Source organism: Nelumbo nucifera, chromosome 4, assembly GCF_055504915.1.
Source record: "Nelumbo nucifera cultivar China Antique chromosome 4, China Antique-T2T, whole genome shotgun sequence".
NCBI lineage: Eukaryota > Viridiplantae > Streptophyta > Magnoliopsida > Proteales > Nelumbonaceae > Nelumbo > Nelumbo nucifera.
Window position 1 is genome coordinate 86,300,152 of NC_142652.1, and position 144,179 is coordinate 86,444,330.

General features: G+C 37.6%; 9 protein-coding genes and 2 non-coding genes across 33 annotated transcripts in view; 3 read left to right on the forward strand and 8 right to left on the reverse strand.

The window, feature by feature from the left end:
* The window catches only part of LOC104613483 (beta-glucosidase 12-like), a 4,875-nt gene extending 4,771 nt beyond the window's left edge, over window positions 1-104 (reverse strand). Inside the window, exon 1 of the mRNA XM_010281307.3 lies at window positions 1-104. This exon is cut by the window's left edge and continues 2,328 nt beyond it. The gene's annotated coding sequence lies outside the window, so the exon portion shown is untranslated.
* Window positions 105-8,858: 8,754 nt separating this feature from the next.
* Window positions 8,859-12,977, reverse strand: LOC104613474 (putative 1-deoxy-D-xylulose-5-phosphate synthase, chloroplastic). The gene is made up of 10 exons (XM_010281300.3): window positions 12,437-12,977; window positions 11,937-12,065; window positions 11,678-11,842; window positions 11,352-11,502; window positions 10,932-11,203; window positions 10,563-10,836; window positions 10,169-10,476; window positions 9,732-10,013; window positions 9,360-9,644; window positions 8,859-9,258 (listed from the first exon to the last, which is right to left on the reverse strand). Exons 1-10 carry the CDS (start codon window positions 12,575-12,577, stop codon window positions 9,109-9,111), a joined length of 2,157 nt encoding a protein of 718 aa, XP_010279602.1. The 5' UTR covers window positions 12,578-12,977; the 3' UTR covers window positions 8,859-9,108.
* A 9,591-nt stretch (window positions 12,978-22,568) lies between these two features.
* On the reverse strand, window positions 22,569-40,584 carry LOC104613447 (Ribosomal protein L33 family protein). 4 transcript variants are annotated; one of them, XM_010281288.3, is made up of 3 exons: window positions 40,452-40,568; window positions 39,847-39,966; window positions 22,569-23,003 (listed from the first exon to the last, which is right to left on the reverse strand). In XM_010281288.3, the coding sequence occupies exon 3, from the start codon at window positions 22,965-22,967 to the stop codon at window positions 22,794-22,796; it is 174 nt and encodes a 57-aa protein (XP_010279590.1). In that variant the 5' UTR covers window positions 22,968-23,003; window positions 39,847-39,966; window positions 40,452-40,568; the 3' UTR covers window positions 22,569-22,793. The 4 variants fall into 4 exon arrangements, with proteins under 4 accessions (XP_010279590.1, XP_010279583.1, XP_088760250.1 ...); XM_010281281.3 differs by lacking the exon at window positions 39,847-39,966 and adding an exon at window positions 40,301-40,379 and having other exon boundaries at window positions 40,452-40,511; XM_088904124.1 differs by lacking the exon at window positions 39,847-39,966 and having other exon boundaries at window positions 40,452-40,584.
* Window positions 40,585-40,657: 73 nt separating this feature from the next.
* On the forward strand, window positions 40,658-44,515 carry LOC104613439 (NADH dehydrogenase [ubiquinone] 1 alpha subcomplex subunit 8-B). Its single transcript, XM_010281264.3, has 3 exons — window positions 40,658-40,798; window positions 40,891-41,099; window positions 43,405-44,515. Exons 2-3 carry the CDS (start codon window positions 40,912-40,914, stop codon window positions 43,538-43,540), a joined length of 324 nt encoding a protein of 107 aa, XP_010279566.1. The 5' UTR covers window positions 40,658-40,798; window positions 40,891-40,911; the 3' UTR covers window positions 43,541-44,515.
* A 3,211-nt stretch (window positions 44,516-47,726) lies between these two features.
* TRNAE-CUC (transfer RNA glutamic acid (anticodon CUC)) lies at window positions 47,727-47,799 on the reverse strand. The gene has a single exon. It is a non-coding gene; the product is annotated as a tRNA-Glu (tRNA).
* Window positions 47,800-47,863: 64 nt separating this feature from the next.
* LOC104613400 (uncharacterized) lies at window positions 47,864-56,287 on the forward strand. Of its 16 annotated transcripts, XM_088902443.1 has the most exons (6): window positions 47,872-47,886; window positions 47,978-48,082; window positions 49,212-49,370; window positions 50,466-50,635; window positions 53,494-53,580; window positions 55,566-56,287. In XM_088902443.1, exon 6 carries the CDS (start codon window positions 55,587-55,589, stop codon window positions 55,998-56,000), a length of 414 nt encoding a protein of 137 aa, XP_088758569.1. In that variant the 5' UTR covers window positions 47,872-47,886; window positions 47,978-48,082; window positions 49,212-49,370; window positions 50,466-50,635; window positions 53,494-53,580; window positions 55,566-55,586; the 3' UTR covers window positions 56,001-56,287. The 16 variants fall into 16 exon arrangements, 15 of the variants coding, with proteins under 15 accessions (XP_088758574.1, XP_088758567.1, XP_088758576.1 ...); XM_088902445.1 differs by lacking the exon at window positions 47,872-47,886 and having other exon boundaries at window positions 47,922-48,082; window positions 55,557-56,287; XM_088902447.1 differs by lacking the exon at window positions 47,872-47,886 and having other exon boundaries at window positions 47,922-48,082; window positions 50,466-50,628; window positions 55,557-56,287.
* Window positions 56,288-63,407: 7,120 nt separating this feature from the next.
* Window positions 63,408-68,032, forward strand: LOC104613393 (uncharacterized). Of its 3 annotated transcripts, none has more exons than XM_010281188.3 (8): window positions 63,408-64,017; window positions 64,154-64,248; window positions 64,370-64,473; window positions 64,592-64,692; window positions 64,802-64,905; window positions 65,007-65,444; window positions 65,568-65,699; window positions 67,636-68,032. In XM_010281188.3, the coding sequence occupies exons 1-8, from the start codon at window positions 63,769-63,771 to the stop codon at window positions 67,793-67,795; spliced, it is 1,383 nt and encodes a 460-aa protein (XP_010279490.1). In that variant the 5' UTR covers window positions 63,408-63,768; the 3' UTR covers window positions 67,796-68,032. The 3 variants fall into 3 exon arrangements, with proteins under 3 accessions (XP_010279490.1, XP_088759246.1, XP_088759247.1); XM_088903120.1 differs by lacking the exon at window positions 67,636-68,032 and adding an exon at window positions 66,903-66,984; XM_088903121.1 differs by lacking the exon at window positions 67,636-68,032 and adding an exon at window positions 66,720-66,894.
* An 11,275-nt stretch (window positions 68,033-79,307) lies between these two features.
* Window positions 79,308-108,734, reverse strand: LOC104613386 (serine/threonine-protein phosphatase BSL1-like). Of its 2 annotated transcripts, none has more exons than XM_010281177.3 (21): window positions 107,962-108,734; window positions 107,815-107,875; window positions 107,623-107,701; window positions 107,425-107,504; window positions 107,234-107,328; window positions 105,255-105,354; window positions 105,051-105,120; window positions 100,296-100,397; window positions 98,045-98,126; window positions 97,542-97,712; window positions 95,014-95,197; window positions 94,713-94,914; window positions 94,459-94,629; window positions 94,131-94,369; window positions 91,353-91,437; window positions 91,168-91,266; window positions 90,885-91,084; window positions 90,714-90,789; window positions 80,240-80,375; window positions 80,023-80,162; window positions 79,308-79,936 (listed from the first exon to the last, which is right to left on the reverse strand). In XM_010281177.3, exons 1-21 carry the CDS (start codon window positions 108,161-108,163, stop codon window positions 79,853-79,855), a joined length of 2,658 nt encoding a protein of 885 aa, XP_010279479.1. In that variant the 5' UTR covers window positions 108,164-108,734; the 3' UTR covers window positions 79,308-79,852. The 2 variants fall into 2 exon arrangements, with proteins under 2 accessions (XP_010279479.1, XP_088759458.1); XM_088903332.1 differs by having other exon boundaries at window positions 107,425-107,494; window positions 107,962-108,733.
* Window positions 108,735-123,127: 14,393 nt separating this feature from the next.
* TRNAA-UGC (transfer RNA alanine (anticodon UGC)) lies at window positions 123,128-123,200 on the reverse strand. The gene has a single exon. It is a non-coding gene; the product is annotated as a tRNA-Ala (tRNA).
* Window positions 123,201-132,689: 9,489 nt separating this feature from the next.
* On the reverse strand, window positions 132,690-137,307 carry LOC104613374 (DHHC-type zinc finger family protein). Of its 2 annotated transcripts, XM_010281156.3 has the most exons (10): window positions 137,067-137,307; window positions 136,856-136,949; window positions 135,142-135,236; window positions 134,869-135,036; window positions 134,684-134,756; window positions 134,512-134,564; window positions 134,026-134,117; window positions 133,884-133,936; window positions 133,462-133,587; window positions 132,690-133,196 (listed from the first exon to the last, which is right to left on the reverse strand). In XM_010281156.3, exons 1-10 carry the CDS (start codon window positions 137,213-137,215, stop codon window positions 132,918-132,920), a joined length of 1,182 nt encoding a protein of 393 aa, XP_010279458.1. In that variant the 5' UTR covers window positions 137,216-137,307; the 3' UTR covers window positions 132,690-132,917. The 2 variants fall into 2 exon arrangements, with proteins under 2 accessions (XP_010279458.1, XP_010279466.1); XM_010281164.3 differs by lacking the exon at window positions 135,142-135,236 and having other exon boundaries at window positions 137,067-137,258.
* Window positions 137,308-142,589: 5,282 nt separating this feature from the next.
* Window positions 142,590-144,179, reverse strand: part of SCL28 (SC35-like splicing factor 28) — an 11,470-nt gene continuing 9,880 nt past the window's right edge. Inside the window, exons 6-7 of the mRNA XM_010281144.3 lie at window positions 142,950-143,423; window positions 142,590-142,864 (exon numbers count right to left, since the gene is read on the reverse strand). Of these exons, the coding sequence (XP_010279446.1) occupies window positions 142,855-142,864; window positions 142,950-143,423 (484 nt within the window). The 3' untranslated portion in view covers window positions 142,590-142,854. The remainder of the gene's footprint in view (window positions 142,865-142,949; window positions 143,424-144,179) is intronic.

Genomic DNA, 144,179 nt, shown 5'->3' on the forward strand with positions numbered 1-144,179 from the left:
GTTATTTCTAAAATTAAGTTAGAGAGAAAGTAGGTTATAAAAAAAATAAATAAATCTACATCTCTGAAAAAGGTAAAATTAAATTAAGGAAAAGTTTTTTTTTTCTTTTCTAAAAATTAAAGTAGAGAGAGTAGGTTATAAAAAAATAATTAGGGTAGAGAGAATAGGTTACCCAAAAAATAAGGGTAAAATACAAAAACCTCCCCTAAATTTTTAAAAAACTCAAAAAAAAAACTCCCCTCTATCACTGATTAAATAGAAAACGTATAAAATTACAAAACTATCCCTAATTAATTGTTAGGGCATCCTACATACGAAAAGAATTCAAGAAAAGGGAATGGCGTTCTTTTGTCGATGATACACTTCTAAACCCAGAAAGAAGAAAGAAGAACAAGAGCCGATAAATATCAACAACCATAGTTCATTAAACAAGGAAAAAAATAGGAAATTAAAGAAAACTGATGCGATATATGCCAGTACTAAACTGATGGAATCGAACCTCATCCAATCTTTGTCTTCAAAAGAGAAATTGTAATCAATAAGCCAAAGCTTGAAGTAGATGGCAATCCCCATAAACAAAAGCAACACCAAGCCAATAAAGATGGGGCCTTTCACATACACAGCCGTTGGTTATTTGTCTATTTGTTGTCTCTTGTTTGCTCGCTCGCTTGTAAACTCAGAAAGAATCACACGGGATTTCATCTTAGGTTTCACCTAGCCCCAAGTGAATGGGAAACTACAGATTACAGACTAGTGGTGCAATTAAAGAGACAAAGAGAGAGGAGCAAGAGCTTCCATTCAGCAAGTGAATTTGAAAATGGCATGTAAACTGTAATGGACAAGCCCTGAATTGAGAAAGAATTTTGGCCCAGTCAATACTCAATACGTGTGTTTAAATTAAAAGAGCACCTTTGTTACTTTCAGGAAGACGGACAAATGATAAGGGGCATTTTTTCAACTTATCATCTAAAATGCAGCATTGGTCGGACTCTTCCTCTTTGTCTTTTCAAAACCTCCCAATGCAATGCAAAGCCTATGAGAATAGAGAACAAATGATATATAGCAGGTAGGCGTGGCCCATTTTAGAGACTAAACTTGTACTTTATAGTTTTGAAGTTAGTTACTATTAGTTAAGATTAGTTACAGGTTTGTTAGTTAGTTTTCCTTTTCTGTTATCTTTAGTCAGCTAGGTAGTTAGTTAGTTTGTTTTTGCTTCTTCATTTTGCTGTATATAAACATTTTTGTAATCTTTTTCATTTCAATAAAAAAAAATTATTCCTCTCTCCAAATTCTGTTATGGTATTAGAGCCACCAACTATTCTCAGAGAATTTTCTTTTCCTTTCTTGGCAACCAAACACCCTTAGCTACAAAGTTTTTCTTCTCAGAATTCAGAAATAATTGCAGATCTTTAATCCTCATCACATTGCGATTATAGATTTCACAAAGTTAGTTCAATTTGATCAAGTTTTACTGTTGAAATCAACATGGCAAACAACGAGATTCCTCCAGTTGTGCAACAACAAGTTGCAATTGCAGCAAGGCCTGAAGATACACCATCAAATCCGTTTTACCTTCATCCGAATGAGAATCCATCTCTGGTGTTGGTTTCACCAGTTTTATCAGGGCCTAACTTGCATTCATGGTTCAGATTTATGTGAATGGCTTTACTCTCAAAAAATAAGCTTGGTTTTGTTGATGGAAGCATATTAATTCCTTGGAAGGATGATCCTACTTATCTAGCCTGGCAGAGATGCAACACTATGGTGTATTCATGGTTAGTTCATTCCTTATCACCATCAATTGCTAAAAGTATTTTGTGGTTAGACAATGCTGTGGATATTTGGAATGACTTGTATGATAGATTTTTTCAAGGAGATGCTATAAGGATCTCAGAATTGCAAGAAGAGATTTATAATTTTCGACAAAACTCACTTTCTGTTACTAGTTATCACACACAATTAAAGATTCTATGGGATGAATATGTTACTCTTAGACCTGTTTCAGTTTGCACTTGTGAGCCCAATGTTCTTGTCAAGCACTCAAAGATGTTAAGAAAGTTTATCGGAATGATTATTCTATCAGATTCTTGAAAGGCCTCAATGATAATTTCTCAACAGTTAGGTCACAAATCTTCTTGATGGATCCTTTGCCCAACATTAACAAATTGTTTTCTTTAGTGCTTCAACATGAAAGACAGTTTAATAATCATGTGATTAAGCTTGAGGAAACAACTTCTGTGTTCTTGACTCAAGGACAAGGATCTAATTACAATCGAAGATCATTTGTTCCACAAAATTCACAGCAATCTCAAAGATATTTTTCCTCTTCTAACTCTGGTTCAGGAACCACTAGTTCAAGAAGGTTCTATGCTAATACAGGATCCAAGCCAATCTATAGCTATTGTAATACTCCAGGACATACAGTTGAAATTTGCTATAAAAAGCATGGATATCCAGTTGGATATAGAGGAAGAAGAGGTAGATTTGGTTCAAATGCTGCACATGCCAATCAAGTTTCTTATAATAGTGAAATAGTATATGAAAACACAGATGTTCTAGATTCTTCAATTCCTAATTCTACATCTATTGTTCATAATGGATCCACTTCAGCCAATAATGTGGCCACTTCTCCCATTACTCAGGATCAATACAATCAACTCATGAGTCTACTTCAGCAAATCAACTTTGCTTCTGGTTCTGCATCAGCACCTATCTCCACACCTCAGGTCAATCAGTTAACATCAACTTTTGCTCCAATTGCTAATGAATCAAGTAAATTCATTCTTTCATGCACCATTGATGATAATAAGTCTCATCAAACACCCTAGATTCTTGATAGTGGTGCAACTGATCATATAACCAATAGTTTATCCAATTTTTCAACCTATACACCTGTCATAAATACACATGTCATTTTACCCAATAATCCAAAGGTTTCTGTTTCTTACATAGGAACTGTTATATTCTCTTCCAATTTTGTACTTCATAATGTTCTTTGTATACCTCATTTTTCTTTCAATCTTATATCTACTAGCAAACTTACTAATTCATATCCTTATTGTCTCATTTTTCAACACAATCTTTGTATCCTCCAGGGTCATCAATGTTGGAAGATGATTGGACTAGATAAAAAAGTCAATGGCCTCTACAAGCTTGTCCTACCTTCTGTTTCTTGTAATTCTTTTATTACCTGTAATCCTACCATTACTTGTAATTCTATTTCTGTTCCTTTTTGTAATAAGCCTACTGCCACTGATATATAGCATTTTAGGATGGGGCATTTGTCCAATCCTCGATTGAAACTTTTGAGAGCATTGGATCATTCTATAACACTACCATTTTCAAATTACTGTTCTGTATGTCATTATGCTAAACAAAGAAAGCTTTCATTTCCTATTAGTCAATCTACTTCTACAAACTATTTTGATTTGATTCACATTGATACATGAGATCGTTTTTCTACTCCGTCATTTTATGAACATAAATATTTTTTGGCAATAGTTGATGACAAGATTAGGTTTACATGGATATACCTTATGAAAACTAAATCCGAAGCTAGACAACATATTCAAAATTTTTGTTTTTTGATTGAAACTTAGTTTTTTGCAAAAGTAAAGTGTATTAGATCTGATAATGCTTTGGAGTTTAACATGCCTGATTTTTATGCTTCAAGAGGTATTGTTCATCAAACTACATGTGTGTATACTCCTCAACAAAATTCTATTGTTGAGAGAAAACACCAACATATTTTAAATGTTGCCAGAGCTCTCAAGTTTCAATCACAACTTCCCCTTTCCTTCTGGTCTGACTGTATTTCTCATGCAGTCTATCTAATAAATAGAACTCCTTCCCCAATCATTTCAAACAAAACTCCATTTCAGCTTCTTTATAATACTGCTCCTTCATTTGATCATTTGAAATTTTTGGATGCCTTTGCTTTGCTTCTACACTTGATACAAATAGAACTAAGTTTGATGCTAGAGCTGATCCTTGTGTTTTTCTTGACTATCCTTCTGCCACTAAAGGTTTTCGTTTGTATAATTTTAGAACTAAAAAGGTTATTGTCTCAAGAGATGTTCAGTTTTATGAACACTCGTTTTCTTTTCATTCTAATTCTTTTTCAACAGATAATTCAGACTTTGTTCTTCCCACAGAATATGCAATTCCTTTAGCAGAACCTTCTCCACCTTCTTTCACATCTTCACCTTCTAATCTCCCTCACATCACAACTTTATCTCTCATTAATTAATCACCACTACTTACACCTAATCAGTCACCACCACTTACCACTGTTGATTCACCCCTTTTTACTAATGTTTCACCAGATTCCGTACAAAGTACACATTCTGAAACTCAACCTAGAAGATCATCCAGACCTTATACACTTCATATCTTGATCAATATCACTGTCAAATACCAAATCTTAAAGCCAATTCTATTTTTAAAACCTCCAATCGTCACCCCTTATCTTCTACCTATTCCACTCATAAATTATCTTATTTTCATAGGGTCTTTGCTACTCAAATCTCCCAAACCAAAGGTCTTAGAACCTATAATGAGGCTATAAAATCACAATGCTGGAAGGATGCATTGACACTTGAGATCAAAGCAATAGAGCAAAATAATACTTGGGTTTTAACTGATTTACCTGTAGGAAAACAACCTCTAGGGTGCAAATGGGTTTTTAGAACCAAGTATCGTGCAGATGGCAGCATTGAAAGATACAAGGCATGATTAGTTTCCAAGGGCTATACTCAACAGAATGGCATTGATTATCTTGATACTTTTTCTCTAGTTGCAAAAATAACAACTATTAGATCTTTATTTGTTGTTGCAGCTATTAAAGATTGGCATTTGCTTCAACTGGATATTAACAATGCCTTTTTGCATGGTGACTTACATGAAGAAGTTTACATGACTCTTCCACTAGGTTTTGAAACTTTTGATCCTTCAAAAGTGTGCAGATTAACTAAGTCACTATATGGTCTCAAGCAGACAAGTAGACAATGGAATCAAAAGCTCACTGATGCTTTGTTGTCTCAAGAATTCATTCAGGCAATTTCGGATACCTCTCTGTTCACAAAACAAGCTGATTCTCATTTTATAGCCTTGCTAATTTATGTTGATGATGTCATTTTAGCAAGTGACAGCATTGATTTGATAAATGATGTCAAAAAGTTCTTACATGATGCTTTTAAAATTAAAGATCTTATCCAACTTAAGTTTTTTCTTGGCTTAGAAGTTGCCCGATCCAAAGCTGGCATTAATCTCAGCCAAAGGAAGTATGTGATTGACCTTTTGGAGGAAACATGTTTTATAAACAGCAAGCCAGTGTCTACTCCTATGATTACTTCTCAAAGACTTGATAAAGATGTTGGTACTCCTTTCACAGATGTTAATTCCTACAGAAAATTGGTTGGCAAATTAATTTATTTATTTAACACAAGGCCAGACATTTGTTTTGCTGCCCAACATCTTTCTCAGTTTTTGGACTGCCCTACAGATCTTCATATGCAAGTTGTACATAGAATTCTTCGATACTTAAAAGGTAGTCCTGGTCAATGTGTGTTCTTCTCTGCTTCATCATCTCTGCAGTTGAAAGCCTTCTCAGATTCAGATTGGGCTTCATGCCCTGATACCAAGAGATCTATCATTGGCCATTGTGTTTTTTTGGGGGATAGTCTAATATCTTGGAAATCCAACAAGCAGCAAATTGTCTCCAAATCTTCCTCTGAAGCTGAGTATCGTGCCCTTACTGTTGTTACATGTGAAGTTCAATGGCTTATTTATTAAAAGATTTGTAGATTTCTCAAGTTGCTCCTGCTCTTGTTTTTTGTGACAATCAATTAGCTCTTCACATTGCTCGTAATCCAGTTTTTCATGAGCGTACAAAACATATTGACATAGATTGCCACATTGTAAGGGAAGAATTGCAAGCTGGTTTGATTCACCCGATGCCAATAGCTTCTGAAGAACAATTAGCTGACTGCTTCACTAAGCCCTTGCCACCTCACTCATTTAATAATTCAATTTGCAAGCTGGGCATTCAAAATTTGTATGCTCTAGCTTGAGGGGGGCTATTAGAGACTAAACTTGTACTTTACAGTTTTGAAGTTAGTTACTGATAGTTAAGATTAGTTACAAGTTTGTTTGTTAATTTTCCTTTTCTGTTATCTTTAGTCAACTAGATAGTTTGTTTGTTTTTGCTTCTTCATTTTGCTGTATATAAACCTTTTTGTAATCTTTTTCATTTCAATCAAAAAAAAAAATATTCCTCTCTCCAAATTCTGTTAGCCCACTTGGGGATTTTAGATAGGCTTTTTATCCTTGTATTGAAATGAAAGAGCTTTAGAGTTCAGACACATTGACTGCTTCCGTTTAACAAAACAAAATTCTACTAGTGGCCGACCGATGGAGGGAGATAGAGAGAGCGGGGGAGAGAGAAAGAGATGATCGAACTCATTCACATCTGCCATAACCATAGCTGCAACCATTCATTCACACGATTCCGTTTGCTTTATATTGGAACTTTCTTAATCATTTGCGTGTCTGTTTTAAATTTTAGCAATTCTTGGTATTCCAAGCAATGGTGCCGCTGCAAGTGTTTAGTAGTGTTATTTTCTTTTGCTCTGAAAAACAACGGAAACCAATTGTAGAAGTGTTGTCACTCAACTGAGGGCAATTTGGGATTTTAAAAAATTTTAAATGACGCCGTGCAGATTACTAGTCAGGGGTAATTTCATAAGTTTTTTATGTTTCTGGTCTGGGTAAATGAGGAAGGGAGGTTTTTGTTTAGTTTTTTTAAATTTAGGGGAGGTTTTTATTAAAATGAAAATAAAGGGGAGGTTTTTATGATAACCAGAAAATTCAGGGGAGTTTTTTGTATTTTACCCTAAAAATAATTAAGGTACAGATTGTTCTTTCACGCTGATTCGATCAACCCTTACAGCTGACAAGCAGGCCACATTTCACGCTGGTTTGGTCAGCTCTCAGTCAGGCCCAATTTCAGGCCGCATTTCACGCTGGTTTGGCAAGCAGGCCACACTTCGCACTCACGCTGGTTCGGTCAGATCTCAGTCAGGCCCAATTTTACGTCCCTACGATCGGACAGATGGCAGCCGATGCAACGAGTTTGGTGATCAAAGTAGAATAAATCTTATTGGGGAGGGTATTTAAGGAAATAAGCGAATAAATACTGTCCATTGTCAGGCTTTCCTTCGTACACCTTTGTCCATCCGATTAGTATCCATTGTCCATTAGATTATCATCAGCCTATTGTCCAACGTGCTGACTCAGTTCAATGGGTTCAGCTTAGGGAGCCTCCCTTTGCCCGTTGGGTTTTTTTGTCCACATGTGTTCGAGCTATATCCAACAGACAGGCTTGCTGATTCTATCCAACGGGTCTAACGGGCTCGGCTAAAGCAGTCTTACTTTGCCCATTGGATCCAACATGCCTTTGTCCATCTGGCTTAGATTCTATCCAACGGCAAACTGAGGGAGTTTGTTCGAATGTGGCATTTCTGTAATTTTAAGAAAAAAAAAGGTAAAATTCACTGTTAGATTCTATTTGCTGCATTCTCAAATCCCCTAACATACACATTTTAACTTAATAGATATATATTGATATACCCAGAAAACGGTATTAAAAAATGTCAATTGGTGCACCTCTGGTTCAATTGATTTGATCAAATTAAACGTTTTTTTTGCCATATTTGGAAATTGTTCAGGAAACTGGTTCTGTTTTATCTTAAATCTGGTCTTTGATAAAAAAACCATTGAAAAAATCAATAATTCATTGACTCAGATGATCAAATTGTCGATTCATTCAATGATTTTTGACTGTTTTTTATTTTATTTTTTTGTCAAAATGGACTGTCCGTTCAAACCAGATGGTCGGACTGTCGACCCAAATACTGGTGGGCCAGAACGGTTCCATTCTACAACACAATTAATTTAAGGTTTGTGTAGATGGTTTGGGGAGTGATTGGAATTAAGTCGTGATTCGAACGGGATGCCTTCACTAGACTTCATTGCGTGGGTGATGGGTGGTATCCATTTGTTATTTTACTTGATAGAGCCGTGAAGTTACGGACTTCCTGTCTGTTTTTGGTTTGTTTGCACAAGCAGAAAAAAGCTAAAACATGGAGTTGTATTATTTGACATGATTGTGTTTGTTTACCAATTGCCACATTGTGAGGCGATTATTCTTCCACTGTCTCCCAAGTCGATAGGGTTTTGATTCTAAGGCTGTGTAGTGTGTGGACCAATTTCATCATTCGCCACGGGAATGGAGGCAGTGGAGAATAACCTAGATTGAGCACCTGCTGCGGTTACTAATGAATCAATGGCCAATCCTTCTTCCTTTTTTATTATTCATTAAAGATGGGAATTAGTACAGATGGCTTGGGGGGGACACTTTCCATCGTAAAGGAGATGTAGTTCCCCGATACAAAGTAACCAATACGACTAGTATAAGAAAAGCTTATAGAGGTAAACAGCAACGCAACATCCAGGCATCATGAAGAACTGGTTGACTCGACCACGAACAAGATGATTTTTTTCCTTGCACTGACCTGATGACTGAAAGATTATCGCACAGCACCTGAAACATTTGTCCTTCCAGCTTTGTTGTTGTTGATGGCATAGAACTCAGCTGATTTCGCAGGGTGAACTTGAACAAATATGTTACCATACTTCATAAAATTCAGCTCAATGAAGCAATCTGCATCGTGCTACTTCTAGCACCACATATGCCATTAAAGTGGCCGATACTAGTTTTGTTGGTGTAATCATAATCCAATATGATCTGAATTTTTGTATTGACCCTTGATTCAAGGCTTCAATTTTATTGATAATTCTTTCTTTTTTCCCATCAGACACCAAAATCTATACCCAATAGAACAAAGCTATAAGATCCGCAAGCGCATTGATGATGCGAACCATGAATTAGATTCTGTTGGAAAGTTGCGTCTGAGCTTTTCCAAATTCATTTGTTCTGTCTCTTTATTGTTAGTAGTGCTTTCTACAGAATACAAGATCTCTCGAGAAAAACTATTTGTACTTCACATTTTGGGGAGGGTCTCCAATCCCTTCTTTATTTATCCCTTTTTATGACATGATCTCTAGGGCCTCCCTCTTTTGTCCAAGTATGTTGAACACAGTTGCAGCAATGTGAGATGGTGTCATGCCAGCTTCAGCCATCTGATCTGCTGGGGATCCATGGTCAATGTACCTATCTGGAAGAACCAATGGTCTCCACTGCAAAAGAATTTCAAGACAAAAATGTAAGTACATGTCTATATATTACTCTAATAAATAACACTTTGGTGATCCAGTTTTGTCATTTGGAGTTTTTGTACCTTTACTGTTCCATCAAGAAGGCCATCAAGGGCCAAGAACTGAGCCACATGAGACCCAAAGCCCCCAATTGATCCTTCTTCAACTGTGATTAGGACATCATGTGATTTTGCTAGACTGCGAATAAGGGACCGATCAAGTGGCTTGCAGAAGCGTGCATCTGCAACTGTCAACCGCAAACCATGGCGCTCCACTAAAGACACTGCAGCCAAACAGCCTTGCACTGCTGTTCCATAACCCAGGAGTGCCACTCTTTCACCCTCAATCAAAATGCGACCCTTTCCAACCTGTTAGGAAATTTCATTTAGTTAAATATTAAATCCTCCAACTGCCATTTGGGAAGGAAAAGAAAAAGGAGACTCAGTTGAACACACTTCCAGTGGGATGCCTTTGTTTCCTGGTGGCAGCTGAACACCAATCCCATTCCCTCTAGGGTATCGGAAACAACTAGGTCGATCATTGATGGCAGCAGCAGTAGCAACCATATGAAAAAGTTCTGCCTCATCTGAAGGAGCCATGACAACCATGTTCGGAAGGCATGCCATATAGGTAACATCAAATGACCCAGAATGTGTTGGCCCATCAGCTCCCACCAGCCCAGCTCTGTCCAATGCAAACCGCACTGGTAGTTTCTGCAGATCTACATCATGTATCACCTGTGCAATGGGTACACATTTCAGTTTTAGCAGATTGAATCCAGACTAACATTTTTTTCCTTCTATAACAAACAAAACTTAGAATCATGTCATTAGAAACTAAAAAGATAAAATCATTTGTCAAGAAGAAGAATACAAAGAAGCAGGTTACTAACCTGATCATATGCCCTCTGCAAGAAGGATGAGTATATAGCACAGAAAGGTTTAAGACCTTCACAAGTCAGTCCTGCAGCGAACGTAACAGCATGCTGCTCTGCAATTCCAACATCAAAGCACCGTGTTGGAAAACGGCGTTGGAAGAGATTCAGGCCAGTCCCTCCACCCATTGCAGCATGGATGGCAACAATATCTTTGTCTGCCTCTGCTTCTGCTGTCAAGGCCTCCGCAAAATATGTGGTATAAGATTGAGTAGGGACACTAGATTTGAATTGTTTTCCAGTAGCTGGATCAAACTTGGTTACACCTACAAAAGAAAACCCATGATGAACGTCCAATTTTCATGATTCACAACTGATAAATTTAGAGATAAATGTACAATTTGGTATTTACCATGATACTTGTCTGCAGCTCTCTCTGCATATGGGTATCCCCGGCCTTTCTCAGTCACAACATGGATGAGGACTGGGCCAGTTGTATGGGTACTCTTGACCTCTTTGAGAATGGACACAAGATCATCGATGTTGTGACCATCAACAGGACCGATGTAATAGAGACCAAGCTCTTCAAAGAGTGTTGAACCAGATCCACTGATCATCCCACGGGCATACTCATCAACCTTTGCAGCCAGTTCATGCATAGGCCCACCAATTTGTTTCGTAACTCCCTGGAACAATTTCAATTGTAATAAAAATCAGATTCACAAGGAAGCAGTTGTGAGGACTTGTGACAGCTCTGTTGCTCTTAGGAAGTTACACTAACCTTAGCAACCTCCCTTAGTTCTCTGAGAGGCCTGCTGGACTGCAACTTACTAAGAGCACTGCTCAAAGCTCCTACAGGTGGTATGGGCCCATCAAGAGTAGCAGTGGGCAACGAAACTTGTTTGTTGTCATTAAGGATAACAATCATGTCTGAGTCTAGGTACCCAGCATTGTTCATGGCTTCATAGGCTTGCCCTGCAGTCATGGCACCATCACCTATTACAGCAACCACATGGTTCTTTCTTCCTTTCAGGTCTCTCCCAACAGCCATTCCTGTTTGCCAACAACCACCCAAAAATTAAAAACCCATAAAACTAATTACAATTCACGACCAGATAAACTTGTTGATTCTTTGAAAGATTCAAGCTCAGAAACACATAAGGTACATATAGATAAGGATACGCAAAGGAAAAACAAATACCCAGAGCTGCCGAGATACTAGTAGAACTGTGACCGGTGCCAAAACAATCATAATCACTCTCAGAGCGTTTAGTGAATCCAGACAACCCGTTTGTCTGTCTCAAGGTTGGCATCTTATCTCTTCTCCCTGTGAGGATTTTGTGTGGGTAGGACTGCAATGATAAGGGCATTAGTATACTCAGAACCCATTTTCTTAAACGATCCTCTCGGTGTCTTCTTTGTTAGCAGAGACGCAAAATACAAGCTATGGATTATAAAAGAAAAGAAATGCTCTATACATGAATAGAGAACAGAGGACAAAATAAAGTAATAAGGGAAGTGGCGTACCTGATGACCGACGTCCCATAGAATCTTGTCTTGAGGGCAATTGAATACATAATGGAGAGCCACAGTAAGTTCCACGACGCCAAGGCTTGAACCAAGGTGACCACCGGTTTTAGAAACGTTGAATATGATATCGGACCTTAGCTCATCTGAAAGTTGTTTCAGCTCCTGCATCGACGGATAATAAGCAGATATGGTATCTGGGTGAGGGATAACAGTTTCTCCAATCCATAAAACTACATATCTTCGTCCATTTATGTACCTTGATGGAGAGGTTTTTCATATGTATCGGGTAGTTAATGGTGTCCAGCAGCGGAGTTGGTGGTCTCTGTGAGTAATACTCCGCCCTTTCTGATAGTGATGCCGAAACACCACCTGACCTTCTCCGGACCTGCTCCAAAATAAGAACAAAACAACCCATTTCATTCAATTACTACTACTAGTCTAAAAACCGGGTCTTCGGAAGTAATTGAAAAAGAAAAGTGAAAATTCCGGTGGTACTTCCTCGATTTAAAAAATCTCATATAACCTGTTTATCCATTAAAAAAAATCTGATATATAGACACCAAAGAATTCTGTGTAATGTTTTCCTAGTTTACCAAAAAGACAAAAAACTCAGGAAAAAACTTTAAAATAGAAAGAATTAACAAGACCCAGCTATCCGTGTTCATGTCACATAAACATGAACTGGAAGACAAGTAGTTCTCTTCCCCGATTGGGAGCATTCGACTTAATTGTGCAAAAAAGCATAGAGATCCAGACCTGAATGTGTCTTTGCTGAAATTGGTGTGGAAGATCTGCTCCACGAAAAGGATGAGAAGAGAGTAAGCTGGGCTTGAGGGAATCTGAAGAAGCTACCTCTCTGGGTAAATGACAAGGGAAGGAAAAGGATGAGAGAGCCATTGGAGATTGACAAAGAGCAACAGCTGAAGTGGAGACTGGAGAGAGCTACAGAAAAAAAAAAATGATAAGAAAACTAGAAGAACCCAGGAAAGAAAACAAGTTCAGATTCCCTGGTGGGAGAGGATGATGGATGGCGAAATGGGTTTCTCCGGCATCTCCACTTATATCAGTGCTCCAGCTTCCAGGAGGAAAAAATGGAACTGATCAAATGATGAAAGAGATTTGTGGTGAATGTTTGATATTGGGTTGTGACGTTTGTCCCAGTGAGGGCCCCTTGGCCTTACCCAGGTAACCGATCAAGCATCACTTTTCCTTGTCTCCCCTCTCTCCTCAATCCCCTTCGGACCAATTGCAGTGCAGCAAAATGTCACGTCTTCCTCCATTGGACCACGTAAGACATAACCCACTAACCAGATATCACGAAGTAGATAAAGAACAGAAAGATACATTCTCTCTTTGTTTTGGGGAGTGTTTGCCAAATTGCATAGCTCAGGGTTTATCCTACCCAAAATTACGGCTGGATGCCCGTGCTTGTTGAATGTGTGCAGACCAGACCAGAGATCCCGTCTTCACAATCACACAACTCTCGGACCTAATGAAGTAATGTGCTCTCTGTCCGATTATCGTGAGCTGTTGTATTGTGTTTAGGGTTGCAATCCAATCGAGCTCTAATTGAAGAGTTTGGGTTTGAGCTCTATAATTAGATTCTAATCCAGTTCAAATTTCAAGGTAAGCTTGATTTAGTTATTCGAATTTGAGTTTGGCCAATAAAATTTTTGCTTGAAAATTAATGAGTCTGGCTCAATTAACACACATACATATGTACAAACATATATATATATATATATATATATATATATATATATATATAATATTATATATAATTTATAAAATATAAAATATATTCATTTTGTAGCTTTCAATCCAAATCTGATCTCATCAAATATTTAACTGAACCGAACTTGAACCGGAAAATATAGTTTTAATCAAATTCAAACTTGAACTCGAACCTAGTAGTATTTTAACCGAATCAAACCAAGATATGCCAAAGTTTGTCTTGGCTAAACTCAATTGCACCCCTAATTGTGCCCTAACTAATAGTAGGGGTGTAAGTGGGGTCAAGTTAGGTCAGTTTGAGGTTAGACCTATTCACGAATTGGGTTTTCCAGCTTGGGCCATGAACATCCATTTGATTTACAGTCAAGATTGGAATTGGAATCGAAATGAGAATTCCCAAGAATTTTGACTTGTTATGGATTTTATGAGAGATAATGAAGACTCCTCAAAGCTTTAATTTTGACTTGTTATATTTTTAATGGTTTAATTTAAAAATAAATATGCACATGTATGAATAAGGGGAGAAGAAGAAGAAGGTCCCTGTGAGCTTTGTGGTCAGAGGACCATTCACCTGCCCTATTTGATAAATATCACCTAATTAGATACAACTTTTATGATCCCAATTGATTGGTTTCAAGTTTTTCTCACATCATGTCTTTCCAATATCATAGTCAACTCTCTCTCTCCCCCCAAATTTGCTATAGTCTAAAGATCAATAAATCAATCCATTATTAATTTGGGGATTTGAAGTGTTATAATGGGGCATTAATAACACAATTAAAGTTAGATTATAACAATTGATAATAGATCAATCTATTATTTATCCAAGGTTCTTTTAAATTTCAAATCTCACCATCAATGCACATTACTTTTTTTTTTTTTTGGCTCTCAGAAACTCTAGACTTTGCAAAAAGGTCAATTTCGACCCTAAAGAATAAAAAAAAAGGCTATTTTTGACCCTAGACTTTGGTGAAAAAGCTAATCATAGGCAAAAATAGATGGTGTTTGGAACGACATCAATGGATCTGTTAAGCAATGTCATACAGCACCGCTAAAGTTTGAAAAAACCACTTTAAACCTTAATGTTTGAAAATGAGCCACTTTAATAAAGTTAATTAAGTAAATTACTTTAGGGTCTAATTAAATGGCCCTAAAGTATTTGATTTACTTAGTTATGTTAATTAAGTAAATTAAATGAACTACAATAATTAAGATAATTAAGTGAATTAAGTAATTAAATTAATTAGGGAAATGAAGATAATTAATTAAATTAAATAAACAAAGCTAATCAATCTAAATAAGTAAATTAAGTCAATTAAGCAAGATTTTAAAAACCAACCGAAAATGAAACCACTTTGGCCACTGATTTCTGGGTCAATGGTTTGACCTTTTGGTTTGAATGGATCAACCCATGACGTTTTGAAAAACAAAAAATAAAATATAGTTAAAATAAAAAATGGTCTAAAAACCATTTACTGGATTGAGTAGTTTAGTGGTTCAACCATTTGGGTCAGTGTTTGTTGACCAAGTTAAAATTCTGGGTAGTCAAACCATTTGACCCAGGAATCAATCAATTGTCCAGTTCTATATTATACCTAGCCTAGAATTTTTCAAAAAAAAAAACTTTGACTTGGTCAACAAACTATTTAATCCAATAAATAGGTTTTTATTATTTTATTTTTAGAAACATCATGGGTTGATTCGTTTGGACCAGACATTCGAACTGTTGGCCCATAAACCGATGGCCAAAGTGGTTCTGTTTTGAGTCGGTTTTAAAACCTTGCTTAATTGGATTAATTTACTTATTTAGATCAATTAGCTTTATTTATTTAATTTAATTAATTAACTTCATTTCCTTAATTAATTTAATTTACTTAATTATCTTAATTATAACAATTTGTTTAATTTAATTAATTGACTTGATTAAATACCTTAGGGTCATGTAATTAACTAAGTAAAGTAAATACTTAATTATACTTTAGGCTCATTTAATTAGACCCTAAAGTAACTTACTTAATTAATTTTATTAAAGTGGCCCATTTTCATTAGGGTCAAAAGCTGCCTTTTACAAACTTTAGTATTGCCACATAACATTGTCTAATGGATCAATTGATGTCATTTCAAATGCCATCTATTTTTGCCTACAAATGGCCTTTTCACTAGAGTTTAGGATCGAAAATGGCATTTTTTTATTTTTTAGGATCAAAATTGGCCTTTTCTCAAAGTTCATGGGCTATGAGAGCCAAAAATCTTTTTTTTTTTTCTGGTGAAATTAATGCACATTACTTGAAGCTTTACAAATTTTGCCATTTAATCCCCCTCTCCCAATCTTGGTTGGCTTGGGTGGAACTGGCTTTGGAACTGAACTTGCATTAAAATAAATCTCAAAATACTTTGAGGATGTATAGATTTGAACCCATGCACTCATGGTTACAAAGATCATGATCTCACTTGACTATTGAGTCACTTAAGTGATTTGATCCTTTTTGTTCAATTTAATATTTGAATGTGTATAAGAAGTAATGTAAAAGGTAATATTTACAAAATTGAAATTATAAAGATAAGCTTGAACTATATATTAATATATAGTCTACATATTAAATTATACAACTTAATCAATAAAGGTAATATAAGTATGTATTATTATTGTTGAAAATCATTTTTTAAAGAATAATATCTATTTTATTATTTTTTTTTGAGGGGGGAGTAAAGAAAGAACAAGTTCCAAAGGTAGGCCTTGGAATCGTTCTTGACAGGTAGGTTTTGGTTTCGAAAACCTGTTCTAAGTTCAACCTTATTGAACCATGCTCACCCCTAGATATACATAGATTTAAAAAGCTACATGCTATCATTAAGATTTGAACCCAGGTCTTACAAATTTAAGGTTTGAGAACTCATCACTAAGGTGTCGTCCAATAGCATACTACTAGTTGAAATAACATAGGATTAGTTTAAATGACAGCCACATTTAATTCAAATAAATGCTTAACCAAAAAATTAAAAAAAAGAAAAGAAAATTCGATCATTGAGATAAATATTTTATAAATATTAATGAGATAAATGATATATAAATGATCTATCAAATCCATTGATATTTATGTAAAAGATATTTTTATTTTTTGGTAATTATAAAAACAAAATAGTTTTTTAGGTCTGTTTGGCTCATGAACAGGTCCGTAATTAGAATCCCTAGGAATCAGAATCGGATTTTGATTGTTGTTGTTTGGTTTTTTGAAGTTGGAATTGGAATCAACTAAAAATTTTAATTTTGTATTAGTCTATTTATTATTTTATTATTAATTTAGTAATATATAATTATTATTTTATTATAACTTTAATAATAATAATATTATTATATTTTATTATTTTATCAATAATTTATTATTTTATTAGTATTTTATTATTAGTTTATTAACATTCTATTATTTTTGTTTATTATTTTGAAATTAATTTATTATTATTGAATAATTAATGTGTTACTAATTTATTATTATTTTAATGATATTATATTAATATTTTATTTGTACTTCATTATTATTATTTAATAAATACTATCTTTGATTTTATTATTAATTTAGTAATAGTTTTATAGTACTATTTTTTACTAATATTTTATTATTATTTCATAAATTTTTTATTAATATTATATTATTACTTAAATTATATTGTATTAATATTTTATTTATACTTACTACTATTATTATTATTATTATTAGGGTTTGTGGGTTTTTTGTGATAATTCTTCTTAACAGACTTTGGAATGAGAATCCCATTCCGCCAATCAAGAATGTGAATCGAAATTCCATTCCTATCGAACAAATAATAGAGCCACTCTGATTTCGATTCCAGGCATCTATTCCGGAAAACTAAATGGACCCTTAGTAATATTAGATGCATCATGGGGTTTCACATGGAAACCGACATAATAATGGTGGTAGGGCTGTAGGGGTGTTTGTTGCAACTCTCACATGCAATTCATTAGAGGGTTCTCTCATTAGTATGACATAAAATCTAACTTGGGAAGCACTGCCCCTTTGTATAATGGCAAGTACAGAGTTCAAATCAGCCCCCACAACGTTCCACAGCACATCTCTCTCATGTATTGGAATATCTCCTGATGATAATATCAAGAATAATGATGTCATCATCACGAGATGTTCTCAATACATGGTGGGAATGTACTATGGGACGTTGAGGGGGGCAATCTTGTGGGGGTTGATTCGGTTTCAACCATTTGGTGGTATCAGAATCTAGTTATCTACTTCGACTCCAAAATCCTGGTTGATATTGTACATTTATTATGAAGAAATTTCTGTTGCTGAGACTCTAGTAATTTTTTGTTTGTGATAATGTTTAGATACAATGACTATCCACAGAAATTCTTTTATTGTTTTTTTTTTGTTTTTATGAGCCGATATGCTCCTTGTATTGCTTTTTTTAGAGGGGATAGGTATTTATTTAGAGTTCGAATCACTTATACCTTCCAACACCTTCCGATTGTAGTGCATTTTGTCATATAAATTATTAAATTATGTGATTCTTATGTATTCATAGTTTTTTTTTTTTAGTTTTGTACCATATTCATAGTTATTTTAACCTCATATTTGATGTTATGTATTCATTTTGTCAGAATTTTCTTGACGTTTCCGTTTCCATGTGCATACATATCTTTCCACCATATCCATGTGGTATCCAAAACATATCGTGATATATGTATTAATTTTCAAACTTATCAATACAATACATGACATTGATATTTTGAACCTTATATTATACCATAAGAACTTAGGTTTTCAGATGACTAAGGGGCTAGATGAACTAAATGACGTGTTGCTTTTGTCTTTCAGGGTGCGTTTGGTTGCAATGTAAACGTAAATATGTGCACTATATATTTATCCTTTTTTTGGTTCACGAATGCAAATACGGTTCACATTTTAAATCGTTTTTGCACTCATCTTGTTTGTTTGAAATTGGTGCAAAGTGTGGGCCCATTATTAAATTCTCCAACTATTTTATGCTCTAATGCCTTAACTTTGGTCAAAAAATTAATTATTAAAAGAATACAAAATTGTATCCAAAAAATAAGTACAATAATGCTCTCTTCTCAGAATACAAAAGTATCTAAAAATACATTTTTGATCTAATAATCATTACCTTTTTATATATCAAATAAACACCCGCAAACACGAACCAGGGTAAATATATACTCCGATTCGGCATTTGTATCGCAAACAAATGGAGCCTCGAGGATAAAATAGTAATATGAAAATAGTTGGGGGCATACTCATTTATTTTCACATAGTAATGTGAAAACAATTAATGATCTCACAACCTTCTCTAGTAAAAGAAAACAATAAATCATTACCACAAGTAGTCCAACCATAACGGGTATTGAGAATAAGGACCTTATATAAATTTTTTTATGCACCATAAATAAACTAAACCTTTGATTTTTTTTTTTTTATAAATTTATCACTCTCGAACTTGAACCCATGTTGGATAAAGGTCTCTTAGGACCATTACCAATGTTGGATTAAAACTGAATATCTTCTATTGTTAGCTAGCAAGTGATAAATTAGTTGGAATCTACTCCCAGAAAAATTCATTCCAACATGCTCCAAAATGTGATGACATCGCACATCTCACCATGAAACTAGGATCGACCATGTGTGAGATTTGCGCTGTCATTGCCAAATCATGTGGGAAGAGTTTTGGGATGTATTTGGTTGGGAATAGATCCCGATTAAGTGATAAATGCGTCAAAATTATCTTCCATTTATCATACAATGCCATATGTATAAAAGAACTAAGGTGTTGTTCAGTTCTGTGATTATCTCATGGACAGGACTGTTTCTACCGTGTGTAACATCCCCATTCACAAAATATCATGGACGAGGATGGTCCACGTGGCCACAATAAAATATCATGATTGGGGCTTGTGGACAAACCCATGGATACAACTCGATGCAACGCATCAATAGGCGGGGATCATATTCTTCATCCCCGATCTCGATTCGGAAATTAATCCTTATCCCTGACCCAATCCCTATTAGGTGGGGATAGGCGAATCCCCGACCTCGACCCCAACCCCAATTGGGGATCCCTATTAATCCCCATCCCCGCCCTGTCAAAGCATAGGGTTGGGGAAGTTGAGTCCCCATTGGAGATGGGGAAAATTGTCATCCCTAATTACAGCTTCTTCTCATCACTATACACATTTGTTGCTGTGCAAAACTCCACCGTTGTGACACATTCCGCTAGTGAAACCAACTCCAACCAATACCATTCTCTTCCTCTATTTCTTATATCTCTTCTCTTCTCCTCTATTTTATTTTCATTTTTTTTGTCGTTTTCATCCAAAAGAGGTGTGTTTTGTCTTCAATATTTTCTCCCTTTTCAGTCAAAAGAGGTGTTTTCTGTTTCGTCATAATTATTATTTTTAACTTATTTTCATTTATTTAAATATTTTTATCACCATTTTTGTTAATAAAAAATTATTTTGTATTATTACATAGATTCATATTTTATACATGTTATCCTTTAATATTTGACATATGAGAAATATATTTTTTTATATTTATTAATAATTATGTATTGGTGTTTTACATTTTTCTCCATAGTTATTTCGTATTATTATTCCAAATTATTTTGAATTCAAAATATATGAATTTTTTATTGATGATTGACTTGATTAAATTATCTCATCAGCTGTATGTGAGATGCATGGAATCAATACTCAATAGGTGTGGTCAAGGTTCAAAAAATCAACATATATTGGCCCGTATTGACCAATACGTATCATATTGGGAGCACCCCAATACGCCTCTATAGAGAGTGCATCGGAGTTTTAACTGGTTCAGGGGGTGGAGAAACCTTAAACTATCCCTTGAATTGGATTTGAAAGAAGCAAAAAAGAAAAAAAAAGCACAAATATCAACACTGCCTGATACCGATGTGTTGGGCATATCGTTGTTTAGAACCTTGGGTATGATTTACACCACACCCATAACATAGAATTAATACTCGATAAATGTGATGTAAATCACACCCGTAAGATACTTTTATAGGTATAAATAATTTTAATTTATCGATAACCAAATTAATTAATTTACATCCACCAATTTCTCATCCATATTACGGATGAATTCATTAGTCGTTTATTGCAGATGGGACAACCAAATTAAATTCGCACCATATCTAAATTTAATGTTAAGGAACATCATATCCACCGTAAGCGCCGTCGCATCATATCCACAGTAACCGTCGTCACATCAGAAACACTGTTACAGAATTCAACGTCAAACTAAAAGTCGGTATTCAATTGGGAGTTTGGGGTTGGTGTTGCAATTAAAAGGTGAACTCACCGCATAGTGGACCACTTCTCTTATCTTACGTGAAGCCACATGGTTAATGCTAATTTCTCAACCTATTACCTAACCCACCACCAAATGACTAGTGGATCTTGAATGGCAAACCTATAACTCTTTCCTTTTCTTTTCTTTACGGAATCTCTTCTTAATCATGAACAGTTTCCTCGGTACCCCTAACAAGAGAATATTATCCTCTGATTAAGGTAAGAGTGTGGAAGCTTCTCCATTTCTTCCGATGTCCACATGAATGGGGATGGAATTATTTAAATATCTAACGTTCTGAATTGTTGGATATGTTTCAATGGTGAAGAGGCTACTGCCCAACATGAAAGCCACTCGTAGGGTTCAGGTTGACACCCCACATGCACACCTCACCATGCATTACGAATATCAGTAGATGTTCCCAATACATGATTGGAATGTGTTGTGGGGTGCGCATGAGGCGCCAATGCCAATTCCCCTTGTAGAATTAAAATCCAAATGGAAAGATGCATCAAGAGTCCTGTGGGAAAGGTAAATATAACTTTGTTCAAAAAGAAAATTCTATAAAAATGTACCAGGGGCAACACTGTTAGATGGAGCAAAATGAAGGTTCAAAGTATCGATACACGTTTGCTAAGAGACTAGGAGGCTTATTGACCAATTTTGGTTTTATAGGTCAATAATATGTTGAATATTAAGAGTTCACTTTGTTCCACTTAATAATTTATGATCTGTCATGTCACTTGACAAGAGGTTACAAAAGAAATAATAAAAAAAAGATCCAGTTTCTTCTTGGACTGAAACTCTGGTTCTTCGAACCATGAACCAAGTGCTTGGGTTGTCAAAAAGATGTCTAAATCAAAATCAATGTGACACATATGGGAACATTAAGAGGGATGGGTAAAAATCTAGAAAGGATAGGGATGGAAATAAAATCATCTGTTAAGTCACCTACAGCACCGCAAGAACTGACATTAGAAGTAGAAGGGGCTAGAAGAGGAAAACAAGAACATGAATCGAAGTGATAATAAATGATTTAAGCACTCAAAATTTAACAATAGATAATGGCACTGATCAGAACGGCAAAACAGGATTCATGTAACAACTCATGATTGGAACGAGGCTCAGATGATATTGATGATGCTTTTTTCCTTAATTTTTTGAAATGGTAAGGTATTGTATTAAAACAAAGAGAAACTGTCAGAATATATAACCACCCATGATGATAATGATCAGAAATGACTTCATCATAAACACATCCAACAACCTTCCAGCTAGGCTTCCTTGTCTGATATTTTAACAAGCTGTGTTTGACCTACCTGAGGGACAATTTCAGTGTTGTAGATGTAAAACGCAGGATGGTTAACATACAGAACCCAAAGGAAAACATCTGATTTAGTTAGTCTCCTTAATTCATATATTAGAAGCAATACAAAAAAAAAAGGGGGACTGAATGATTTAGCCTTCCAATTAAGTGGTAGAAGTAGGAATTAACCACAAGGATAAATAAGACAAATTTAAGCATTTGATAGCCAGAAATGCCAATCTGGTGGTTGAGCAAAATGCCATTACTCATGACCAGGGAAAGTGGGGGTTGCAGGATAATAATGTACAGAAAATTCACGGAACCATGGTAAACTGTAAAGCATGAAAATTATATAGCTTGCAGAGCTTTGTGATGGACTTGAATTTTGTTTGGCAACATCATACGTTATCTTTTTATACCTTCTTATCATATAAATCAAAATCTTTGTCTGTTAAAAAGTCCAACCATCAAATATCTAGATTATGACCAAGCTATGGGCATAAATGAGTTAGTAGGCAGTATGGTTACTGAGAATTAAAAACTCATGTCCACTGTGCAACAGGATCAAAGGCACAAAGCGTATATTGCAGACCAGTAGTGATTAGATGGTAATAAGCTTAAAACATATAACCAGTCACCATGAAATAACTCACAAATTTTTGAAACATTGGTAAATTTTCTTTGGAATAAAGGGACACATCAATCCATATCAAAGCAGCACTCACTTCATCTTTGCTTCTGTAAACAAAACATGACGATTCACACGAGGATCATACTTACGGAACTCAAGCTTTTCTGTGATCTTCCGAGGATTCTTCCGCTTCACATAGAAGAATCCTGTCCCTGCAGCTGAGACAAGTCTGATGAAAATAGATCCACCCTTTGCCTTACCCATTCCTTTTCACTAAGCTGCAAAGCAGTCAACTAAAACCTGAAAAAACAATAGCTAGTTCCTATCAAAATAAATTGATTTCTTCAACAAATGGATAATAAAATGCAAATGATTTAGATGTTACATTGAATGCACACATCTTATTGCATAGTTAATGAAAGGCACATTAAGAAGGATAGTTAGGTTCAAATAACCAGATTATAAAAAAACTAGTAGATCAGAATACTATGCTTATTAAGGATATTGCTATGCATAAAAAATAATATTGCTCGGTAATTAGTGTGAAGATCAACATGTGTTGTTGAAATTAATCATGAAGAAAATCATAGAGCAATTATTCTGATGATTGAGCCATTCAAAAAAGATCGAAATGACTTCAAATAGCAGCATATTTGGTACAATAGGGCAAAATCTCTCAGCCCTTCTATCCATGGGGCAATTTTCATCCTTAAAGACCTTGCACACACCCAAACTAAACCATTGTTTGGGCACTTTCTGGACTGTTGTTAGTATTATTGATTTTTGAAAAAGATTATTGATTCATAATTATCACTCATCATCAGCATCAGCATCTAAGCCTCATCTCATCCCAACTATATGGGGTTGGCTACATGAATCTTGTTTCCCCATTCCATTCTGTTTAATGCCATATCCAATGATAAATTATTGGTGCTTAAATCATTTCTTACTACTACTGCTACCCATGTCCTTTTTGGTCTACCCCTAGCCAGCTAGCCCTTCAACTTGCAGAAAATCACTTCTTCTTACAGGTGTTGTTTAAGGTTTTCTATGCATGTGATCAAACCATCTTAGTCTACTTCCTGTCATTTTATCACCCATTGAAGCTACTCTTAGGTTCCTTCAAATGATCTCATTTCTGATCCTATCCTTTATACCTTTTCTATTCATCCATCTCAGAATACACACATCTGCCACACTCATTTTTTGGACATGCTGTTACTTGAATGCCCAACACTCTGTTCCATACAGCATAGGCGGCCTTAAAACTGTTTCTTTTTTCTTATGAAGGTATATAAAAAAGAACATTTCTTAAATGAAAAAATAGGTACAAAGTAAAAGTGATGAGAAATCACCAAAAGACAAGGCAGAATACAAAGAAACAAAAGAAAACAAGATACATCAGGATCTTTGCCACAATTCCAAGCACGACTAAAAACCATCTCCAAAAGACTCTCTAAGAACCCCTGAGATCTCGGATGAAATTAAAATCCAATCCAGATTTCTTCTTCCAATGAATGAGAAAAGTTCTTCCTTGGACTTTTCCTTGCCTTCAAAGAGCCTTCTATTCCTTTCCTTCCAAAGCTCCCTGCATACTGCAAAAGAAACACAAGACCAAGCAATTCCCACCTTATTGGAACCGAATCAAACTGGCCAGCATGCAAAAAAACATCCTTTGGGGATCTTGGATTCCCCCAAGCAACTCCAAAAAACCTGAAAATCAACAAAGTACTAAAAGATGGACATCTTCCTCAGCTTCACCAAACAAGTAGCATCTGTTAGCCACCAGAAACCCTCTCCTTTTTAAATGATCTTGAGCTAAAATGTTGTTCAAAGCAATCAGCCACGCAAAAGCTTTCACTGTAGGAGGAACTGGGTTCCCCCAAATACCTTTTATATTGGAACTTTCCACTTGATTTCTAGTTAATGACCTAACTGTGAACATCCATTTCTGCATTCCTTCCACCATCTTGCATAAACTCTATCAACCTCCAAATCCACCATTTGCAGCCTGTCCAAAAGCCTCCAACATTCCTCCACTCCCCAATCGAATGAAGGTCTTTGGAATGTTGAACACCAAACAACTCTATCTTGGACGATTTGGAAACATTGAGCAACCGAAATGTTCTTACTTGAATTGTAGTCTTAGGCATGCATCACAAAACCTTCCAATCCCCAACCACTAATCTTCCTAAAATCTTATTCATGCACGATCTCCCACTTTAAAAGAGACGCAATTTAGAAAGACTAACTGAAAGTTCATGATTCCTTTCCAAACACAAACTCCATGGGCAGACCTGACCTTCCTTGAATCTCACCCAAAACCCACCACCCCATACTTGCAAACAACTACCTTTCTCCACAAAGCCTCCCTCTCCTCCCCAAACTCCAAAGCCACTTTTCCAATAAAACTTTATAAAACACCCTACTTTTCTCCACAAAGGCTTGCTCTAAATCTAAGTGGTATTCACCTATCACAAAAAACTCCAGATGCGCCCCTCCATTTTGCCCATCCTGCTCTAATTCTATGGGTAGCATCCTTTTTTTTATCAGCAAAAGAGAACTTTATTTAAATTTAGGGTTAAATTAAAGTTTTACAGCTTGTGTTTGGGATTAATGCTCCCATCCTAGTACATATTTCTGTCCCACTTTACATTGCAGCCCAAAACAATTGTTGCCTCAAAGCCCCTTGTTTGGCAAGATAATCAGCTAGCCCATTTGCACTCCTTCTAACCCATTTGAATTCAGCTTCTACCTCCTTTGCAACATTTTCCACTTCCCTTATCACTTGTTTGAAAGTCCACGGGATATTTCTATTGTTTGTAGCCTAAGAGATGATCATCTTGGAATCCCCTTCAATCTCAATATGCCTAAGTCCTAGCTGCTTAGCTATCTTCAGCCCTTGTAGCAATGCCATTACCTCAGCTTTTAGAGAGTTGTCAATGCCAATCGGTCCAGAGAACAAAGCTAATATTCTCCTTTCAGAATTTCTGATTACTCCTCCAATACCTGACAGTCCCAGATTTCCAAGAGAGCTTCCATCAAAATTCAGTTTAATCCTATTGCCTTCTGGAGGTTTCCATTCCATCTTTACTTTCTTTTTCACTCTTGAGGATTGTGCTATTTCTGCCCAATATCTTAGAATGTCTGTGACTGAGAAGTCTTGGAAGATATGCAAGGATTTTACCCAATGAGCTACTTTAACTTTTATGGTGTTTATCACCTCCTCCACTATTCTACTCTTCTCCAAGAACATTCTGTTATTCCTTTCTTCCCAAATCACCCAACAAATAGCTGCCTTCGTAGCTTTCCACATGACCTTCCCTCTTTTCTTTGGTTGGCTCAAGAAGTCTCGATTGAAGAGTCCTACCACATCTTGAGGGGAAGCCCACCTGCAACCAAAGAGAGTACAAAAAAATTCCCAAATGTGATGCGTAAAGGAACAAGATAATAATAAATGTGCCAGGGACTCAACACTTTCTTTACAAAGGGAGCGCATGTGAGGAGAAAGGCAAACAAAAGGCCTTCTTCTCTGCAGCATATCACAAGTATTTACCTTGCCAAGGAAAATTTCCCAATAGAAAGCTTGAATTTTTGGGGGGATAGGCTTACTCCAAATTTCTTTTATAGGGAAATCCCCAACTAGGATGCTAGGCGAAGCAAGAACACTGAAAAAGGAAGAACAAGATAAGAGGCCACCTAAAGAGCCTTGCCAAATTCTGGAATCCTCCAAGGATGGGTCCAAGTGAACTTGTCCCATTAGATCCAGCAACTGAACTAAAGAGTCACATTCGTTTTCCCTGAGGCCCCTTCTGAAACCCAGATTCCAATTAACCCCATTTGGACCAGGTGTTCCCAAATTACATACGGTTTCCCCTTTAAGGTTTGACAAAATATAGAGGTCAGGAAAAAGATCTTTAAGTGGGATTTCTCCCACCCAAAGGTCTTCCTAGAAATGAACTTTATTGCCCTTTCCCACAAAATCGAATGGAGTTAAGGTAGGATAGCTTCATAAATTGCTTTCCAAGGAGAAGCTAAAGAAGCATGAGGGGCAACTTTTGCATCCCAACCATTTCCATCCAACCCATGAATGCTCTCAATGACTTTGTGCCACAGCCTGTCGCTTTCAAAAGGGAATCTCCAAAGCCGCTTTCCTAATAGAGCTGAGTTCCTAAGTGAAAGGTTTCCTATTCCCAAACCCCCTTGGTCCTTGGGCTTTCTAACTTGTTCCCAATTAATCAAGTGAACCTTCTTCTCCTCTCTTGGGTCCTAGAGGAAATCTCTCATGTATTTCTCTAAGCTCCTTGCTACCCTACAGGGTATTCTAATGGTTGAAAAGAAGCAAATAGGGAGGTTTTCCAAAGTAGCTCTAATCGAGGTTATCCTTTCACCTAGAGAGATATAATTCCTCTTCCACAGAGCTAGCTTCCTAGCAAATCTTTCAATGACTGGCTTTCAGAACCCTTCTGATCTAGGGTTTCCTCCTAAAGGTAGACCCTAGTAGCTAATTGGCCAACTTCTAATCTCACACCCCAAAATCTCAGTGGATCTATGGAGTTCCCCTTCCTCCAGATTAACCCCTACAATGCCAATTTTCGTCCAATTTATCCTTAGACCAGTCACCCCCACAAAGTTATCCAATAGCAACTTTAGGTTTACCACTCCTTCCTCATTGCCTCCCTCACAAAAAAAGATTGTGTCATCTACAAATTGAAGGTGGGTAACAACCACTTGATTCCTACCTATCCTTCACCCTCTAATCAGTCCTTGGAGATCAGCTTTCGCCACCTTTCTGCTTGACACTTCAGCCACTAAAGTGAAGAGAAAAGGGGATAAAGGATCTCCTTGCCTAATTCCTCTCTTAGCCAGAAAGAAATCCTTTGCTACACCATTAATAAGAATTGAGTAATGGACTGAACTTAAACATCCTCTAATCTAGGATCTCCATTTGGTTCCAAAACCCAACCTTTCTAGCATTTGTAGGAGAACTTCCCAGTTAACCAGATCATAAACTTTCTCTAGGTCCACTTTGCACACCAATCCTTTTCCTCTACCCTTTCTTTTTTCTACATCACACTCATTGGCTACTAAAATTTGATCCACAATCTGCCTTCCTTCCACAAAGGCACCTTGGAAAGGTGAGATGATCGAGGGTAGCACTTTCTTGATCCTTTTTGAGAAAACTTTTGAAATAATTTTGTATACACTCCCAATAAGGCTTATTGGCATATAATCTTTAGGAGTTTTAGCCTCCCTCTTTGGAATTAAAGTGATAAAAGTGGCATTCACCCCTCGAGACACCTCTCCTTTAAGAAAGAATTCACTGAATACTTCTAGAATATCAATTTTCAACCAATCCCAACATTCTTGAAAGAAGGCCATTGAGAATCCATCCAACCCGGGGGCTTTAGATCTTTCCATGGAGAAGGTTGCATCCTTGATTTCTTCCAAAGTGAAATTTCTTTCCAAAAAGAGAGATTGCTCTTCTGAAAGCCTAACCCCTTCCATTTTTGGTAGCTCTAGTGACACTTCGCTTGAATTTGTGAAAATTTCCTTGAAATGGTTTACAAAGATCCTTGTGATCTCTTGGCTCTCTCTTATTTCTTGACCCCCCTCCTCCACACTAAGGATTAAATTTTTCTTTCTCCTTCCATTTGCAAATGCGTGGAAAAACTTAGTGTTGCCATCTCCTTCAACAAGCCATTGACACCTTGATTTCTATCTCCAACAGATTTCCTCCTTCCTTAATATCTCTTCCAATTCTTGCTTGAGTTTCCATCATTCCTCTCTCTCTTCTTTTGATAAATTTTTGATAGCCTCTTTCTTGTCTAGCTCCTCAATCTTCCCCACTATGTTATCTTTTATTTCCTCTACCCTCCCAAAATGCTCTTTATTTCATTCTTTTATTTTCCCTTTTAGCCTCTTTAATTTCCTAGCAAAGCTTAACATTTTCAAACTCCCCAAGGGTCTGAGTTCCCACCACCAATCCTTCAATCTAGTCTTAAATGTGTGATATTCAAGCTACATATTTTCGAATATGAATGGAGTAGAGCTGCCCCCTGGAATTTCTTTCTCAACGGAAATGGGGCAATGATTTGAAGTAACCCTAGGTAGCCCTTTCACTACTATTTAGCCCCATTATTCTTCCTAGTCGGGAGTAGTGAGAAATCTATCCAGTTTGGAACAGGTTGGGGGGATTGAAATTTTGACCAAAGGAATCAATTAAGCTATTAAATTTCCTCATGCTAGTAGTGATTCCTTGGTTCGGGTTGTTTGTTTCCCCCGAAAATCTAGTGACATTGAAATCACCTCCCACACACCATGGTCCCTCCCAAATTCCCCTAATAGCACATAACTCCTCCCAAAAAGCCTCCCTGTCTCTACAGGAGTTAGGACCATATACATTGGTTAACACCCATTCTCTTCCATCCGATGATCTTCTAATTTTTAGGGAGACTGAATATCGGCCAATCAATTCCTCCACACATTCCATTTCCTCATTCCTCCAAATGGTCAAAATCCCTCCTGAGGCTCCCCATGATGGGGCATACGACCAGCTTAGGCCCCTAGATCCCCAAATACTTCTTATCCATCTCCTATTCAGCTCTGATATTTTGGTTTCTTGAACCAAGATCAGATCCGGTCTTTCTTTCCTGAGAGTATTCCTGATTGTCCTCTTTTTGGCACTTCCTAGACCTCTTACATTCCAGCTGATTATCTTCATTTCAACCTGCTTGTGACCCCTTGGCAATAGCTACTTAGTATTCCCATCTTTTTCTTTTCAGGCTCCTCTCTTCCTTCTTCTCATAATTTATTCCACACTTAAGCTTCTCTATCTCGCTTTGCTTCCTTCTCCTTTGCTTTCCTTTCTTCCTCAAATATACCTTACTTCCTTCAATCTTCCTTCCCACTATTCTCTTTCCTTCTGACTCTTCTTCCCCCTCCTGATTCATCCTCCTTGCTCCCACCTGGGCTAAGGTTTGGTATACAATCTTTGGTTGAGTGATGGGGTGGTTTGCTCTATTTTCGCTATTCTCTAAAACTAGGGTCGGGTCGGGTCAAATAGGTTTTCCAAGAGTAAGGACCAGATTCTAGCTCTCTCTTGTTCTAAACTGTTGTCCAATAGGTTCTCAAATTCTTGAGTTGTGGCACTTCCAATTGAGAGATTCTTAGGAGGAGTGGCACTGGACCTACGCAAATAGAGAAGCACAAGTTAGAGGGGTCTTGAAAAGGACTCACAAATTGAAAAGGTAAACACGGAGAAGAGGGGTTAGGGACTCCCTGAACCAACAAGTCTGTATCCTTCTCTTGATCAAGACCCACTGAATCGAAAACCTTGGCAGGCAACTCTGATATAGCATCTACTTTTTGTTCCTCCTATGCTTCTTTGTCTGGGTTTGTGCTAAGACCTGATACCCCTTTCTTAGTATCTTGATGTTGCGCCTCCAATGGGAATTCTCCATCTTCTCTAATGACTAAAACTGAGTTTGCCACAAAGAATGGGGCAGGACTAGCACCCAATTCTTCTCCTGGAACCAAGCCGGAGTTGCTAGAGGGGTTTTCGAACAAAATCTCTATTCCCAACATTTTGTCGTCCCACAAGATGCAAGTTTTAGAAGTGTTAGCACTTCCAATACTAGATTCTAGCTCCGTCTCATACACCTCTTGACTTAGGTCTTCCCAGTCACTTTCATCTTCAGATTCGTCACTCTCATGTCTATTAAATTTCGGATTGGGCTTATCAAGAGTTGTAGAGTTGTTCGTCAACACCGACTTCCATACCCATGAAGCGGTGCCTCCTTTTCTGGCGTCTCCAGGAGCTTTAGGAGAGGCCCTGCAACTCTGCAACAAAACTGCGGCGGGAAGGTGAGCAATAGGGGTCGAAAGAGACAATGATAGACCCCTACTACGGTCTGCCATCCTTTGGGCTGAACCGCTCACCCGATCCATTGGTTCGCTCGGTCCAACCAGCGGTTTTGAGTTTGACGTAGATTTAAGGTTTGAAGAGGTTTTACTGCCTCTTAAAGTTGTAACCTCCGCATATGTTCTTTTAGTGACCCGCATGCATTAATGAACGGCTCAGATTCTAAGCTTTCATTAGTGATCTGGTTTCCATCTTTTGAATAGGATGACCGTTCAATTTCCTTTATTTTGCAAGAGCGGTCAAACTTCTCTTTCACTTATTCCCATTCTTTGGCCCTTGCCACATCATCGTCTTCTACCTCCCACAAGTTTCTCCACAGTCTCTCCTCCACCAACGGTAGCAACCAAATCACAATTTGTGAATCGCCTATTTTCATCTCCAATGTTCTTGGGACTGCTTCCACTTTGATCCCTCTCAGACCCATTACAGCCGCACTGAGGTTTGAAGTATCCAGATCTTCCAAGACCCCTCCACAAAGGGATGCGATTTGCTTAAAAGTTTCAGGGGACCATAAATTGAAAGGAAGCCCTAAAACTTTAAGACGGAAAACTTCTGTGTGGTCTATGTGGTTTGCGCTCGGAGTCCACTGGCTAATTACCATTACACCTTCCGAGGTCTGAATCGGAAGAGCGTTGTTATGATTCAGCCTGCCTTGGAGTTCTATTTGTCTGAGATTAGTCGCATAGAGAGAGATAGAAAGGTGGAAGAAAGAGAGAGAGAGAGAGAGAAAAGGAGAAAGTCTGGTCCGAACTGGAAGTCAAAAAACCTAACTCCCATTCGACCAGACATGTGCTTTTATTATTAAAATAAATGGAAAAGACATATGTGCCCTTATTTAAGTAAGGAGCACTGGTTCTAACATAATATTACAGATCAACAACCTTAATATAAGTATAAAGATAGAAATACCCCTTACGCTAACACTCCCCCTCAAGCTGGTGAGTATATATCATATAATCCCAGCTTGTTACATATGTAGTCCACTCTTCCCCGACTCAACCCTTTTGTAAATAAGTCTGCCCACTGGTTTCCTGTATTAACGTATGCAGTGTCTAGCTCTCCATTCAGCACCTTCTCCCTCACAAAGTGACAGTCAACCTCAATGTGCTTCGTTCTTTCATGAAACACTGGATTAGAAGAAATATGAACTGCAGCCTAATTGTACCCTACTTCCTGTAGAAGATTCCTTAGCCACACTAATTCACAAGCAGTATGCGCCATAGCCCTATATTCTGCTTCTGCACTACTTCTTGCCACGACTATCTGCTTCTTACTTTTCCATGTCACCAGGTTACCCCCCAGGAAAGTGCAATAGCTTGTGGTAAACCGCCTATCAGACATAGAATCGGCCCAGTCAGCATCAGAATACCCTTCTATTTCAAGTTTTCCGCCACTTTTGTATATCAAACCGCGACCCAGAGCCCCTTTTAAATACCTCACAATTCTCAGAACTGCATTCCAATGAAGAATCAGAGGTTTCTGCATGAACTAACTTACCATACTAACCGCAAATGAGATGTCTGGCCTAGTAATGGTTAGGTAGTTCAGTTTACCTACAAGTCGTCGGTATCTACCAAGGTCTTCAAACACTTCACCCATATCACTGCTTAGCCTAGTATTTGTGTCCATAGGTGTTTCAGTTGGTTTAGCACCCAACAAGCCTGTTTCTTCCAGCAAATCAAGCACATATTTCCTCTGGCACAGATTAATACCATACTTAGATCTCGCTACCTCTATCCCCAAGAAATATTTCAATTTACCAAGATCCTTTGTCTGAAAATGATCCTGTAGATAAGTCTTCAGCCTATCAATACCCATGTTATCATTCCCGGTAATAACAATATCATCTACATACACCACCAACAGTATTTTTCCTCTCGGAGAGTCATGACTGAATACAGAATGATCAACTTGGTACTGTTTCATACCAAACTTCTTTACCACCTCACTGAACCTACCAAACCATGCTCGAGGAGACTGTTTAAGCTCATATATAACCTTCCTTAGTCTGCACACCTTACCATCCTCCCCCTGAGCAACAAACCCTGGAGGTTGATCCATGTAGACCTCCTCGAGTAAGTCACCATGCAAAAAGGCATTCTTGATATCAAGCTAATATAACGGCCAATCATACATAGCTGCAAGAGAGATCACAACACAAACTGACCCTATCTTAGCAACTGGTGAGGTCTCTGTGTAGTCAATACCATAGGTTTGGGAGTACCCTTTTGCAACCAATCGCGCTTTCAGGCGTTCAACACTACCATCAGGCAGATACTTAACTGTATAAACCCATTTACAACCAACAGCTTGCTTCCCAGGAGGAAGAACGGTGAGGTCCCAAGTATGATTATGATGAAGGGTTGAAAGTTCTTCTTCCATCGCACGGCACCACCCTGGAGAGGCAAGGGCTTCCTAGACATCCTTAGGGACAACAACTGATGATAACAAGGTGACAAACTGGCGATGGGAGGTGGAAAGGTGAGTAAGTGAAACATAATTAGAAATAGGATGAAGGGTGCAAGTGCGTTTACCTTTCCGCAAGGCAATGGGAAGATCAAGATCATATGCTGGGTTCGGATCTGGAGTCGGATTTGTCGACGGTGATGTAGCCGGAGGAGTAGTAGCTGGTGCGTGTGGGCGATGTGTATACACTTGACGGATAGGTGGGCATTCAACAGGTGGTGGCACTGGAGGCAAGGATTTGGTCACGACTGGAACAAGGGGAAGAGGGTCGGCAACAAGAAATGGAAGAGGAGGAGGTGACGAGGAGGAAGAAGTATCACCGGACCCCAAAAAGAACGGAGTAGACTCAAAGAAGGTGACATCAGCACACACAAAGGACCGTTGATAACTAGGATGGTAACACTTATACCCTTTCTGGGTCCGAGAATAGCCAAGGAAGATGCACTTGAGAGAACGGGCATCAAACTTGTCGTTCCTGGGACCCAGATTATGGACGAAACAGACACACCCAAATACCCTAGGGGTAAGAGGAAACGGAGACAAGGCGGGAAACAGGATTGTAAACGGAGAATGACCATCAAGGATGGATGTGGGCATCCGATTAATCAGAAAGAAAGAGGTAAGCACCGCATTACTCCAAAAGGGTTTGGGAACATTCATGTGATGCATGAGGGATCGTGCTGTTTCCAAGAGATGGCGATTCTTTCTCTCAGCCACCCCATTTTGTTGTGGGGTGTAGGTACATGAGGTCTGATGTATAATGCCGTGTTGGTCCAGGTATTCTTGAAATGATGAGGATAAATATTCACGGCCATTATCAAAACGGAAAACTTTAATGTGAATACCAAATTGATTACGAATCTTAGCATAAAATTTCTGAAAAATGGTAAACAATTCACTTCTTTCTTTCATTAGATAGAGCCACGTCATCCTTGAAAAATCATCTACAAAAATGACAAAATATCTATACCCATTATATGACATCACTTTATAAGGACCCCAAACATCGGAGTGAATAAAAAAAAAAGGACTCAACACACGGTTATCAACCCTAGAACTAAAGGGAACACAATGGTGTTTCCCAAACTGACACGACTCACAATCCAAAACAAAAAGTTGACTCAAAGACGGAACCAAAGACTTCAAAACTTTCAACGACGAATGACCAAATCGACAGTGCCACTGGAGAGGAGAAAGGGATGACTGGAGAGCTGTTGAAGTTTTTCCACCACCGTCAAGGTAATACAATCCACCAGCTTCATGCCCTCCACCAATCTTCATCCCCGTCTTGAGATCCTAAAAAACACACATAGAAGGATAAAAAGTAATAGAGCAATTAAGTGATTTGGTCAACTTACTAACAGACATAAGATTAAAAGGCAATTTAGGAACATACAAAACTGAGGATAGGGATACAGGGTCTAAGTCAACATTACCAACACCACAAATTGAGGATGTGGAACCATTAACAAGGGTGACAGATTGTGATGTTGAGCAATGAGATAGGGAAGAAAACACGCCTGGAGTTCCAGTCATGTGATCGGAGGCTCCAGAGTCAATGATCCAAGGATTGGGTGTGGATGCCAAACAAGCCATACCTGAATGAGCGAAAGTAGCCGTGTTCTGTTGTGATGTGGATTGGATAAACCTCTCATATTCATCACGGGGAACACTCACCATCTCCTTCACGGGATCATCTGTGGATGTAGGAGGTATCTGATCAAATGAACGATTCTCCTGTCTAAAGCTGGAACTGGTGTCACTAGTCACAGCATGATTGGCCCAGGTCGAGGGTGGACCATGTACATCATAACAATAGTTGATGGTATGTCCATCCATACCACAATGAGTGCACCTCCTCGGGCCTGAGCCACGTCCTCTACCACGGGCTCCCCCCTGAATCTCTGCCCCCAGTACGACCATCACCACGATTATAAGTAGGCCCACCATTGCCACTTCGGCCATACACCGAACCACTACTACTACCACGGCCAAACTGAGCCCCCCGAGCTCCACCTCTAGCACCACAGCCTCTCAACACAGCAAAGGCAGATCAATCTGAGATATTAGAGTTCTCAGTAGATCCGATAGAAGTTCTCCAGAGTCGAGCAAATACCTCTTCTAAAGAAGGGAGAGCTGATCCTCCTAGTATCTGAGCCCGTACTGGTTCATATTCAGATTTTAGTCCCATCAAAAATCGAGTCACATCAAGTTGTTCTCTCTGTTGTTGCTGAATTTTGACATTAGAAGTGAGAGGGTGATAGACATTCAGCTCATTACGTATGTTTCTCATACTGGCATATTACTCCTCAAGACTCTGATTACCCTGTTGCAGATTAAAGTACTCCTGATACACTCTGGTTGTATTGTCCTGACCCGAATACAATTTCTTCGCATGGTCCCACACATCTTTGGCAGTGTCAAGAAACATGAAATTTACGCTAATCTTGGGCTCCATACTATTCCATAACCATGTGATGATCTGAGCATCCTCTTACTCCCAGTCTTCATACTCGTGAGAGTCAGTGGAGGGTTTCTCCTCTCTTATGTGTTTTACTTTCTTCTTTGCCTTCAGAAAGACTTCGACGGATTTAGCCCAAGGCACATAATTCTCTCCATTTAGTTTAATGGAGATCATCTGAACATCCAGGTAGTCTGTAGGCACCATCACATTAGATTTACAATCACTGTTATCTCCCATTCTGTTATCACCGATTCTGCACACTTGCTGAATTCTGCACACTACACACGACTAGATCACACTCGTCACACTGATTTCAGCACTTGTTGTTGCTGAAAATTGTACTCTTTACACCACAAACCCTACTCCTATGGCTACCTGAAATCTCACCACTATATGATCACAACTCTTCCTTCGAAATACACAAAAACAGCATAAACCCTAGCACGCTACTGTCTGAAACCCCAACATATGATCTGAAACATACTTCCTATTTGATCCATAACAGAAATCATGCATAGAAATCTCTTACCTTATCACTGAAGGAACAACCACACGAGCAAAAAATCAGTCCACACAAGACAGCCACTGCACCACACAGATTGGCCCTCTTTTCTTCATCGATTAGGGGAGGGCTTCTTAGAAACCACAGCAATCGACCACACAAGACACGACTGGAGGCATAGAAATCTCCAAGGGGAGAGGGCGATCACTCCTTTTCAGCCTTTTCCCTTATCTCCAGTTGAATGCGGGAAAATCAAGAGAAACCCTAGATTGGGTGCACAGAGAATAGAAATCTAGGCAGATAGAAATCTAGGCAGATTCGAGTTGCTCTGATACCATGTTATGATTCGGCCTGTCTTGGAGTTCTATTTGTCTGAGATCAATCACGTAAAGAGAGGTAGAAAGGTGGAAGAAAGAGAGAGAGAGAGAGAGAGAGAGAGAGAGAGAGAGAAAAGGAGAGAGTCTGGTTCGAACTGGAAGTCAAAAAACCTAACTCCCATTTGGCCAAACATGTGCTTTTATTATTAAAATAAATGGAAAAGACATATGTGCCCTTATTTAAGTAAGGAGCATTGGTTCTAACATAATATTACAGATCAACAACCTTAAATATAAGTATAAAGACAGAAATACCCCTTACGCTAACAAGCATAAATCTCCTCTACAATCTTATCAACTTCTAACAGAGCTTTATCTGCTTGGAAAGGCCGAAGATTGAAGGGACCTTCAAATTTCAATTTCTATTTCAGTTCCTCTGCTACAAAGATCCATTTTGACACTTTCTTGTTTGCATAAACTACAAACATTTTACGCCAATCCTTATCATTCCCATCTGCTTCCTTCCCATCATCTGTCTTTGAGTGGTTTGCCTCATCGTGGTTGGCCTAGGTTTTCTTTGATTGCTCTTCGATTCTCCACAAGAACTCCTGCAATTCTTTCACAAACATGGTCCAACCTTTACTTTGGTTTCCAAGGGGGATACAAATCATCTGTTTTCTGCCCAAGCCGAACCACTATGTGACTGTGATGAACCATCCTTTCCTACTGAAACGTTGTTTTGCTTCAAATACCTTTCCATTTAGCTTCATCACATTCTTCTAGTTCTGAGATCTCCTTGAGACTATGGCTACATCCAAAAAACCTTTTAGCCAGGCAACCACATCCTTCGGTAGGTACACAGAGGCTCTTTTCTCTTCTCTGATCTTCATCGGAACCAGGTTCCTTGACTTCACTTCCTCAAACTTAAACAATTTTGCTTCAATGGAAGCTTCCTTTCTCCATCTCCCCACTGATTTGAAACTCCCTTTCTCCATTATTCAACAGGTGAGATTTTGTGTGGCAAAAGAAGCTTAGTTAATGGAATCTTGTATGGCTGACACCTCAAGTTCTATGGGTAGCATCCTTAATCTCTCCCTTGTTATGAACTATTGAACCAAGATATAGGAAAATGTTGCATTGAGTTATACCTTGTTGAATCCTCTTGCATATCCTTAATTAGGCCTATATACCCATTTGAAACCCCTTTCTTTTTCTAAGACTCACCATATTATCTCTCTAGGAACTCTATCGTATGCTTTCTCTAGATGAACACTTCATGAAGATCTATCTTTTTCTCTCTTAACTTTTTTACCAATCATCGCAAAAGAATGATAGCTTTCATAATTGATCTCTTTGGCATAAACCCAAATTGGTTCTTTGATATACTTGTTTCAAGTTGTTTCAAGGTATATGTTATTTTTAACACTATCAGTATTACTAGTTTCTCTTATTAGCATCCTCTACATGTTGTTCATTTAATAATTTTTCAAAATAGTTTTTCATCTTTGCTTGATTTTCTCATCTTTTACCAAGACTCTTTTATCTTCCTTTTTAATGCACTTAATACAGTTTAAGTCTCCGCCTTTCCTTTCTCTTACTCTTTACTAGTTAATGAATTCCTTTTTCTCCTTCTTTAATGCCTAATTTATGATAAAGCCCATCATATGCCTAAAACTTAATTTCATTTACTTTCTTTTTAATTTCCTTTCTTATGGTTTTATATTTTTTTCCTAATTTTCTACATTTCTAGACTTTTACCATTCCTTGTAACATGCTCATTTTAATTTGATTATATTTCGAATCTCTTCAAACCACCACTAAGTTTCTTTAGCACTTTTCCATTTTCCTTTAAATCCCCCCAAGACATCCATTGCTACTTTCTTTATGCAATTTACCATTTCAAGTCACATATCATTAGTCTTTCCATCTAACTTCCATTTTTTCTTTTACTAACAAAATGCCTCTAAATTGAGCTAGATTTTCTCCTTTTATGTTTTCTCACCTAATTCTTGGACATCTAGTTTCTTCCCTATTTTTCTTCCAATTCTTAATATGCACATCAACCACCACTAGTCTATGTTGTGTGGTTAAGTTTTTCTCTGAAATAACTTTGCAATCCTTACACATCATTTGTTTTGCTCTAGTAAGGAAAAAATCTATTTGACTTACATTTGATCCACTTTAAAATTTTATTAAGTATTCATCATTCTTTTGAAAAATGTGTTTAAAATTGGCATATTATAAGCTATTACAAATTCTAATATTGTTTCTCCTGTTTCATTCCTCTCCCCAAACCCAAATGCACCATATTATATCCTATGCTTCATTTTCTCACATGTCATTTTTATCTCCTATAAATTATTATCACTATTATTAATTATTATCAGTATTACTGATATTCCTTTTCTTGGATGCTATTGATAAGATTCTCCTTAACAATACATGATGTACAATCCAGATTGCCCATGATGTTTAAATATGGCAAAGATGATGTTTAAATATGGAATGTGAGTTAGCTTTTTCCTTACCATGTGTGGGCCTAGGAAATCAAAATGATTATTGGGTAAGCCACAGACCAGAATCATTTTAACAATACAGGTGCACTTTTTGTCATAGTTTTTTGCAAAGATAAAAGACACCATGTTGTTAACAGCCTACAAGCATTCTCTTGAAGGATGTCATATCCAATTCTTGCATGACATTTAGTGGGGAACAGTTCTCTTCTGTTTTTACACATGGCTTCCACTTATACAATGATAGAGATATTGTTGTTTCTATCATTCTCTCCTATGGGGATAATGGTCTGAATTGCAATCTTTGTTTTAATATTCATAGAAATGCGGACTTCTGGAGTTGGAGAGGTTGCCTCCCTCACTCACTCACTGACAAAGGTTTACATATGTAGCATATATGCAAACTCTGTTGACACTTTTGTTTAGTCTCATAACCCTGTTGGAATCTTCTTTTTTGCTCTTGTTTCCTGGAAAATTAATTACAGCTGTTTTAAATTCCTCCTGGGGTCTCTTAACCCTGTAGGGCCAGCAATGTTGTATGGAGCAAAATGAAATTTTTGGGTAATTAAGAAACTAATGAGTGGTAGAAATATGAATGCTGAAATGGATGAGTGGAGAAACTAGAAATGACAGGATAGGAAATGAAGCCATTCGAAGGAACCTGGGAGTAGAAGAGCTAAGATGGTTTGGTCACATATAGAGGAGACCATCTACAACACCTATAAGAAGAAGTGATCTATTATAAGTGTAAGGGGCGGGGACTAGAAGAGCTAGGGGCAGACCAAAAAGGACATAGGTTGAAGTAATAACAAACGATTTAGGTACTCATCATTTAACAATGGATATGACACTAAACAAAACATAATGGTGAAACATCATGATGACGTTCTTCTCAAAAGTATAGAGTTATAGACATCATGAATTCAGATGAGTACATGACAAATTGAAGCCAATTACCTCAGGTTCAAAGTGATCTTTGGAGGTCCAACCCCTTGAAGAGATCAGATATTCAAACAGTTTATATGTTTGGGAGCATGTTATATTGTTATTGTTATGAAAGCCAGTCCTTTAGTTGGGCTGTCAAAAGAACATGATAATATTATAACATTGAAGATTATGACGGGGAATTAAAGAAACTACAAGTGCTGCCAAAAGAACAGAAATAAACAAGCTTCCATGCTATAGTCGACATATCCTGGTACGAAGTAGCTTTCCATGCGAAGGCAAACCCAAAGGCGGCAATAATCAAAACAAAGGACAGGATCAAATTTCCCTTCTGAAGGAATGGGTTTAATCTTGTACTTCGATCAGAACAGGTTAAATAAATAGATAATTACATTCCATGATAACTGGATTGCTATTTATCTTCTGTTATTCTTTTGAGCCAAAATTCAAGCAAAAGATACATAACCCATAACGCTTTTCTACTTCCTTCAATTTGAGAAGAAAAAATACGGGAAACCATCTCAAGGTTCCAGAGCTTGCATCTCCTACCAGAAGAGCACTTGTTTCAGTTCTATTTAAAATCTAGACATTAAATAAATAAACAAATTCAAAGTTACCTCTTCTTCTTGTCGTTCGCCGGATTCCGTCGTCGTCACCGTCGTGGCAGTGCAGCAGCGAACAAAACCCAAAACCCTAATAAAGGACCAAGAAGTGAAAAAAAAGGTACGAAGGACTCTTTTCAGTGCAAGGACATAAATGCCCTTCACATAAATAACTAATTACTCGTAAGCTGAAAAACGCGAAGAGAGTAATCAAGCAAAGAACAAAATGGTCTTACTCTTACCTAGGCGCATGTTAGAACTGTCCAATTCTCTCATCTTCTTCCAAGTTCCAAGTTCCAGCAGCGCCATATCTCTTCCGCCAACAGTTTTAATTTCTTAGCGCATAAACTCCGGAAAGGAAGGTACTCAAATGACGAACTCTAACCATCTGATACTTCGAAGTTTCCACAGAAACCCTAACCCTAATTTTGACTCTTTGTTTTTATGATTGCAGAGATTGTCAATCGCATCGGAGATGGCGAGCACTGCTGATGCCGCCGGCGAGCCGATCCCGACGTCGGCCGTACTCATGGCGTCTTCGAAGCATATAGCGACGAAATGCAGAATGGAGAATATGGCCTTTATCAATTGTAAGAAGAAAGATCCCAACCCAGAGAAATGCCTCGATAAGGGCAAGGAGGTCACTCGTTGCGTTCTAAGCCTGTAAGCATTCAGAGATATATCTTTTAATGTCTCTTATCTATTTGTTAATTCGTATTTATTTGATTTTTGGTTGTCTGGGAACATACATTTGAAGCACCGTCTGTTGTGAAAGTCGATCAAGCGATTGACAATGAAAACCTGAATTCCATCTCCCCCAAGGCTGTTCATTGTGTGCATTTGATTGGTTTGAGTGGTTCTCTTTACTTAACCTCTTAAATGCAAGATTGCAAAATTATTCCCTGCAATTACAGTTAAAGCTTAAACTTATAGGTCTTTTTTCCCTTTTGCTCTTCTCTTCAGAGACCTCATATTAAAATAATGGAATCTTTTAGCAAGTTACGATGATAAGAATAAGCAGTTTGCTTGCAGCTGAAACTTTCATTGGCCCAAGGCGGTTTATTTAATTGAGCTTTGTAGCTGCTCCTAAGAGCTGGAATAAGAAGCTTTCTGTGAGTTGAAGGATGAAATATTATTAGACGAGCATTAAGCCATTAACATTACCAGCTACTATTTGTTCTTTTAGGAAAAGATTTTCAAAAATTTAGATGATTTAACAAAACACCAAAAAGTTTCAATGATTATCAAAAATCTTAAATCCTATATGTTTTATTTATCAATGTCTTCACCAAGGTTCAGCACTTAGTCCTTATTTATTTGCATTGAACATAATAGAATTGATTTATACATATTCAGGAGGAGGTCCCATGGTGTATGTTATTTGCTGATGACATTGTTTTAACTAATGAAACTAATGAAGGATTAAATACAAAATTAAGTTTATGGACAAATACCTTAGAAAAAAGAGGTTTTAAAATAAGTAGGAGTAAAATGGAATATATGATTTGTAAGTTCAATAATAAAAGGAGTTCAAATCATGGTACATTGGAGACCAAGAGATAACTCAATGTGAATTTTTGTGGTACCTTGGTTCAATAATTCATAACAAGGGAGAGATTGATGAGGTCACCCATAGAATTAGAGTAGGATGGGCAAATTGAAGGGGTGCATCTGGAGTTTTATTTGATAGCCAAATACCATTTAGAATAGAAAGAAAATTGTATAAAGCAGTTGTAAGGCCAGCTTATGCTATATAGAGCAAAGTGTTGAGCAGTCTATAAACATGTCCAGAAAATGAGTGTGGCAGAAATGCATATGCTAAGATGGATAAGTGAAAAAACTAGAAAGGATGGGCTCAAAAATGAAGCTATTTGAAGGAACCTAAAAGTAGCTCTAATAGGTAATAAAATGATAGAAGGCAGACTAAGATGGTTTCACCACCTGGATTGAAGGCCATGAACAATTAAGCTCTTCCTATGCGGCTGTGCCTTATCTCCTTGGTTCCTAGCCCTTGATTTCTCAGATGATCTGTAGTTATGTACTTGAGAGAATGGTTCCCTTTTCTGTATTCAGGCACTAAAGGTGTCAACCTGTTTTCATGTACCAGCCTTTTCTTTAAGATTCTATTCCATCAATAGCTCCAATAGGTGATAAAATGAGAGATAGTAGACTAAGATGGTTTGGTCATGTTATGTGCATGGAAGACCACCAACAGCTCCAGTTAGAAGAATTGATTTGTTATAGGTAGAAGGGGCTAGAAGAGCTAGGGGTAGACCAAAAAAGGATATGGGTAGGAGTAGTAAGAAATGATTTAAGCACTAATTGTCTAACAGTGGTTATGACTTTAAATAGAACAGATTGGCAAAACAGGATTTATGTAGCTGACCCTATATAGTTGGGAACTTGGGATAAAGCATGGATTATGATGATTCTAATCCATCCATAATGAGTTAACTTCTTTTGACAAATGATTGGTCTTTCTTCTTCTGGGACTATATTCAATTAAGAATATGTTCACTATTACTTTTGTCACTCTAGGAGATTCTCAAAAGAACCACAATCCTTTTACCAGGATCTCCCAGCTCCATGCATTAATGGTAGTATGCCTCTATTGCCATAGTTTTGGTAAACCATCCTTACGTTTGTACCTTGAATTTCTGTTTAGTTCAATTGGTCAGAGTGTTGTGTTAACAACAAAAAGGTCATAATCCTCTACATTCAAGTTTTACATAGGCTAAACTGTTTAGATATTGTGGTTGTGGGTACAACTTACAATATTAATACCTATTCAATATTATATTCAAGCTTAATTCATCAGGTAATATGCATCCTACAAAATGGGCTTTGTTTGTGAATATTCTATTACGCTGAAATTGCCTAATTATGCTTTATAGAAAGGAAAACTCCACAATCCCCCTCCCCTCTCTCCATAGTGTCATTTCAGATAATATATTTCTCTTGTTTGCAGGTTGAAAGATCTTCATCAGAGGTGCACGAAAGAGATGGATGCATATGCAGGTTGCATGTATTACCATACCAATGAGTTTGATTTATGTCGCAAGGAGCAGCAAGAGTTTGACAAGGCATGTCCATGGAACGAGTAGTTGAGGAGATCTGTAATCTCAAATAATATGAAACAGTCTAGTGCAAGACACATTTTTGTTGCTATTTTTCTCTTAATTGATCATGTAGATGGAATGCTTTCTTTCCTTACAGTTATTGTTCTTGGCAAATGGTTGTTGGCCAATAAACAACAGTATGCTGTGCTGCAGCTGGTGTTGTGGTAATTGACATTTTACACGTCTCTGTTCAGCTATCTATCTGGAAGGATATTGTGCTTCATGAAGTGTTACAAAATGGCACCTACCAGTCACACTACAAATACAATGACATGGCCTTAGTGTCATTCAACTCTTTGTGGCAATTTGCCTGGAGGGAAGCCAGTCTAGTTGTCCGGGAGCTGCCAGTGGCAGTAGTTCAGGCCTTTGCAGCATCTCTAAGGTGGAGTCAGGATTTGATTTCAGGTCTTCGGTAGTACCAACCAGTTAGGGTGGCACATTGGACATGGTTGAGTGATTCATTGCTATCTTTTTTGAATCAAGACCATTGCTGAATCAGAGGTTATAATCATATGTTGGAAGAGAAGGGGGAGCTGAAGTAGTGTTTGAAATTTTGAATTTTATTTAGATGGTTCTCTGTGTCTGTGGATATGCTAATACATTAATCAGAGAGAGCTATCTGCAGTTCTGTTTGCAGAGATAGTGGGCTATTAAATTAATTGCTGAAAGCTAAAGCTTTCTTAGCCATAAAAGAGAGTTCTCTGCCATATCTAAGCATGCATAGCCTTTAAAGAGTGAGTTTTTTCCCCATTTTCAGGCATGAATTTGCGGCCTTTTGCTCAACGACAACCGCCACCATGGAGACCAAATTCTGTATATATTGTCCTTGGAGAAGAATATCTGTTGTTTTCTTCCTTTTTCATTTTTATCTTCTCGTCTTTTTTCCTTTCGCTCAGTTGGAAAGAATGCAGATGCAAATATGTGAAGTACAAAATAATACAAAAATATAAGGTTTTGCACTCTACATATATTTGCACTCCTGAGCCAAATTTATTTCTTCATGCGAATTGCGATCTACTCATTTCCTTTATCGAGTCTAGTGAAATTAAGATACAAAGTATAAGATGTGTACTGTAGTCCCATGAAGCAATCAAAAGAAAGCCCATTAAAAGAAGGCAACTAAAAGAAACGGAGTTGGATTTCTAGATGAGTAGATTTTACAAAATTAGAGACTTTTTGTTTTGGGCTATAGGGCGATTAATTAATGGTTAAATTGCAGATAAGTATCCTATATTTTGTGGTTAATTTTCACTTTTAGCACTCAAACTTTAAAACGTACCACTACAATACTTGAACTTCCGAAAATTATCTGTATCACATGATGATATATGCAACTTAAAATTTTTAAAAAATTTAAAATTACCCTTTTTAATATTTTTCAAATCATTTTACCTTGATTGTCTTCCCTACTAACAACAAGAATTACTTATCTTCTCTGGCAACAATGGCAGTTTAAAACCCCCCCTTCGTTATGGATTCAATAACTGAAGAAGGATTACAAAAATGGCAATCTAAATTCCTTTTATCTTGTAACAACATCATCTTCTCTAATGACATTTTTCCATGTAACTTCTTCAATGGGAAATACTAGTTCATCAACATTAAAGTTAGGGCATAAAGTAAACAATGGTGCTCAATTGCAATGAAAAGGGATTTGAATATTTGCTATTTTGGTCATTTTAAAATTATGCTTCTACCACCTATTCAAAATTTGAAGGGCATTTGTGTCTTTTCATGCATCATCTAACATCAATTAATGATTTTAGACTAAGGTGGTGTTCGAAACAGGGGCGCGTTCACGATATATTCCATTTTGAAATGCACCATGCCTTTATCTCATTGTTCAGTTGCACCATGGTGTGGACCAAACTACACTATATCCTGGAATGGCCCATTCCATATCTTAAAATCTTGTCCATGGTTAAAGCTCATGGACCTTTCCACACCACAATGGCCAATTCCAAAATTAATGATTCCTTACTTCACATAATGTATTTTATCCAAACTCGATAATTCCAAAATCGATGATTCCAAAATCATGGACCTTTCCTTTAATTTTTATAATTTGTATAGAAGTTATCTTTTTTCTATAAAGTTATTTGATTTTATAAAAAGATATCACTCTTGGAAAATTACTAATTTTAATATAATTTTGAATTAATTTTTATGATTTACTTCTGCTTTTTTTAACAAATGGTTTTCACTAATTATCTTAATTATTCATATTATATATAAATGCATTAATTTGTATTTTTCATGGTTAAATTATATTATATTATTTATAATGTATATTACTTAAAAATAGAATATTATTTATTTTTTATTAATAGCATAATTATCTTACACGTTGTAGGTGAGATGCATGGAACCAAAGCATAGAGTGTGGACTGAACTGCACCACACCTTGCAAAACGCCTATGAAAGTGTGGTGTGGTTCAATCTACCCATTTTTATCCACAGTGCAGAACAACTATATTGTTGACCTCCCAATTTCTCATCTACATTATATAACACCCTCTAAAGTGACCGTCTTGTAAGAATAACACGTTCTAAAATGAAACCAGATTAGCGAAATGCTTTAACTATGTAGTAGGTTGTGGAACCAATAACAGTCCTCCACACCAGTGATAAAAATACATGGAACCCAAACCAAATGTTTCTATGAAAAAAAAACTCTTCGGCCCAAAGAATGATATGCTCTATAAACGAATGAAAGAATTAATTTTAGATAAATTACACGGACCCCCTGTACTATGGGGTCAATGACAAATACCCCCTTAAACTTTTACATTGTGACAAATACCCCCTCGACTGTTAAGTCAAATAACAGAATGTGTTAATTACCAAAATACCCCATAAGCTTTCTCTATTTTCTTTTTCTTACCATTCTCTCTCAAAACCTAATTGACCAAAAAAAAAACTTTTACATTGTGACAAATACCTCTTTATCCCTCCCTGCACGACAAATTTTTGGTCATCGAAGCCTGAATTGTCAACATTCACTCTGGAGGAGACACAGAGACCAGACTACATTGTTATTTGAGGAGAATCAACCCAGATGAAGAGATATTGGGCTTGAGTAGGAATGTATGTGTCATGTGTCTTAGGAGAATTCACCCCTAAAAGCTAGTTATTAGAGGGAGGAAACCCAAGTACATATTATACCCCACAAGAACATCCCATATTACCGATGTGGGATACCTCACATTAGCATCCCATACTACCCATATGGGACAAATGGATCGTAACATTTTGAAGCCAATTTTGGTTAAGGTGATGATCATGGTAAGATTGCGTGTTGGATTGGCAATGGAATGGTGAGATTGGGGCCTCCTAATCTTCTTTCAAAAGTTCATTGATGGGGAGTTGTTTAACCTCTGAAAGAAACAACCTAGGAAGAAGCTAGGTATTAGATTTATAGAAATTGTTTTAAATTTTTTATTGTTCTTTTGTGAATATTTCAATTTTTTATGGGTAAATTACACGAACTTGACCTTGATTGGTTCTTCCGATTAATATCTAAGTCACCCTCACGGCCTCACGTGAAGAATATGGTTTACATTCATGCGTCTTTCTGCAAGAGCATGAGGCTACTATACCCACTGGTTTCCGGGAGCACCAATGAGGCAGCGAGGATGATATATCACTCGATGGAAGGTGGTGAAGATGATTTTGCAAGTTAAAGAATAAAAAAGGTAGAATTAAATTTTAAAAGGTAGTTTGGGCATTTAGACAATTTTAAAGAGTGAGGGGAATCTATTAGGGGTGAGCATTCCGTTTATTTGATTACAAAGTTTTAAAAATCGAAATAAAAAAAATAAAACTGAAATTAAATTACAAGAAAATTAAAATAACTGAAGCTGAAATTTTCAGTTATTTCGGTTAAAATTAAATTTCATTAAAACACATAAAATATTGTATATTATAACATATATTATGAAACTGAATTTCATTATAATATACTATATATAATATATTTATATAAATATATAAATTTTTAATTCTGAAAACAGAAACTGAAAACTGAAATTTCCAAAAACCAAAATCAAAATCTTCGGTTCAATTTTTTTATTTTTAACCGAATAAGGTTAACTGACCCTGGGAGTCAGACCGTCGGAGTGTAATTTACCCATTCCTCTTTTGGTAATAAAAAATATATACATGATTCCGATTCCGTTGCCGGGACTCGAACCCGGGTCTCTCGGGTGAGAGCCGAGTATCCTAACCAACTAGACTACAACGGAATTACAATCGGAAAAAAGAAATCAAGAATTCATTTGGAGGCAATCGTATGCTCTTATACTTACTGTATAGTGATTTGTCTACTTCTGGTAATGTTCCTCTTTCTTATTTTTCTTATAATCTTAAATGCTTCGGTTGAAGGTTATTTACTTGTTTTATTTCTAAATCCGTTTCCCTAAGCATCTTCATTCCGAAATTATCCACTCATTCATTGGCTAAGATCGATAAAGGAATGATCTTTTGAAAGCTTAATTTCGTGCCTTGACACGGTTGGCAGGTTCTAGAGTAAGATTTCTTCACATGTATCTCTTGTTTTCTTACTCTCCATTAGGAAACGTTATTCTCTTCGGAAGCTTTGTTTGTTTGTTTTGCAGAATAGGTTTTTGAGTGTTAATAGGTCTCTCTTTCTGAATTCTGCGGTAGTCGCATACGTGCCTTGTTGATGCAAACTCTCTACTTTTGCCTCTGTCTCTACTTTCCTCATTCATATTGTAACTGTTATATCTTAAACCTAGGTTTTCGACGTATTTTCACCGGTTTCCTAACCACGTTGTTGCACTTGCATATCCATCAAGAAAAATGAATAAATAAACTTCAAAAACAAAATCTACTTGAGTATGAAAAGAGAAATTTTGCCTGAAGTACCAACATCCAGAACAAAAATCAGATACCCACTCTACAAAGCACTTGATGAAAAAAATGCAGAAAACTAACTATTATTCATACTGTAACCCCCCAGCTTAAGAGAAATAGTAGAGGCGTAATATACATACTTCTTATTTTCCTATAAAAGAACCTACCGCACATACAAACTTAAAATTACCTCTATTGAAGAGTTTGTGTGAAGCATGTTTACTTTACTTGAATATTTGAATATACGGTAATTAAGCTTTGGTTGAATAGTTCTTGCAATTGATTTTGGTATATTGTTTATACATAAACAAATTATATCAGTATATTGTTCTCCACTTAGCATAAGAATGAAAAAATTGTTTGTATTCTTCTATTAGAAAACTAATGCTTCTTACAAAGCAAACGCCAGAAACTACAAGTTAGTGAAGCCTAGAGGGCATATGAAAATCGTAGTTAGAATACCTGAGTATATACTTGAATATTCATCTGTTTGTGTTAGTCAGACTGGTTTAGCTGTACAACCTAAATATTTTTGTTTGATATTCTAGAAGTACAATAATTAATGTAAAACCTTGGCTTATGAGTTAATTGCTGGCTTTGTAAATAGACCAAATTAGGATCTATTTGAATAGTGGTGTGAGAACAAGGATTTGTGACTTCAGGTTATATTTTCTTAATCTCAGTAATACATTGACTACATTTGCTCCCTGCTTTAGATTGCCTTACAGCAAGGGTTCATCTTATATTATCATTCATAAAGCATTATGACTGTTATTGGCAGAAGAAAAGGCTATTTGATTTGTGCTTTTCCCAGTTATCTGGCCCCCTTTCGTTATTGACTGCTTAATGGGATAAGCAACTGAACTGAACTCAACTAAGGGCCCTTTTGGAGGGCTGAAGCTTTGGTTGAGTTGCTTTCGTTGAAGTTCCAGCTTATTGGGTAGGCTATATGATTCCTGTTCATGTACCATATCCAATTATCCATTCTATAATTCTATTCTGTATCATGTCCATTGTTAAATTATGAGGCATCAAATCATTTATCAGTACTTCAACCATGTCGTCTATTAGGCCTCTCCCTGGCTTTTCTAGATCCTTAAACTTGCAACAGATCAATTCTTACTGATGCTGTAGATGGAAGTTGTCATTAAATGGTATTATCAGTATTTCCTGATTAACAATCAACAGATTAATTTTAGTTATGAATAGTTATCTTTTTTTTTCTTTTTTCTTATTCTTTGGTAGGTGGATCTTAGATCTTAAAATATACTGAAGAGAAATTATAGGGAGTGATGGAGTATTACATGGTTTCTTTAAACTCTTAAGTTTTTTTATGATCGATAAATAAATATTTTATTAATCCAGAAAATAAGAGTTACAGTCGACCCAAGGAAAGGCACGAGATGTGACCTTTCCTTTAAGATTGATTACAGCATTACAAGATCAGATGAACATGAATACAAGGTAGCCCAAAATAAAGAGTCCCGAAAAACCCCCTGTTTAGCAAGTGAATCAGCCATAGACTTTGCCGATCTGCCTACCCATTGGACTCTAACTGTCATATTTTTTGCTTTTTTAAGGAGGTCTCTATAGCCCCAAATCACAGAGTCCAAATTCAGCAGCCATCCCACCACCACCTGAGAGTCCCCTTCAATAAACAAGCGCTCCATCCCTAACTGGTTTGCGAGCTGGATACCTTGTACCGCAGCAAGCAATTCAGCCCTTATAGAGTCACAGACCCTGAATATAAGGATATGACCATACTGTCTTTATTTCTCAAAACTACTCTTATACCCAAGGGTCCAGGGTTACCTCTGCTACTCCCATCAAAATTCAGCTTAACAAACTCCTCCCCAGGTGGCTCCCATTGTACCAAAAGTCTGTTTTTCCTGGTAGAAGTATTAGCTACTGCTAACCAGTTCCTCCAATAGGTCATCGAAGGAATAGATATCAAACAGGTTTAATGTTTTCAACCACCGAATTGCCCTTGTCAATACACAGTCCTTAACTTCTGACACGCTCCTTTCCTTTTCAGAAAAAATTCTGGTGTTTCTTTCTTCCCAGACAGTCCTCACTTTGTGTGCCACTCAAAAGTAGATAGACTGAACAACAAACTAATATCAGATGGCAGGTCCACCTAATCTCAAACAACCCAAAAATCCAATCCCATGGAGCTGCAACAAAGGAACAAGAGATCAGTAAGTGGTAACAGTCCTCACTTAAACTCTTAAGTTCCTTTTGATACATTTTTAATTATTTGATACAAGGACTTATCTGTTCATAGAGTTCCATTTCAAGCCTTTTATTTCCATTTCTTGGCTTGTCCTCAGCAGTGGATTGTTTCCCTTTAGCTTCAAAGTTGAATTTTGAACACTATTTATCCTCTTCATTTATTGCATACCTAGTTTCAATTATCCTATTAAAACTCTAACGCCATGTTTGGGATTTTGGGTTCATGGTATTTGGGGGCAGAAATAGAATTTAGTGCTTCCAATTCTACAAGTTCCAATCCAACATTTTTGTCAATTCTGGAACTCTAAATTTTTGCCTAGTTGCTTAAACATAGTCTAATTGTGGAGTTTAAAAAATAGTGAAGTTCCATGTTTTCAGAACAGAGCCAAATAAACTAAATCTTTGATCGAAGCAAAGGCCATTGGAAATTTAGTATCTTTAGGCTATTAGTACGATGCACAACTCGATGTAGACTTAATCCCAACTACCTGGGGTCCACTAAGGTTATGAGTACAAAGTCTTAAGGTTAATGGTGGCCAAGTTGGAAATTTTACCTAATTCTTATTTGCTGCAATTTTCATCTCTTTGCCACAAAACAGAGCTTGAACCATAACTAGAAGTTTGAGTCCTATTTTTTCTTTTCCTATTACTGAGAGATTAATGTCAGATAGAAAGACAAAGGGAAAGGAGGCAAAAATGAATCCAGATTTTTGATCTTTCAGCTCCTCCCCCATCAAGCAGGAGATTGAAAAGGACAATCTGAACAACCAAGCAAGAGAGAATATTTGCTTTGGATGGATGAGTAATATTTTTTGGTTTTCATTTTCTATTTCCCCCCTTTTTTCTAAGCTATGATCCCTCGGTCCTATAGAGAATGTTGTGTCTTGTCATTTTTTTTGATAGGAAATGGTAACTTTCATTAGATAAAACCATAAGAAACAACTGTCACCTTCCAAAGTAAAAGGTGACCCCTGAATAACAAAAATCTTACAACATTGCACAAAACAAAAACTCCCGATTCACCCCTTGTTTTGCTAGGTTGTCAGCTAAAGCATTTGCTGACCTCTTAGACCAATACACTTTTGCATCCAGCTCCCTTGTGAGGCTCAATAATTCCCTTACCTGTTGTCTAAGGGACCACCTTCCCAAACTATTTGATTGCAGCCAACCTACTACTAATTTTGAATCCCCCTCTACTTCCAACTATTGGAAACCCAATTGCTTGGCCCATCTGAGCCCTTGGAGGAGTGCCAAAACTTCAGCTCTAAGCAAGTCCCCCACACCTATTGGACCAGAATACAGAGCTAGGATTTTTCCTTCCGCATCTCTAAACACACCCCCTATTCCAGAAGGTCCGGGGTTCCCAATAGAGCTGCCATCAAAGTTCAATTTGACATGACACTGCAAAGGAGGGGACCAAACTGCTTGTATGGTAGGTGATGAAGTAGAAGATCTTGCTAAAATATTCCAGCCTCTAATCAAATCATTTGTGGAGACATCCTTGAACAAGTCAAGAGTTTTCAGCCAATGTTCTGCGTTGGTGGTGATCCCTTCAATAACTCCAGGAGCTGATTTTTTTTCCCTTGGAAAATCCTATTGTTTCTCTCTTCCCATACTGCCCACAAGATAGCTGCCCTCGTTGTTCTCCACATCACCCTTCCTTTTTTCTTTGGTTGTCGGAAAAAGCTAGGGTCAAATAAATCCGCTACACTTGTGGGAGAATTCCACCTACAATCAAAGAGAGAGGAGAACCAATCCCAAATTAGAGCACTAAAAGGACAAGAAATTAATAGGTGATTTCACCGTCTCACCATTCCTCAAACAAAGGCTACATACATGAGGTGACAAGCACCAATTTGGTCTCTTTCTTTGAAGCACCTCCAAGGTATTGATTTTTTGGAGAATCACTTCCCAACAAAAAGCCCTTACTTTTGGGGGGACCGGAGCGCTCCAAACTTCTTTAACAGGAAAAGAGGAAACTGGGTTAGAAGGAAGGACCAATGCATTGAAAAATGAAGAACAAGAAAAACTACTTGTAGAAGTTTCTGCCCAAACTCTACTGTCCGGAGAGGAGTGGTCTAGAAAAACTGAACTTAGAAGAGAAAAAATATCAATTGCTGAATCCACTTCTGAGTCCCTCAAACCTCTCCTTAGTCCCAAATCCCAAGAATCCTCAGAAGTACGAAAAGAAGAGATAAATTGAGATTTTTTCAAGAAAGGGAATAAAGGTTCGGAAATCTATCCTTAAGAGGAGATTCCCCAATCCACAAGTCCTCTCAAAAAAGAATTTTATTACCCACACAAGCATCATATCTGATGAAAGGATAGGAGAAAGGCAAGATACCAACAATATCTTTCCACGAAGAAAACCGCGAAGCCCTTGGGTTGAGTCCAGCGTCCCATCCATTTGTTGCCATTCCATGAATACTTCTTATCACCTTATGCCATAGACTCTCTTGCTCCTTAGGAAACCTCCATAACCATTTGCCTAACAAAGCTGCATCTCTTTGTGGAAAGGTAAAGTTATGTCATTTATACTGTATTCAAAAGGCAAAAGCCCCCTATACAACAAGGTGCTACACACTAAGTGTATACATTAAAAAGTAATGTCATGACAGTTTACGAAAAGGAAACTAAAATAATAAAAAAAAAGATTTGCCTTTAAATAGCCTGTTAGTTGTCAATCAATAATTAATTGAACTGATGAATTATCCTTTCCTCTCTACCCTAAGGTTTTAGCTATATGAAAGTTTTATTTTCCAGTTGCTATTTATTTTCTAGGTTTTTCTGTGTTGCAATTATGATGATGTTTTTTATGGTTAATTTTACAGATACTTTTGATCCTGAGTTGTGGTCAATTCTTGAATTTGCTATTGACTTGCATTATATGAGCTCGAAAAGATCCTCTTTGGCCAAAGGTGTGTTTTCATGATCTCAATCCATACTTTTCTGCTCTTATGTTTTCAAATATTTGATTCTCAAACATGTATCAGGACTTGTGTTGCTGGTGTTAGGATCCCGTGGCATGCTTTGGATTGTTTCAATGCTATAAACCAAACAAAATGAACATTTTGATGATTGACTTAGCGCTACTTGTAAACATTTCATGGTTAATTGATGGACTCTCATTGGACAACAAATAGCAATGTTTGTGTTTTACATGCATTGATGGCTAAAATGTGTGGCAAGGCAATTAGGTTGGTTAAAGGGATCACCTTCCAGATTCAAGTAGGTTTCTGATGTTCTCATTAATGGCTGAATGGAATACTGGGTTAATTGTCAACTGATTTCCATTGGAAACTAAGAAGAATTTTACACATTTTTAAAATTGACCAAAGAAAAACTAAAGAATTTCAAATTAATCGAACAAAATGCTTCAAAAGAATCAGTTATGAAATTCATTTGGGCACTTAAAGACTTCTACAATTTTATGCTGGATTGAGGAACTAGCTTTTGCAAAAGCTATGGAATCATCTAGGCAACAGTTAAAGATGTACTCGAGGTATCTAAACTCCAAGAGATTCCTTGCAGAGGACCATTATGGAATTGATAGTAATGGGGTAGTCGTTCCTTTGTTTGGTTATTTTTTCTAGATGGAAAGAGAAGTTAGAGTGTTTTATCAACTTTAGATGGTGATCTCATGAAACCAAGAATGGCCAAGATATTGCTCCAACATATAACTGAAAAATGAAAAGTAGGAGTAATTATAGATAGGAATACAACAGTAATAACCTCAATATCTTACTTGCAGTTGCACCAGTAAAAGATCAGATAATTATGGATGACCCTCTATAGATTATTAATTAAAATCTTTAGTGTAGGTTAAGTGAATCAAAATATATTAAGAAAATTTAACTGATCTTGCTTGCTTTAAGGACAACCTTTTCTTTATTGAATATGACTATTGCTTTGAACTGCATTTGATTTTTTTAGTGGACTCTGTTCTCATTCAAATTTTCTTTTTATGATTGTCTTGAATAAAAACTAATTATCTGAGAAGTAGCTAGAGTTACAATTTTTCTCCCTACACACTAAAAACCAATCTAAAGAACGCAAGCCTTGCATCTTCAGTTCAAAGGAACTTAAATTCAGTTGGTGCATAAGAGAAAAAGGTTAAACCCTTAAATCCAGAGGTCTTAAGTCAAGTAACCGCAAGCCCTTTCAAGTGCCTTTTTAATCTTCAAATTTGTTTCACCATCAAGATTTGCAGTTTGTTTTTCTTATTCCCTTGAATAAATTTATGGAATTAGAAAATTGATCCCAGAATTTGGCATCCTCAATCTATTAATCAAGTCAAATTAAATTTTGATGGTTGTAGTTATGGAACTACAAGAACACAGGTATTGGGTACATGCCCCTTGGATTAGTGTGTTGTTTCTACTTATCTATTGGAACTGATTGTGTATGTAGGAAGGGTGGCAATGGGCTTGATCTATTTCTATTCTGGAAGAGTAGCTCCTTCATTTTGTACTTAACATCTATGTTCCTAGTGTTTATTAAGGCTATGCTTGGTTTGAAGGAAGATGTAGGGAAAGGAAGGGAAACCTTTACAACCCTTGTATTGGTTTCTGTGTCTTTCCCTTCCTTTCCCCACCTTTTCCTTCGAACCAAACATAGCCTAAGTGAATCAGAAATAGAGCTAGATCTTGCCCTAATATCTAATTTAATGGGACTAATTTAGAATGACAAGTCAAGTAATTGCAAACTCTTTCCTTTCACGTTTGTTTGTTACTTAATGAGCTTTATCCCGAGTGCTTGTTTGGTTCTGATATATTGAGCATGGGAACATACGTGCCCCACCACTAGTTATGTTAAAAAAACAGAATTATTTTCTGAACCATGTTTTGTTGCCCCCTTTTGGGCCTAGCAACTCTCGCCTTCTAATACTCTGCAGTTATGCTAGGTTCTCACTGTCCCAAGCAAAATGATGGCTCTGAAAGACATAGTCCCAGCAGCACTGAATGTTATAAATGCACAATTTGTATTGCTCGATAAAGCAAAGATAACAATGGAAGGTCAACAAAAAACATGCTTGGCACTAGTTGCAGATGAGACTGCTGCTGTTCACTTTCAGCTATGGGGGACAGAGTGTGATGCCTTTGAGCCAGGTGATATAATCCGTCTGACCAATGGCATTTTCTCTTACAATCGGAACAATCTTGTCTTGAGAGCTGGCAAGAGGGGGAAAGTAGTGAAGGTGGGGGAGTTCACTTTGGCATTTGTTGAGACACCCAATATGAGTGAGATCCGTTGGAGTCCTGACCCAAATAATTCTAAGAAATTCATACAGGAGTCTGTAATTTCTCCATACTCACGGATTTTTCCACCAATGCCTTAGAATGGTCAAGAAAAACCTATAGATCAGATGAGATGGTTGGGTTCAGTTTTTCTTTTTCCTTTTTTGAATTAATAGAAACTCGTGTCATCCCCAAGCTGACCCTAAAAATTAAGAACGGATTTTGTAACGTGGGACTGTGGACCAACATAAAAATTACTATGGTTGGGTTGGACTCAAACTGGGTCAGCCTACTTGGGAATATCATATGATTCCTTTTTTCATTCAACATCACATCAATCCTTCTGACAAATTATTTTTTAAATGATATTGATGTTCTTTTTCTTTTATCCATTTCCTTAGTGGGACCATTACTTGAATTATGTAGATCCAATAAATAATGTCAATATGGTTGAGCATGTTTATATGCTTTCAAGTCTGTTGGCGATGCTCTTAATTATCTAACCTAACTTAGGATTAGAGGCAGAAAACGTCACCATTGATTATTGAAATGTGAAAGTTACAAAAGAAGTTGAATAATATTTAGCTGAGCCTGAGCGCCTGAGCCATTAAACAAATTTTCTGAGCCTGCATGATCAAGCCTCAAGCCACAGTGATCAACTAACTACTAGCAAGAAAATTCTCTTTTTCCTTCTGAGAGGAATGCGAATCATACTCCTGCCAATGGAGATCTACTCTCATTGCTGCTTTTAAAGGTTGAATGGTCAAACAGCAACCCGGTCTCCAGCCCTAGAAAGTTTAGCTTAGTTTTTGTTTCTATTTTTGTCCTTTTTGGTGGCTTCATGGGGCTCCACCCCCTTAACCCCCCAACCCTAGTGGCAGTGGGATTTGAATATTTGATCCCAAATCTCAGCTCCAGTGAATCAAATATCCTACCAATTTAGCCACCATCAGTTGGCACCCAATATGGGCTTTGTCAAGGCAACGTGAGACCGCCAAATCTTTCAGAAGATGAACGATGAACTGTGAAGGTAAGTTACATGACAACTTTTGGTGATTTAGGAGCCAAGATTTCTTGGAAGCAAAAGTATGCATAACTTCCTACCACACATTGGGAATAATATCTCCCGTACATGTATGTAAAATTCAAGTGGAGATGTTCTCAATGTACAACTGGGTTCTCATGTTTTTAGAGTATGTGCCGAGTTTTTGCTTGCAGGGAATCCCGTCCTCCGATTTAGACTTCTTTAGGACCCAACAGCTAGAGTGGTCCATGATTCTTGCATCTATTGCAGTTAAAATCACTTTCAGAACCCATTCAATTCGTTGGTTGTGATGTGAAATTATATTAAGGCAATTGAAGTGACTAGATATTTCAATTATGTAGCAATTGAAGTGACTAACTTTTCATCTGTCAAGCATGTCAAATAAGGGTGGATTTGAGCCGAGTCGAGCTGAATAGCTAGCTATTCAAGCTCATCTCGCCAAGGTAGTACGAGGCTCGGGCTCGACTCGAGTCAAAAGCTTGTAAGCTCGATCTCGACTTGAGAAAAATGTCTTATAAAAATAAAAAAATTATATATAAAAATATTTTTTATTTGATATTTAAAAAATTAAGAATTATAATAATTAATTATTATTATATATATAAATAAAAATATTATATATATAATATTTTTATTATACATATTATTTTCTATATTATTATTATTATTATTATTAAATGTATGTACGTAGCTATTTGATCTCGACTCGTGAGCCTCACGAGCCGAGCCGAGCTTTTCACGAACCAAGTTCGAATAGCTCATGAAGAGCTCAACTCATGGCCACCCCTAATATCAAATCATTGATTCTCTAAGCTGTAAAAAGTTTCATGTGTAATCTTAGTGAAAATATGTAGTGCATAAACTATACTATAGCTAAAAATATAAATCGGTGATAAAATGCTACTCATAATTGACATCTTTATGTTGTTGAAGTTTTGATGGAAATTATACCTTATGAAACGTGAAAGTACATCTTATGAAATGTTTTTTTTTGATAGATAAGTACATCTTATGAAATGTGAACCAATTAAAAGTAGACTATATGATATCTTAAACATGATTAGTTAAAATCTTGATTTAATGTATCACATATTCATCAATGCATTGTAGTTAAAATTGTCAATTCATTCGAAAACAAACATTGGGGAAAGATATTAACCTTTAGAAATCTACATCAATCCTAATTCTTTTTATTTCATGCAACCTGAAAACTAATTGTACATGGTATGGTACTTAGAGCCTTGGGCACAATACACTTAGGCTCTGTTCGTTTTTTGGTAAGTTACTTACCTGGGTAAATGTAGTTACCTGGGTAATTTTTTCTTGGGAAACACTTACCCAGGTATGTGTATTTACCCATGTTCTTTTATTTTCTAAGTAAAAAAGAAAATGACAATTTTAGCAATAAAAATCCATTATCAAATGGAGCATTTTTTGTCCCATTTAAGTGTTGGAATCTTTCCCCCTAGGCGGGAAAGTTATTTACCCACCTAGGAGATGGGCATACCCAGGAAAAAACAACATTGTATTCTTGGTCAATGGGAACCAAAATCCCACTGACCAACTTTCCCCCTCTCAAAATCCAAAAAAAGAACACCCCCTTACTGTATGGGCAATACATTTCTAAATACAATTTTATATTGAACTTATGTATGTGTTTAAGTTAATTAATATGAGATCAAATCAGCCCGTCCCACAACACATTCCCTCTATGTATTGGAAACATCTCTTGATGATGACATCATCATTTTTGGTGTTATTATCAGGAGATGTTCCCAATACATGGCAGGGATGTGCTGTGGGACATTGTGGGGGGCAATCTTGTGGGGGACTGATTTGAACTCAATTAATATAGACTTCAAAATCATAATAATGTTTAACTTAACACAAGCTAGTTGATTGAGCTGTAAAAATTCTATCACTAACATATCTGTAGCATTCATCTGGATTTTCCTACCAAATCTATACATACCTTCACACTGTACCTAATGTTTCCAAAACTGTCCAGCCTTTCTGAAACACTTTTGCAGTACCCACAGTTCGAACCTGTACATAAAACAAAAGAGACACGATGGATCCTTGGGAGAGAGGACAAATAGGAGTCCACACTCCACATGCTCCTCAATTCCTCATATCTATTGGTATTGCAGATGAAGCACTTTCAGGACCCCTCTAACTTGTTTGACTGTAAGCAAACCAAAAGAGTGAAGGTGACAGGGCTCCCACCACAATATTATGGTGAGAGTGACTAAAAACTTCCCTGTAGTCACTCAAAATCACAATTTTGCTGTGAAGAGTAAACAACTGTTGCTTGCACGCAGCTTCTTAGTTTTAGTTGGCAGACTTACTTTGAAGTTTGAACAATCACTCTACCTTTCATCAGACGCCACTGAATCACATCTCTCCAGTTTAATTAGAGCCGTTGATTGATGCAAGTGGTAGATTACCTACCAAATTACACCAATTTTAGCAAGAAAGGTTTAGCTTTAGGCTTTAGCATACTTTAGTTTGGTTGGTTATCAAGTGCAGATTTTACCAAAAAAAAAGTATATGGGAGTATTTTGGCTCAGCTTCCAAATTTTTGAGTTTTGTGTTCAGGTAAGTATGAATGGGTTATCTAAATGACCTAGAAACATCCATTCCAGAGTCAATAAAGAAATATAGCACCAAAGACCTTAAGATGTGTTCTACTCTCAATCAACATTTGACGTTGGAATAGGCTGAATTTGGATGCAGGGTATTAGCTTTTATCATATTACCAGTCCAAAGGGTCCCCTATCTGGTAAAAGGGAAGAATTTTGGGCAGCTAGTTTACTTTTCAATTTCTTCTGCTTGGAAAAGCAAACATAGCCTGTGGCCCTCAATATCTCCGAGAAGCAAACGTTTGAAAGTTGAAACCCCCCCAATGACACACTAACGTGATACCACCATTATTTTGAATTCAAATCATTGATTTTCCAATTGATTGCAGAGTCATACCCACGTTTATAAGAAAGTAACGTGTTTGCAATGGATATGATCTGAGAAGGCCAACTTTGGCTGAAACCTGAAAACGCCAAAGGTTGGATCTACGTCTAGTGTTCACTTCTCCCAAGACCCCCAGAGTCTAGGAGACTAGGGCTATCTCTCTTTAGTTTTCATCTTAACCTGGTGTCTAGAACCATCTCTCTACTAATGGGCCTCATCTGCGCATCATGCTCTGTTCCCACCCTGAATACCCTGATCATGTAATACAGAGAGAGAGAATCTTAACCCTGCTGGCTTTATCACAATTATATGGGTTGGCTGCATGAATCATGTTTTGCTATTCTGTTATGTTTTAATGTCATTATATTGATATATAGAGATGTATTGAATATAATGTCATTATATTGATATATAGAGATGATTTAATATAATGTCATTATATTAAATCATACATTTTTATACTTTTTTGTCTTTTTTTAAATTTTATTTTTATATATAATTTTCATTAAAAAAAGGGTTCTTGAAAACACCTATAAACAGGTATATCAGAACTCTAAAGATACCATACGATATACCTGACATGAGATATATTGTATCGATACTTTGATTCTTATGTGAGTGATTATTATTATTTTTTTTTTGTCTATCTCAGCCCCTCTAACCCCTTCAAGTTTCAACCATATGGGGTTGAAAGCCTTTATTTATTTTCAGTTATACTTGGTTTTCTTATTTGAGTTAGGATACCAAATTAAAAATTGATTCCTAAGCTGACTTGATTCAATGGTATAGTGCCAAGTCTCCTTCCATATTTGATCCATTTTAGATCAGTCCACATCTACTAATTTTTCATCCACACTATAGAATACTTCCTAAAATAAACACTAGCGAGGGAGCATCCTGTCGTCAGAATCCAAACAAGCAAGAAAAGAAAGTTACCAAGGATAACCATGGGACATCTCTTCATTGTCCTCTTGACCTTTATTTGCAAGCCAATTCACCTCAACATTTCTTTCTAGATGGGTGTGGTTGTATGATGGAGAGGAAACCTTTAGGCTATGTTTGGTTTGCAGGAAAAAGTAGGGAAAGGTAGAGAAACCTTTACAAACATTGTATCATGGTTTTCAAAACTGGACCGGATTGGATGGTTGGACCGGAAAAACTAGGAACCGGTCAGGTGATTAATTCCATTTTCCCCAAAAATCGGATTTTCCCCCAAAACCATTGATTTTGGTCAGCGAATCGCTGAATCGGGCGATTAACTATTCGAAAGGTTTTGATCGTTTTTATTTTTTTAATTTTTTTGCCAAAACGGTCTTAGCATTTGATTCAAACGGTCAGACCGTTTGACCTGATAACCGGACCCCTGATTGATTCGGTCTTCAAATCGGTTTTAAAAACCATGCCTCGTATAAATTTCCCTACCTTCCCCTTCTTTTCTCTACCTTTTCCTTCAAATCAAACATAGCCTTAGAGATTGTCGGGCTTGTATCAGAGAAATGCACTTCCATGTAGGCTTAACTTATCTTTGAGCATTTTGATCACAAAAAGACAATCTCCTTCAATGATAAAAAGGCTAGCTTATGGGCTTCCCAGGCCACTCAATGTTCAGCAATTGAGATGGTAGAGGTCCCCATGTAACCCATTTTTGCTTTTAAAATTTAGCCATTATGATTTCTTGCAATGAATCAAGGGCACTCCTTCCATTTGTAGGTTTGGCCATTATGAATTTAGCCTTTTTTTTTTCAAGGTTTGGCTACTCAAATACATCAAGGAAAAGACACAAGGAAAAGCAATGGCTTTGCTGGTCTGCTTTATATATATTTGATTGTGATTTGTGATTCAAATGGATGAACTTTCGGTGGACATTTGCCACCTGGCGAATAGAATTTCCTTTTTTTTTTTTCTTTCTGATAGAAATGCAGTAATGCACTGTAAAAGTGCGAGGTGGTGCAATCCAATAATAGTCGAACAAATCTTGTCAAATTCTGCACTCCCCAGTCCCCAGCTCTTAAATTCGAACATGAAAAATTCTCAAAAAAAAAAAAAAAAAAAGAGTGAGTGACAGCACAACACGTTGTGACTTGTGAGTGTGAACAGTTCACGCGGTTAGGTCAGGGCTAGCATAGAAAACAATGGATCTAGAACTTTCCTTTAATTGTCTGACCTTTGAAAACTGTCTCAGTGCCTCGCCTCGCCTCAATATAAATGGTTTTGAATTTTTTGAAGGTCAGCAAAGATAGGCAGTAGTTATTAGTTAATGTTTATAAATACAAATAAATATACTTCTCCAGAGCATTAATCTCACGTAGATGACATCATGGCAACCTTAGATTGGAATATTTAGTGGGGCCACACAATAAACCCTGAACACCAAATTTTCTTTCAAAAGAATATTGAGTTGAATCGTGACCAATCTCAACCCTCTCATCATCACTAGAAGCATCAGGGTGGGCCATAGGCAAGAATTTTATCAAATAAATGATCCTAACTCCATCTACTCATTTGCAGCTGTTGATCAAATCGGCTGGCTTGATGGGCAAAAACCAACAATTTTCCCATCTAGAAATTACATCTATCAAGATTTTAAAATTGTCGTTGACATGAATGGATAGAAACCAGTAAACGTTATTCATTTCATTTGAGCCCCATATCGTTTTCCCCCCAAACCGTTAAACCCATTAATCATGACAGTGGAACCATTGACCCATTCAATGTTTTTATAATAATTATTCTTTTTTTCCAATTTAATTTTTCTATAACATTTTCTTAATAATATTAAAATTGCATCTCGTCTAGAGCTAATCAATTTATGTGCCAATAGAACCATCATTCAATTACCTCATTCAATGTAGATGACATGTTTTGAGCCTATTTTATACTTTTTTATTTTTTAAAAAACTATGAGACCAAACGGTTAAACCATTAACCCAAAATTTGACGGTTAAAACAGTTATTGATTGTAGATCGGTTTTTAAACATTGTATAAAAGTATCTATTAAAAAAAAATGCATGTATAAAATTTCAAGTAGAGAACGTGCCATGATTAAGATTCAAAACATACCAAAATAGGAGTATATACTATAATCAAAGTAAATAATAGAATACTGGTAAAGCAAGAAAGTAAGAAAAATGAGCATGAATTCTATGAATTCTAAAGCAATGTGTTAAATGATTAATATATGAAAGAAAGATCCTATTGAAGTGAATTGTTTAATAAAGCCTACATGATTGTCCGTGTGATGCAGAAACCACTATACCAATATAAATGAGAAAAGAATAGAAAAGAGAAAATATTAAGTAATGGATGATGAAAGATAGGTTTGACACGCTGGTGAAGAACCTTCCAGCCTTGCTAAGGTCTAGAATCAGCCTACAGCCCAAATGCCAAATGATAGTAAACGATTAAAAAATTTGGTGGTTTTGAATTTTTGGGTTCTAGATAAATCGGGCAATTTTTTATAGGTCCCAAGGATCTGCAACTGCTTGGAGCTAATGCACATGGCACCAATCAGAGGGGTTAAAGTGTTCAACATTTAACAGGAGGCTGGGCTGATTGACTTTGTGGACTGGAATGAAGAGAAAAACCCTGTGGGACCCATATGCGAAAATGGCCGCCAATCACCAAAACAAGGGCAGGATGTGCTAGAGAAGACTTTCGTCTTGGGTGGGAAGAAATGTGAAAAACAAGCATTGATTAGCAACAGCCAGCACGGTGGGTGGTGGTTTGGGGTATGGCAGAAGAGCCTCCTTCAGTCATTCTTCAAATTGAGAAGACAGAGGGGAGCTCTGCTGTGTCCTTCTTGTTATTCAATCTTCTTCATTGAATTGAAGGAAGGGAAAGAAAACGCTGGTTTCCGATGGTTCGACTGTGGATTTCAGCGCTTCAATTATCAGAGCTCTTTGTGAGCTCTATGATTCATTTGTTATATGGGTTTTACATATTCAGCACGGCTGTGGCTTCAGACATGTCACAAGCTCTAAATGAATGTTTTAGGCCTAATGTGAGTGTTGGGATAAAAGAGGTGGAGTCTAGAGCAATAACCAAGAAGAATGATGACTTGCCTCCTATTGTATTAGTTCATGGGATCTTCGGATTTGGCAAAGGGGTATGTGACACATAATTTAAATTTGATTAACTGGGTTGTCACTTATTCTTCTTCCAAAACATATTTCTTCTCGAAATCGTTGTTGGCTTGAGCTTTTTTAATGAAAATTTCATTTCTTTTCTTCTCTGGGCTATAGAGGTTAGGAGGATTATCTTATTTTGCGGGAGCAGAGAAGAAGGATGAAAGGGTTCTGGTGCCTGACTTGGGTTCCTTAACCAGCATATATGATAGGTGGGTGCTCGAAGCTTTGAAGCTGTAAAATTAAGGTTACATCCTTGGCCTTCTCCTTTGCCTTTGTGACTGCTGCATGTTCTCTACTCCTTGCAAAAAATAAAAGGGTTTTCTGTTTCAGGGCTCGCGAATTGTTTTATTACCTGAAAGGTGGGCAAGTTGATTACGGAGAAGAGCACAGTAAGGCTTGTGGGCATTCGCAGTTTGGAAGGGTTTACGAGCAAGGTTTGGAAGATCGAGCCCAATTCTTATTCTTTTCTTCTATCTATGCTTAAATGAAGGGATTCTGTTTTATTGGAATTTTAGTTCATTCTCCATTTCTACTTTGTTTTTTGGCACGCAGGTCATTACCCGGAATGGGATGAAGACCATCCCATTCACTTTGTAGGACATTCGGCTGGAGCCCAGGTGGTTCGGTTGTTGCAGCAAATGCTAGCAGACAAGGTTAGTCCATTTCAATGTCCAGAGTTAAATGAGAAGAGAAAAGTTAAAAATCACTGGTGATGGGCCTTCAGAGCTAATTGTTAGGGACTGCTTTCCTATATGATTTCAGGCTTTCAAGGGATATGAGAACACTTCTGAGAACTGGGTACTAAGCGTAACTTCATTATCTGGCGCATTTAATGGGACGACAAGAACCTATTTGGATGGGATGCAGTGAGTTTCATTCAGAACCTATCTTACTTCGCGTCTTTGTCATGGATGTCCCATATCCAAAACCTTTGAGCCTCAATTTCTTATCTTTTTCTTTTTCTCAGGCCAGAGAATGGAAGGTTTATGAAGCCTATTTGTCTGCTTCAGCTCTGTCGCATAGGTGTGATAATCTATGATTGGATTGACATTCCCTGGCTGAAGGCCTACTACAATTTTGGGTTCGATCACTTCAACATGTCCTGGAAGAAAATAGGAGTTTCAGGCCTTGTGGATTGCCTCTTGGGTAACACGGGTCCTTTCGCCTCAGGTGATTGGATCCTTCCTGATCTTACAATTCAAGGATCCATGCGACTCAACTTCCATCTCAACACTTTCCCCAACACATTCTACTTTAGCTATGCTACCAAACGCACCAGGAAGATCATGGGGATGACAGTGCCTTCTAGCATACTTGGCATCCACCCTTTGCTTTTTATCAGAGTATTGCAGATGAGCCAATGGCGACACCCTCCAGACGTCCCCCTTCCCTATAAAGGATACTGGTGGGTCTGTTTTTCTTTGCTATGTTGGTTTCTTAAGAAGTTAAGATGTAGATTTCCCAACAGTTTGTTTTATCCAAGCTAATTGTGTCATTCTTCCATTCCACCCTGTTAAAATGTGTGCAGTGATGAAGATTGGCAGGACAATGATGGGGCACTTAACACCATTTCCATGACACACCCTCGCATCCCCATTGAACACCCAAGCCGTTTGGTTGTGAATGATTCTGAATGCCAGCCTCTACAACCGGGCATATGGTATGTTACACTTCCTAGCATCATCTTTTCAGTCACAACCATCACCATCATGTTTGGTATTGCATAACAGTAATAGTATACAGCTATGGGTGGGCCTCATGCTCATCTTTGTTGTCACTGTTGTCATCCTCATGCTCATCCTCCTGATTGAAAAGGTGGGCATTCATAAATGTTAAGAGAATGAAAACCCATATAGGGACCTCTCCTAACAGTTTAAGCTTTTAGGTTGAATGGTTCTATCAGAGCTTGTTTGACCAAGTGGTCTGATGTTTGATCCCTGTCGCCCTCATTATAATTAGTTAAATTTCAGCACAAGGTGTGAGTGAGCCTGTGCTTGCCCACAGTTCAAGCCCAATGGGCTTTCACGTGAAAGGGCGTGTTAGAGAATAAAAACCTATTCAGGGACCTCACCTTAGCTTTTAGGTTGAATGGTTCCTTGAGAATAAATTCCCCAACCCCCAACTGCTTTTGGTAATGTTCACCATCATGTTTGGTTTTGAATAACATACAAGTTGATGTTTACTTGTCACCATCATCGTTGCCGTCATTGTCGTCATCCTGATCCAAATCCTCATGGGTATTTATAAATTTGCCCAACCCCCAATAGTTTTTGGTAATGTTAACTATCCTGATTATCATAGTTTTAGCTGTGACTATCATGGCTATGACTTCCACTTTGGTGGTAGTCTTAGTCTTATAGATAATGAGGTGCTTTATTATATACTGTGTCTCAATATCAACCAAGGTCAAAATAACACTGTAGAACCTAGACCACGGTCTACCATTTAAAACGGTTATAGCAGCTGTAATAAGGACTGTCTATTTATAATTTTTCCTCAAAAGCTTAGTGTTAAAACAAATCTTTTTTACATTTGTCCTGAGGAAATTTTGACTGGATTATTGAAATAATATTGAAAAGTTATCAGCTAAAATAATGGAGTTATGACCTATAGAATGGTTAATAACAACCATTTTTTTTCTACTGTTGCTAACTTACTAATGATCTTTAGGCTTTTGTAGTTAGATTTGACAACCATTATTTTAAAAATCATGAGGGCAGTACTAGAACCTGCCAACACGGCAATGGATATTCTATGCTCAAAGCCGTACCTGAGTTGTTCATCTAGTGGATACTGTCTCTGTATTTATACTCAAGGACTCAGAACTCTGTTGAAGAATTTAAATGTTCCCTAAACTCCACAGGGTTTCTTATCTGTAGAACATTACAATGAAATAAACTGCAGCCTTAAAGGCCCTAAGGCCCTAAGGCCCCGTTTGCTTTTCGGTAAGTTATTTATCCGGGTAAATGCAATTACTCGGGTAAGTTTTTCCTAGGAAACACTTACCCGGGTAAGTGCATTTACCCATGTTCTTTTATTTCCCAGGTAAATAAGGCAATGACCATTTTAGCCATAGAAATCCATTATTAAAAGGGGCATTTTTGTCCCATTCAAGTGTTGGCAACTTTCTACATATGTGGAAAAGTTATTTACCCACCTAGGAGATAGGTATCACTTTCCTGTGTAAGTGATACCTAGGAAAGTAAACTTTCCCTGGTCCCCACATAAAGCTGAAAAAAGAACATGGGGTTCTTGGTCAATGGGAACCAAAATCCCATTGACCAACTTTCCCCCTTCTTAAAATCCAAAAAAAGAACGCCCCCTAAAAGTAGGTACCGAAAAAGGGAAAGTTTTCCAGGTTGTAAAGACAACAAAATCTTTATTTATCAAAAAAAAAAAGACAACAAAATCTTTGCAGGTAAATCCAGCATTGTTAAAACTTAGAACTAGATTTGAGGCACACTATTTCATTAGATGCTTTAGTCACAATAAAGCTTTGCTCCAGACAAACCAAACCATATTCTCATTTGCTTTTATTGATGGAAATTACATTTGAATGATGAAAGAGATTTTGTTGGGTGTTTGGCTTAATGCAGGTATTACAAAATTGTGGAAGCTGATCACATACTTTTTATTGTGAACCGGGAAAGAGCAGGAGTGCAATTCGATTTAATATATGACAGCATATTTGAGCGCTGCAGAAAGCACGTATTTAGGAAAGCACCACAATCGCTACCAAATCAAATCCACCATTAGACCAGAATGTGTTATAACGGGAGCTCAGACCAAGGAAAGCTACCACATTGGTCTGGCCTCCCCGCCTGATGTAAACGTTGTTTCCTTCAAATTCCCCACCAGGTTGTATTTTCTATCTGAGATTTTGGAGGCTTAGCTCATACCTCAGACCTCTTGGGTCTGTTTTTAGGCCAGATGAATATAAACACAATCTTCTTGTACAGTTTTTTCCCTTCTTAATTTATTTAATTTCCTTTATTTTCTCTTTTTTTTTTCCCCCTTTTGGGCCCATTCTTTTCATCATTTTTATTCTTTCACCTTAGCTAAGCTGAACCAGAAGAGTAGCAGTATCAGCAAGAAGTTATTTTAGAAATTAGAAGACACACATGATTTGTCAAGGTCATGTTAGTTTGGTATACATTATATTTATTAAATAAATGTTTGTACTTGATTTGTCTTCAAAGTCGAGAAAAATACTTGATAAACCGTTTATTGACAATTAGGCGCCATTAGGCACTATGTTAGCGGTAACGGAACAATGAATAAACGGTCAACCATTGGGAGAAGTGTTAAAATGAAAATTTCTCTAACAATTGGTGTGCACATAAATCAAAAACCCACTTTTGTGAATATCAATATGTATGGATGAACGTAATGAGAAAAATGCTAATTTGATGATGATACAGTAGTGTTTTGTTAAATGCCTATCACAAAACGTCCATAAAACAAAACACATGCAATAAGACTTTCCTTTGAGTTTCAATGCATGTAGTTTGGGATTAATTGTTCAATTCTTCTATCCTTCATTCCTTATTGTCACTAGATGTGCTCATATTCATCATCGTGTAAGTTTTATTTCAACTAAATACTCAAAGTGACCTTTTAATAATATTTTTCACAGAAGTTAAATTTAATTATATAATTGTTATACAAGAAGAAGAGAGGAAGGGAGAGGAGAAGAGAGAAGAGAGAATTGAGAGCTTGAAAAGTACTACAGGCGGCGCAGTATATTATATTATATATTAGGGCGACAACTAAAACATAAAGAGAAGTAAAAGTACAATAGTACCCCTGCGGTACTATACATATGGAAAAATAACAGCTGTTAACACTCCCCCTCAAGTTGGAGCATAGATGTCAATCATGCCCAACTTATCACATAAATCATGATGTCTTGAGTGGTGTAGTCCTTTTGTAAAGATGTCTGGAAGTTGATCCTCAGAGCTGACATAGGGAGTACACACTTCTCCTGTGATGACTTTCTCTCTGATAAAATGTTTGTCGACTTCGATGTGTTTTGTTCTATCATGTAGCACAGGGGTTAGCAGCAATGTTTATGGTTGCTTTGTTGTCACAGAATAGGGTCATAGGCTTGTTCACTGGAAAACCCAACTCACTCAACAGATTCTTTATCCACATAATTTCAGCCACTCCATGAGCCATGGCTCGATATTTAGCTTCAACACTGGATCTAGCCTCCACACTTTGCTTTTTACTTCTCCAGGTAACTAGATTTTCTCCTATAAAGGTGCATTAGCCACTAGTAGACTTTTTGTCATTTAGAGATCCAACCCAATCAGCATTAATATACACTTCAACTTTCAAATGTCTGTGCCTTTGAAACAACAAGCCAACACATATAAACTAGCTAAAGACACCAACTGCATAAGCAATGTCTGGGCAGGTCACAGAAAGATATAACAATCTCCCTGCAAGTCTCTAAAACTGTTTCACATCCTTGATAGGTTCACCTTGGCTGTCACCTAATTTATGGTTATGATCAATGGGAGAGTCAACTGGCTTCACTCTCATTTTTCCAGTATCTTGGAATAAATATAGAACATACTTCCTTTGGGAAATGAAGATACCCCTTTTTTAGCGGGCAACTTCAATTCCAATGAAGTATCTTGGAGGCCCTAGATCCTTTACTTCAATCTGTGTAGCAAGAAAACTCTTCAACTTATGGACTTCATCCCTCCAGTCACTAGTGACAATTATATCATCAACATATACTTTCAAAGCAACAATTTTACCTTCTCCTCTTTTCACAAACAGTGTGTGATCAGATTGACATTGCTTATATTCTTTCTGCTGAACTACAACATGGAATCTACTGAACCAGGCTCTTGGAGATTGTTTCAGCCCGTATAAAAACTTCTTCAACTTGCACACATTCTGTTCATTGCCTTGAGCCTGAAAACCAGGGGGTTGTATCATGTAAACTTCCTCTTCAAGGTCACCATTCAAGAATGCATTCTTGATATCAAGCTGATGTAGATCCCAGTCAAGGTTAGCATCAAGAGAGAATAGAACTCTAATGGAGTTCATCTTGGCAACAGGAGCAAAAGTCTCTGCGTAATCAATTCCGTACACTTGAGTAAACCCCTTTGCCACTAAACGAGCTTTATACCTCTCCACCGTGCCATCAACCCTATGTTTGACTATGAACACCCATTTACATCCAACTGGATCCTTTCCCTTATGAAGATCTACAAGTTCTCATGTGCCATTTTTATGAAGGGCATTAATTTCTTCCTTCATAGCATCTGTCCATTCAGGTACTGAAAAAGCTTCTGCCACATTCTTAGGGATAGGGACACTATCAATGGAAGTAAGAAATGCACGAAAAGATGGTGAAGTGTTTTCATAGGAAACAAAGTGGGAAATGGGGTGTTTAGTGGTGCACGATCCAACACATTTTCTATGAGCAATAGGAAGGTCAAGGTCACTAGTAATAGAGGTATCAAATGCAATGGGGTCAGGGACATCATTAGGAGCCAAGGTACCTGAGTGAGTATGATCTGCCCCCGAGGAGTTTGATGGCATTGGAAGTACAACTTCTAGATTCTCCACAGCTCTTGAATTTGGTTGGTCTTTGTGATGACAGGCGAAGACACGAAAAGGAGGAGAATTAGGAAGAGGAGGGAGCTGAACTAGTTTCTCCTCATTCCTACACTCCCCCTGAGGAGAAACAGGGAAAAAAAGGCTCACCCCCAAAGAAAGAGACATCCACGGAAGCATAGAATTTTCGAGAAATATGATTAAAACAACGGTATCCCTTCTGAGTGAAGGAGTACTCAGGAATATGCAAGGAATAGCACGAGAATCCAATTTCCAACGAGTGGGAGACAAATTTTGGACAAAGCACCGACAACCAAACACGCGAGGAGGAATGGAAAGAAGGGAGGCCTTAGGGAAGAGAAGCTAATGTGGGGCTTTGCACTCTAACCAACGAAAGGGCATACGGTTAATGAGGTAGGTAGAACAAAGGACAACCTCAAGCCAAAAACGTTTGGGGACATTCATATGGAGTAATAAACCCTACACCACTTCAAGGAGATGTTGGTTCTTTCGTTCAGCAACACCATTTTGTTGTGGTGTTCGGGCACAAGAGCTACGATGCAGTGAACCACGCGATGCAAAAAATTCTGTGAGATCACTATGAAAATACTCTTTCAAATTATCTGACTGAAAAATTTGGATTTCAGTTTGAAATTGAGTGTAGACCATCCATTGAAAATCTTGGATAATTTTTGGTACTTTCTCCCTGGTTCGCATGGGATATACCCATGTATATCTAGAATAATCATTAATGATGGTAATAAAATACTTGTAACCACTCTCAAATGGTAAAGTAACAGGGCCCCACACATCAGAATGAACAATGTGAAAAGGAAATTCAAATTTACTATTTTTTGGAAGAAAATGAGTTCTACACTATTTACTTAATTGACATGTTTGACAAGAGAAATCTGAAACAGACACTGACTTAAACAGATCTGGAAACATCACTTTCAAAGACTCAAAAGATAAATGACCAAGGCAACAATGCCATAAATAAACTTGACTCTTACAGGGCTGACTCTTAGATTCTGTAGCATGAAGACTAGCCCTATTCTCCAGTATGTAAAGTCCATCAACCATATGTCCTCTACCAATCATCTTCCTCGAGGCCAGATCCTAGATCACACAGTAAGAAGGGAAAAAGGTCACTGAGCAGTTTAAGGAATTAATAATACTACTAACAAAAAATAAATTAATAGAAAATTTTGGAACATGTAAAACATCACAGAGGGTAAGGCTGAATGGAAGAATGGAAGCATATGATCCATCTGCTAGTCTTACATTATCTCTTCCAAAAAGAAAGTGATAGGTTTGGAAGTAAGAGGACGTACTCGTCATGTGTTTTGACGCTCCAGAATCAATGATTCAGGGAGAGTCAAGGGTATGAGAAGCAACATGGAAAGCTATGGCAGAGTTATCTGATGTAGACGCAAATGAAGTTGATGGAGGAACATCCATATGACAAATTCCTCTACCATAGAGCTCTAAATGGTCACGAAAGGAATTCATAATATCCTCCCTTGGGTCAGAACCAGATGAATGTGTCTGAGTCACAATATGGATGGGGGGCTGATTCTCCTGAGTAGCCATGTTTGCCATAGTGTGTTTTCTTGTACTTTGCTATCCTGACTTTTTATTCATATCCGAACCTTGCTTCTTATTCAGATCTTGAGCCCATTTCGGCTTTCCATGAAGATCCCAGCATGTGTCTCTGGTGTGTCAGGGTTTCTAGCAATGAGTACACCACAATTTATCTTTGTCATCCATTTTTTTTTTGAAGATCTCATTTCCTAGAAGTATTTCCCCCACTGGTAGTAACACTCCATTTCGCTGCCAACACAACTGCATCTCCACCAGAATTGTTCATCAAATTCCTTATGCTTTCTTCAGATTGTACAAGAGCATAAACTTCCTGAACTGATGGAAGATCCTTAGAACCGAGGATCTGGACTCTAGTAGATTCATATGTAGGGTTCAAACCATGTAAGAAAGCAAACACTCTCTGTTGTGAGACGAGTTTTTTGTACAGTTTTGCATCTTCATCACACTTCCAGTCCACACTCTGATATCCAACTCCTTACAAATAGAAGTCAAGTTAGAGTAATATACAGATAGACACCTCTCCCCCTGTTTACAAGTAGACGATTCTTCCTATAGTTGGTAGATTTTTGCATAGTATCGCAGTTCCGAATATGTTAATTTTGCTTGTTCCCAAATCTCATTTGCCGTTTCAGCCCACATGAAATTCTTCCTTATTTGAGGTTGCATAGAGACTAAAAGCCAAGACATAACCATGCTGTTTTCCTAATTCCATCTGTCATATTTAACACTCCCAGAATGTGGTTCTTTTACTCTTCCATTAATATAACCTATCATCCCCCTTGCAGTGATGTACAACTTGATCCCTCTTGACCACTCTAAATAATTTAAACCATCAAGAGGGATAATAGCCATGGGAAAGGATAGGTCCACACCCCCACTCATTCCATTCAGCGTTGAGGAAACTCTGGATGTAGCAGAATCTTTACCATTCATGATTTCAGATTCAAAAAACACATTTAAAAGAGGAACACAACCCTAAAAAATGTTACAGAAGGTACCAATCACTTTCTGACCTTCAGTCCACCATAAAAGTTGCTGTTGTAGCACATAAACAAGGTCCTTACGACCTACAGTTTCATAGGGATCAAGCGACCCCACAAAAAAGGAAAAGGAAAAGGTGCAGCTCACCTCACATCCAATCGACAGACCTAGTACAGGTCCAGCATTGGCACATGACCAGATTGCTCGACTTCTACATGCTGGGAATCTGGTGCGAAGAAGAGGAACAAACAGACTGTTCGACTTCTCCCTTCAGATCTGGTTGTCTTGCTCTGATACCATGTTGTACAGGAAGAAGAGAGGAAGGGAGAGGAGAAGAGAGAAGAGAGAACTGAGAGCCCAAAAAGTACTGCAGGCAGCGCAGTATATCATATTATATACTAAGGCGACAACAACTAAAACATAAAGAGAAGTAAAAGTACAATAGTACCCCTGCGGTACTATACATATGGAAAAATAACAGCTTTTAACAATAATATTAACTTATATTTGTATACTTTATTCACATGTATATTGCATAGTGCGTGTCTTAGGATGAAACTTTTCACTCCATAAAATTAACAAGAAATGATGAATTAAAAATGGCTTCAAAATAAATAAAGTTTGAGATGATGAAATTGTATTTAGTGTTTGTCATGAAAGCTACACTTGTTTTTTCTGACCAATCAAACCATCCCTTTGAATTTGATGAAACCGCATCCATTAGTGTCATGGTTTAAAAGAAAGTTTCATACAAGGAGGAGCAACCACACCAATCCAGATTACGAGCACAAAATGCGACAACTAAATGCGCTACATGATTAGCAGTCCTGCCAACCCAGATGAAAGAACAAAATGAAAATTTCCTCATTAGATGTTGAATTTCGAAGATAATAGGACAGGCCTCACTTGTCTATGAATCCAAAGATGCATTCGCTGCGTCGTAGAGTTGTTTAAAATCCACCCCTGCTATAACCTCTTTAGCAACATAGCTGAGAGCTTCCACCAAACCTTTCCTAATGGCCAAAGCTTCAAGAAACAGAAATGGGGCAAGATGGACTATACCTCCACCCGCCATAATCAGACTTCCATTTGATGAGAGAGAAGCATCCGAGTTTATTATAACTTTTCATCTTGGAGGTTTCTCCCATCTAGCAACGCTTGGAGGGGAGGGCTAGGATTTTCAAGAACAGAATCAAACTCCTCGCATTGATTAGCCCACCATCGTCTTGCTCTTTCAACCATTTCCTCTGGATTTGTGGAGTAATTTTCAAACACAAACTCTCATTACGGGCTTTCCAAACCAGCCAGCTCGTTTTCTCTTTCACAACTAAACCAATCTTTAAAACCATCTTGATTTTCAATAGGCCAAATCAGATTGCACGAGCATAAGGACACTCTAGCTAGGATGATGTGTTTGAACACATATCTGACATCACCACGTGCCTTTCTTTAAGTTTATCAAGGGAAGGAAGAGCATTGTGATATCCCTTCCATACGAAGAATTTAATCTTTGGACAAGCCTTTAACTTGCACCTCTTCCAAAAGACATTGTCCTCAGTCTGATTTGCATATATAACACTTAGTCTTGACCTTGAACAACTAAATAATAGGCCGATCTCACAGTGAAATTTCCTTTCTTTGTCCTGCCCCAAGCTAACTTCAACTTATCTCTCATTAGAAAATAGAAACCAACTTAGGTTAATTTTCAAAATAGCCTTAACCTCCTCTATTGAGAAAAGAGATCTCAGAGTTGCAACTTTTCAACGTCTTCATCTTTGGTGAATAAGATCATTGATTGTTTGAACTGTGCAATTTTCTAGCTTAGGCATAATGTTGATAGAGACATCATCACCTATTCTCCAAATCACACACCTTTTTTTAGTAGATCTCTCCCCATTAGGAGGCTTCTCCAAGCCCAAGACGGCCGAGATCCTAATGGTGCACCTGAAAGAAGGGTGGTTCCTTGTCCTTTCCAGGAACCTATCTTTGTCTAAATGTTTGTTAAGACATTTGCAAAAATCTCTGATTTATTTCTATTTCTCCCCATTTGTGTAGGAACTCCCAAATAATTAGCCTTTGGATCTCCTTTAGGCATTTGGAGCGTTTGCGCCATCAACTTCTTAAATCTGTATGGAGTGTTGGAGCTGAAATAAACCGCTAACTCTGATAATTTTATTTTCAAACCACAACTGTGGGCAAAACTTCCAAGGAGCCTATTTAAATTATGACATTAGATGATATCTGCCTTTGCCTTTGAAAACAAAATGCAGCCATTAGCATAAAGGAGATGTGATATGTTTGATTCATTTTTTTTATTTTTTTTGTTAGATGATTCAGCTTAATACCCTCAATTTGATTGCTTGCTTCCTTTAAGTAATCTAGTCATTAGGCTTTGCATGACAATCATAAACAGGCAAGGAGACAAAAGGGTCCTATTGTCTTAAACCGTTATTGGGCTTTATGAAACCTTTGATCGGACCATTTAATTGAAGAACTTGAAGAGCATAAGAAACTGAGGTAATACACACCATCATGACATTGATCCAATGAGGTGGCAAACCCCATTGCTTCCAAAGATAACTTCAAGAAATCCCAATTTACACTATCGTATGCTTTGTGCATATCCAACTTCACCGCCATAGAGTAGGATTTTCCTCTAGTTTTATTTATTTTTTTAAATGGTGATGAAATACCTCATGTGAAATTCTGGTATTATTATCTGTGATATTTCTTTTATTTAGAAAAGCACATTGAGGGTCATCAACCACCACATTTAAAATCTTCCTTAAGCAGTTTGCCAAAGTTTTAGCAAAAATCCTACATACCACGTTGCATAATGATATTGGTCTGAACTCTGAATTGGTCCACAACTTGAGGGCGTTTATATCCTCAGGAATGTAGGTGAAATTTATATCCTCAGCAACTCTTGCTTCATCAAACATAAACTTACAATCTTTAATAACATCTTGACCAATAATGGTCCAATACTTTTGAAAAAACAAACCATTCAGGCTAGGAGATTTTTGAGGGCCTAATTGAAAAGTTGCTTTCTCAATTTCTACATCAGTCAATGGAGCATAGAGATGGTCGTAGAAATTGTAGGCCTTGTTGCTCTCAAAATATTTTCAAGACAAACTGAAGCCTGTTGGTTGTAGATCACATTAAAGTAATCATTGAAAACTTTTGTTATTACCACTTCAGAATTTTGCTAGACACCATCTTTGTCCTTAATTTTGTACATTTTGCTAGCTTGGCGCCTCTTGATCACTGTAGCATGGAAGAACCTTGTGTTTTGATCGCCTTTCTTTAACCACTACACTCAGGATTTCTGTGCTGCTTCCACACCATATGAAGCCCCTTAGATAAACGATTAACCTCTTCTCTATTATAGGATTCTTTTGTAGCTTTCTTTGGTAAATATTTTGGGAGATTTGACCAAACTTGCTTTTGTTCCAATCTTTGAGAGCTTGTTTACAATTTGTAACGTTCTTGCCTCACGTATCCGTTTGGATTAGGACTTGGCCTTACTGAGCACGCTTGTTGAATAACTTCATTGCAAGAGTTATCACTTGTCCACATTGACTTAAAACGGAAACATTTATAACATTTCCAAGTAGGGGATACTAGCTGGATGCAGAGTGGAGCATGGTCTGAACCAATCATGTCTTCATGAAATACCATTATCTCAGGAAAAAGGAACTTCCATGCTGAGTTAGCAATCCCCCCGATCAATTCTCTCTTGTATCATGTGATATCTTTCTCTCTTATTTATGAAGCACCCTGCAAACACAGATTCTGAAGATCCCTGCATATACAGAAGTTAGTAACAGCTGGGGCTAACACACTTGTACCGGTCCTCCAATATAAAATCAAAGGACATTAATATGACCCAAGGAAACAACTCGAGACAGGGGATTTTCTCAGATATGAAATTGAGTGTTTGATGAGGCTTCCATCACTCAAGGGTACAAAAATGAATAAGGGGAAGACCCCTTCTTATCCGAGATTCTTCTAACCTCCCAGACTCTCACAAGGTAGGATTAGTTGCCCAGTTTTCTCAACTACCTTGCCAAACTTTGACCACACCAAGTAAGAGTCTTGCTGACATGGCTTTAGTTTGATTAAATGTAAATAGGCCTAGAAAGGGAGACTAGTCAAAGATATTTACCCATTGGTGTAGGATTTGCCCATACACCAAGGCCAAGGTTATTCTGAATCGAGGGCATCTGGCCACTCAGATCAACAATTTAACCATGTATAGGGGAAGCCTTGAAATTCCAACTCACTCATATGAAGGTTATTGATTGTTCTTCTAAAGGCTTGAATCCTATAATTTGGAGTTTTCCCACCCCCTGTTTTTTTGAGTGGTGCAATATCTCATTAAAGTCTCCAAGCATGGCCCAAGGTCCAAAGGAAAGAGGTTCAAGCTGAATTAATTCTTTCCAAAATTTGCTTCTCTTCTGAGAGTAAGTCTTAGCAAATCACTTCCGTCTCCATTTGGACTCGCTATAAAAATGTGATCAAAAGCCAACCTTGGACATAGCTGTCGGACCACTCTATCTTTATTCTTCATTCAAAGAGAAACATTAAATGTTGAACTGTCAGGGTTTTGCCTACCCCCCGATAGTTCCAGCTTAGCAGATTCATTACTCTCGGCGATACCTGCCGATCTTCCAGAGTTTTAAAGTTGCTGAGAGGTTGAAGGGGAATTTGACAAAGAAATTTGGTAGGGATGGTATCTCTATTTTCTATTTGTTGTATTTTCCTTCTAAAACATCAAGCATGCCCAACCCCTTTTCAAACTCCCTGTGCTTTTCTTCCTCTAAGCAATTTATGCTTGCAACGCAACTTGATCAGGATAGTCTAAACGACGTTGCTTTCAAGGGTTAACTTGGTCTTCCTCAATAATCTCCGTCAGCTCCTTGGGACCCTGCATTGCATCTCTTTTCTTCTTTTTGGTGATTTGCATGCAAGGAATCTGGCCCTCTTGGAGTTGTAAGGTGAGAAATGCTTATTTGTGGAGTTGTAAGGTGAGGAATCTGGCCATCGACTATTTCAGCTGAAGAAAATTTTTTTATCTTGGGTTTTATTTTGAAATTTTGAAGAATAGTAGAAGATAAATTTGACATTTCATTTCTTTTCCGTTAGCACTCGCTGACGATATCAATTGTTAAAAACAATAAAAGTACTTTTAAGATAATATGTAAACAATAAGGGTAGAACTAATCAATTAGATAAACCACAAGAGTAGTTTAAAAAATTTGCCCTATCGAAAAAAAAAAAAAACAAAAATATCTTGGAGATCGAAAAAATGAAAAGACTTGCATCTACCAATGGAGCATATCCTATGATACCTTAAACTATGTGAGCTTATACCACACTTGTAATCATCTAAGACTTGAATTTGGGGTTATTAATGTCTTAATTTGGGATTTATTGGAATTTCCTTAGTGTATCTATACATATCCTAAATTTTCACTATATCCATGCGTATTTAAATCATATCCAATATTTCTTAAATTTGCCTTTGCAATACTACTTGCATTTCTGATACTTTTGGCCTTGTTTAATATATGACTTGCACAAACCACAAAACCTTAAGTTTAAGAGATCCAGACTCAGCAAAGGCGGGTAGGTTTAGACGTTTAATTTCGTTGGTTATGTCATCACTCCATTTAGACAAATCCGGATCTTCTGCCCACGAAAACTCTGCCCACATTAATCACAGCCACATATGAAGAATATCTCATCTTCTGTGCAGAGTATTATGCACGGGGAGATAGTTCCCAATTCACGGGGGGTAGGCGTGGGCAGAAGATCCAGAGTCCATTTAGACGTTTAGTTTGGTTGGTTACGCCATCACCCCAAACGGCCCGAACAGTACTAAACTTACCGCTTGACATCCTTACCTTGGTGAGATAGTTCAATTCCTTACCTTGGTTGGTTCCTTACAGAATTCTGCAACGATGTGTGTGTGTGAGAGAGAGAGGTGTTAAAAATAAAAGAACAACCTTCCCTTTGTCCCTATTTGTGCATCTGTTCACCGAAAAAAAACAAACAAAATATAACCCTATTTGTGCATCTGTTCTCTGCAGTTAAAAGAGAATGGGAAAAACTGCCGCAATACCCACTTTTCATTACCAAATTAATCATTATTCCATTAAGGGGTTCGAAACCGTAAATTGCACGTAATCCTGTATAACCGGATAACCTCATCTAACAAAAATGGACAATAATATAATACATCAAATGGAACACAAGTAATTTACATAGGAGTAAACTACCTAAATGTTCAGTTTATCTGGTCCATTTACCTACTTCCTCCATTGGCCGGAAAAATGTTCAACGCCATCTTTTGCAAGTTTCAGATTGTACAAATATTACACGAACAATTTGATGAATGGATCATGATCGCCAACTGGAAAAAAGCTAGCTCTTCTAATACTCAATCTGTGTAAACTAGATAAGGGCTCATCTTCTGATGCTTGTATTTTTCAGTGTAAGTTACAACAGCTACTGCAGAATAGCTCCGTTGTACCCAAATTTGTCAGATTTGAGCTTGGCTGAGCTGGAGATGGAAGTATGGTTTCCGCATCAAATAAGAAGCACCATAATATATGATACTTCAAAAAGGAATCTGTTTGCGTCCCATTATATATATGCAAGTGAGCTTCGGTCAAGGTCAGGCTGTGGGCGACCCCGAATTGGAGTTGGGGGTCTTTGAATGTTAAGTTCCTGCAGAGACCCAAAATGTACAGGATGGAACAAGTCAATTACTGTATGGACTTCCTTACCATATGCAATTTCAATTTAATCTTTACCTGCATCCATGTTTCATCTAAGACGCGTTCTGGAGATGTTTCTGGTGACTGAAGAGGAGGTGGTAAAGGATGAATCAATTTTGGAACTATAACCAATCCCCTACCAACAACCAGTATAGCTCCCGCATTGTTTGCCGTCCCTGAATCAATAATCAACTTAGACGCAAATATAGCAGATTGGTGCAGAAAGGGAAAAAAAATTTCAAACTTTGCTTACCACAGTAGTTGGTTGCAGAAAATAGAGTTATCAACTGTCCCTGAGCAAACCGTTCGAAGCCATCCATCACACATTCATGTGCTCTTATAATGAGCTGTAGTTTATTTTTCTTGCAGAAGTCTGTGACTCGATCAGGCTGTGATAATAATACCAAATCAAAATATGTTCCAAAAGTGCATGCAGTGAAGAATGCCTTGCAATTATTCAAAGCATTAGTTGTACTCTTGCAACACTCGAGTGAAACAAATAAAAATTATCCTAACCAGGAAGGTGATATTAATGTTGTAACAGAATACCAAAATATGATAGCATGAGAAAACACCACTAGCAGTGTCAATTAGTCCCAGGAGGTCACCCATCATTTTGTGACTGTTCTTTTAAGGAAAATCAAGTATGCATGTTATTTGATGAGTACTGTGAAAGTCCACTGTAGGATAAGTACTGTGAAATACAATGAGCAGTACACTTTCTCTTCCCTTTTTTGAGGGCAATAGGAAGGTCCAGGTTATCTGTAACGAGATTAATAGAATAAATGGGAACTGAAACAGTAGAGGGATCAAGATGAATACTTGAATCCATGTCAGCTGAATTTGAAGTCTCCAAGGAGCCGACAAAAAGTGATGTGAGTTCTGCTGCAGTGGAATCAACCTCCCCGTGAAGTTTCTGTCGTGAGTAACACTAAGAAGCAGGACGCAAGGGAGGTGGTAAGGTAGGTGACACAGGAGGATTAGGCACAGGAGTGGACACAGGGACTAGAACTGGGAGAGGGATAGACTGCTCACTCACTTCCCCAAAACACTCCCCCTAAGAAGGATTCTTCGAGAAGAAGTATGTTGACTCAAAAAAAGTGACATCCATAATAACATACCGACTCCCAGAGACTGGATCATAGCAGCAGTACCCTTTCTGATTTTCTGCATATACAAGGAAGACACACTTCTTTGCCTTCGGGTCAAAGCTTCGAACAGTGAGGACCAAGGATATGTGCAAAGCAGACACACCCAAACACCCTGAGAGGAATATGAAACATCTCCCCCTCAAGCAAAAGGAGACTGAATGGGGTGCTGAATCCAAGTATACGAGAGGGCACCCTGTTAATCAAATATACTGTTGTGAGAACTGCATCACCCCAAAACCGAACTGGAATTGTAGATGTGATCATCATGCTTCTTGCGATCTCAACAATGTGTCTGTTCTTTCTTTTTACAACACCATTCTACTGTGGACTGTAGGAACAACTGCTCTGATGGACAACACCATATTCTAACAGATATGCAAGGTGTTTTTCAAAATATTCCCTGGCATTGTCTGATCTGAACACCTTTATTCGTGTTCCAAACTGTGTTAGCACCATTTGATGAAATTGCCTTACCAAGGATGGTACCTCATCTTAGGATCTCATCAAGTAAACCCAAGAATATCAAGAGAAATCATCCACAAATAAGAGAAAGTATCGATAACCACCCATTGAAGGAACATGATAAGGTCCCACACATCAAAATGAATAACACCAAAAGAACAACACCTTTTATTACTAGCTTTAAAGGAATGTCTACAATGCTTTCCAAGTTGACAACCTTTACACTCCAAACTTGACAAACTAACAGACCCAAATAGCTTTGGAAACAAAAGGCTCAAAGAAGAAAAAGGCAAATGACCCAAACGATTATGCCAAAGCATAATCTGACCCACTGACCCTAACTTACTATCCCTGCTGACATGATGACTCTGATGAAGAGGAAACACATCCAGGAGGTAGATTCGATTCATTTCACGACCAATCCCAATCGTCCTCTTTGAATCCAGACCCTGTAAGATACAATGACCAGGAGAAAAAATTACTGAACAATTCAAGTTCTTAATCAAACTACTAACAGATAACAAATTAGTGTTCAATCTAGGAACATGAAGGATAGAGGGAACGGAAATGGAATCACTAATCTTGACAGACCCTTTCCCAGCAATGAGAACATGAGATCCATCAGCTGTGGAGACCCTGTCTCTGCTAGAACAGAGCTAGTAAGAAGAAAAAATAGTGGAGCCATGGGTCATGTGCTCTGAGGCTCTAGCATCTATAATCCAAGGAGGTCCCTCCTTACCTGAGGTAGAAACATAATTTGCAGTGGCATGTGAACTACCTATGTGAGCAAGGGAAGTAGAATGAACTCCACCAGAACCACCTGTACCTTGTTGTCCGCCTATTGCTAAACTAGAACTGGCTATATTCCACTGGTTCAGAAATTGCCCATACCTCTTAATTTCGGCCCTTACTGCAACAGCTGCAGCACTCCAGAGCAGCTGTAATAGGAGGGGCCAGAATGTCACCAGTGACTGCCATGTGAGCATTTCCCTTCTTATTTTTTAGTCTATTTGGCACAAGATGTGGATGAAGCTTCCAGCAAGTATCTCTTGTGTGTTTAGGCTTCTTACAGTAGTCACAAATCAAATCTTTTTTGTCTTCCTTCTTGATTTCACTGCCACCCCGGTCTCCACCTTGTTTAGGTCTCACAGTACTAACCGTGGCTGACTACTCAAACCCAGAATTTTTCATCATCACATTTCTCTTGCTCTCCTCCCCCTGGTTTCATTTCACTCTCGGGCTTGTTTTCAACTCCGTGACCATCCATACTTCTCAAAAGGTGCAAAGAAAATCACTGTAATATGCAAGAAGATCAAATGAAACACTTTTGGAACCAACGACACCTTTCGGGTGCCCTAGATGGTCCCCCTACAAAAGATTCCTTTTCTGCGGAACGGAAGAATAGAGAGAAGAGGCAACCGCTCTCTCCAAAAACCTCCAAATCAGGTAGGACTTGAACCGCCCTCTACAGAAAACTCCAAGGAACCCTAAAAAATTAGGGTGCCACTTCCTAGGTCAAAATTGAAGAGTCCAACAGAAACATGACTCTCCCCCTTTCTCCAGTTTTTCCTGATTTTGATGAGAAACCCTAGGCCAGCTATAGGGCAAAACAGATTCACCAAAAAATCCAAAAACTAGGCTTACCTGAGATCTTTGATCAGCCTCTTAATCCATGCAGTCGGCCAATCTAGGGCTGCATGAGAAAACAACTCAAGGAACCTTCGGCCCTGCTCTAATACCAAGTAGAAATCACTGTTTGTAAATCAAGATGAATTCCTTGTGAAGAGAAAGAAGATGATGAAGAGTTTCAACAGTAGAAAAGAAAAGAGAGGAAAGAAAGAGTGGGATGTTAACTAGAATTGAATTAGTTCTGGCCGCCAACCCCTCATTATATTTTATACTTAACTTAAAAGAATGAAAGATTACAAGAATGCCCTTAGTAGGGCAGCTACTAAAGTAGTTGAACAGTCACAACTTAAGAACATAAGCTAATGGGCTTAAAGCCCAACAACTTCCTAACTTAACAACTTAAAGTAAGAACAAAAAACAACTGGCCCCAATAACTAGAAATCGACCCAACTCAACAAAAGGATTCAATGTTAATGACCTCAACAGGAATGTGTTCCACTTTTTGCACTCCTCCCCCTTTATTCCACACACCCCCAAAGTCCTCTCAATAAGGGAAAGAACTCGGACTCTAAGTTTTGATGGAAGTGCCTTGGGTAACCCTAGAGTTGCCGACATAGGGGGAACCCTAAGAGATGAAAATGGGCTCATCTGCTGGGTATACAGTGGACCGATTGGAATAGCTAACTCTACAAAGGCTGAAGTGTTAGCAGCTCTTACAGGGATTCACCTAGTCAGCAAACTGGGTATTCAGAACTTCTCCATTGAAGGTGACTCAGCAAACACTATAAAATGGTTAGGAAAGCAGGAAGTTGGACCGTGGAAACTTAGTCACTTCTTAACAGAATGTTTCTCTGTACTGAACACCATTGCAGATGGATTAGCAAAATTAGGTGCCACTCTAGAGTCCTTGTATTGTGATAAAACTCCTCCTGTGTAATTCTCAGAGGTCTGACCCCTGTTATGTATTTGTACACCTTCTTGTGTACCTTTCTCTCTTTCTAATGAAATCGGTTAACTTTTTTTCAAAAAAAAAAATCCCATATTTCATGGTGTAGAGTGGAGAACGGAGGTTGACATGATTGTTTATGGACTCAACTCAAAAGGAATGAGAAAGGGGGAGAAACCAAAGCCCAAAACAGGTGATCCCTGCCTGTAACTTGTCATACATTACAGTTCAACTAATGATACTTTAGCACACTTTTTTTTTGATAAATATGTAGCACTCTGTAGAGAACACTGATGTGGGCCCCACAGCTATGGTCCCACTGTGTTCGTAGGGTAGAAGGTGTTCTAGTCTTCCTAGGGTTAGCTGTTGGTCATTTAGTTGTTTCAGTTGTTATTTATTTCAGTCTTATTTTGCTCTATTTGTTATGTAAAGACTAAGGGCAGATCTGTCCTTTCCATGTAATGAGCATAACCTATAAATATTAAATAAAGTGGCGGCGGCAGAACATTAAGCTTCTGTTCCTCCTTTCAACTCGTGTGCTCTACTACTCTTTCCTCCCTCTTTCTCCTCTCTTCTCTATACCTTTTTTCTTATTTTCGAACCTCAAATCCATTAGGGTTCAAGACTGATAACAGTCCTGAACGTCTACTTGGTATCAGAGCTAGGGTTTCTCATGTGAGTCTAGTCCAGCCGACCACATGAGAACCATCTAAGGCTGGAAGCTGAGAAGGTAGAGTTCGTTGACTGGTTCTTGGAGATCTCCAGAGGGTTTAGCAGCTGTTTGAAGAATTGCCACAGTTGCAACGTGTTGGTGATCAGGAAGAATCAGAGAAGGCTAGGATTCGGGTAACCTTGGAAGGCAGCGAACAACATCCTCTTTGTAAGTTTTTTTATTTTCTGAGAGAAGTACTATCAGAGAAGATAGGTTGGACCTATCTAGAAAGGGCGGCCGAACCACTCTAGGGTTTTATCTTTCTATTCTCTAGGGTTTTGTCTTAACCCTGCGGCAAACCCTAATACTGGACTGAACCTTGTGATCTAACACTGCAGCAAACCCTAATAGTTCTCTCCTCAACATTGATCAGTTTTAGGGTTTCATATTAACCCTACTACAAGCCTTATCCGTACAGTACTGTCTGGAGTGTATGGCTGAGAATTTGCTTTTAGGACTGATTAAAACCCTAATTCTACTTTAGCATATCAGATTATATTCTCCAAGCTGCTTTCAGTTTTCTTTTGGGGTTTCGAACTCTTCTAAGGAGGTGAAAACTGTACGGATTGTTGTTGTTGTGTGTGGTAATTGGTTTCAGATCAGTTTTATACCTGTTTCATGCACATCTACTGTGAGTACATATTGGTTCTATACTGATTTTGTGATTGTGGTTGATAGTCCAAGTGCTGTTTTGACTGTAATAACCCTAATTTTGAGACTACTGGATATTGACCGAAATGGAGTTTAAGAATCAGGCAGAAGGCAGTTTTGGGAACAACAGTTATGGTGGTGGTTCTGAGACAGGTTTTCAGATTACAACCGTAAGATTTGATGGATCAAACTATTTGGAATGGGCCCAATCAGCCATGATGGCTATTGGGGGAAGGGGCAAAGTAGGGTATCTCTTGGGAGATGTGACAGAACCTTCCAAGGGAGACCCTATGTATACCAAGTGGGTCCGAAAAAACTACTTGGTTATGACATGGCTATGTAATTCTATGCAGCCTCATATCAGCCGAAATTACTTGTGGGCAAAGACAGCCAAGGAGATATGGGATGTGATGAAAGAAACTTACTCCCAACCCCTTAATGTTGCCAGAGCATATGAATTGAAATGTGAGGTGAATACCCTTAAACAATGAGAGAAACCGGTTTCGGTCTACTTCTCTACCTTGAAGTCCCTGTGGCATGAGATTGATCACTTAGAGACTCTTGAGTGGGAGAGTCCCAAAGATGCTCAGACCCATAGAAAGCACATCGAGACAAACAAGGTGTTTGAGTTTCTGGCAGGACTGAATTCAGAATATGATATTGTGAGGCAGCAGATTTTAACCAGAGATAGTGTGACCCTCTCTCAGGTATACTCCTTAGTGCACAGTGAAGAGACCAGGAGGAAAGTCATGATGCAACCTCAGCCGCTTACACCTGCCTTGGTAGCTGTCAAACCCAAAACAAGGGGTGATTCAGAGAGGGACAGAAAGAAGGAAGATAAAAGGGATGTGGTATGTGAGCATTGTAAGAAACTTAAACACACAAAAGAAACATGTTGGAAGCTGCACCCACATTTGGTCCCGGCAAAGTTGAGAAACAAGAAGGGTAATGCTCATGTGGCCGTGACTACTGATTCAGCATCCTCGTCTGGCACAAGAGGCACACCCTTAGAGACCTTAGCTGCAGTTCAAGCTGCTCTAATACAGTTGGAAAAGGAAGTTGGCAACTCAACTCAATCACCACAGTCACCATCAGCCCCTGCCACATCGGCCTTTGCACATTCAGGTACTCGAGCCTCAGCCTACCATGCCTCAGCTCCAGGTACTACTGAACCTGAACCCTGTTGGGTAATAGATTCAGGTGCATCCGACCATATGACTAGCTTGCCTTCATTGTTTACTACTTATCACTTATCTTCTGGTAGGGATAAAGTATCTATTGCTAATGGCTCTCTTGTCCCTATTTTTGGCAAGGGTGACATCAAACTGTCGGATACTATCTCCTTGTCTTCTATCTTGCATGTTCCTAAACTTGATACTAACCTTCTTTCAGTTAGTAGTATTAGCAAACATATGAACTGCTCAGTAACCTTCTTCCCTGACCGATGTGTTTTTTAGGACCTGGAGACGAAGAAGGTGATTGGGACTGGCCGTGAGACGAATGGGATCTATCTGCTCGGGGAGAGTTCTCGTCGGGAAGAGTCAGTGGATAAGAAGTCACTTGTTTCTCAGGTTGCGAGTCCGGTTATGCTTTGGCATAACCTTTGTCTTTTCGGTCCTTAAAGAGTGTGTTCCCTACTTTGTTTGAGTCTGTTGAGTCGTCTCAGTTGAAATGTGAAAGTTGTGAGTTTGCTAAACATTATAGAAACTCTTATTCATTGAGTAATAAAAGGAGTAATAGTTCTTTTGATATTGTGCATACTGATGTTTGGGGGCCATATCACATTCCTTCTATGGGTGGGTACAGATATTTTTTGTTATTTGTTGATGACCATACTCGGTTTTCTTGGGTTTATCTTATGCGTTCACGAGATGAGGTTCCCGCCCTGACCCAAAACTTCCACCAAATGACCCTAACCCAGTTTGATGCCAGGATCAAAGTTCTTAGATCTGATGATGCAAAGGAATACTTTGCTAAGCCATTGGCATCGTACCTTCTTAATCATGGGGTTATCCACCAGAGCACTTGCCCTCGTACACCTCAGCGGAATGGGGTTGCAGAAAGGAAGAATAGGCACATCTTGGAGGTGGCTAGAAGTATTATGTTTACCTCCAATGTCCCTATTCGCTTCTGGGGTGATGCTATCCTCACGGCGGTATATCTTATTAATCGGGTTCCTTCCCGGGTTCTTGATATGAAACCTCATTTTTCCCTTCTATACCCCAATGAGGAGTTGTTTACTATTCCCTTGAAAACATTTGGTTGTACCTGTTTTGTTCAGCTTCTCGGTCCCCATCACTCCAAGTTCAAACCCAAGGCCTCCAAATGCATATTTCTTGGTTATGCACAAATTCAAAAGGGTTATTGCTGCTATGATCCTGTCTCAGGGAAGAAGTTTGTATCCATGGATGTCACTTTCTTTGAGGAGACACCCTACTATTCTCGGGTCTCTCCTCAGGAGGAGAGTAGTGAGCGTGGGTGGGGATTTGGGTCCTTTTCTTCAGGGGGAGTGCAGTGAGGGCAAGGTTAATACTTTTGGGGCTGTTCATTTACCTATTCCATTGGGTGATGAGGGCTGCAGTAGCGAGGGTGGTCAGGGGGATCAGGAGTTGAGAGTCTATCACAAGCGATGCAGGCAAGTTGATCCCGGTCATCAGCAGTCCCGGCCAGCTCCAACCTCTTATGCGGCTCCAAGTCTAGATATTACAGTCCCAGGGCCCACAGAGACTCTTTCCATTGTTGCCACTTCACCCCCTGTAGACGACCTTGACCTTCCCATTGCCATCCGTAAAGGAAAACGACATTGCACCACATCTACAGCCCACTACATCTCCCAGTTCTTATCCTATGATCGCCTATCTCCCTCCTACAAGTCCTATCTCACTTCCATTGCTAATGTCCCTATTCCAAGAACAGTGCAAGAAGCCCTATCAGTCCCGGAGTGGAGAGGTGCAATGCAAGTTGAAATGGATACCCTGTTGAAAAATAATACCTGGGAGCTAGTTGATTTGCCCAAAGGAAAGAAACCAATTGGATGCAGATGGGTATTTACTGTGAAGCACAATGCGGATGGTTCCATTGAGAGGTACAAAACTCGGCTAGTTGCAAAAGGGTTCACTCAGACTTATGGTATAGATTAATTGGAGACATTTGCCCCGGTAGCCAAGATGACCACCATTCGAGTTCTATTATCTCTTGCAGCGAGCCACACTTGGCCTTTGTACCAAATGGACGTTAAAAATGCATTTCTGAATGGGGACTTGCAGGAAGAGGTTTACATGCAGTTGCCTCCTAGATTCTATGATACAAAGGCAGGTAAGAAGGTCTGCCGGCTCAATAAGGCATTGTATGGTTTGAAGCAGTCACCTAGAGCTTGGTTCGACAGATTCAGACTAGCCCTTGGGAAGTTCGGTTATGTACAGGCCTAGTCAGATCATACACTGTTCATCAAGAGGGTGGAGTCCTCTCTGACACTACTTGCAGTATATGTTGATGATATCGTGGTGACAGAAAATGACAGCCATGAGATTGAGTCCCTCAAACAGCTCCTTCATCAAGAGTTTGAGGTGAAAGATCTGGGTGCACTACGGTATTTTTTGGGTATTGAGGTTGCTAGATCTAAACAGGGGATCTTTGTCTCTCAGAGGAAATATGTTCTAGATCTGTTGGCGGAAACTGGAAAGCTAGGTGTCAAACCTGCGGATACACCCATTGAACAGAACCACAGGATTAGTGCAGAGAGTGGGGAGCCTCTTGAAGACAAGGTTATGTTCCAGCGATTAGTGGGAAAGCTCCTATATCTATGCCTCACTCGGCTAGATATTAGTTATGCAGTTAGTGTTGTCAGTCAGTACATGCATTCTCCTAAAACCACGCACCTTCTAGCAGCAGAAAGAATATTAGCATACTTGAAGAGATGCCCAGGTAGAGGTATACTGTTCAAGAACAATGGCCACATGAAGGTGAAGGTCTATACGGATGCTGATTGGGTTAGGAGTGTTGATGACAGAAGGTCTACCTCTGAATATTGTGCTCTTGTGGGAGGTAACCTGGTCTCTTGGAGGAGTAAGAAACAGAGTGTTGTCTCCCGATCTAGTGCTGAAGCTAAATACAGGTCAATGGCTAACAGAGTGGCTGAAATTTTTTGGCTGAGATCACTACTTGAGGAGTTGGATATTGAGTATGAGAAGCCCCTGATGTTGTATTGTGATAATCAAGCAGCTATTAATATAGCACACAACCCAGTGCAACATGACAGAACTAAACATATTGAAGTTGATCGACATTTTGTGCGAGAGAGGGTCTCATCACAAAAAATGTCTCCCGTACATCACCTCCAACATGCAGCTGGCAGATATCCTCACCAAAGTTGTACCACGGAAGAAGCTAGAGGCGGATCTATCCAAGTTGGGAATGATAAACATTTATTCCCAACTTGAGGGGGAGTGTAGAGAACACTGATGTGGGCCCCACAGCTACGGTCCCACTGTGTTCGTAGGGTAGAAGGTGTTCTAGTCATCCTAGGGTTAGCTGTTGGTCATTTAGTTGTTTCAGTTGTTATTTATTTCAGTCTTATTTTGCTCTATTTGTTATGTAAAGACTAAGGGCAGATCTGTCCTTTCCATGTAATGAGCATAACCTATAAATATTAAATAAAGTGGCGGCGGCAGAACATTAAGCTTTTGTTCATCCTTTCAACTCTTGTGTTCTACTGCTCTTTCCTCCCACTTTCTCTTCTCTTCTCAATACCTTTTTTCTTATTTTCGAACCTGAAATCCATTAGGGTTCAAGACTGATAACAGTCCTGAACGTCTACTCACTCATAATTTAACAATAGAAGTGGCATTAAACAGAATGGAATGGCAAAATTGGATTCATGTAGCTGACCCCATATAGTTGGGATGAGGTTTAGATGATGATGATGATGATGAAGAATTAAATAAATGATACTTAGATATCAATAATAGGTTCCATCCATATATCTAAGGCAATTTTTATGTATTGAATGATAGAGAACAATATGTATGATACCATAAAAGTTCAAATTATGGATATATTTTGGATTTAGATATTGCAGTTTCAGTTCTCAGCAAGAGGGAGAGAGAGAGAGAGAGAGAGAGAGAGAGAGAGGCAAAAATGCACTTAAAGAAGTTCAATGGATTGAGAGACAGCATACTCCAAAAGTGACAAGACCAGGTCCCCTAGCATTTGGTCTCAAACCCTCTATACTATCATTTTCTGTGGGATCAGACCTGCAAGGTATAGCAAACATTTGCAGTAAGCTAATTATATATAACACAAAAAATGTCAATGTGCAGAGAGGACTAAAGTTAAAAAAATAAAATACCATAGAAGGTCCATTAGAATGATAGACCCTGTATCCATTGTTATAGGTCTTTCAAGTTTCTCTATTTGTTCTACAGAGTGGATCGACCTTCCAATGCCACCATGCATGCAGATAATTTTCTTCTCAATAAGTGCGGCAAGTGGAAGAAAGTTGAAAAGCTGATTGAATCGTGTCCATGCCCATATCCCATCACTCTCTCCCTACAAAAAAAAACATCTTTGCTCAGTATTGCTAATTCTGGCTTTCAATTCAGACAAAAAAAAAACATGAATACTTGTAGTACCATTCTCTCAATGCATTCGAGACGGAAACCAAAAAGTGCATTTATGTCAGCGGCCTCATGGTTCCCACGGATTAAGTGAACATTTTCAGGATATTCAATCTGCAAAAACCAGAGCCAAGGAAAAAAGTGAATGCAATCAACAAAAAGTGCAACCTGGAACACTACTTGAAATGGAATAAACTTGCCTTAAGAGCTAGAAGTAAGGTTATAGTCTCCAAGCTGTGCTGTCCGCGATCAACATAATCCCCCAAAAACAAATAGTCAATATACCTGAAACATCAAATTTATGGCTGCTGAACAACAATTCCATGGAGAAATATCAGATTACTATCAAATATCGTAAATTTTAATAAAAAATTGGGAAGTTGTAAAAGTAGAAGAGTGGCTAGCAGGGACTAGGCCACATATCAGGGTGCTTAGGCACTTCAATGTAACATTGTTATTTTTTTGAAACTTTATTTTTAAGGCTAAAGATAGTAGCATATGGATGTGTTACCCAAGATGATTTGTGGGATGTTTTTTTATGGTATTCTTCTATTCAAAAAGGGTACAAGTGTCTTGATAATGTGTTTGGTTAACACTTTGTTACTATGGAGATTACCTTTTCTAGTCCACTCCATATTTTTCTACTGCATCTCTTCAAGGGGAGAGTTTGTTGGAACCTCTACACCTAACCAATGTCTCTTCCCCTACCCAGTATCCCAATCTTTGATGTTGTAAAAGATCCTTGAAGTTTATTCTCAATGGGCTAAAAAGGGAAAAGATATTGAGGCCTCTGCTGAACCTCCAAAACAATTGGAGTCCTTGAATCCAAGCTCAAGTATGCAATCTATTGCTCAAAGAAAAGGAACTTAGCATTGTACCTATGATGCCAAGATACTTATTACACATGCCTAGCATACCAATGTCAGATATGGTATTCAATACTCCATGGATACTTTTTTTTTGATAATTAACTCCATGGATACTTCTAGATGTACTTTATAGCATTAACACATTTGAAGTATGTAAAATGGAAAGTTTTAACAAATTATATCATAAAAGGACCTGCACATATTAGAAATTTAATTAAACTTGGCAAGACATAAGTCTTGAAAATGACATTTAGCTTCCTTCACAATGTAGACATAAACATATGATACAAGCATATTTCATGAGATACCCTACATCCCTACCTGTATCCATGTCCATGGTTTTAGGAAATGGAGAATCAATTTAATTAAAGTTTATTATACAGTCCTAGAGAGATAATGTGATCAGTTTTGGAAAAGGATGGACAAATGGATCTGTTGACCTAATTAAGGATATGTATGAGAACACAACAACTGATATTAAAATTCTTGTGGGAAAGACATTAGATTTTTTTTAGTTGTTGGGTCTTCCCCCAAGGCTTAACATTAAGCCTTGTTTATTTGCACCAGTCATGGATGAATTGACTAAACATATTCAAGAGGAATTTCCATGGTGCTTGTTGTTTGCTGATGACATGGTATTAATTGACGAAACCAAAAAAAGACTAAATGCAAAGTGAGGTTTATGGACAGATACCTTAGAAGCAGGAGGTTTTAAAATAAGTAGGACTAGAACAAAACATATGCAATGTAAATTTAATAATAATAGGAGTGCAAATCAGGCTGCACTTAGGATTGGTGAACAAAAGATAACTCAATGTGGCCTCTTCCTTGCCATGGTTCAATAATCCATAACAAGGAAGATGTGTTACAAATTAACTCCTGGCCCTGATAGACCCCATTCCAAATGATCCCTTATAGCTCCTGCTCTTGCTAAAGAATCAGCCAAAACAATTGCACTCGTAGGAATCAAGTTGAACAAGCTATTCAAACTCTTACCTAGGATTCATACCTTGCTAACCAAAGATCCAAATCCCCATGGGACCTCCGCTTTTATCTTCATCCACAAGATTATGGTTTGACAGTAGCCTTCCACGTCAACATCTTTCATCCAATTCCTGCTCAACAGATCTAGGCCTTGGTTTAGTGCCATTAATTCTGCCCTTCAGCATTACCTTGTCCAATTCATCCCACAATATTGCTGTTATGGTCTCTTACAACAACCCCCACCCCAGACTGTCCTGGATTACCAAGACAACAGCCGTCAAAATTGAGTTTTAATCTGCCTACAGCCAGAGGACTCCACACTTCCTGCCTTTGCTGATTCCTGATTCTTTTATAATAAAATTAAATTTTATTAGAAGGAAAAGGAGAGAATACAAGAAGGTGACCAAACTAGCCTCTAAAAAAAAAGGAAATAACACTTCATCTTCCACAAACCAACACCAGCCTCTAAAAAAAACTCATCAAACTAGAAAAACCAAACAAACAAGAAAACCAACCCACCATCATATGATAGCCTACCTACCCAACACAACACCAAATAAAAACCAACCCCCACTAAACCAGACAAGACTAACAAAGCACCCTACAAAGAATAGTACAAATTATTAAAAAAATCCACAATCTTATTTTGGAACCTCACTGCTACAAATTTTCTTTGATTTCTTCACCTCCTTAGCAGGTCCAACTCCAAATAAACCACATTCTAATCTTGTGCTACCCTTACCATAATAAGATCAATAAATCTTCCACTTCTTTGTTTTTGAAAATTCTTACATTTCTCTCAATTCACAAGCCCCAAATAACTGCTGCCCTTGTGCACTAACATAGTATACAGTTAATGATTTTTATTAACATATGAACAGATTATATGTAAGGATAATGTGTCAAGAACTCCTTAAGGCCAGCCAGCACAAAATAGATTAAAAGCTCCTACCTTGGGGAATTAAACCCCAATACATATGAATTCTGTTAACCTCCTGCCTTTGCCAGGCTATCTGCGAGGCTATTGAGTCAATTTTTTTTTCTTTCTTTCCTTTTTAAGAGAGAGAGAGAGAGAGAGAGAGAGAGAGACTATTGGCTCAGTTTGTTTCCTATAGTCATACGCACGTTATGTCTCCAGCAGTTGAAGGAAATCCATATTCATCAAATAAGCGCATTAAATCACCAAACTGTCCATGAAGATCACCAAATACTTTAACTGGAGCCTTCAATTGCAGAACTGTTGGCTCTTGCATGAAGATCTGCTCAGCAGCATAGCAAAGCTCACCCACTTCATAAGAGTCTAGGAAAAATCTCCTATTAGCAGGAGCTTTCCAGTTCCGTGGCCTAAGTAGAAAAGAAATGATCTGCAATAGAATAAATGACAATAAACCAACTGCAATTAACATACAATAATTAAAAAAAAAAAAGAGCCAAGAGTTCTAATAATGCTTACCTTCTTATGCAACCCCTGAGGGGACCTCTGTCTAGTGAAGAACTTTTTAGTAGGATATGATGGATCACTGCTTGTGGGGACCATTCGTCTGCTCTCATTTTCAAACTGATCCAAGGACAGCTGCCTTACCAGACCCCCTAGGTTGCCAACAGTCTCTTTCGCAACCACAACCTGTAACATCAGGATCATTAAGTACTTTTAACTTGAAAATGATGGAAATTCTAGATATATAAATGGTAAGGAAAGATACATACAGCTCTAGAGTGAAGGCGGACATCAGCCTCGTTATCACTACCATCTGAGGAGTGCTCTGGGACATTCAAGTTGCTATCTGACACAGGTGCTTCTTCTACAGGAACTGCAGATGTTAACTTCATGGTTTGCCAGACAGCACTGACAGCCTCAGCTTCAGCAGTTGAAGCTGCCACCAACTTCTCAATAGAATTCTTGTCCATGCTGGTAGAAATGGGAAAAAATGCACTTTCTGTAAAATTGTTCTGAGTCAAAATAAGTTTACCAAATAATAGACAAGGAGTAAGCTATTGGATATAAAACCTTAAGCCACCAGAAGGAATCTCCATTCTGCCATCTGAAGGTGGTGATACATAAGAACTTGCACTTGATTGATTTGTTTTTGCACTCACCATAGGTGATACTTTCTCAGAGTTTAATATAGGCGAGTTAATTTCAGACTGAAATGGTGAATTTTCTGCAATGAGAAGATCATCCAGCAGCATATCTGCAAAAATTAATTTAAATACTGTTAGGATGAAACACAAACATAATGACAAACAAGAGTGAATCAGATGCCACAAACAAACTGGTTAATTGCATTGCTTCATGAAATATGTGAAAAATAGCCAGACATTTATCTCCTAGATGCTTGATTCTTGTACCAATGTAAACAAAGACAAAGAAATTATGCATGCAAAAAAAAAAGCAATGTTGTGCTCAAGTTTATTTTTATCTCAAACAGAATTTACATTATTTCAAATCTATAGTATAAAATACAAAAAACTTTTTCTGGGAAATGTCATCATCATCTAAGCCTTGTCACAACTATATTTGGGTCAGCAATGTCAGCTACATGAATCCTGTTTTGCCATCTATTCTGTTTAAATCCATATCCATTGTTAAACTATTGGCGCTTAAATTATTTTTTACTACTTCTACCCAAGTACATTTTTGGTGTACCCCAGGCCCTTGTAGCCCCTTCAACTTGCAACAAATCAACTTCTTACAGCTGCTGTTGATGACCTTCCATGCATGTTACCAAACCATCTAAGTCTACTTTCTCTCATTTTATCACCTATTGGTGCTACTCCTGTGTTCCTACAAATGACTTTGTTTCTAATCCTATCCTTTCTAGTTTTTCCACTCCATCTTAGCATTTGCATTCTGCCACACCCAATTTTTGGGCATGTCGCTTCTTGACTAAACAACACTCTGCTCCATACAGCATAGCTGGCCTTTCAACTGTTTATAGAATTTTCCTTTTAATTTAAGTGGCATTTGTCTATCACATAAAACTCCAGATGCACTCCTCCATTTTTCCCATCCTGCTGGACCTGCTCTAATTCTATGGGTGGCTTCCTCATCAATCTCTCCCTTGTTATGAATTGTTGAACCAAGGTGCTGCAAAAGGTCACATTATCTCTTGGTCTCCAATCCTTAGTGTACCATGATTTGCACTCCTTTTATTATTGAATTTGCATATCATATATTCTGTTTTAGTCTTATTTTGAAACCTCTTGTTTCCAAAGTCACAGAATAATATAATAATATACATGGCATGCCAGATTTGCATCAGGTGGATTATTTCTACTTCAATTGCTTTATAAGTAGTTGTCCTTCTAGAAGAGAATTACACGAGGATTACCTGTCAACACCATAATAGTATAGAAACGAGGATGGCATGCACTAACTTTGCATGTTCTGAAAGGGGTACAGATTGCAAGTGAACTGGGCATGACAAATTTGGAGATTGAAGGGGATTCAAAGCTGGTGATTGGTTGGTTGAAAGATCCAGACTCGATAATTCGGTGTTATAGGGGTGAGATGAAGAAATTTAAATGGCTAACCAGGAATATGAACATGGGAATAAATTGGGTTAGGAGAACAGCTGATGCTATGGCAGATGGGTTAGCTAAACAAGGGGTAAACAGGGACAGCTTGCATTGGGCTCAGTTGTAATAGATATCTGTTTTTTTTCTAATGTCTAAGTGAGAGGTAGCATCTCGTGCCTCTCCATGGGATGCTTGTATTGTTTACTTCTTGCAACTATAAATATACAATCTTTTTACTTATCAAAAAAAAATTGCATGTTCTTATGTCATTTTAGGTCATTAATGTAATTTTTTTGTCAATAACAGGAACCCATTAGATTAATAAAAAATTTTAGTTACAGCACTCCAGAGAGAGATAAAAAGGCTTAACTCTCTCCAAGAGGACAACAAAGAAAAAACCTACAGAACAGCCCAAAACATTTGATCCCTTCCCACCCCCTGCTTTGCCAAATCATCTGCAAATGAAATTTAACCCACTGAAATTGGATTTCCAGCCCCCTGGTTAGCCATTTAATGTAATTTTCATAGTGATTCTAGTGCAGTAAACCGGACAACTTTTCCAAGGAATCCAACTCACAGACATTACATGCATACATAGCATCTATGAGTTCATGTAGAGAAATGTGAATCTTTCTCTTCCTTTCTTTTTTGTTGGACTTCAATTAATAAGATTATACAAAATTAAAGGACTACAAAAACCAGGGAAGAAGATAACCCATATTGAGAGATAAGAAAAAAGTGACTAGGTCATAACTGCAGAGCTCACATCTGCACCCCCACAGAGCGCACCCCACAGGCGCCCCACATGCACATCTCAGCGTGCATTGGGAACATGTCCCGTACTTGTCATTGGGAGATGTTCCCAATACATGGTTGGGATGTGCTGTGGGGCACGAAAGTGATCTCATAACTGCAGCTTAAATTTATTATTTTCCAACTCCATGCTTAGCATATATCCAGCATTTCAGTTATCTAAAAAACTTGAAAATAAAGCATATGTTGCTGCATCATGTTTACCTCCTCTGAGACCTCCATAAATGTATATTCGAACTCCTATTGATGCAGATGCATGGCGGAAACGGCGCATAAGTTCCAATGAAGCATCATGTTCATTGGGAGACTTGTTTGTTCGGGATGAAGTCACAATCCCATTTCTATCCAGCCATACTCCAGCAGCAGTGTCCAAGACTTCCAAGCAAAATAAAATAAGATGAATTAAGTTCCATAGTAATGGACTGATAAATGGGCCATTACCTGGCAGAGAGGTAAAATCTTGGAATGACAAGCATGAGAACACAGGTTCAAATCTGAGAGCATCCACTTTGTGTGTATGGGTTGGGGGGGGTGGGGCGGCTTGGAGGGGGACTTAGGTCCATATCCAACTACCCCTCCCAAGACCCGGATAGCCAGGACCATCATTGGCTAATTGTCTTATGTAGTAATGGATTGACTACATTGTATGTAGGGGTGTGTGTGTGTGTGTGTCTATGCGTGAGAGAGAGAGAGAGAGCATAAATTACCTGCAGTAGATGCTTCACCTTCTACTGGTCGTCCTCCCCTCAAAGCACCACCTGTCACATGCAATCGAGCACCAACAAAAACCTACCAACCAGAAAAACTAATTATCATCATCATCATCATCATTGCTATTACTATTAGTAGTAGTAGTATATTATTGTTGTTGTTATCTAAGTTAAAATGTAAATTAAGACCAAACAGCTGAGGGCAGCCACATTGTGTGGAAAAATGTCAAAAGGTTAGGACCATACCCAGTCTACCCCTCCCAAGACCCCAAATAGTTGAGACCAACATTGGGTAATGGCCTTTTTTACTTGAAATAAGAAAACAAGAAAAACACAAAATGGAGTTAACTTTTAAAACAATAAGCCATCTGAAAACATGTACAATGTGCATAATCCTAAACTCAAAAATTTGTGAAATAGGCAGTATTGGCATAGTTATCAAAAACTTATTATTTACAATATGATTTCACAATCAGAATTATGATCTTAATGGTCCTAATTTGAATCTTATAGTGGAATCTTTAAAAAAAAACTAAGATTATTGATTGAAACCCACTATTCAATTCATGAATCTTACTGTTTATCGGACTCATGCAATTTGGAACAGTTTGACTGGGACAATAGTTATGTACTTTTGTCAATTTTTTGTTCAATTTTAAGAAGCTTTCTTATTGCTAACCCAATAGCAATTTCGTTGATATGTAAAAAAGAATATATAGTCTATACAAGACAAATTGTACCAAGCACCTCACAGTTCAGTTTAGGCTAGCCCATCCGCCTAACCCATTAGGAGCCCTTCTTATGATTACATGTTGTTTCCCTGTGAGTGACACCCCCCCCCACAATGAAATTTTTGTAGTTTGAGTTATCTTCGTAGCTTCAGTCCATGAGTATTGCAAGTAAGCCTTGATTTAGTTCCCTAGACCAATAGGTCAGGAATAGATAGCCAATATTGCCCCACCTTGATTCTTAAACATTCTCCCAACACCTGAAATACCTGGGTTTCCCAAGATGCACCCATCAATGTACGGTTTTATATGGTTTACTAGTGTCAGGGACCAAGTAAGTGATGCAATGCTTCTAGCTGAAGACAAGGGCACTGATTTAACCCAAGGGGAGAAAAGTTCACCCTTCACTGTGATGTTCTCAATCAAAGTTTTCTTTAGGCCATGTTTGGTTTGACAGAAAATAGAGAGAAACAGAAAGTTGAAAGAAAAGTTCTTAACAAATTTTGTCAAATCCCTTAAGAACTTCCTCTCAAGTTTCTATTTCGCCCATATTTTCTGTCAAACCAAATACAACTTTAATGTGTGCCTCCTTCCTAGTGGTTCTTACATTCTTTTCTTCCCAAATTGACTAAAGGATGGAAGTCCATGTGAGCCTCCATAATTATTGTCCCTCTTTTTTGGTTGGAAACAAAAAGGCATGCTCAAAAAGACTTCCCATGTTCCTTGGAGATGTCTACCAGCCTCCAAAAAGGCCAAAGAAAAACTCCCAAATACCAAAAGCATAAAGGCAAGAGATTAGCCGGTGAAGATCAGTTTACCGCTTGCCATGCAAATAAGCAAATATGAGGTGACAGGCACCAGTTAGGCCTCCTTTTCTAAAGGGTTTCACAAGTATTGATTTTCTAATGTATTACCTCCTAACAGTAGACCCAGATCTTGAGGAGGTAAATAGCAGATCTAAAGTAAAAAGAAAGAGAAGGGAAGCAGTTAATTACCTAAATTCCGTTTCTCAGTTGTTTAATTTCTGTTTTAATGATTCTTGATTGTTTCTAGATTTTTTTTATTCTCTACAGTTTACAATACAATTACAATTTTCAGAAGTATTGATTTTCTAATGTATTACCTACAGTTTACAATACAATTACCACTTGCCATGCAAATAAGCAAATATGAGGTGACAGGCACCAGTTAGGCCTCCTTTTCTAAAGGGTTTCACAAGTATTGATTTTCTAATGTATTACATCCTAACAGTAGACCAGATCTTGAGGAGGTAAATAGCAGATCTAAAATAAAGAAGAAGAAAGGGAAGCAGTTATTTACCTAAATTCCGTTTCTCAGTTGTTTAATTTCTGTTTTAATGATTCTTGATTGTTTCTAGATTTTTTTTTATTCTCTACAGTTTACAATACAATTACAATTTTCAGATGACTGTCAAATATCCAATGGAGACCTTCCATTTGAAATTGTACAGCCATGAAATTGAGTAACAATATGATAGAAACCATATAGCCTTCACTTACCGCAGCATGTTCGTACCTTGGGGAAGGAGACACCCCAGGTGCAAGTGTCCACTCCCATTGACCATTCCTATGCATGAGCAATCCATAAGCATCCCCCAGTGGCTGCAAAAGCATGGGTAAGTTTTATTTTTTCAGAAAAGAAAAAAGCTGCAACAAATTGTCTAACTTATTTACTGTAGTAAAAAAACAAAGGACTTTTTTTTATAAGTAAAAAATCATTAGAAAAACAAAAAGGAGTAGTACAATCTGATGGGTGACAAGTCATCACCCAAATACAATACATCTGAAAATCAGAAAGAGTTTTCTGCATTACAGATTTGAATACCCAGAACCTCCCCTAACTTATTCCCCAGGTCCTCCTTATCTAATTGCCTAAACTCTGGGAGAATCAAGACCCAGTCTGCCACAGATCTGCTAACAGCAGCTATCAACCTATCCACACTGTGAGCTCTGTCCTCGAAAGTTCTTCAGTTCCTCTCCTTCCATATGTTCCAGAAAATAGAAAAAGGGGTGCAGCTCCATCAGCTTCACCTTCTTGCTTCCTCCCAGTTTAGGCCATGAAGAAAAGATTTCTGCAGCTAAAACTGGGTGGAAACCAGGGACCCCGAAAATGGTGGTAAATAATCTCCACACAAAACTAGCAAACTTCCAGGTGATAAATAGATGCCTCACATTTTCCTTCTGTTCTTTGCATAGACAGCACCTGTTAGCCAAATGGAATCCTCTTGATTTCAGGTGATCCACTGTCAAGACGCTACCCATTGCCACCGGCCATGCCAAAGCTTCAACTCTCAGGGGCACTGGGTTTCCCCAAATACCTTTTATTTGACTTGAGTCTGTGTTGGACCTGCTGAGTGCCATATAGCATGATTTGACTGAAATTTTCCAATTCTTACATTCTTTCAACCAAAGTTCATCCCTCTGCTGCCCTGAGATTTTTTTTTTTTTATCAATGCTGCCCTGAGATTCACTCTTTCCAATTCTCCCAGCAGAGAGATACATTCTTCCACTTCTCTATCCAGCAGAAGCCTCTGAAATTTCAGGCTCCATACCAATCGCCCCCCCCCCCCCTCTTTCATAACATTGACTGATAGATACCTCTGCCTCAGTCAGCCTATATAATGTTGGGCATAGATCACTCAACTTGCCTATTCCACACCAATTGTCATCCCAAAACCTGATTCTTGATCCCTTCCGTACTGCAAAACATATTAGACTTCTAAACTCCCTGTTAAAACTCATAATCCCCTTCCACACACTCACCCCATATGAATCACTCACCTCTCTAGATTCCCAGCCGAACCTCACCACCCCATACTTCCCAACCAGCACCCTCCTCCATAATGAGTTTTCCTCTTTCCCTAAACCAAATCTCCAAAGCCACTTTCCCATTAGAGCCTTATTGAACATTCTCACTTTTCTCAGCCCCAGTCCCCCCTTCTCTTTCGGTTTACGGACCTTAACCAAATTTACCAAGTGAAATTTCTTTCCCCCTCCCATAGGAAGTCCCTCTGAATTTTCTCAGTTCTCTCTGCTACCTTAGTTGGTATTTTCAACAAAGATAAGTAATAATTTGGTAAGCTTGACAAGACACTTTTAATTAATGTTATTCTCCCCCCCCCCCACCCCAAAAAAAAAAGGTAGATATTTAGCTTTCCACCCATCCAACCCTCTCTAAGATTGGTGTCCAAATTATGCCAGAATTTGAAGCACCTCCTATCAGCATTCCCAAATGGGTAAATGGGAGCTCACCAATTATGCATTCAAGAGCACTAGAACATTCCTCCATAACATCCCTCCCCACCTCTCCTACTTCGATTATCATGGTTTTTGACAAATTAATCTTCAGCCCTGTTAACATTTCAAAGTTTTCCAATACTTCTCTTAAATTCAGCATCTGTTCCACCATAGCATCCAAAAAAATCAAGGTGTCATCTGCATACTGCAGATGGGTAATACAAGGACCATCCCTTCCAACCTTAAATCTCTCAATCAGGCCTATTTGTCCATTTCTCTCTAATAAAAGATTCAAAATCTTCATAACCATCACAAATAGCAGAGGAGATATTGGATCTCCTTGTCTTAGACCACTAGAAGCTTGAAAGAATTCTGAGGATATGCCATTTATGAGAATTGAGAGTGAAACAGTTGATACACATGCATGCATCCAAGACCTCCACTTTTCCCCAAATCCCATCAGTCTTTGAATTTCTTCTAAGAATCCCCATTCCACATGATCGTAAGCCTTCTCCATGTCAACCTTACACACCAAACCTTGTCTTCCACTTCTCAATCTAGACTCAATCTAGACTCAATGCATTCACTTGCCACTAGTACTCCATCCAGAATTTGTCTTCCTTCCACAAAGGCCATCTGAGCTTCCCCTACTACCTCATGTAAAACTGACCTTAATCTCTTCAATAAAACTTTAGCCAATAACTTGTAAGGGCTGCTGATTAGACTTATTGACCTAAAGTCCTTTAGATCCACAGCTTCATCTTTTTTTGGAACTAGGGACATGAAAGTAGCATTCATCATCTTCTCCAAGCTCTTATCTCTATTAAACTCCTTAAACATTTGATTAAAGTTTCTCCCCAACCAATTACAACAGGCTTTGATGAAGGTGAAGTTAAAACCATCCGGGCCCAGGGCTTTATCCCCGTTAATGTCTTTTAAGGCTTCTTTAACTTCCTCCAACCAAAATTCTCTTTCGGTCCAGGATGCTGAATTCTCATTCAGCTTCTTTGGAGCCAGCTCTCCAAGTGACATCCACTCCACTTTTTTGAGGTATACAAAGCCTTGTAGAAACCAACCACCTTATCCTAGATTTCAGTCCAGGACTCTCCAATCTCCCCTTCCACCTGAATTCTAGAGATGAAGTTCCTCCTTGCACTAGCATAAGCATAAAAAAAAAAGCTGTGTTTTTACTCTCAAAATGTGGCAAATCATCACATTTAAAATACAAAAATATTTTAAACATATCAGTTTGAAAACTTACAAAAATAACTACTAATATAATAAATATTTAATAGAGCAATTTCATATCAATTATCAACTAAAGAAGGCTATAATTTTATATGATAAAAATTTAAGAAAGAAAGTAAAGGAGAAAAGACAAGGTTGGAGCTGTTGTTTTATTTAATGTCAAACAGGGAGAGAGAGAGAGAGAGAGAGAGAGAGAATAGGAAAAAATAAAGAAAAAAAAGCATCTTTATGTTTCTATTCTTTCTTTCCTTTTCTCTTATCAAAACCCTTTGACCTTCCAAATTTCAAGAAAAACTTTAAAACAAATCATAAATGTTAGTAAGAAAAAGCAATATGAATGATATTATAATAAGGCACCCACCATATCGTTTTTGTTGCCTAGGCAGATGCCTTGTTGCTGCAAGTCAAGGAATTTAGGCAATGCTTTGAAGTCTTCAATTGTGTGTAAATACCACATCCAACACTTTGTTTATCTATGCCCTTACCATATCTCTATCAACTTATATATGATATAGTATCACCATCTTAATTTTGGAACTATCTCTTTTGCAGTCAAGGATCTCTTTGTTGGTGGGATAGGGCTTGTGTAACTAACCCCAAATAGTTGGAATTAAAGCTGAGATTAGTTTGTGCTCAAATAGTCAGCTCCTAGGCAACAAGTAGTCAAGCATTGCCTAGGGAGGCCAAAACAACTATTAAACATCTCACCTCACTGATGTCACTGTTCAAAAGTTATTTTAATAGTTTAAAAACTTACACATTCAGGTAAAGTATCCAAACTTGGGGACAATATAATACAAAGAAACCAAACAAACTATAAGTTGCCTAATCTAGAACATATATACATATTGTGAAATAAAATATAGGTCACCTATTCGAGAAGAAATGCACATTCCATGTCAGCTACATGAGTCCTGCTTCGCCAATCCATTATATTTCTAACCCCTTCAATGTGTAACAAATCACTTCTTCTAATTGGCGCAGTTGGTGGTTGCCTATGCACATGCCCAAACCATCTTAGTCTACTCCCTCTCATTTTATCACCTATTGGAGCTACTCCTAGGTTCCTACAAATAACTTCATTCCTAGTCCTATCCTTTCTAGTTTTTTTCACTCATCCATCTTAGCATTTGCATTTCTGCTACAGTTTGGGAAGAGTACAAATACAAATATGTACACTACAAATACAAGGTTTAGAAATACAATATGTGCAAGGTTTTGCACTTTACATATTTGTATTTGTACTCTTCCCAAACTGAGTCTTAGAAGTAACCACTATACATTCCAATAAGAAATATTGGATTTTATAAGAAAACCTGAAAGAAAGTTATGAAAGCATGGGCCCCACAAGTTGTTCATTCTCTTGCTTCTCTTTCTAACAACTGAATAATAAAGCATCTAAAGAACTCATAATGAAAATCCAAAATAACGTAAATAGACTGATAAAAAGTTGTCAGATTTCAGGGAAAAAAACTCAAGACACCCAAGTCTCAAATCAACGCCAAAGGCACCTAAAAACAATTCTGTTCTCCTTAGCACAGTGAGTCTGACAAAAAGAAAGAGGTGAAAAACCAAAAAAAAAAGATTCAATATCACACCCCAAAGTTCCATTGGGAAAAAACAGTTTAAGATCATGCAAACATGTTGTTATGTTATATGGACATAATTCAAGGATTAACTTTTTCAGATCTTATAGAGAGCACCGGGGGAGGGGGGAAGGGGTGAGAGAGAAAGAGAGAGAGAGAGAGAGAGAGAGAGAGGACATTATACCATGCCCGAGGAATCTCTTCCACCACAAAGCAAAAACATACCATCCGAACGGGCACTAGCAGTTGCATACCTAAAAAGTAGAATGAGTGAAATTAATTAGGAAATAGAAGCTCTTCAAACTTTCTTTTTGTTCAAGATAATATTACTTAGTAGAACTTTTACAATTTCGTAACGATGTGTATAACAATGTGTATATAAACTGACATTCTAGCAGAAGGCCTATCTCCTTCAGGGTTGAGTTTCTGCCATCTGTATGGTTTTTGTGCAGTATCCAGAGCCCAAGCATCTGATAAAACTCTCTTGCCTACAAAAATAAAGTAAATTATAGTCCAGAACCACTAAAGAGATTAATACATAATAGGAAACATTGTTCACACATGCACATGTATTCAAATTAATTGCTTAGGAAGAAAATCTAAAAATAAATAATAGATGTTAACAAGGACCACAGAAAGGAGCAGAAAACAGTTGGTAAACTATAAGACATATTGCTCCTCCAGCCAATTATTTTTCCTCTTTGTTGCTGATGGATTCTTGTAGATGCTGGATCATGTGGAGATGTGCCCATGCAACTACTCTTTGGTGGTGCATTTTGCAGGAAAGTTATTCTAAAATCTTCATCATAGACATGAATATCATCAAAATGGCACACTGCATCCTACAAGAGATTAGTCTAACAACTTCTAGGTGGATCAGTGATCAGAGAAAAGGCACATTATTGAGAGATCATCAATTAGCAGGAATGGTCAGTCAAACAAAGCCCCCCCCCCCCTCAACCACCATCACCACCAAACACAATCAGGGACCTATGAAGCCTGATCTCATTTTTTGCTAAGGAACCTGAGACCTTCAATAGAGGTGGCTCATTTGGAGGATCCAGATAAATACTGGTAGTGTGCTCAAACCAATTGTGGATGAACAATTCAGTCAGAGCAAAGATTATAGCATTGCTTCTATTAGTGGTGTAGGGGGAATTCTCAGGCCACAACTGCATATGGATGAAGAATGGTTTTGATGGACCTCGAAGTCTAGTCATATAATTATGGTGGCAAAAGCCTTGGTTTCTGAAGAAAAAACAATTTGTCACCCTCAACTCACAAAAGTGTGCCCATAGTACTCCCAGTGACCTCTTTAAAGCGCATATTCATAACCTCCATGGAGCTGAAGCGGAAACCTTCCCATACTTGTTATTGCAATGTAAATACACATACAACATTTGGTCCCACCTCCTGATGTTCAAAAGAAATCAGATCATCTATAAGAATCTCCCAATGTTGATATCTTCTTGGCCAATAAGAGATTTCATCAGGCATGGCACCATTTTCTAGAATCACACTCCTGCAAGGGTCAGAGTGTATATTGCTTATTAAAAGAGAGCAAGATTTGCTTTCAAAGATGAGCTTCAGATTCTTCCCTTCCAATGACTTCAAAAGTCAAAACCTGATAAAAGGTTTCAACTTCCAGAGATTTACCTTCAAAAGGATGGACTGTTTCTCAAGTGTTCTTTAATTCCTCCTCTTCCTTAGATTCCAAAACATGGTAACAACGGACCAACTTCAAAAAACTTCACCCTACTAGCACATAAGAAGCTTAAAAATCCTTACCCTGCCCATATCACCAGTTACCATGGAGAATGACAGACACTGCAAATGGGCTGCAGACTGGCTCCTTTCTTTTCTTCTCAAAGCATAGCTCCAGATGCACCATCAGTCTTTTTTTTTATCAACACTGGACGTGATCAATCCATCTCAATTAATCAACCATCTCTTGCACTATTATCCATTATGGCTTGGGAATACTCATGGGTCTAATGGATGTGCTCATTCATGACTTTCTATTTTCCTGGAATTGACAGTTATTTACCTCAATCTCCACATTCAACTATTCTCATTGAGAAAATATTATTTCTTGCTCGTCTCAGACTTTGTTTCTACAAGGCATGAGCAGTCTCACTGTCTCAGTATTTTCCTCATTCATCTTTAGGTAGCCCATTATGTGTTAGTTAAGAAGCAACCAAGATGACTTGCTATCATGATCCTTTGTCATGATTCTCATTCTCTTATTTTTGCATAACTTTATTGATACAACATAATATGAAAAATATATGCACAGCTAAGTAGGGGAGGAGAGGTTTGCATGATCTGAATAAAAGAAAGAAAGAAAGAAGTGTCAAATGCCCCCACCATCATTGCCGCTAACAGTGACGAGATACCTTTGACCAACCAAGTCCATTGCGTGGCCATAGCGAGGCCCGGGACCTGGGCCTTGAACAACAACCCTGCATTAAAGTAGGGGGAGAAAACGATGAAATGAAACAACAGTAAAGAATTCACCCTTAACTCAAAATTCACTAGAAGAAACTCCCATGACTAACCTGTGCCACTTAAATTTTTCATTAGTCAAGTCAAGCACGTAAAGATCATCTGTGGAATGCCCAGCAGGACCTATGCCACCCTAGCAAGATAGCATCAACGAGTAAAACAAGACCATATAATGTAACAGAAGAAATAAATAACAGACTTCAAAAGAAAGATGTCTGTTTCTTTCTTTTTTCTGAATTTCCTTATTTCACCTGGAAAACAACCATAGTGCCAACAGCAGCTGCAGCATGTGCGGCCCGAGGTGAAGGTGGCTCCCCAGCAGGTCGGATCCTGCAAAATTCGAAGCCTCAAACCCACCCAATAAGCAAATCTCTTCAAACTTTGATCAAAATTAGGGGGTTCAAAGGATAATTAAAAAGCAGAATAGAATGAATAGGACGTACCTAGTCCATTTCCTGGTAAGAACATCATAAGAATGAACTGAACTGGTCACACCCGCCAGCCCTGCAATACACAGACAAAATACTGAAGTGAATTCATAAACAGAGAGGAGGTAGTTGCAGGGAAAAAAAAGTGGAAGGAACCATAACTGATTCCAGGAGCTGAAGGACCGCCACCCTCGATCGCAGTGGCTCCACCAAAGAGAATAAGGCGAGGACCGTGAGTTTTGGTGGCAGCGACGGCAGTAAGCGTGTGTGCACAGCGTGGTCCAGGTGCATCCTCGTCTGTTTCCCAGCTCGTCTCGACAGAACGGTAGGTCGGAGCTGGGTACAGCCATGGCTTGGAACCCATCCAGCCAGAGAGAGAGAGAGAGATGACAGACTTGACAGGTATGAAGGGATGGAGGGAGGGACGAGACGAAGGTGGAAAGAGAAAAAAAAAGACGAGAAAAGCCAATAGAAGAAAAGTGGAAGAAAAAAGAAAAAAGTTGGAACCCTAGGTGGATCGGAGGTGGGTCCCGGACTCGGTTGGCCTGGCACCAATACCGACCCCCCCTTCTTTCTTCCCAGTTCTCAGTTCCCCCCTCCTCTGCCGCTCTGCCACACTGCTCTGGTGTTTGGTTGGGTTGGTTCTGCTGTTGTCTTTGATTCCCTTTTATGGAATTTCTTTACTTTTTTTGGCTTCTCTGGCTTGCTCCCCCGCTCCCAAGAAAAGAAAAAGAATTACAGGTAGTTGAGAGAATTCCCCCCTTCATCAGTCATCAGTCATCATCATGTGCGTCTTCTTCAGTTTTGCTTCTTCTCTGTCTGATTTATTTTCTCATTCTTTCTTCTTTTCATTTGTAATCATGGTCATTTTGATCCTCTGGAGCAAGAGTTAGAACCAAGTAACCAACTCTCAAATTCAAATGTGAATCGATTCAGGGGAAGCCGAGGCGCTCCTCCTTGACTATTTATTACTGTTTGCCTGTTACCGCAACGTACAGTTGGGTTGGTGGATCCAGGACCCATGTGGAATTTGGAATCCACCGCATCCCTTTTCAGATTAAACCTTCATGCGTCAGTTTCTTATCCGAAGGGTCCACACGTTAAAAAGACGTGGAGTATCGTGATTGGTCCAATATCACCCACTACGGCCATAGAGAATTCAAAGTTCAAACCGCAAATACTCAGCGTCAGCGAGTCCACTTTGAATTGTACGTTGTCTTTACAGGTAAATTTTTCTTTTTCCATTTCAACCAATGAGATGGGTCCACGTCGGTTCCACTTTCTTTTAGGGAAGAAACCCAAAAAAGGACAAAAGGGGAGTGTGTTCAGACAACACACTAGACAGGTGGCAAAGGAGAGTGTTAGACAGGTGGACAGTTGTTGATAGCCGTCGTGGAAAATACATCCCGGTGAAGATGCGATTGGATCATGAAGGATATGTTTAGCATCGATGCTGCATATACGGCATGTGTGGGTGGAAGAGAAAATGGTGTTGTTATTTTTTTTGAAAATGTTGTTGTCAGCTATAACGTTTTCATTGTTACATCACGTTTTCATTGGCAGCAATGAGCTCCAATACAAGAAAACGTCAAATTCAGCGTTGCTCCAAACCATACATTCTCAATTTCCAAGGCGTGACTTGGAGTACAATTTTTTATGGAAAAACGGTTCCAAACAAACAGACGTTTTCTAAAGCACTGCTTTTTTTCCAACGTGGCACTAATGTGTCACCGTTTTGTGGAGCAACGGCATCGATGCCAAACAAACGCAAAGAACGTAGGGGTGCAAGTCAGGCGGGTTGGGCCAGGTTTATGGTCAACCCGGGCCCAACCCTAAAATTTGGGCTTAAGGCCCGAGCCCAGACCAAGCCCGAAGTCAAGCCTGATTTTCCTAACCCGAGCCCAATCCACACTATAATTTGATGAATTTGGGTTAGGCTCGGACCCGGGCTGAGTTTGGGTTGGTCAATGAACCCACTCTAAAATTATACATATATGTATTTATACAAATATGTATATGTATATTTATGTATATATGTATACAAAATATGTATGTGAATAGATATATATATATATATATATATATATAAACACACAAATATATAAATATATATATGCATAACTAATATATATATATATATATACATATGTGTATAATTGGGCCGATTCGGACTCAGGTTGGGCCCACCCAAGTTGCACCCCTAAAAGAATGCCACAAGATGACTCAAGCAAACAGTTAGATGGATATATCATTATATCTTATTTATAAGGAAAAATTCTTTATCAATACTCTGTGAACTTTTAGAATTGTGTCAAGTTAATTCCCGAACTTCAATACTCTGAACTTCCAAACTATCCCTCAGATGGTTGGGGATTATTGGTTGGGGGATGAATTGAGATTTCTTACCAATTAAATATGGTTCAACACCCTACCAACACCATACACCTCATACATGTCAAGTTCCACTTCAATGGTGGATATGAGAAGAAGTTTTGCTTGTTGGAGATTCCTTGAAGGGAAGGAAATCATGTTAAGGATTGGTTAGCCAATAACTCTCTTAATCAATAATTAATTGGTTCTAATTTTCATTGAGATATTTGTGAAGGATTGGGGTAGTCCTTACTTAGCATCATTTTCATTTTTCAACGTATTAAAGAAAAAAAGGAAAATTGTCTAAAATTTACCATGACTTTTCAGCATTTCTCTTAAAATCATCATAACTTTTCAAAACGTCTAAAATCCATCATGTCACTAGCTAATTTTACGTTAAACAAACTAATGGGTGTTAATATATTACCACTTTACCCTTCATAAAAAAATATAAAATATATACATATATATTTTAACTAAAAACACATGAAAAAAAGGAAAAGTTCAAAAATTATTTTCAAATATAAAATAAATAAAAACACAGAAATTACAAAAAAAATATAAAAAATTATAGAAGTTCCAAACAAAATAAAAATTATTTTTAAATTATAGAAACTATAGAAATTGAAAAACAAAATCAGAAAATAAAAATTATAGAAAAAAACAAAAAATTATAGCAAAACACAGAAATTGCAAATAAATAACAAAAATATAGGAAAATTTATAGATTGTAGAAAGTAGAAAATTTTTAAAAAAGAAATTATAAAAACATTAGAAATTATAACACAACAATGAAAATGCAAAAAAATAAAATAAAATTGAAAACTAAAAAAGACAAAAAAACTCTAAAAATATAAAGATTGGATAAAAACAGAAATTGCAAATATACGTTAAATGATAAAAACTATATAGAAAAAAGTAATAAATTGTAGAAAACAAGAAAACGATAATTTTTTTTCAAATAAATCAATTACAAAAATACATAAAGTGATAAAAATTTAAACCAGTGCTTTAAAACGTGGAGGCGTGACGCAAGGCGTTCCACTACCTAGAGGCGTGAGACGTAATTCAGAACGCAAGAGGCGTAAGCCTCCCGAACACAAGCCTCCTTGAGAGAAGGGGGTTATGAGGAGGATGAAAAGGAAGGGGGGATCTTATTTTTTCTTTATTTTTAATAAAAATCTTTTATATTAAGAAAAATAAAGATGCATAAGAGTATTTCAAAAGAGTGAATATACCTTCTTGCATGTTCTAATGATTGAACGGAAAAAAACTATGAAATAAGTGCAAAATGAAGCCTAGAGCTAGATTCTTTGGGGTTTACTTTGGGTGCAACTATCTATCGGATCTCTTTCAATAAGCACAGAATGAGGGAGCTTTATGAGGATCTTTGGATTGTTGTAGCCGTACATGTACAGAATAGTAGTTATGAGATCTTTTTTTCATCTCTATTGTCCTCTCATCTTCCCTATCCCTCCCTTTATTCCTCTATTTCCAGGTTTGTTTAGGTGATTATATAACCTGGGTTTTGAAAGTTGAAGACTCACTTGACGGTGAGGAGGTGTTGAAGGTGAGATGTGTGCAATCCATCATAGACAGTTCTTCTAAGTGTCGATGGTGGTGATTATTCAATCCACAAGAAGGATGAGGATGTTTTATTTTTATTTTTTTAATGGTTTTTGCAGCATCAACTCTAATTTAGTTTCTTTTTCGGATTTAGGTTTTGTGAAAGCTACCGCAACAATGATAGAAATGAGAGGAGATCATCACTAGGGAGTACACACATCAATGCACTTTCAAGAAGATGGCTCGGACCTATACATGAAATCAAAAAGTTTACATAGAAAACAATAGGGGATCTAGAGTGTGACAAGGGGTTGGGTTATCTACAATTTGGTTGAGTTTTATTTATGCTTTGGTTGCTTCAACCGAAATGGGTAATTTGGTAATCTGCTAATGAATTCATGTAGAAGGGGATTTATTTTGTGGTTAACATGAGTTGAGTTTGGATTTTTTTATGGGGAACATTGATTGGCTTTCGGTAATAATTGAGTTGGTAGCTAGATTCTAAAATTCTTCCATTTTTTTTTTTTTTTTGAATTGGAAGCTTCAGGTTGGGTCAGAAAAGCTTGATAAATGCAAAACAAATACCTAATATTATTTTCATAAAATAACTTTTCAGGTCTCACCAAATATAAAAATTACATAGTGGGGAGTCCACTTGAATTCCTAGGTTACCAATCAATGGTGGTTTAGTTGATAGTTTTCTGGATGTTTGTAGTGGAGATCTAGGACCAACTATCACTGCTACTAGTAGGGTTGTCCATGAAAAATCGAAAAACCGAAAAATCGAACCGAATCGAGAAAACTGAACCGCAAAATGCGGTTAATTGAATTGGTCGGTTTGACTTCGGTTCGGAATTTTTTAAAAACTAAAGGATTGGTTCAGTTTTGGTTAACCTATAAAAAAAACGACGGTTAACCAAACTGACCGGTACATATATTTATATGTATATTTTATATATTTTTTTAATATATGTCACATATTTTCTATGTATTTTATATAAATATATATTCATTATATATAAATATATACTTATATTATATTTATAATGATCTGTTTACAAATATATTATATATTTTTAAAATATTTATAATATATTATATATCATTTATTCTTTATAATATAATTAAAATATTTACAAATGACATTTGTAATTTATTTTATTTTTAAAACATGGCCAAGTTTGAGCTTTAAGACTACGGGTTGGGCTTTGGTTGATCCTCAATTCAACCCAACCCACCCAAGTTGCACACCTAAGAGAAATGTGGTATTCGTATATGGGTTGAACCAAAACGAGGATAATCCATCCATACATTATTTTTAGGGTTTTAACTAATTTTAGATAAACATTATTAATATTGAAGCCGAAGGAACTATGGGGGATGGGCTACCCCCAAGCTTTAATATTGTATTAATAGTTTTTAAGGTTGCCTTGCCCAATTCGACTCACATCCCAAGTATAATAATATTTGTTTGGGTCTGAGATATGGACTAGCTTGCATGTATTAATTATAAAACTATGATTTCTTTCATAAATTACAATTTTTATTTAATTTTAATTTGCTATAATAAATATATAAAAAAATCTATCTAGGCAACCTATAAAATTATTAATACAATATGAAAATCTAGCCCAATATCTTTTATGTTTTTGGTTCATTGGGCTACACAATGGCATACCCCATAACTCAGTTTGGTTCAAATAATTACAAATGTCACATTGTTCTTAGGGTTGCAACTTAAGGGGTTGGGTCAGGTTGAGGATCAACCAAAGCTCAACTTGAATTCTTAAACCTCAAGCTCGGGCTTAGATTAATTTAATTATAACTACAATTTAACTTTATGTATTTACTAATATTTAAGTATTTTAATTATTTATGTAATATTTACAAAAAATTATTATATTTAATTGATAATAAAGTAAAATAAATAAAATAGAATACTAATGGATAATATGAAAAATAATTATTTTATTAAGTAATTAATAGTAATTTATTATTTTTGTAACAAATAACAAAAATAAAGATCAATTATTTGAAACAACATTGTAGTTATCAAATTTATTATTTTTGACAAATTCCTTCAGACACATGCCATTGTAAAATTTTAATAGATAGAATCTTAGAAGAGGTTAAACTCTCACTCTTAAAAAAGCCTATCCACTCACAAAAAAGTGATAACTCCACTTCTTAAAATTCACACATGTAGCATCATAATTCCTAAAAAGTGGACACTTCAAATGTTATGGTAGTAATTAAATTTTATTCAAACACAACCATTTCAAAAGTAAAGATTAAACAAATAATTTAACTTTAAAATATTCAAAATATTAAATGGATAAAAATAAAAATAAATGAAATTCATAAAAATGACTAAACAATTAATACAAATGGTGTGGGTTTCATTCTTTTAGATGAAATAGTTTATTAATTGCAAACTAGATTTAACTTTTTTTGGAAGCATAACCTAATTTAGCTTTTAAAAATAAATTTATCAAATAAATAGTAAATACCAATTCAAGTGGATTATTGTTTACAAATAAGACCTCATTTAATCTCTTAAATCATATTAAAAACAACATAATTAATAGTGTTTTTCCAACAAAGTAGGTAAGAATGGATTGTCAATTACAAAGATGCAAGACCAATGATAATTTTTCTAATTTAATTTTTTATAGTTAAATAATAAATTTCAAATTAAATGATAATGTAGCCGCCCCTTATAGTATGAGGTCATTCTCTAGATAAAACATGATAAGTCCCTTAGGCTGCATTTGGAAGCGATGTGAATCAAGAACCGATGTAAAATTTACATAGGTTCAATTTTGTAGGCGTTTGCAAGGAGCATGCAATTATGATCGACGTAAAACTTCACTCCGGTTCAGTTTTGCATGCGTTTGGATAGAGTGGAGTTTTACATCGTGAATCGATGTAAAACCTCGTCAAGCATAAAGTTTTACATTGATAATTGATATAAATATTACATCAATTTTATCGATGTAAAACTTTACACTTCTTATCACGGTTTTCAAAATGTAACAGTCACTTATATATTAACACTGATGATGTTTTACACCGAATCCAAACGAAGCCTTAAATAAAATTAAAAGGCTAACCTAAATATCTAATATAAACAATTTAAAAAATGAAAATAATTTAGATTAATGGTCCCGTACTTAGTTAGTAAGCGGTCGTTCCTAGTTGTACAAGCAGGAAGTGGCATTGGTAAATGGGTACGGGTATGACCCAAGTAAAAATCTCAAGGGAGAATAACGATTCAGCCTTGGGGTTAGAATTTTTAAGGTAAACTCGGAATTGATGTCAATTCACAGATGGGCATTGATGTATAAAATAGAAGTTTTTAACATTTTAAATATTTATAAATCTACAGTGGAATTCAGAAGACTTTTCCGAAATCTCAAACGTGCTGGTCATGGTCATGGTCATGCAACAGATCCTAGGAGGAATCAGTGGTTGACGATGAGGGTTTAATTATGGACAACGTGCAGGACGGTTCGGTTCTGAGTTCTGACCAGGTAGGTTAAAGGGATAAACATCAAAAAAGAAATAAAAAAAAAGGTCAATTACTTTGAAATTTGAACCGTTGTGCGGTTGTGGTAAAGTCCACTACTCAAGGCAGAGAAAAAATTCGCTGACCGTGAAATCATGGCTGTCCTGTCCATGAATGAATTGCTCTAGGCCTTGGCTCCACCTTAACGTCATTTCATCACCTGTACATATAGCCGATAGCCCGAGCCTATGACTTTTTTTCTGCATGGAAATGGATTCTCAGTACTCACGATGTGTAGTTTGAGAGTGCTTTTTTGAAAAATAATTACTTAAAAAAAATAAGTGTTTATTCTAATAATCACCAAGGAGCGTTTAGGACACAGTATAGGTATTCGATGAACTAATCAACAACCGAGCGAGACTGAATCCAAGCGAGTGAATGCAAGAGGAAGAAGGGCTTTGTAAAGAGCAAAGGACTATAAACAACACTATCCGGAATAGGAGGAGTCTTTGCTTACGAGTTTGAGCTGAAAGACGAGTAGAAGAAGTCAAAGGAGCAGGAAAAGGCATAATAGCCATCAACCGGAAGCAGAGCAGAAATAGGAGGAGAGCTTGTCTCAGCAGGTGATTGGGATCGCCGACGAGGACATAGTTGCCTGACCGCGAGGAAGGCCCCAGACGAGTGATTGACTGACCGTCAGGCTCCGTAAACCAAAACCCACCTATTCTTATTGAAATGACATAGCGGGTTAATTTTAACCTCAAAAAGTAGACAAATAGGAATGTCAATAAGCATTTAACAGAAACTTAAAATTTGAATTTTCGAATAAGTAAGAGAAGTACCAATCAGCCCAGATCAGAATTTACTAGGCTCAAAGTACATGGGGAATGCATCCTGACCGTGAATTGATGCCAAATTCACGGGCAGGATGTGGTTTATAGGGGGAGAGGGCTGTAATTCAGAATTCTGCATCGTGTGTTTCTGTACTTTTCCCTTATTCTTTTGCATTTATTCGAACTTATTTATAAAATGTAAATAAGGTTGTGTTTGGTTGCAATGTAAACGCAAATATGTATATTATATATTTATTCATATTTCGATTCATGAATGCAAATAGTACGATTCATATTTTAAATCGTTTTTGCACTCACCTTGTTTGTTTGAAATCGATGCAAAAGTGTGGGCCCATCATTAAATGCTCCAACTATCTTATGCTCTAGTGTATTAACTTTGGTCAAAAAGTTGATTATTAGAAGAACACAAAATTGTATCCAAAAAATAGGTACAATAATGTTCTCTTCTCAGAGTACCAAAGTGCCAGAAAATGCATTTTTACTCTGATAATCATTACTTTTTTACGTTTCAAACAAACGCTCGCAAACACGAATCGGGGTACATAAATACCCTGGTTCGGCGTTTGAATCGCAAACAAACGGAGCCTAAGTGTTTATTGGTGTGGTCCCAATCCAAAATAAGTGGTTATTCAAATAAACACTTATTTTTAATCATTCCTCAACTTAAACTTAATTTACATCGAGTTTGATTTTAATTACCATTCTTTTTTTATCCAATAATTGAAAATTTTGTTGTTTGTTTGTATTATTTTACTTATTTAGACACAGGTTCTAAACCCAACCCACCCCTATCCCTTGAATGCGAGGAGGGTAGAGTTGAGGGTTTTGCATTTTCATGTACGGGGAGAATTTGGATTCTCAAAATCCAACTCACTACAGGTTTTGTGGCGGGTACGTGTTAGGAGGTTTAGGGAGGCAGGTAGGGTATAAAATTTAAACTTTGAATGGGTAATTTTGATATTTTAAAAAAATTTTAAGTCACACATGTCATCACATGATATAGATAAATGACAAAATGCTAACGACAAGAACTAAATCGGGACATTTTGGGAGTTCAAGTATGAATTGGCACGTTTTGAAATTCGGATACCAAAGTGAGACTAAGCCTGAAATACAAAATACTAATCTATAATTTACCCTAAAATTTAATCCAATCTCTACTACAATCATGTAGGAAACTTGGTGATGAAAAACAATCGTATTCATACCAATAGTGATGAGGATCGATCCGCACTAAATCCTTGCTAGCAATTAATGATAGGTTGTCTCTCATTGAGTGACATCAATATGCCGAATATGTAAGACGAGAACATGTTAGAAAGCCCAGAGGGGATGACCCAGGCAGGGGACTCTGATAGTCAAGTTAGCACTGAGCTGACGAAGTGAATGGAAACTAACAAGTAGGAAATCAGAGTAGAGAGCTAGTATGCAAAAGAGTGAGTATACCTTCTGAGGGTGAGGAATCACCTTTATATAGACTTTGAGGCTCGATTGAGGCGTACTTGACACATATGGAGATGATAGGGCTTATTTGTTTGTTGCTTACGGAGTATGCCTACACAGCATCGTGGTGCCCCTTATTGATTCCCTACAAAGCAAAAGGAACCGGATTTATTGTTGCCATGTGGACGTTGTGTTTGTACACGTTTCAGGGGTGCTAAGTGGTGCGAACGAATAAGGAATGACATGCCACATAGGTCGAAAATCATCCTAAGGTCAACGTGATCTTTCAGGTCGTAGGTTGTCCAAGTCGAAGAGGTAGATCATTGTTCAGGGCAGTCAATGAACGTGCATCCTGACTCTATAAGCCAATATACCAATCTGCTCTTAAGCGAGATTAGAGTTACTCTAAACAGCATAAGCTGATCTGTCAAAGAACATTCAAGTGTGGTCGCACCACATGTGATGCCGAAGTGTCATAAAACAAGTATAGCCGCGCTGCCACATGGCAACTCGTGATTGAAGGGTCATTTTACCTCTCATCAAATATTCACATGTCAAGTGCCAAGTGAAGACAAGTAAATCTCTTAAACAACCCCTACTGTTCATGAAATTGACAAACTGTACCCTTACTGTTTAGATATTGTCTTGCGGTATCCTTAAGTTTTCTGGCAATTGTCTAAAACCTCCGTTACCCTTAATTTTCTGTCACATTCCGTTCACATGTGACATCATGTGAGTGGTAATTATTTTAAAATTCATAAAATACCCTTATTGTTTATGGCTGTTGTTATAAGTAACAGTTGTGGCGATGATTTTGGTATCGTCGTCGCAAGCAACGGCGACCACACAGTTACTGGTGCTAGAGTTGACCCTCTTCCCTTCTCGCCAACCCAGAATTGGTCTCTCTCTCTGCAATAGACATTCTCGAAAGACGATGATGCCGATGGTAGTTCTCTATTCACCGTCAAGAGATGAAGATGGAGGAAGGAGAAAGAGAAGAAAACTTGGTTGTCTGTTTCCAAGTGCGTGGAGGGGTCCCCCGCTACTACAACTTGTAGCGGCGGTGATGAAACAAGGGCGAGAGGGAATGGGGAAGAGAGAGAGAACGAAGGGAAGGAAGAGAGAAAGAGAGAAAGAGAGGGAGGGAGCCATTTGCCGGTGGCTATCGTCGCCTACGACGACTATGCTAAGAGGGAGAGAGAACGAATGGCTCATCGTAGGCATAGCCGTTGTTCTCATGATGATGAAGGGGAGGAAGAGAGAAAGAGAGAGAGGGAGCCCTTCACCGGTGGTTGTCATCACTTGCGAAGACTGTGCCGAGAGGGAGAGAGAACTATGATTGTGCCTGCAACGAGCTGTTTGTTCTCTCTCCCTCTCAGCACAGCCGTTGCAGGCAACAGCAGCCACTGGCGAAGGGCTCCCTCCCTCTTTTTCTCTCTTCCTCCCCTTCATTCTCCCTCTCCCCCATTCCCTCTCGCCCTTGTTTTATCACCGCCGATGCTGCAAGGCTATCACCCCTGTTTCATCATCGCCGACGATCCACCAAATCAGTGTTGGAAAGCAACGTGAGGTTGATCTTTAAAGTCCCCAGATGATCCGACATCTGGGGATTATTCATTGCAGCTCGATCCACAAGGATCCCCATAATTATCTCAGAGGTGGAGGGGAGGTCTGAGAATGGAGAGAGAGTAGAGAGGGACAGTAAAATAGGGGATGAAATTTGAGGAATAGTGGAGGATAAATTCGACATTTCATTTTCGTCTGTTAACACTTAACGACAATGTCAATTGTCAAAAAACTTAAGGGTACCGCAAGACAATATCTAAATAATATTTCATGAACAGTAAGGATAGTTGAAGAGATTTACCCTAAGAATTATTTTAAATTCAACATTGTAAGATTCTAACTGAAGTAGAACCTAGAATGTTCCACGTGTCATAGCCATATTTTTTGTTGAAGGACAGCAAATTCGGGCTTTACTTTTCACCAAACATTTCTTCTGTCCGGGTGGAGTCCAAAGCCACAAGTTGCCAAAGAAAAACATGTCACATACTTGACATTTCATTTACACCAGCATAAATGCATGAATGAAAATGAGAAGAGTGCACACTCTCATTCACGCTTGCATCAAGCGTTAGCGTTATTTTACTTCATCTTCACTGAAAATAAACAAAACAAACTGAAACCTAAAATATGAACAAACCAGAATTTGCAAGCAACTCATTTGCATTCTCATACCTTTGCACTAGTGCAAATGAAACTGCACGGCAAACAAACGAGGCCATAAGTTTTGATTAATGCTCCCCACATTTGCTTGATAATAGTGTTGTACTACTAGAATAATGCATGGCTGGTGTGTAGGTGGTGGTCCCGATTCATAAAAGATGTATTCGTTTTTATACTGATCCGTTAATTGGGCAGAGTACCCCCAATTTTAAACTTCTGCTATTCTGGATATTCTCCTGCCTAAACCCACCAGTCAGATTTGGCCCATAAAATATTACTGAAGGTCTGAAATACGAAGATGATAATACAACAGACTCAACCATTTTGATCATTTCAAAAGCTAAAAATTTACACAAAGAGATAAAGAGGCTAAAGACATTTTGGATTTTAATCAAGGGGGCAAGCATTCAGACACGTTGCAGGCAGTGTTTTTAAAACCGGACCGGAATAAACCGGTCGGCTCTGTTTCACTCCAAAACTGTTGATTTGGTCAGCGAACCGCTGACCCAGGTGGTCAAACCATCAACCCAGACAGTGGTTTTTGGCCATTTTTTTATTATTTTTTTTATTTTTTGTCAAAACGGGCCATTTGTTCGGACCAGACAGTTGGACCATTCGACCCAAGAACCGGACCTCAGAACGGTTCCCTGTCCGGTCTGGTTTTAAAAACCTTGGTTGCAGGAACCTTGCTAATTGCTGCAACTATTTCTGAAGGCAGTTCAGCCAAGCAAGCATCAAGGATATCTATCACCCTCAGCTGCCATGGCTTGGTTGCTGCAGATTCAGAGTATATAGCAGCTTGTTTGTATGTAATGTAGACGATGTATCAAGCAGTTAAAGATGCCACTTCTATCTCCACCTTTTTTCCAGATAACTCCATCTCACTCCATTTGCTTTTACGAAAACAAAGCAACTCAATTTAGTGCTACTGAATGTAACCTTATTTCACTTTACTTTGCCCGTACTGCAGATGAAAATTGAAAAGAAATATGTCATATAAATTAGCCACCCACCCCCCAACTAAAAAATCAGGTCAATCTACACAAATGGCATGGACAAAAGGTACAGATGAATTATGTTTGATTACTGATTGGGACATCTCCTACTTTTATAAAATCAGGCACATACCCAGAGAAAAAAGGGACAAACAACACCCATGTTTATGATGATAAAGATTGATATCATAACACTGAAATCAACCCCCACTACCCATTGTATCAGAACAAACTCCAAACTTATAGAAGTAGATTACCTCTCTCATGAACATAGCATTCAGCCAGTCCAGAACCAAAACTTCAGCAAAACAAGCTGTACAAGTTTTATCAAGATGATGTTTGAGTTCACAATAGCAATAAGCTTGTAAAGTATTATGAAGAAAGCAAGAAAATAGAAATTTTCATTCTGTGAATCAGAGTGAATGCAGAGTATACCTGCACATATACAACCTTAGCCGGCCTGGAACATCTTTGGCAAACTGAAGGAACTTCATCAAACCATATGGTGTTTCATTACTGGGACCAATTTATCTGGTCTTGCAGGATTCTTGGATACAAAGCTAAAGCTTGAAGTTGTTCTTCTATAGGTACAGAGAAGAGTTGGCGAATTGGACCACATACGGTTTATCCAAACATTGGAACATACCCAGAAGCACAACCATGAAAATTTTCGGAAACCATGGAATGACAAACTGATTGATCATGTAAAGGAATGATATAAAGTTAAGCTTCCCAGTATCTCCACTCAGTAAATCCCCCCCACCCACCAGAAAAAAAGATAAAAGGGAAAAAAATGAAAAGCAAAGGAGAAATGTATTGACCAATCAAGCCAATGGATCTGATACAGATCAATGTAATCTGTTAACATTTGCTATAAATTATACCAACTCAGTGGACTTCCATTAAGAGCATTGAACACAAATTCCAGAGGAGAAAATGTTTACCAGAGGAATGCTCACTCATTTCATCTTCCAGAATTCCCTAAGGTGGAAGACTTAAAAATAAAAAAGGTTTTACATGACAATTTTACACATGGTTTTGTTGTGTACGTGTACTATTTCCTAGTGCCTGGAACATCCATCTGTTCTCTGTAGTTTGTAACTACACAATAACCAAATGCATATGACATACTATATTGTAGCTGGAGAGGTGGAAACCAGAAAACAGAAGCATTTGATTTGAGACCAAAACAGGCAAGGACAACAGTAGTTTAAGTTTAATACTTAGAATTAATAACTCCCACACATGTAGCAGAGCATACGTATGTATCATTATAAGACAAATAGTTTTAACATGGTTAACAATGACATCAAAAGAGCTAAAGCAAAATTGCTAAAAGAATTACTGATCTATAGGAAAACTTCATAACGGCATCAACAAAACCACTCTCAGAGAAATTTTAAAGATAAAACCCTCCACACATCATTTACTGCTGCAAAGACGAGGCGATAGATTAGCCACAATCACAAAGGTTTTGACCAGCTCCTCAAATAAAAGCAGAAAGAAATTGCTTGACATATTTCTCTTTGCATTTAAACATATATAGTTAGGCTCTTAGAAATGCTAATGAATCCTGATAAGAGAAATCAGCCCTAAAAGCTAGCTGTTAGAGGGAGGGAACCCAAGTACATATATACCACACAACAATATCCCATACTATAGGTGTGGGATATCTCACATTAGCATCCCACACCATCAACATGTGACAAATGATCAATAATATAAAAAGTGAAAAAGGATGTAAGGAAAGGAGACCATAGTATATTTAGGCTGATTCCCCCAAAGTTCTTAATAATTTTTTCTAATATGTAGCTTCAGGTTTCATTCCAGTACATTGTTCTCAAGGACAAATTCAAAGAGCTATCCACATACAAAAACAGAAAAGGGGGTGGAATTATATACTGTAAGAAAGGAGGGAAAAATGCAAGGATAAGGTCTCTCTAATAAAGAAAATTTGATTATATTAAGATTAATTCAATACATGAAACACAAATACCTGATAACAGATGCATTTCTCATGGTACATTGCATACAGAAGATGTTGTTGAATCATTTCAGAATGTGGAGAAGTGTGCTAAATTTCTAGTCTAGCAGAAAAATAACAATGCCGCCGCACAGAAGAAGATATTTAACAACTAACAAGACAACCTATTTTCAATTGCCACAGTGATGTTATAGCGTCCGTCAATTTATGTGCAAATCATCACCTAGTGGCAGCACATCACGGATATAGAAACCACCGCCATATCTCCTTTTTTACTGTCACAAATCTTCAACGGCAAAAAGAGAGGGAAAGTGAACTGAAGCCTCGCTCGATGGAAGAAAGAAAACATGCAGTAGGTACGATAGAAAATTTTAAAAGAATTTGGAGATGCAGGGGATCGAACCCTGTACCTCTCGCATGCAAAGCGAGCGCTCTACCATTTGAGCTACATCCCCGTTCGGAATGATGTCTATATTAAATCTATATAAGGTAAAAATTATTAAGTTTTCAAACAGGACAATCCCCACCTTCTAAAAGTAAAAAATATATATATATATATATAGGTTAAAAGCGTGAGGCCCATCTCGCCCAACATCCTCATGTCCATGTGGTTCCCATTACTTTCACCGTATAATATCTTGGCTGTTTTTTATTCAAAAGAAAGACCTTAAACCAATTTAGGAAAAACAACACCTAGAGTATCTGCTACAATTATGTAATCTAGCCTATAATCACTTGAACGATCCACATCCATGCTTCTATGCTGGCCAATCCATTGCCAGATTCCCCTCCCTATGCACATGACAGATTTCAATCCTGGACTCCCTATGATATTCTTGCATTATTATATTATTGGATGACATTTTTGAGAGCTTTTATGATTATTTGAGGAGGAAGAAAAATTTTATTATTCCACACTTTTTCATTTCTTTTTTCCCATTAATATCATAAAATGCTCGTTATCTTTCCCAGTATAGCTCATAATTTTTTTTCTTCATTTCAACCCACAAGTCTACCACAGTACTCATATTCAAAGTACTAGGGGTTGAGACTTGGTTAGAAACCATTGCCCATACTTGGTTAGCCACTTGGTAATTTATAAAAATGCAATTTGCATCTTCTGGTTGCAATTTGGATCACAATTAAACCCTTTGGGAAAAACCTTACTTTTGTTGCGAGCTTATTGTCTTGTTAAACCCTCGTGTGGTACCAAGCAACTGCCTTGGTCAGCCAAAGAACAAGGAATCAATACAATGCAACAAAATACACAAGAGGTTATCAAAGGAATGCTGCCCCAATACTTTATTACTGCACAATTAGGGGAAAGGGTAAGTGCTCATGCCCAAGGATGCCCCCAACATCGAGGTGCCTCGTAGGACACCTATACAAATGCCCAATAGTGGGCCTATACAAAGCAACAATACAACAAATCCCCAGAAGCCATATGGCCCAAACCTAAGACCAGAGTTGTGCATGCCAAGTGTCCAAGCTGCCATGTTTTGAGCACTTGCACTCCGCAACAACCCCTTAGCCAACGGTTCATAACCATTCAACGCCTCTATCCAAATAACAACTACTAGTAACTATCCAGTCTGTGTCCCGACAATCCGAACGTGTGATGTATGCGCGTCCGAGACGCTTGCAACTAGACCACGTACTCATCTAACTCTCAGCTCGCTCATGACTAAACCACGTACTCGTCTAACTCTCAGCTCACTCACGATTAAACCACGTACTTGTCTAACTCTCAGCTCACTCGCGGCCATACGAAAGTTGTGTCCAACTTCCGCTCATTGATGCCCTTGGCCAAACACCTACAGCCTATCCACATGCGCGCTCATCTAACTGTGTAAGCATCCAATTCCGCTTCATCATTTAGGTGCGTGTCCAATCCAATGCCTTGGTCACCCACATGCCCATATCATCGTCGCTACTTGCCTCACCCAACCTTGGGGCATGGGCACCCAATCTGCTGTTGGTGCTGCCCATGGGAGAGTCCACACCACCCCTAAAGAGTATGTTAAGCTTTTGCCACTCTACCATAAGGAAACATCAGGGTGACTGAAAAATCATACTACTGATGTCGTCGCCCATCATCAACACTTCATCCGCACAGCCAACACCAAAGGCATAAGTCCCTGCCTTTAGCATGCTCATTATCGTCAAGTTAGTGTCACATTGGTTTGCTTGTGCGCCCATGACCAATGTGCGTAGTGGCACACCTATTCACTTGCGTACCTGTGGAACACTTGAGTCCTCTATGTTAATCATAAAGCCCAACCGCCTGTGCACTAATCTCAGCATAGTCCACCATCGCCTAGCGCCTACCTATCCACGGCCTTAGCGCCAAACTTGTTAGTGCCAAGCACCTACACAGTCTTGGCTAGACACCTAAAGGGCTAATAAACCACCCCCACCAGAAGAATCTGATGTCCTCATCGAAACTGACTGCAGGTACTCCTGGATCTGCTTTTCAAAATGCCACAAGGACAAGGTCACATCTTGTTCCCAAGTAGCCTCCTCCACTAAAAGTCCCTTCCACTTCACTAAGTATTATGTCTTCCAGTTTTTCTTGCTCTGCCCAAGAGTTTTGTAATCCAGTATCTTTTCCACTTCATTCTCGAACTGCTTCCTGATCACCTAAGGAGCCCACCTTTGTGCTTGCCTTGACCAATCTAGTAAGTCAGGGTGAAACTTTTGTAAGAAACTAACATGGAATGTGGGGTGAATCTTCAATTTGTCTTGAAGCTTCAGCCTGTAAGCCACCGTACCTACACACTGCATGGCCTCAAATGGTCCATCATACCTGGATACCAAGCCTCTATGCACAGTCTTGCTACTGATCTTCTTCTAGATCTAGGGTGTTAACTTCAGCAAGACTTAGTCTCCAACTTGGAATTTCATGGACCGCCTATCTTAGTCTGCCCACCTCTTCATCCGCTTTACTGCTTTCACCAAATTATCTCTAACCTCATCCAACAACTCTTGTTTGTATCTAGCAAACTAATGTGTTGAAAGACACCCCCTCATAGCATTGCTTAGCCACCTCATGAGGGGTTCGAGGCTGATGTCCTGTAGCCAACTCAAAAGGACTCATACCTATAGGTGAACTCTACTGCAAATTGTAGTAGAACTGCGTCGGGTCCAACAAGTCCACCCAATTCCTTTGATTGGTTGTCATGAAATGGCGTAGATACTCCTCTAGTAGGGCATTCACTTGTTTAGTTTGACCATCTATTTGTAGATGATTGCTTGTAGAAATTTTCAGTTCGAACCCCAACAATTTGAATAGTGTTGTCTGGAACCGCCCAGTGAATCGAGCATCCCAATCACTGACTATGTCTTCAGGCACTCCCTAATATTTCACAATGTGTCTAAAGAAAAGCTAAGCTGACATGTCCATTGTACAGGCATGTGGAGCCAGGATGAAGGTGGCATATTTAGAGAAGTGGTCTACCACAACCATCACTTATGTAAAGCCTTGGACCTTGGGAAAGCCTATGATGAAATCCATAGGTAGGCTTTGCTAGGGTTGGTCAGGGATGGGTAATGGCTCCAGTAGGCCTCGAGTCTTCCTTCTCTCTGTCTTGTCCTACTAACATACCAAGCAAGTCTTCACATACGACTCCATGTCCATCTTCATCTTTGGCCAATAACAGAACTTGGTCAACAAGGCCAACGTTCTCTCTTGACCTAGATGTCTAGCCTACAGGGTGTCATGAGTTTATTTCATCAACTCGAGCCACAATCCACCAGTACTTGGTACATACATATACACGACCTCCTTTGGCATACAATACCCCATCTTCCACTTAGAGTCGTTGCATTGTACCTTCTTGGACCTAGTGCAACAACTTCTATGTGATAGAGTCATGCTGGGTTTTCACCATGATCTTGGGGAGGAAATCAGTCTTCATTGCACTAGCTGACACCACCATCTCACTTACAATCTTCCTATTGAGGGCATCTGCAACCTGATTATGCCGCCTTGGCTTATGTTCAAAGGTCACATCGAGCTCAGCAAGGAATTCTTGCCAATAAGCCTACTTCAAGGCAGACTTCTTTTATGTAGTGAAATAGGTCATTGCCATATTATCTATCTAAACCACAAACTTTGTTCCCAACAAATAATGTCTCCATACCTGTAAGCAGTGGATGACCACAGTCATTTCCTTCCAATGGGATGAATACTTTTGTTCTATCATATTTAGCTTCCTACTCTCATAAGCCATAGGGTGCCCTTCTTACACTAAAACACCACCAATAGCTTGGTTAGATGCATCTGAGTGGACCAAAGCAAAACATCTGAGTGGACTAAAGAAAAAGGACTCAGGACTCTCTTATTATCCCTAGGAATAAAAGACACTCTATGATGTTTACTCAACTAACATGACTCACAATCTAACTGAGTTACAGACTCTAAGGTTGGGACTTGCTTTTTCAAAACACGCAGAGAAAGATGACCAAGATGACAATGCAGTTGATGTAATGTAAGAGAAGAATGAAAAAACTTCTGAGGACCATAGTCATCCAAGTAGTACAGTCCTTCGACTTCACGACCGCCACCAATCATCTTTTCCGTCTTAAGATCCTAAAAGACACAATATGAAGGATAAAATATTATTGAACAATGACGGGTTTGAGTAGGCTTACTTACAAACAAGAGATTAAAGAGAAAATTATGGACATAAAAAACTGAGCATAAACTAAGGTTAGAACCAAGAGACACATTACTGGTACTAGTAATAGTAGAAGAACCATCAGCTAAGGTAACAGTTTGAGAGATAGAAGGTGGTGACAATGATACAAACATATCTAAGGAGCCAGTCATGTGGTCTCAAGCTCTAGAATCAATTACCCAAGGTGAAGGTGAAGAACTAGAAACAAGACAAACAGTACCTGACTTCACAAGTGTAGCAGTACCAGAACTAGAAGAGGCAGACTGGCGAAGCTTTTCATACTCCTCACGTGAGATAGAAATTGTGTATTTATCCTTACCAACATTGGAATTATGAGCATCTTTTGTCACACTAAGACTCCCAAAATCACCTTCCACCATTGTTTGATTAGCCCAGGAAGACGGAGGGCCATGAAGATCATAACAAAAGTTGACTGTGTGACCTTCTCGTCCACAATGTGAGCATTCACAAGCTAAACCACGACCACGACCACTACCACTACGACCACCACCACCCCTTGCACCTCCAAACCCTCTACCACCTCCTCATGCACCTTTGGGCCCACGGACAAAACCCCTCGCATTTCCTCCACCTCTACCACACATATGTCTACTAGGAAAACCTCCTCTGGAAACTACCACGGCTGATCTCTCTGAAGGTGGGGGATGAGCACTATGTGGGTTTGAGGGTCTCCTTATGAGAAAGAAAACCTCAGACAAGGATGGAAGATCATTGCTTCTTAAGATTTGGGCCCGCATTGGTTCAAATTCAGACCTCAACCCAGATAAAAATCTTGCTACATCTAGATGTTCTCGTTGTTCTTGTTGAGTCTTCAAATCAATGGATAGGAGTTGACAAGCATTGAGCTCATTCCTTAAGCTTTTTAGAGAAGCATAGTATTCTTCAACACTTTTATCAGCTTGTTGAAGAGAAAAATAGTCTTAGTACAACTAGTAAATTCTTGTGACATTGTCTTGTCCAGAGTACAATTGCTTGGCATGGTCCCAAATCTCCTTGGCTGTGTCCAGAACCATAAGGTTTATACTATGTGATTCTCCATACTATTCCAAAGTGATGTCATAATTTGGGCATTCTCTTGTACCCATTCATTGTACCCTTCTGATTCACGTTTCAATGGCCCTCTTTGATGTACTTCAACTTGCCTCTTGCAATGAGAAATAACTCGACCGACTTGGCTCATGGAATATAATTAGTACCATTGAGTTTCACCGTAGTTAATTGAAAAGTCATGAAATCTGATTGCACGAGTACTATAGGTTTAGTGCTACCATTTGATGAAGCCATGAGTGAGAAGAGATCATTGATTTGTCGCCTAGGCAAACTGTCAAACAGTTGGTATGCAACTACTATAACACACCTTCTTCTTTAGGGAAAACACCAGGAATCATCAGCCCTCTACTTTACAAACACTTGGAATAGATTGCATACTTACCACAAGGTGTCACCACAACACAAACCACTACAAAATCACCACACATTGAGGAGCACCTACCTCATAACTTGAAACATCACAAAGCTGCCCTCTTCAAATTGCCGAATAGAGGACTTTTAGAAAAATACCATCAACTCACACAACACTGCAATTTGAGGCATTAAAGCATCTTTTCCTAGTGGGCAATTAGTCCTCTTAAGTCCTTTTCCTTTCCAACTATTCTTAGGGCACAAAAAGATGGGACGTGAACAGTGTTGCGAACAATACAGTGGACCTAAAGGCTCGAATACAATGTTCCAACTATAATAAAGTAAGAAAAAATGAAGAAAAGAATAGAAGAAAGAAAGAGAAGAAGATAGGAAGAGAAAGGGAAGGGAGAGAGAAGAAAAGGAGAAGAAAAGAGGGAAGACTAGAAAGGAGAAATTTGTTCTCTTCTCCTTACTGTCAATCCAGGTTGTATTAACATTCTACTAAGACTAAAATAACTACAATACTCTTAGGAAAAACAGATATAACAGAAAAAAATAATATGAAAAAGACAATTAATACTACCCCTGTTAACTACTTCTAACAATTCTGACAGGCATAATCTCTTTTAATGAGCCATTCATTGCCCAGTTGTCTGTTCAAATATTACATTTTTTCCCATTTCCTATTTTCTAAGCAATACCCTCTTTTATATTATCTCTTTGGTTAAAAATGCTCCTCCAATTCCAAGTTGGTACTATTTTTTTAATTTTTTGTCTTGTAAGAATTTCTCATTTTTCAAATATTTGGCTTTAACCACCTTTGCTCATAAACAAGGTTCAAAATATCGATACGCCCGATACGTCGATAGGGGCATATCAAGCGATATTGATAGTATTTTTTAGGCTTTTTTTATTATTTTTTTAAAACTGGTTCAGGGGGCCGGTTTAAGGCTCCTCCACCCCCTGAACTGGTCAGAATCCCGATACACCTGTAGGGGCGTATCGGGAAGCCCCCGGCATGATAGTTTGAACCTTGCTCATAAATTATCATTATCCTCCAAGACCCCCCATCCTAATTTCATTATATTATATTATATTGCCTACATTAATGCGTTCCATTTTACGAATGTCCATCCAACCATTTGATCTTAACATGCATACTTTATTCCAATTTTTCTAAATTGAGGGGCTTCTTACCTTTCTTGTTTGCCCAAAGGAATTTTTTCTGGAGTCTATCAACTTCTCTTACTATATATGCTTTGGTAGCTAGAAAAGGCTCATTTGGTGCTGGGCTATATTTGTCACCACCGCTTTCAATATGGTAATGGTAATCCTTCCGGAAATTGAGAGAGTTTTACTTCTCCACCCTTTCAATTTATTTTTTTTTTAATTTTTACTAGAGCTGTTCACGGGTCGGGTTGGGTCAATTTATTAGCGTTTTTCCAACCAACCCAATCTGGTCGGTTTACTGAGAAATAAAACCGAAACCGACCCAATACTAAGTAAAACCGACCTGGTTGGTTTGAATCGGTTTGGGTCGATTTTGTGAATGATTCTCTCAGTGTGAATGGTAAAGGATTCAAGTCTAAGAAAGCAAAGGCTGGATGCCTGGAAATTAAAAATGATTTGATGGATTAAAACTGATATTTTATATATCAGAAATTTTATATATAATACGTACATTTTTTAAATAAAGCTGACCACAAATATATATCTGAAATATATATATAGTAAAACTGAAATATATCAGATATATATAATATATCTGAAATATAATATATATAATATATATCTAAGTTGGTTCGGGTCGGTTCCGTTTCGGTTTTCATGTGTGAAAACCGAAACTGAACTGAACCATTGGTTTATATTTTTTTGTAACCCAAAACCAACCGGTGCTGAAGAAAAATCGGCCAACTCGGGTTGGATTGGACCGGGTTGGTCGATTTGGGTCTTGTTATGAACAGCCCTAATTTTTACCAAGATTTGGATAAAAACATGGACTATTTTCTAACTTCTTACACAATACAAGTTTAACTTTTTAAAACATCGGGGGAATTAGATCCCAAGTCAATGCTAGATAGGCAGCTACCTGCTGGGACCTTTATGCTTTGAGTGTAGGGGTGTCAATTGGATCAGATTTGGTCCAATCCAATCCAGTCCAATATAAATCCTTTACAAACGAACCAGGTTCAAATCTAGAGGTGTAAAGTGGGTTGTGCCGGGTCAGCACGACACGGCTTGCAGGCAGCCTGCGCAAAGTGCGGGCTGTTATGGGTCGTGCCGCCCTCCCTAGTGAAAAATTTGAGGGTCAGCCCGGCACAGCCCATGGCCCAGGCCCATGTCGTGTCGTGGGCCGAGCCTTGGGCCAGGTCGGACCATGCATCGGGCCAAAGCTATTTATTTAAAAAAATTGAAAAAGAAAACTTAAAATTTTAATTTTATATGAATTTTGTGTATACAATTGCTTATATATACAATAATTAAATAAATTAGTATAATAAAATTAAAAAATTATTTATTTTATTAATATATTATATACTATATATATTATTATATTATTATAATTTATATGATATTATATAAATATATGGGTCATGCCCGTGGCACGGCCCGCATGATTGTGTCAGGTTGTGCCAGGCTGGTCCAAGTTCGTGTCGGGCCATGCCGGGCCGCGGGCAGCACGGCCCGATTTACACCTCTATTTAATTCAATCTGATGAATACTTTGGACCGGTCCAATTCAATGTTTGGACCATCAAATCTGCTAAATTTGGTTATAATTTAGATTTATCCCAATCCAAACCTGGTCCATTGACACTTGTATTCTTATCTTCTATCAATGGACCAGATATTGGTTCAATCTGACCCAATCCAATATAACTCTATTACAGATGGACCAGGTCCAATCCAATCCAATAAATGCTTTGGACCATTAAGGCTGGACTGGTCCAATTCAATGTTTTATTGGTCCATCAAATCTGTCCAAATTGATTTTGATTTAGATGGGTCCAATCCAAAACTGGTCCATTGACACCCTTAATCAAGGGTGCAAGTCAGGCTTGTTGAGATCCATCTAAGGTGAACCATAACACAACCCCAGTTGTTGAACCCCACCCCCCAACCCCAAGCCTAATCCAACCCGATTTTTTTTTGGATTGGGTTGCGATCTGATTGGGTCTAGGCAGGCTCGGTTTCTTTATTTCATTTCATTAAAATGTTCATATTTCCTGGACTTTAGATCAGCAACCTGAGCCTTTAAAGTGTTCGTAGATGGTAGTTTTGTTAATCCTAGAAAAGCTAACTTTGGTTTTTTTATTAGAGATGCTGATGGTCTTTGTGTGGCTGCTAAATTCGGTTCTTTTGGAGCTTCTTCAACGTTAGTTGCTGAAGGAAAAGCCTTATCGGGAGCTTTAAAGTTGGCTGTTAATTTGTCTCTTGATTCAGTAGTCTTTGTTACTGACTGTTTGCAGTTGATAAATAGTCTGAATTCCACAGAAAATTCTTGTTCCAAAGATCTCTTTTTGCGTAAAGACATAAAGCCTGGTAGTGTTGGGAAATCCTTCACTTTGAGCTGGATTCCAAGATCTGAAAAATGCCTTAGCTCACGCCTTGGATCAAGCTGGTCTCGCTAAGGATGCGTGTTTTTTTAAAGCTTTTCCTTTTTGGTTCTCGGATCTCCTCAGAAAAGAAGTTTTGAGTGCAGGGAGTGGGGGAGCTGTAGTTTGTTTTGTTTTCTTTAGTCAGTAGTTGTTTTGTAGTAGTTTATTGTTTGGTTCTAGTTTGTTTTTCTTTCTCCTTGGTTTAGCTTTGTTTCTCTGTTTCTTTGGTTCAATGAAATTCTCTATTTACCAAAAAAAAAAAAGAAGGTTTGCTATATTCTAATGTGTATATTAGAAGAAACAAACAAAGTTTGTATAACCTATCACCACCGATCAGGACCATCCAATCAATAAGCCATGAATTGGATGTGGCACATCCAAAATAAGTAATTCCCGAAGAAAGCCAGCAAGCAAACTAGTAAATACTATACAACAAGGCGCCCAAGCAGGAGCCAAAAGCCACTGAGCATTCTTCAGTCCAATTTTGATTCGCTGCGAGAAAACGATGGTCTTGTTGACAGGGGAAATACCACCTCATACAGATTGCAGAGTATTCCTTTATCATAAATATTGTTCTTAACAACAGCCTCAGCATCTTCCAATGGGGACCTTCGGAAGAAAGCCCTCCATTTGCTCTCTGGAGGCTTCTTTTCTACACTCATCCCACTGATACTTGCCTTGAGCGCTGCAGCACTCACCTTTGCTTCATTTACTTTCCTCTTCCAGCTTATGTACTCTTGCCACTTGAATTTCTGTAGTTTCAAAACAGAACAAAACAGAGAGAATATGAGGAAGTTTCAAAGAAAGGACCCAATCCGAGCACGTGTAGAAACATTATCCCAATTAGCATCAATTTTACCAGAAAAATGTCACAATCTGTGTGGCAACAATCAAAAAGTATAAATAAATGATACGAGGAAGTTTCATGGAAAGGTTCCATATTGTACACATTAGGCCAAAGAATTGCATTTAGTAAAGCCTAGGATATGTAAGAAAATATAAAAATATAAAACTTACCTCATTCGTAGTGGTATTTGTAAGACAGAGATGGGCATGGTACCCAAAGAATCCCATCAGTAGCAAGGAAACTACGGCTAGGAACACCATAAGAAGTATCTGCGTGTTGTAGGAACCTAACAACCACTGCATGCATTAAAAAAACATTTAGCAGAAGTTGAGAAAGACAATCAACAAGTTTGAACTAGCAATTGGGACCTAATCCCTCTGTGCAGCAAGCAGTTTATGTGTTTATAATCTGCCAAGGGAAATTCGTGAAAACAAGTGTAGCCCCCCCATACATTCAAACAGTTCAATTTATACAGCACTGTGCACTGACAGGACATCCTTGAAAAAAGGGAGATCCTACCATTGCCACAATGAATTTTCACTGTGAAGTTCAATTACAGAATGGGAGCATTTAGTTATAGAAATATTCTCACCTGTACAACATGTGGAAATAAACTGGAGAACGAGTTCTCGATGCCATAAAAAGCTGAAAATGACAAAAGAAGAGGGCTCCCCATCAATTAGGTCCATCAACCAAGACACCAACGAAATGTGATAATTGCTGCTTAGATTTACCTGTCAGAAGGTATATAACTTTGAACTCTTTCAATTGACCAGCAAGGACCAATCCAAGGACGATTGCTCCATATAAGCAAATAAGGAAATGCCTGAAAAGTGGCACTTAACGTGAAAAGAAGCATAAAACCAAATTGGATGCAGGAAGCACAATATGAAATCTGGAATGAAATTAGGGATAATAGCAAGTAAGTCATCATCATCCAAGCCTTCTCCCCAACTATACAGGGTTGACTACATGAATCCTGTCACCATTGTGTTCTGTTTAAAGCCACAATAGCAAGTAATTCAATTAGGAAAAAAATGTCCAAGGCATCAGCCTTAATACTTGAGACTTGGCAGAGTGGTCAAGGCCATCTATCACTTTGCAGAGCCTAGATCCAGCCCTGTCTAAAACTGAGATCAGATACACGACTGATATTCATGACAATCATAGAAGTACATAGTATTTTGATGAATGAAATGCAAAATTAGATGATGCCTCACCAAAGAAGGAAGGCCATGAAGTAGCGGGTATTTTTCTCCCCAATGCAGTTATTCTGCAAAAACAGTCTGCAGATTAAATATTATCAAAGTAAAACCCACCCAAATTATCCAATTAACACATAACCAATAACTAATAATAGGAATAGAAACAAAAAAAAAAAAGAAAACCAACCATCCATCCACAATGATGGTCAAACCGGGCTACACAGCGATCACATATGTTACAATGCTTGGATCTAGCAGGTCTAGAAGAGAAACAAAATTCCCATTAGGTAATATTGAAAACAAAGCTCCATAATAAACACATTGATGACAAGACTCAAAATTTTGAAAAAAAAAAAATATATATATATATACTTTGGAATCTTGCATGTTCTACATTCTTTCTGTGTGTATATGGCATTGTCATAAGGATAAGCAGTGAGGTATTTAGAAACATTCTTAGCTGTCACAGTTCCTGGATCAGAGAAGCTAGTCAATAGAAAGAGCAGCACACCCACACCAACTGCCAACAAACTTGTGTACCTGCAAAAACATGCAATGCCTAAGGAATTTTACAAGCAACTGTCCTATTATCATGAATCTTTAGCATATAAGAAACATTAGTCTCAGTGCGTGTTCAGGCTATACCTATGGACTGCACTAAGATAATAACCAGGGATATAACTAAATGATGACTTCACAATAAAATAATATGTTCCTCCAATTATCGCTAGATATATTATCTGCAAAAGGAGGTAGCAACATAATCATAAAAGGTCTAACAAGTGTCATATACATAACACAAGAAAATAAGCTGAAACCTTGAAAAGATCAAACTAGTAAGAAGAACCATATCTGCTCATATGTTTTGCACAAACATGTAATAAACAACTTCCATCCTATGACAACAAATATCATTGATCAAGTATTTTCATTGCCATAATTATATAGGCATCATCCTAGTTATTTGGTTTCAGCTACATGAATCCCATTTCAAGAAAAAAAAAAGAAAATACTAATTTCAACATCCTAATCAATCAAAATAATATTCTCTGTAGTACTCTTGAGGAGGAATTTCATCAAAGTGGGGGAAAGAAATTACAATTTAGTTTACATTGCTCAACCAGCTCGGCAGTCCAGCCCATTCAAACCAACAAGTTGAGAACTCATGAAGCACATGTACATGGGTTCATCTCACAATGAAAAGAATTGCATATCAAGCAGTTTTTTGTAATATTTATTGATCATATGCCATAACATTTCTTCACCCATGGAACATGCACAACATCTGCTCAATAAGCAGGATAATGCAGACAAACAAGAAGGTACCATGAGCTCAGAAAATTAGTTAAGACTGATAATGCAGCTGCACTTAAATATTTTCATTTGCATTTTATCCCTTCCTCTTTTTTTCCTAGATCAAAATCATGTTACCCATATACGGCAAGGACATGGCTGCAAAAAGGTGTCAGATACAAAATATACATTAAAATTGAAGTATTCAAAAAAAAAAAAAAAAAAACTAGGTATCCCTGTACAGGAAACCGGGAATCATCAGAAGAACAAGAAATCCTTCACAGAGCTAAAGACCACCGAAGAAACTCTTAGAAGCTAGCGGGAAAAAAAACGACTAGTTGAAATCAGAAGAAGAAATTGGATTTCTTTCCCTCTTTTCTTCAATACAATCTAAACAGAGAGAGTGAAATCAATACATCTATAGGTTCTCAAAGTTGTATCATGAAATAAAGCAAAAGGGAGTTTAAGAGATGAAATTGGATCGGCATTAAAGGTAGTGAAACAACACATGGATTCCAAAAAAAAAAAAAAAGCAAATTGTTTACACTAATTGAAACCCATCAACCAATATGTGTGATAATCAAATGAGTTTCGAATTGATAAGAAACATGCATCGCTAAAAAACCGAAGCCGCAAAAAAAAAAAAAAAAACTATTCCAGGATGAAAATATGAACAATTGGAAAGTCAAAGTTAAACTAACGAAAGGAAAAGCTTTCAATTTCAATAATCAACTTTAAAGGAAGAACATTTCGACGACCTAAAAATCACAAAAAGCCAAATTAACAACGGAACAACATTTGTGGATGTAAAACAAATTCCTTGCATTAATTAAAGGTACAAAATCAAAGAGTTTACACAAGACAGGCAAAACCTAATATTACAATTGAATTGAAACAAACAGACGGAGAGTCGGAGAATTTTGAGACCGAATTAGGACGTAGGGATGAAAGAAACAAGTTTCCTGAACAGTTTAAGCAACGATTTCTATATTGAAGAACCAGTCACGGCAGAGATAATTGACAACAACTAAGGAAGAAAAAGGAGACTGGAAAAAAAAACAAAAACCTGTAAGATTGGGTTGGGGCGATCGCAACAGTAAAATTCCACAGAGAGAACCGAATCTCTGTATTTTGAACCGAAGACAAACTCCACAAATCGCCTGAAACAAAGAAACAGAAAAAGATAAAGAAAATGCAGAATTAGAGAGCGTATTAGGGAATCAATCGGGTGTTGAAAATAAGATTAAGAAGAGATCAATAAAGAGCGGGGCTCGTACAGGAAATAATCATAGATGCCGAAGGTCAAGAAGTAATGAATACGTTCGACGAAAGTCCCCTGAAAGATTGGCCACTGGCCGCATAGGCACGACACCACGACCAACAATGTGATGCAGGCATGGCAAACCAGAAGCCACTCTACGGCCATTTCCCAGACCCAGAGGCCAGAGTCAAGAGAGGAGTCGCGGCGTGGGGTGAAGAACTCGATAATCACGACTTTATTTACTTTTCTTGTTTCTTTTCCCCAATTTTTTTTAAATTTTTTTTTTCAAGTTTTGTTTCCTCTATACCTGTCAATTGGGTTGGGTGGGTCGGGTGAAGGTATTTCGGGTTGATTTCGGGTCGGGTTAGATTTCGGATTGGATTATCCAATGCTAGACACTAACCCTAAATGTTTGGGTTTGGGGTGATCCATGGGTCAATTCGGGTCATCTAAAAAATAATTAAAATTTAAAAAAATAAAAAAAATTACATGAAAAATATCAAAATTAAAAGAATTAACCTTAAAATTTCAAATATAAAATAAAAAGCTTGAACATTTAACAATTTAATGAATAAACAATAAAAAGTAAAGATTAAATAGAAAAAATTAAAGAGTGAAAACTTTTAACAATGCATAAATAATCCCAATTAGACTTGACAATCGGATCAACGGATTGACTCATGACACAATCCAACCCAATTCAATTTTTTTTGAGTTGGATCGGGTCGGGCAATTTTAACATTCGGATAGTTAAATATGAGACCCTAACCCTATTTTTTCGGATTGGATTGGGTCGGATTCCCGGTTTGGATCAACTTTTTGCCGGATCTAGTTTCCTCCCTTACATTTTTATAGACGATGCAGTTACAGAAGATTCAGTACTTAAGGGAAAGAACAGACCACACTCGCAAGTCGCAATGGAACGTGCCAACTATGTCATCTAATTCTCTCTCTCCCTCTCTGCTCTAACAACAAAAAGTTGGAATTTTCTTTTTCTTTTTCTTTTTTTTTTTTTTGTGAAAGCTTGGAACCTCTAAATCAGTAAAATTGTCATCTCCTGCAAATCAAGGATCGATCATAGATTTATCAATGCAGTAGGTCCATGTCCGCCCTCAGTGGACCCCACAGGCCACAGCACCCAAATGGACACGGCCTTGGCGTTGGCAACTGTCAATTATAGTCATTGACCCCTGGGTTTGGGGCCTAAAATATAGGCTCGGATCAGTTGGGCCAAAGTCTGGGTCTATAATTTTTTATAAATAATATATTATAAGTTTTTGGCCTCATTTCATTTGATCAGACACCAGTAAAGGAAACCCAACCCGTTAACCTAACCCCAAAACCATATAAGCAATGTTTGATATAAAAATGATTTTGGATTTACATCACAGCCCTGCATCGGGAACATCTTCTGTACCTTGATTTTATCATTAATGCAGAACTGTGATGTGCTGTGAGGGCAGTGAGGCGCACTTTATGAGTAATAAATCCAAATTCATAAAAGAGTAGATACTACGGGGTCAATGACAATAACCCCTAAATCTTTATTAGTGGTAAAAAGTAAAAACCGCCTTAAACTTTCACTTTGCAATAAACACCCTCTGGTTGTTAAGTAAAATGACAGAATGGGTTAAATTATCATACTCACCTGAGCTTTCTTTCCTCTTTTTTTACTCGCCCTTTTTCACTTAAGCTCTAATTGACCCAAAAAAAAAAAAACTTCATTAAATTGAAAAAAAAAATTATATTGTTGTTTATTTCACTGACATAAATATCTCTCTCTATCTATAAGATAAAAACCTCTACCATTTCATTTGGATATTAATTCCAGTCAGAAATTTGCAAAGATCCATTGCATAAATAGAGAAAACTTCGATAACATATTTAAAAAACTAATAGAATCATAAATCATTTAAATGAATAAGAAAATGATAGTTAGAGGATTTAAAACATTTTAAACAATTGAATAAAAATCTTTTCAAAATTAACTGACAGAATTGTAATGGGGGTATTTGTTACAAATGAAAGTTTATGGCTTAATTGTCACCGAGGATAATTATTACAAATGAAAGTTCATGGGATAACTATAACACCCCTGGGGTGTTCTTTGCAATTCACCCAAGAATTTAATACATCTGTCAATATCAATTAATGATTGAAAGATATGTGTTGGCTGCACCTAGGACCATTTGTTGACCCAGACAGTAGGACCATTTGGCCCGGTAACCATCTAGGCAACTAGTTCGGTTTTACTCCAAACCCAGCCTCTGGCCAAAAACCAATGAGTCAATCAACGATCCATTGACTAATAATAATTAATGACTTCTAATCATGTTTAAAGTATCAATACGATATGCCCCATATTGGGCATATCGAATCGTATCTTTTGAAAAATATATTCTCCAAAAACCCTAAATTTTTTAATAATAAAAAACATGTTTTTAACTTCCCAAAAAAACAAAATTTGAAAAAAAAAACTAAACAAAATAGTGTTTTGGGCGTTTCTAAGTACCGAGACGATACTACCGATATGTGTGTCGTATCGATACTTTGAACCTTGCTTCTAATTAATTAATTTCAGCTATTAATTACTAATAATAATAACTCATTGATAATAATTAATTATTGATAATGATTTCTTATAATAATTAATGCTAATACTTAATTATTGATAATATTTCTCATTATTAATTCGAAATGATAATTAATAACAATTTTCATAATGGTAATTAATAATTCAAAAATAATCATTTTATATTTATATAAAATCATATTAATTATTTTGAAAATAAATATTTAATGTTAATTATTTATATTAGAATTATTATCAAAAATTATATTTCATACATTTATATGAAATAATTAATTATATTATTGTTATCAATAATTATAATTAATACTTATATTAATTAATATAATTATATATTTATATTATTATCAATAATTATAATTAATTATTACTAATAATAATGATTTCTGATCAAATTTAATTAATGATTAAAATTACATACTAATAATTAATTCCTTAATTATAACAATGTTAATTATTAATTGGGATAAAATCATTTTGTATTTATATTAATTCATATTAATTATTTTATAAATATATAATTAGTGTTACATATTTACATTATTATTATAATTAATACTATTATTATTCTCCAATAAATATTTGATTTGGTTAAAGTTAAATTATAAACTTTCAATTATCCATTATTGTTAAACTAAAAGAAATATAAAAGCAACTATTATTTCAGGAATTAACTAAAAATCATAATTATAACAAATTACCTATTTCATAATAATAATAATAATTTAATATTACTGATTTCAAAATCAATACACACATAATAAGAATATATTATTAGTAAATAATAGTAAGAATGATATACTTATTATTATTATTATTGATTTCATAATTATTAATATATTATTAATCTATATTACTCAATAAAGACATGAAATAAAAAAATATTCAAATTGCTATTAAATGAATGAACTAAAAATCTATGAGTATTCTAATTCACTTGAATTTGACACATCAACATGCCCAAATTTATAATTTCAACCTACATTTCCTATTTCTATCTCCCAATTCACATAATTAAAACATACCATTATGTTATGTACATGTTTCCCTACCTTTTTCCTAAAGTTAAATTCTAAGTGGGGAGCTTAGACTTAAAATCTGTAACCATGATCGACCGAACGAAGCGTTGCCACCTAACTTGGAGGTGACTTCCATACTTAGGATGGTCCCATTATTCTCCTTTGTTTTCATGTTTCCTCTGTTGGATGGGATTTGGAGTCATGTTGATTGTAACCATACATGATGTATTTTTCTTCTCTTACTTCAAAGGATGAATGCATCTACAGATGTTGTTTGGCATGGATTATTTTTCTTAGCAGCTCTTTGAATGATTTTCTTCCTTCTTTACCTCTTTGAATGGATATCATTTAAATGCATTTTATCCTTTCATATGTTCCTAAATATAAGTAGTATTGGTGATATTGTTGTAAACATCCAACTAATTTTACTATTTTATAAATAGATTAATGATTTCAAAGTTATTGATACTTTTTTGGGGGGTGGGTTGCTCAACAGGATATTGATTTTTTATTGTTAAATAATAAATTTCAAATTAAATGATACTATAGTTGCCCCTTACTTAGTATGGGGTCATTGTCTAGATAAAACATGGTAAGTATCTTAAATCAAATAAATAGACTACCCTAAATATCTATTATAAATAATTAAAAAATGAAATAATTCAAATTAAATCAAATAATTACTTGCTGAAAATTACTGAATTAAGTAAATAATAATAACAATCAATTATTTATAGAAATAATAATAATAATAATAATAATCAAGTACTTAATTAAGTAAATAATAAAAAACGAAATAACAATAATCAATTATAATTAATGTTTATTCAAAGCATGCCCCATAATAATTATTGAATACAGTAATTAAACCTTAAATAAGAATTAATATTTATTAACAGTCATTAAAATTGTTAAGCTAAATCATTAATGTTTATTCTTAAATGCAAATCATGAATTAAAAAATTTATTATATAATAATTATAGTCAGTTGAAAAAAATATTTTAAGTAAATATTTAAATAATTACAAATTTAGTTAATATTATTACTATATAATAAAAATTTTAAATTAAATACTAAAATAAATTAATAATAATAATAATAAGAAGAAGAAGAAGAAGAAGGAGAAGAAGAATGGTTAAATTAAAATAATAAATGGTTCAAATTGAATTTAGTGACCTGCAAAATTTTACGGGTTTGACATATTACTATAATACAAATTTCAAGAATGCTATGAAAGCTTGAAAACTATGAAGATAATAGCAGGTACTTGCCCTAGCCGGACCTAACCTCATCTAAGCCTGACAGTTTGGAAGCTCATATCGAAGGTATCGACACTTTTGAACCATACATTCCACCACCATCCTGCCAACACGCTATCGTTAACAACTACCCAAGGCCGAATCTAGCACATGGAAGAATGGTAGAATGGTAGAATGGTAGAATGGTAGAAGCATTTTGAAGTGTACTCATCATGCAAAACAGATAAACATACGTACCCAAACAAACAAATAAACACCGTACCCAAAACAGATAAACACCGTCCACAGGCACATGGAACACCGAATAACGAGTACCCAAACAAATAAGCATACGTACCGAGCAGGGAAAGCCACAGCCCACAGGCATCATTCGAATGGTAGAAGCATTTTGAAGTGCACTCATCATGCACCACCTCAGCTCCTTATACACCTCAGGCCGATATGTCATAACGCAATTAACCACGTAATTTGATGTTTCCGACGACAAAAATGGGCATCAAGAACTACTAAATAAGGACACGATCTAAGCCCGCTCTGGTCTCTAACCAAGCAACTTACAGCTGCAACTCCTGACTAAAACAGACCTTCCGATCCCAAGGAGAGCCCCCCAGAGCCAGAAGAAAAAGAAGAGATTTCGAAGTTTACAACTTGTCTCCAATTCCAACAAGTATAGAGAAGCAGAAATATAATAAACTAAGTTGTTTCCAACGAGTCTCGTATTCAAGTAGTATCCCAAACGCTACAATCCTCAAAAAAAAAAAAAAAAAAAAAAAACAATTATGCAATTCCATCGTACCCAATATACACTATTACAGGTGAAAGAAAAAACTATGCCACTAATTCCTAACAAGCCATAGTATCTACTCTCTACCTATACTATAGACTAAAGCTGAGAAAGGCCACATTAAATGAAACGCTAATGGCCAAGAACCCGGTCAACGAGGGCTGCAGACAGAAACAAACACAAATCAATTTGCTGCCTTTAACATGTCTTCCAAATCCAGGGAATTGAAATAATAGATATACGTACCTGTAGGACCGAGACCTTGACCTTGATGGACTCCGACCATTTCGCCTTGGGCTTGGTGATCGGTCTGACCTGGAGCCCCTCTCATCCCGGCAACTCCGACCATTTTCAATTGGACCTGGTGATCGGTCTGATCTGGAGTCCCTCTCATCTCTGTGGCTCTGGCTGTTTCCCCTTGGACTTGGTGACCGGTCTGACCTAGTATCATCCCTGTGGCCCAGACTATTTCCCTTTGGGCTAAGTGACCGGTCCGACTTGTAGTCCCTCTCATCTCTGCGGCTCCGACTGTTTCCCCTTGGACTTGGTGATCTCGAGTCCCTGTCATACCGAGGGCTCTGAGCATTATCTCTTGGACTCGGTGACCTCCTGTTGGACCTGTAATCCTTTCCATCAAGAAGAGAGGGCGAGCGAGAGATGGAACGTGAACGTGGTGGCGAGTAAGAATCACCCCTTGCCCCACGGCCACGGCCTCTGTCTCTGTATTTCCAGTATACATAAAACTTAGCACACGGAGAAGGATTAAACAAGTACCAAACATATTTAGGATCAAACAAGGTTAAAATGCGCAAACAAGTATTATCTAATTTGGAGTATGCAATGAACTAGATGGGTTCTCAGAACAATCGATGACCATGACCAATTCTCCACTCAAAAAACTCACTGACGATATTACTAGAAGTAATCTCGTAATCAGAATGAAGAAATTACTAGTCATTTACATTCACCTATTGATAGGTTGAAAAACGTTTTTACTCAATTCCGCGTTCAGAATCCAAGTATTAAAAACATGTCCTTTACCTGCACTGCATTTCAGATTTCTGAACAAAATTATGAAACTTTCCAGACATTGTTTAGTTATGCTCTAGAACAGTGTGGTGGTTGACCAGCATCTGACAACTGCACAGCTCTCTCTTTGCCCCATCTCTCTAAAATCCCAAACTATCTTTTCTTGGTGCAAAGTAAGGACAACCCCATCCAGAAGATAATGAACTTCAATGGGCTGCCATTCTCTGGAAATCAAGATTCTCTCTTTTTGACAATTATATTCTCTCTTAACTGGATAGTACGCAAAACCAAGATATCAAAACATGTACAAAATAAGAAAAGTAAAGCTTTCTTGTGATTACAGTTTATCTAACAAACCATGATAAGCTCGTTTTGACAGTTCCATTTAATGAGGGTGAGCCTTGCAAGCCAAAAGCCAAAAAATAGGAAAGCCCAAGCGATTTGTAG

Excerpts from the sequence above, each read along its gene's own strand:
- LOC104613474 (XM_010281300.3), bottom strand. The coding sequence starts at position 12,577 with ATGGCTCTCTCATCCTTTTCCTTCCCTTGTCATTTACCCAGAGAGGTA. Across the intron at positions 11,204-11,351 it reads TAGTATCTCGGCAGCTCTGG|GAATGGCTGTTGGGAGAGAC; the intron begins GTATTTGTTTTT and ends GTTGGCAAACAG. Across the intron at positions 9,645-9,731 it reads ACAAAGGCATCCCACTGGAA|GTTGGAAAGGGTCGCATTTT; the intron begins GTGTGTTCAACT and ends ATTTCCTAACAG.
- LOC104613400 (XM_088902448.1), top strand. The coding sequence starts at position 55,587 with ATGATGGCTCTGAAAGACATAGTCCCAGCAGCACTGAATGTTATAAAT.
- LOC104613386 (XM_010281177.3), bottom strand. The coding sequence starts at position 108,163 with ATGGGTTCCAAGCCATGGCTGTACCCAGCTCCGACCTACCGTTCTGTC. Across the intron at positions 97,713-98,044 it reads AGGTGAAGCATCTACTGCAG|TCTTGGACACTGCTGCTGGA; the intron begins GTAATTTATGCT and ends TTTGCTTGGAAG. Across the intron at positions 80,376-90,713 it reads CTGGTCTTGTCACTTTTGGA|CCTGATCGAGTCACAGACTT; the intron begins GTATGCTGTCTC and ends TTATTATCACAG.
- LOC104613439 (XM_010281264.3), top strand. The coding sequence starts at position 40,912 with ATGGCGAGCACTGCTGATGCCGCCGGCGAGCCGATCCCGACGTCGGCC. Across the intron at positions 41,100-43,404 it reads ACTCGTTGCGTTCTAAGCCT|GTTGAAAGATCTTCATCAGA; the intron begins GTAAGCATTCAG and ends TCTTGTTTGCAG.
- LOC104613393 (XM_010281188.3), top strand. The coding sequence starts at position 63,769 with ATGGTTCGACTGTGGATTTCAGCGCTTCAATTATCAGAGCTCTTTGTG. Across the intron at positions 64,693-64,801 it reads AGCAAATGCTAGCAGACAAG|GCTTTCAAGGGATATGAGAA; the intron begins GTTAGTCCATTT and ends ATATGATTTCAG. Across the intron at positions 65,445-65,567 it reads CTTCCCTATAAAGGATACTG|TGATGAAGATTGGCAGGACA; the intron begins GTGGGTCTGTTT and ends AAATGTGTGCAG.
- LOC104613447 (XM_088904124.1), bottom strand. The coding sequence starts at position 22,967 with ATGGGTAAGGCAAAGGGTGGATCTATTTTCATCAGACTTGTCTCAGCT.
- LOC104613374 (XM_010281156.3), bottom strand. The coding sequence starts at position 137,215 with ATGGCCGTAGAGTGGCTTCTGGTTTGCCATGCCTGCATCACATTGTTG. Across the intron at positions 134,757-134,868 it reads AGAACATGCAAGATTCCAAA|ACCTGCTAGATCCAAGCATT; the intron begins GTATATATATAT and ends TTTCTCTTCTAG. Across the intron at positions 133,588-133,883 it reads TATTTCCACATGTTGTACAG|TGGTTGTTAGGTTCCTACAA; the intron begins GTGAGAATATTT and ends TAATGCATGCAG.